Raw genomic sequence first — 125,864 nt, forward strand, 5'->3', positions numbered from 1 at the left:
GTTACAAAATGGTATTAGAGAAATTACCCAGCCGGAAGTGTGATGAGATTCAAATCGCCCAGGTTTGGAAATAAGGGTTCGCAACGAGGACGTTGCGTTCTGTATGTGGGGGAGAATGTGATACCCCGTGGAAGAATGACTAAAAAGGATTAGATGTTACTACCTATATCAACAAGGAACACATTTCTTTTCAGGAGCCTTCCTATAAGAACTCCACGATTAAGCGTCCTTGGCTGGGAGTAATCTTGGGATGGGTGACCTTCTGAGAAGTTTTCTTAGGAAGTGTGCGAGTGAGGACAAAATAAACTAAAAAGGGCACATGTTGGTCTGTAGGGCCAATCATTAGTCTGATAAGGCCCGCCCCCCTATTGTCTGGTCTAAATGGAGGAGGAGAGACGCAGTGCTCCCTGGCAGACCTTGGTTGGGGCGTTACAAAAACCACTATGGCAATCCTGTACCCAGACCATGGAACAAACCTCAAATCCTTTCCTATACTCTGGTATTGCTTCCGCTGCACTCTGAAGTCTACAGAACCTAGCAACCTAGGCTCTGATACCAAACTGCAACGACCTAATTTTATATGCCATTTCTTTTTTAAAAATTTTAAATTAACTGTAAAATTTCACTACTCTGATACCTTTTAATAAAACCAAACCATCATCATGGATCAGATAGGGATCATGGAATCTAAAACCCAATAAACTACCTATGTAGCGGAAAGTAGAATACATACAACCATGTTAATATATACAATACCAGAGTGTCAAAATTCTTCCCAAAATATACATACATAACCATTTTCAAAATACCCTCATCTGAACCTATGGACTACTAAAAAATGATTGACCAAAATACTCACCCTACAAACATGGCAGTATTGTAGTACCCTCTATCTGCTCACCTGATCTACTCGATTGTCTAGATCACCTGAAAAATGCTAAATTACTGGGATGAGACAATGCTTAGTAATACGAAATATGCTATTGCTAGTTTGTGGCAGGTGAGTTTACATATTTGTAAAATCTGATTTAGAAATACCATAAATAACTGAGTCTGAGAGAGCATATATAAATACTACAATATAGCTCATACCTATGTTGCTTAACATAAACTGATTTTCTGAATATTCTATTCATGATACTTCTAGTATTTATAGGTATGTCTACGGTTTTTGTAAATCTAAATATATATAATAATTGAGAAAATTCCCTAGATGGATAACTAAAAGTCACGATTTAACCTCTCAGACAGGGTTGTGCGGCTCGCAGGCGGGACCTATCACTAGCTAGTCGACCAGGATAAGTCAATTGAACTCCGAAAGTCAAATCGACCTCCTCAACCCTAACTGACGGGGAGCTTGTCCACAATATAGGCACGATCGACTGCTAAAAATCCACATACCATATGAGTTATGTGGTTGCACTCTAAACTGAAAATAACTACCGTACCGTACTCTCCTGACTGAATCTGGTCCATCAGGGTCTAATACTGTAGTAATCGGGAAAAATAAAATTTTTTTAAAAAATAATAATAAAATAATAAAATAAAATTAATTAATTAAATTAACAAGTAAAATGAATAGTATGATAAGGACAAAATATATATATATATATATATATATAAGTAACTATGATATATATATATATATATATATATATATAATAATACAAGCTTCTTCAAGAAGCTTTGAAAAGTAAAAAAAAAAAAATCTTTGAAAAGTCAAATAAAATTCAAACCACAAGCTTCTTCAAGAAGCTTTGAAAAGTCAAAAAAAAAAAAAAATCCATTGGTGTGCGGCAAGTGCACTCTCTCTCACACACACACACACACACACTCTTTCTCTCTCTCTCCTACGACTCTCTCTCTCTTCGATTTCGGGTTAGTTTTACGCCGGATCGACAAACCGAAGCCACCACTGTCGCGACGTCCCGGGGCGCGTGTGCCCCGGGCGGCGGAATTAAAATCATTTTAATATTTTCAGGAAAAATCATGGAATATCGGAGTCGCCACTAACCTTTAGTGCGGTTAGAACACATGATTACTACCCTATTAGGGGTAGAATCGGTCTACATTACCAGAGTTGGGGTCGGGAGTTCGGTTATGCGAGGGGAAGGTACGAGCACCCCCTACGCGCCCGTTCTTACGAACGGTACCTAATTAATTTGAAATTATCCTTAAGTTAATCTAATAATTCTTTAAATTACTCCTTTTTATGAATTTATAAATACATGTAAAAAATAAATAAATAAATAAATAAATATATACATGTATATATTCCTTCAGAGCTTAGGGTACGTGATGCCCGAAGGCTCATACCCCGCAATAAAATCATAGGGATAATAATTAAAAAAATACACTCCCAAAATTTTGAAATTATATATAAAATTTTTATAGGAAAATACCAGTATGGGAGGTTTTAATATATGATAATAGGATAATCAACAACTACTTAAAATATTACAAATTTCAAAATAGGTAATAAAATATCATATATATTACAATACTAAAGATTCTATCCAAAAAGTAATACCTTATATATTGAGAATACTAAAACTATCTTAATAGGTAATGCTAAACATCCTAAAGATACCATATTAAGTTGTATTCTATATGTTAAAATACTTAAAAAAAAAAAAACCCTAATACGTGATACTAAATATAATAATAATACCATATAATTCATAATAATAACAATAAACATATAATATGAACTTAAATACTAAAATACCATATGAACTAATAATAATACTAAAATGCCATAATAATAAACTAATACTTATAGACTAAAATATAAATACCACCATAAGAGTAATGTAAACATAATGATAAAGATAAACCTAATAAACTACGCCTAAAGATAAAAATAATAATATATGAACAAAGTAATACCTATAAATACCACAATATATATAAGATGGACATAGGAATAATATAAACATGATAACGAACAAAATATCCAAAACATCACACAATAATGAAAATTCCACAATAAGTAAAAAGTAATGATAATAACTCTCCAAGCGGTACACCAATATCCTATAAACACCACGACACAAATAAGGAAATAACTAATAAAGGAAATAAACCAAGTTTAGGATTAAAACATGGGAACTAATGAAAGGTTAAGAAATAATGAATATATTACATTCTAAAATGTGCATAATCACAAAAATTAGCATACGATCCTAAGAAGAATGAACTTAAATCCTGCAAAAAAAAAAGACACAAATATGATATTATCACATTAAAAGACAACAATATTCATTACTTAACATGCATTAATATAAACAATAAAAATTCGAACCTAAATGAGTACTATGACGAAAACGAACCCTGCAAAACAAAATAAATAAATAAATAAATCAACGTCAACTATATATATGAAACCTGAATTAAAATTTCTGCCAAAGTTAGAAAAATCCTGCAAAAAGTCAATTAATGTTAGATATACGCATATATAGAATACCAATTAAATGTACAATAAAAAAAAATAATCTTTATATGACAAAACCCCAAACAAATCCAAAAAAAAGAAAAAAAATATATATATACACGGGCATGTGTGTGACAGTGTGAGTGCGTGTGTGCTCTATGTGCAGAGTTGTGGAAGGGCTTACAGTGGTGCGGTGTACAGCCGGGAGACGATGAGGATGTGGTGTTGAGGGAGGCTGCTCGTGGGTGTTGCAGAGTGGTAGAGTAGAGGAGAGCAGTTGAGAGAACAGCCGGCTGGCAGCAGGCTTGCAGAGTGCTCCGGCGGCTGTGGTGTCGGCGGCGAATGGGTGGTGCTACGGCAGTGAGGAAGGGTGGCCGGGGTTTGCTGGCCTGCTGCCGGTGTGATGGAGCAGAGAGGTCGTGGTCGGTGGTGCTGGAGATCCTGGAGGCTAGCCGTGAAGCTTGGATGCCGTGGAGATACTGTGCCAGAGCTGGGTTGTGATGGCGTTGCCGGAGACTGGAGAGGTTGCAGATGATAGGGGATTTGCTGAGGGAGTTCTCGGCTGTAGTGGCCGTCCGGAGTTGCGGAGGACCCGGAGGATGGCTGGACAGCGGCGGCAGGAGAGTTGCAGAGAGTCTTTGTGGATGGTTGCACCTCACTGTGGGGTTGAGTGGTCGTGGAGAAAGATATGGAGGAGGCTGTAGAGGAGTTGCAGAGCTGTGCGCAGCGCCACCCCGGCTGTGTGTGTGTGCGTTGCCTGGAGGCAAAGGGTTCGGGGAAGAAGACGAAGAAGAAGAAGGAGAAGAAAAGGAGTTTTTTTTTTTTTTACTTTTCGTTTTTTCCTTTTTGCTGTGCAGCGCCCCTTTTATAAAATCTCAACCCTAAAAATTCCTTCTTCTCCTTTCCTTTTTCATTTTTATTCCCTTCATATTTTATGGTAATAATATATATAATAGTAATGACAAAAATAACTAATAATAATAATAATAATAATAATAACAAGATAAATAAATAATAGTAATAATAATAATGATAATAAAGATACTAAAAATAATAGTGACAACAAAATAATAACAATAATAATAATAATAATAATAATAATAATAATAATAATAACTGAAATAAATAATAACAATAATAATAGTAATAACAAAGATAAATAAATAAAATAATAATAATAATAATAGTAATAATAAAGGTAAAAATACTAATAATAATAATAATTAAAAATAATGTCAATAATAATGAAAATAATAAATAATAATAATAATAAACAATATAAATAGAAATAAAAATAAAAGTAATAATAATAATACTAATGAAAAAAAATATATATATAAATAAATAATAATAATAATAATAATAATAATAATAAATAAGATAATAGTAATAATAGTAATAAAAATACTAATAATAATGATAATAAAAATAATAATGAAAATAATAAATAATAATAATAATAAAATAGACATAAAAAATAAAAATAAAAGTAATATTAATAATACTAATGAAAAATAATAATAATAATAATAATAATAATAAGATTAGTGAAAATTAATAATAATAATAATAAGAATAAATAAAATAAAAATAATAATAATAATAAAATAACAATAATAATAATAATAGTAATACATATATTGGGCCTGGGTAAAAATGGGGTGTCTACAACCACGACACTCTCCTGGTGAAGTTCTCTACAAGTCTGCCGGAGCGGATCGTCAGGGAAACGAAGTTGGATTTCATCCCAAATCCAAGGTAAGACTTTATATTCAATATTTGGATTTTTGACAGTTGAAAAAAGTGATATACGCGTAAAAATACTAAATTTTAATACTGAAAATTTTCAGTTCCAGGGTGTTGATTGGGAACGTTGGGAATCATCCCTAAGTTGAGGTAAGACTTTTTAAGTTGAATTTGACTTAGTGGTAGTTATAGAAAATGTTGTACGTACGAAAATACTAAACTTTAATTCTGCGAGTTTTCATTTTCAGGGTGTTGAGTTGAGAGCCTTGTGGGTACGAGGAAGATTTTCTTATAGGCTTTTTAGGAATCAGGTAAGGGGATAAACTAAGCTAGTTTTGTTTTGAGAAAATGCAAGTATATATATGTAACATATGGTTTCAGGAAAAAAATAAATATATTTATATATATGATTTATATTTGAAAAATACTGTTTAAATGATGATATGTTGAATACGTAGAAAATTTGTTTAGTGTGGCATGAGTATAAAAATGTTGTGAAATACTGTTTTCTGGGAATGGGGACGATATGGATTTTTATGATGGAAAACTGGAGTATGAGCCGAGATATATATATATATATATGTGATTTGTCGGCGTACGGGCCATGTTATGTGGATGAGATTTGCCAGTGTATGGGCTGTGCTACGTGATTTGCCGGCGTACGGGCCGAGCTATGTGATTTGCCAACATACGGGCTGTGTTATGTGATTTGTCGGCGTACAAGCCGAGCTATGATAAAATGTGAAATACTGGTGTACAGGCCGATGATTTTCATGATATATGTATATGTGAAAAATGATATGAATGATTTGATAATTAATGATATGAGTTATCCATGTATCACGATTTTAGTATATGTATATGATATCAGAACCTGGTTGGCTTGGTCTAGGCTAGCACTTGCACGGTACCGTTGCTATGTGTCCATGGTCCTCGTGATCATGGTATCTGTGTTAACGCCGCTGTACGGAGTGGTGTGAGATTAGATGGTCGATATGGTTATTTTCAAGAAGTGTGCTGTTATCGCCCCTGGTGTACGGACCAGTCTGGGTAGACCCATCGGACCTACAGACTACTGTTTGACTTGGCAGTGGTCGGCCAACCATTGTCAGGTACCGCCTTCGGGCCACACAACCCAGTCATGTGGGGGTAATACATGACAACAGCCAGCTGACCTACCAGGATTGTTTTATGTTATTATTAGTGTATAAGATGAGATATGTTTATGAAAATGCAGTATATTCTGCTATGTGTTGATATATATGTATGTTTTCCCAGATTTGATAAACAGTATTGAATATGTTATGTATGGTATATGTAGAACACAGAATACTCATGTTGCCACACACTGGTATTAGTTTATTTCCCTTATTGAGAGGTATCTCACCCCTAAATCTTATTAACTTTTCAGGAGCCCCGAATAGGAGAGCGGGAAAAGCCCCGCTGATATAGTACCGTCTATCTACCCTTTTGAAGGGTAAGTTTTGTAGGGACAGTTAGATTTTGTGGGAAATGTCCCTAGGTTTTATTTTTGGGATGTATATATGAAAATACAGTGATTGTAGTAACTCTGGTATATTGTGGTATATGGTATTGAGATGTACATGTTTGTATATTTTCTGCTGCTAGGGCTTCTGCTTTATGCTTTGATATATCCCTGGTGCCCACGGGCCCAGGTGGATTGTGACCTGCTGAGATGGAATGTAAGATGTGATGATAATTTATTTATAAAAAAAAATATATGTGAAAAAGGAGTAGGTTGTTACAAATACTATATACATATGTAACTGATATATCTATATTACTGTTTTACCATGATTTTGAAATAACCATAACACTGTAAAAATGATCTGAATAAATCTGAAAATCTAAATAACTGACTAAATATTTAATATTTGTATAATTGAATATCTGTCTAAATATCTAAGTATTTGGGTGTTATGGTTCTAAAATCATGGTGTTCTGAAATTGCTAAAAATATATATTTCTGTACATATACTGTAAATCATGTTTTCGAATATACTGTATAATTTCTATCTGTATGTATACTGAAAATTCATCATTCTATAAAACATATATATCTTATGATATTTTCTGCTAATATACTGTAAAACATGGTAGGTAGCTGCATAAATACTATGCTAAACTATTATGAGCTCCACTGGGATCCTCAACCCACTCTTGCAGGGTCCACAAAACACCCTATTTCTGAAAGTATAATACCCAAATTTTACTTCACAAAACTCTAGTATATTCTTATATAATACAAAATCTAGGCTCAAATGAACTTGGTAATACTGGAAATACTCAAATAATCCACTTACGCTGGTTTTGGGATGGTTCCCAAACTTCTCAAATCAACATTTCGCTCCGGCTATGTTGTAGAGAATCTCCCCAGGATCACCGTGGTAGCTTATGATCGTCAAATTGAGGAGAGACGGAGCCGAAAATCTAGAGAGAGGTCAGAGTATGTGTTTTCTTAAGAGAGAGAGTGAACCGAATTTGAAATTCCCAGAGGAAAAATAATTTCTAGCCTTATATAGAAAGCCGGTTCACGTGGACTTATCGACGAGGCAATGAAGGGATCTCGTCGACGAACAACATCTCCTTGTCGATGAGTTTTAGACCCTAGAACAACCCTCTCGGTAAGTTCCCGTCAACGAGACGCACGTCCCCGTCGACGCTCATCGACGAGCACTTCTACACTTGTCGACAAGGCCTTGCTGCACCATTTATAAAATTCTTTTTCTCTCATTTCTTTTATTATTAATTACTATAATTCTTTAGGTCTATACAATAAAACTCTTTAACTAGAAATTTGATTCTTTCTCACTAAAAAGTTAATGTAACGACCTGCTTAATTTTCATATATATATTTTTTCCATAATATATTAAACCACAATAACAAATTCTGCAGATTATAATCCACCTGAACCCGTGGGTACCAAGGATATATCAGAAACACAATGCGGAAACCTAAGTAGGAGAAAACATAAAATCATAAATAACTCATAATGCCATATACAATACCATCCATCGAAATACCAGAGTTATTATATCCACTGTAATTACATATGTAAACCACCCAAAAAGAATTCTAGGGTCACTTCCCACAAAAGTCCATCTGACCCTATCACAAAATACATATCCTTTAGAAAGGGCAAACCAACTACTGTATCTATCTCAGCGGAGCTTTATCAGCTCTCCTATCAAGGGCTTCTGAAATGATCATATAATTAGGGGTGAGACACCTCTTAATAAGGGAAATAAACTAATACTAGTGTGTGGCAACATGAGTATTTTCGTATTCTATATAAATCATACATAAACATATCGGTATAACTATTTGTATTGTATATAGGAAACTTATATTCTTATATCATGGCAGAATATACATAATTTTCATAAGCATTATACATCTCATATAAATATAATACAAAAACAATCTTGGTAGGTTAGCTGGCTATTGTCATGTATTACCCCCATATGACTAGGTTGTATAGCCTGAAGGCGGGACCTCGCAATGGTTGGCAAACCACTACCAAGTCAAAAGTACAGTACGTAAGTCCGATGGGTCTGCCAGTGGTCCGTACACCAGAGGTGCTCACACTTCTTAAAACCACATCGACTATCCATCCTCACACTACTCCGTACAGCAGCGTTAACACAATATCGTGATGATCACGAACACATAGCGGCGGTACTGTGCAAGTGCTAGCCTAAATCAAACCAACCAGGTTCTGAAATCATATAGCATATATTGAAACTATGATACATGGATATTTCATACCGTTAATTACCAAATCAATATCATCATATCGTTTTGCATATATACGTATATCATGAAAATCATCGACTCGTACGCTGGTATTTCACATTTTACCATAGCTCGCCCTGTACACTGGCAAAACATATCCATAGCTCGGCCTGTACATCAACAAATCATACACATAGCTCGGCCCCTACGCCGGCAAAACGTATCCATAGTACGACCCATACGCCGGCAAATCATATCCATAGCACGACCCGTACACCGGCAAATCATGTAAAAATTCTCGGCCCGTACGCCAATTTTTCATTATAAAAACCCATATTTTTATCATATTACCAGAAAACAGTATTTCATTATAAATTCTACTTATGTCACACAAAATAGGTTTTATACATATTTAAACATATCATCTTTTACAACAGTATTTCCCAACATAAAGCATATACAAATATATTTATTCTCCTGAAATCAGATGTTGTAATAACATACATACATTCTCATAAAACAACTAGCTTAGTTTATCCCCTTACCCGATTTCTGAGAAGCCCCTAAAGTAAGCAGTCCTGCATCCGCAGGGTTTCCCGATCAACACCATGAAAATGACATTTCTCAGTACTAAACTTCATTTTTTTTACACGTACTACGCTTTCTACAACTGTCAAGAAGCCAAATACTGAGTAGAAAACTTTACCCTGAATTTGGGATGTAGTGACCCGAAGAATAATAACATTTTAATAATAATAAGAGGGAGAAAAAATGGATACAAAAATAGAAGGAGGTCGTAGACTTCGTCGACGAACGCGGACAACATTGCATTTTGAGGGAAATAAAAATTTCAAAAATTTTATAGGGCTTCGTCGACTAACACAGGGTTTCGTTGACGAAGGTATAAAGGATTTCGTCGATGAACACAGAGCTTCATCAACGAGAAAATACCGAGAGATGGTTTGGGCTGTTTTGAATTTCATCGACGAATACAGGGTTTCGTCGAAGAATTTTATGAAAGACTCGTCGACGAGGTGACGTGTCTCGTTGATGAACCTGGCCCTATAAATAGAGGAAACCTGTGATTTTTATCATTTTCACTGCACCTCTCTCTCTCTACCTCTCCCTTTTCCTTCTCTCTTCTATTCCGGCCCCACCAGTCGCCGGATCGACGATCCGAAGCTACCACGACACTCCTGGCGGAGTTCTCCACAAATCTACCGGAGCGGATCGTCGGGGAAAATAGAATTGGAATTCATCTCAAATTCAGGGTAAGATCTTTTAGTCCCTTTTTGGCCTTATGGTAGTTATACAAAATAATGTAGGCGGATAAATACTGATATTATGTTCTGGCGAATATTGTTTTCAAGGTGTTTTGTAGGAGGCCCTGCTGGTGTTAGGCTAATATTCCGTAGGGGCTTTCCAGTAGTCAGGTAAGGGAAATATGCTATGCTAGGTATTTTTAGAAACATTATACAGCTTATTTAATTATGAAAAATTATGTATTTAAGTATGGTGTGGCTTGTGAACATGAATATGGTATGGGTATATGTTTTACGAATGTTAGTTTCATGATTTTACGAATTTCGGTACCATGAGTATGTGAATTTTAGTACTATGATTTTATGGATTTTAGTACCATGATTATACGAATCTCAGTATTATGAATATGAAATTTTCAGTGTTATGAATAGATAATTCTCAGCAGTACGACGTATGAATTACAGTACAGCTTATGCAGTATCATGGTTATTTCAGTACTTCAGAATCATGGTAAATTAGATATATATATTTATATATATTTATATATATATATATGTATAGAAATGTACTATATGATATCAGACCCTGTTGGACTTGCAGCTACAGAGCACGGTACCGTTGCTATAGATATTATGTTACTTTATGAGTGCAACCACCTATTCAGATAATATGTGGTAAGGTCGATCACCTAGGCCCTTGAAGAGGTTAGACTTCCCATCCAGATATGAGTTGAGGTGGGCAGATCGACTGACGGAGTTCAGTGATTTATTCCTGGTTGGCCAGTCAGGGTAAATCCAGCCTACGGGCCGCACAACCTTGTCATGAGGGGGCAAGTCATGACACACAGATAGCCACAGGAAACAATTTCAGTTACTATTACATACATACAGATTTACAGAAACAGGGACCATACTTATGTTCATTAGAAGTACTTTGAATTATAACCATAATACTGTTATGTTAAGCAATAGGGGAAAGGGGTGGTGTATTTTATTATTTGTACGGTACTTTCGTATTTAGTTAATCATGTTTATATGAAAACAGATTTCATGATATATAGTAACTCATTTGCCACACACTAGTAATAGCATATTTCTTCTTACTGAGCGTTGGCTCATCCCAGTGTTGAAACATTTTTCAGATGATCCAGGTAGGCGAGCAGATCAGGCTCGCAAATAGAGGGGCGTCTGTAGTGCCCTGTCAGCAAAGTGAGTATAGTGGAGGATTTTTGTATTACCCTAGCTAGCTGAGGGTATTTTGGGAAAACAGTGATATGTGTATATTTTGGGGAACATGGTAGTACTCTGATATTGGTTTTGTATTGTATATAATGGTTTATGGTTATGTTTATTCAGTTTTTGCTTCTCGCTGCTTAGGTTAATGATGTGGTATCAGAGTATGTTAATTGTTACAGTATATATATATATATATATAAAAATAGTTAATTAAGCAAGTCGCTACATGGGATGGTTTCCAACTCAGCCCCACCGACGATTTATTCCAGCAGATTTGAAAAGAACTCTCTTAGAAGTGTCGTGGTGGCTTCGGATCGTCGAACTGGCGGAAATCCGACCCAAAAATTAAGAGAGAAGAGAGGGAAACCAAAGGGAGGAGAGAGAGAAAGATTTTACGCCAGAAATTCTACTGAAAATAAAGTTTAACACTATTTATACACTGGCCTTCGTCGACGAGCCACATCACCTCGTCGACGAGGTCATGAAGGAAGTTCGTCGACGAACCCTGTTTCTCGTCGACGAAGGCTTCTTTCTTTTCCTTCCCAATTTCTATTTCCTCCCACTCTATTATTATTTAAAATACCATAATTTCCCTGGGTCACTGCAGTTAAGCCCCTTTTCACTTATGTGACTAAGTCGTTTATGTCATAACTTGGTTGAGTTTTCATTTTTGGTCATATTAACAATGTCTATGGAAATTGAAGTCTACATTAAATACATATTTGAACACTTCTTTCCTCGAGCTATAACCAAGGAGCCTTTGGTCAATTTCCACCGACCCTCACTGAAGGTGTAACAAAATCCCTCATCATCAAACTTTCCTACTGAAATCAAATTCAAATGGATATCTGGCGCATGCTTTACATTTATGAGCTCCAACTTTGTTCCATTGTTAGTCTCCAAATTGACATCTCCTATGCTAACAACATGCGACAAGCTGTCATTACCCAACTTCTGTACCCCAAAATTACTAGGCATAGAAGATGTGAAGAATTCATTCCGTGAAGTGATATGAAGTGAAACACTGGTATCTATCACTCAACTTGTCTCATTGCTTGCTAGGTTGATCATATTCTCATCATAAACAACCACCAGATCATTAGAGGTAGCAGTAGCCATCAGTACTCTCAGGATCATTCTTCTATTGTTTATCACTACCACACTTTGTTGTCTCTTCTCCATTTGTAATAGTATTTCTTGATATGGCCCATCTTGCCACAATGACGACACTCAAGATGTGACGCCCCGATTTTCAAACCATTTTTTTTCAATAAATAATAAATATTCATCAAACATCGACCACGTCAAAATCTCTTGTACCATATCAGCATAACCTGACCCGAAGTGGGATATCGGGTAAACAGTCATACAAACAATCCTAATAGTGGATGTTAATATTTATAACCATTCAGAATACAAATACCCAAAGTACTATACATCTATATATATATATATATATATATATATATGTACATGTCTAACACATTCTCAAAAATCAACCATAAACTTTAGGGGAATCACACATCCCTAACTCAAACCACTCACTTTGTCTATCAAGGTACCAGCTCCCCTCTATCTCAGAGCTCTACCACTTGGTCTTTCTCGATCCCCTGAAATATTTAGATATTTGGGTGAGACACATCTCAGTATGACGAAATAAATAATTTACAGTGTGTGGTAATAAGAGTTTCATTATATCATAATATTCTCATTCAATGATAATACCATCTGAGAAAAATATACCATTTAAACTCATAATCATTTAAATATAAAACACAAGCATTTAAAAGCTTTAATTCCATTTTTCAACTCATTCACGTGCAACCCATGTTTATCAGCAAAAGTTCCCGAGGATAGGGGAGATTACACGCCCATACATGTGGCTCCTCTCTACTCTGATATCATTTGTAACTTTACTCGATTAACTCGGGTATGGCTACAACTGATACTTATCAGAAGACTCATCTTACTCAGTAAGCCCTTAGGCGGAGAGTTTTACTTTGCGTTATTTATCTATGTTATTAAACTTACGCTATTTATTTTCATTTTCAATTTCGTTTCATCATCTAGCACATAAGTGTCCTCGATAACCAATACATTCGCATCTGTAACTCATGGCTGCCTTGAGAATATTCTTCACGCAATGCTTCCCCCCATGGTCGAGGTTGTGCGGCCCAAAGGCTGGATCTAAACGTGGTGGCCTACCTGGTTAGATCAAAATAGGAAATCCATCCATGTGTCTATAGTACGATTGGCCTGCCATAACCCTGGTTCGGACTCCAGGGGGAAAAACTACCCTTCTCACTGGTTCAATCGACTGTCCAGACCACACTCACCACGAGATCGTGTGGTTGCATTAACACCTCACTAGCAACAGTACCGTGCTTTATATCAACATCCGTCCATCAGGGTTCTCATTTCCACATTTCATCATTCACATTCACATTTCAATATTCATATTGTAGCATACACATTGCAATATTTACGTTTTCATATTTTTATTTCAGTATTCACATTGCAGTATTCTTATTGCAATGTTCACATTTCTAGTATTCATATTGCGAATTCTCATTGCAATTTTCACATTTCTAGTATTCACATTTCACATTCTCATTGCAGTATTCACATTTTCGTATTCACATTCCAATATTCACTTTTCTACATTCACATTCCCATATTCACATTTTAAGTATTCATATCTCATTTCATAATGGTATATATCACATTTCAGTATTCTCATCATTTTCTGTTTCTTTCCCATCTTTTCAAGACACATTTCATTCTCATAATAACATATATATCTCATTTCGCGAATTTCCATATTTCTCAATAAAACATACCATATTCTCATATTTCCCCATTTATCATAGAAAACATTTCTATAATCATATTTCATATTCCAAAACATCACAATTCAGTATTACTTATATGCCACACAATTTTATCTGATATTCATATCATAATAATTAGGGAAAAACATCATATTTCCATTTTCACCTATTTATTCAACCCATAATTTCTAAAATACTGTTATAATTTATTCTCCTTACCTGACTTACTGAGAGGTCCGTTAAAAACTCAAATCCTAAGCCCGCAGCATCCAAAACTCAAAATCATAAAAATCACATTTTTCCTAAATCAATCAACTCATCTCTCAGAATAATTTTCATTTAACACTTCCTAGGCCTCGAATACTCCAAATAGCCCATAAAACCCTAAAATAACTTACCTTGATTTTAGAGTGGTGCCCCGGAACTTCAAATTGAAAATATGCTCCGATTAAGTTGTAGAGAATCTCCCCACGAACCTCGTGGCAGTTCTCGATCGTTAATCTGGGCTATAACGAAGCCGAAATCGAAGAGAGAGAGAGAGAGGGAAAATCGTAGGGTAGAGAGAGAGAGAGAGAGAGCGAGAGGAGAGAGAAAATGCTTGCTGAAAATGAGGGTTTCACTATTCATAGGCCGGCGTTTGTCGACGAGTTAAAGTGATTTGTCGACGAACCCATGAAGGCACTTCATCGACGAGGAGGCTGGTTTGTCGACGAACCTGAAATTCTATGGAATTCCCAAACTCTCGGTATCTTCTCGTCGACAAGACACGTGTATTTCGTCGAAGAGATCTAGAGGGACATTCATTGACGAAGACCTTGGGTTCGTCGACGAATCCCTACTGATCTCCCTTTTAAATTTCCTTTCCCTTTCTTTTTCCTTTTATTATTATTATTATTATTATTATTATTCATGAATAAATTTTTTGGGTCTCTACAAAAGATGTTTCTATCTTGATCTCGACCTACTTCGACTTTTATCTCTACCCTTTTCGCTTATGTTTTTACTTTTCCCCTTATTTCCAGTAACTAGAACCTCAGACGGTGATGAAGGACCCCGAGACATCCTTATCACATCTTCATTCAACACACCATTCTTGGCAAATTCATAGCCACAACACCATTGGGAGCATAATTGATAAGTGAAACCTGAAATGTTTTCCAAGAATTTGGCAGGGTAGCAAGCAACCCAAAGCCCTTATAATGTCATCATCAAAATTAATGCCCATACCAAGTAACTGGTTCATAACTCCTTGAAATTCATCTAGATGATTAGTCACATTTGTACCTTATTTATATTTTAGTTGCATCATCCTTTTAAACAAGAATAACTTATTATTGCCAGTCTTTGAAGCATATTAGTTTTCAAGTTTGTTCCATAGAGTATGTGCATATGTCTCTTGATCAATGTGATTGTAAAAATTTTCCTCAACAAATTGCCGAATAAAACCACACACCTACCAATGCTCAAACTCCCATTCCTCATCAGTCTTAGATTAAGGCATTTAAGTAGCAAAAATATGAGGATGCAAAGCCTTCAAAAATAAAAAGGTCTTTCATTTGATTCTGCCACAATTGATAATTTGTGTCATTCAAAAGAATCAATATACTTGTGCTAACATCTATAATTACACAAGAACACCGAACCTTGTTCTGATACCAGTGTGTTGGGAAGAAACGAGACCTATCGAAAAATCGTGGAAGTACAATCAGAAGTTCTTTATCTCCTAACTAACAAAATCAACTCTTATGATATGACAATGGTATAGAAAAAAAAAAAAATTTTAGCAACACAAAATTAGTCAAAAAATAATCACAAATGTCAATCACACAACACACACAATTTCACGTAAAACCCCCTTTTAAATCAAAGGGTAAAAACCACAGGACTTGATAGTCCACTCAAAAACTTCACTATGATAAACGTGTAGGTATAAGATCACAATTTTTATCTATCACAATGAGTACATAACTCTATTTTTAGCTACCAACAATAGATCTTAAAAAAAACAAAGAGAGAAAGTTGATAATTTTACAAAAAATGTGGTTAGTGTTCAAATCCGATATCTGACGCTACAGTGTCTAGATGACCAATCCAACCATTTAAAATCAGCATCTATGAGTCCTCTATCTAGTGACACAAAATCAGCTTGATTGGACCACAGATGACCCTCCAATTGTCGGTTGATCAAAACTGCACTCTATTACAAAAACCCAAATTTTCTCTTATGCTTTTCCCTCTTTTTGCCGCACTCTCTCTCTCTCACTATTCAGATGGAATTATTCTTTGTCAACCATAATTTTCTTTACTTTCATGTGATGTAAAAAAGGTTTCTAAATAAGTCCAATAAAAAGCTCAAAGAAAAATAAGCTAAAGGGTTGAATGGGTTTCTCCACATAGGAGGGGTACCCAAACCCAATAAGTGGATCATTGTGTGTGAAACTAGTATTGCACTTATTGAATGAAAAAAAGAATATCTACATGCTTATTTTTCAACTTCTGTATGTTGCATGTTATGACGGTGAGATTAGGATTGAACTTGAATGTATATTTTACTTTGTGAATTATAGAGTACTGAAATATGCCCTTTCTCGTGCTATTTATTCTTTATTAGCCGAAGTTTTTATTTTTTTATTTTTTTTTATTTTTTTAACATGATCTAATTTCAATTCAATTGAAAAATACTCGCATAGAAAGATGACTTGTATATGGTTTAATTGTCTATTATTTGATCTTGTGTCTTTTTTTTTTGGAATGTATAATGATGATGACAAGATGGAAATTTTTTCTTTATCTCTCACTCTAAAATAGATTTCTTTTGAGAGACAACTATTGTAGATTTTATAGAAGGGTGGGATTCGAGAATGCATTTAAGAATTTTCACATATCACTAAGTGTGTGTAGGCATCTCACCTCTCACCTCACTTTTAAAATGACTAAATACTTTCACTCTTAATTTGCGTTTTCTTTTATTCAAAATACCTATTACAGGTGAATGGTGATTCAAATAAGCTATTGAAATTTTTCTAAAAGATAATTATTTTTCTAAAATATTGACAATGTCTTTTCTTAAAAGCAAATAATTACATTTTTTTACCCTTGAACTATCCATTTTCGTCATGTATTTTCAATACTTTTGTATGTAATATTTTAATAACTAAAATTAATTACACGCCTCCTATTCCGTGAACTAAAAAATATCATGTGCAAAACAACAAAATCTTACATTTATATGAACAATAACAAAACAGATAAATTTTAACTCTTCAACTTACTTTTCCTTCATATTTTTATTACTTAAATGATAAATCATTAATTTTACTAACTAATTGTTCATGATAATTTTCATTTAACCTTAAATAATTAAATTATATTAGGCAACAATTTTGCTCAGGCAAACTAAATATTTTTATTTTTATTTTTTGTAATAGCAATGCGTCTAATTTTTTTTGAAAAAGCAATAAAATTAAGAGGACTCAAGTAAGGAATATGTGTTCTAATTAAGTAATTTTAAAGTAGACCAGCGATGATTTCATTTCTAAATGTGTGCATCACTTCAATTAATTGCTAAAGATTCAATTTTTAATGATATCTCGTGTTCCAACTTTAAAGAAAGTCGAAGAAAAATTTCCCTTGAAAGCCCTTTTGTTTTATCAGAGAAAATGAAAATCTAGACTATGAATTTCGGTTGACTTTCTTTGGATGCTGCTACGTGGGAGGTCGCCTATACTCGCAGCAAAAGAATACCGTGCTATGGTGGTTATGGAAAGATGCCACCCCAGGAGGTACGCCTTGTAAGAAACGCTTTCCTTTATTTTATTCTGGTTTATCTGCTACGCATAATTTACTCTTCTGCCCTCAGCTGTGATTCCAACACCTGTCTCTCTCTCTGTCTCCTTGCGCGATACATTTCAGCGACCGAAGCGCCATATTCGTTGAATGAAGGGAAGGTTTATCTGAATTTTCAGCGAATAATAGGGTGGACTGGATCGGCGCAGGACAATTGGGTCTTTCTATTGCCCTGATTAACCATTCTGCTTTTGATTTTCTTGTTTGTTTGATGCAGGAGGGGGATGATTTGAGGAAAATACGAGCTGGGTTTTGTGGGAATTGTTGGATTTCGGAGTCGGGAGGGGAGATTGGGCGTTGAAGAGCGATAGGGTTTTTGTTGGTGGGTATTGTTCTCGTTTTGTTTTGCTTTGTTTTCGTTTTTTCTGTGTAGAATTTTTTGAGGGTGTCGTAGAAGAGGGACTGAGGGAGTAGTAGTTCGTGTAAATTTGGAGGCGAGAAGAGATGGGTTTCTTCAGCACTATAATGGGGTTTTGTGGATTTGGATTTGGGGTGTCTGTGGGTCTTCTTGTTGGGTATTATCTCTTCATCTATTTCCAACCTACTGGCGTTGAGGTATTTTTTCTCCTTTTTAATTGCATAGAGTATAACCTGGATTCAACCTAAACTTTTTGGGGCGATAAGTCTTGTTATGGTTCTCTATGCATTGCTACTGGATTTTCTTGTTGCATTTAACTTGCATATTTTTCATATAATTGCTCCTGTAGAAAATGGGTGTTAAATGTCTGCTTTTGTGTTACAGCAAGGGAAAAAAAATTGGTGAAGTGGCAGAGAACTTGGCATTTATTTCCAAGTTCTTGATTTGATTGAATAAATGTCTGCCCGGGTATTTGCCAATGTTTTTTTTTCCCGGTTCCTCAGTGTATATGGAGAAGCATCATCTTTATTAACAATCATAATATAGATCATTTGATAGTTTGTATGATAGATTAGGTACAAAAGAAGGGGAAAGAGATATATTTAAACTTGCTAAAGCTAGAGAAAGGAAGAGCAAGGACTTAGGAAATGTAAAATGTATAAAAAGTGAGGATGATATTGTCTTGGTTAAGGATGAAGATATTAAAGAAAGATGGCGAAGTTATTTTAGTAAGTTGTTTAACGAAAACCAAATAGAAGGCTTAAACTTAGAATTGTCAAATGAGGAAAAGACTAAAAATATAAGATTTATTCGCAAAATTGGAGTTAATGAAGTTAAGTTTGCACTAAAAAAGATAAAAAATGGGAAAGTTATGGGACCAGATAACATCCCAATTGAAGTTTGGAAATGCTTGGGTGATAACGGAATTATATGGTTAGCTAATTTATTTAATAAAATTGTAAAAATTAAGAAAATGCCAGATGAATGGAGGAAAAATGCTTTAATACCTATATACAAAAATAAAGGAGATATTCAAAATTGTAATAACTATTGTGGAATTAAACTTATGAGTCATACAATGAAACTATGGGAAAAGGTAGTTGAACAAAGATTAAGGTTAGAAACGAAGATCTTAGAAAATCAATTTGGTTTTATGCCTGGGAGATCTATCACAGAAGCTATTTATCTTTTAAGAAGATTAACGGAAAAGTTTAGGGAAAAGAAGAGGGACTTGCATGCGATATTTATTGACCTTGAGAAAACATATGATAAGATACCTAGGGAAGTTTTATGGTGGGTTTTAGAAAATAAAAAAAGGTGTATGTTGTAGGTATATCGATGTCATTAAGGATATGTACGATGGAGTAATGACTAGTGTAAGGACTATAGATGGAGAAACTAGAGAATTTTCAAGTACCATAAGTGTACGTCAAGGATCTGCTTTGAGTCATTATCTTTTTGCTTTAGTGATGGACCAATTGACTAAAAGTATTCAAAAGGAGGTTTCATAGTGTATGTTGTTTGTAGATGATATTGTATTAATTGACGAAATTAGGGACGGAGTAGAGGCTGAGTTAGAATTATGGAGAGAAACTTTGGAATCTAGAGACTTTAGGATAAGTAGAAATAAAATAAAATATATGAAATGTAATTTTAGTAATGATAGGAGGAATATTAGAGACAAAGTTAAACTTGATGATGATGAAATAAATAGCACTTGTAGATTTCGATATCTAGGATTAATTATGCAAGCTGAAGGAGAAATTGAAGATGATGTAATGCATAGAGTTAAAGCAGGTTGGGTAAAATGGAGAAATGTTTCAAGTGTGCTATGTGATCGTAAAATACCCTTAAAATTGAAAGAGAAGTTTTATAGGGTAGCTATAAGACCAGTTATGTTATATGGATCAGAATGCTTAAATGGATGAGTGGTATAACATTGAAAGATAAATTAAGGAATGAACATATTCGTGGTAAATTAGGTGTAGCTCCTGCAGAAGATAAGATAAGAGAGGGACGACTCAGATGGTATGGACACTTGCAACGTAGGCTACACAGTACACCTATAAGGAAGAGTGATTTAGTTACTGTGGGGGGCAGTAGAAGGGATAGAGGTAGACCTAAAATAACTTGAGAGGAGATAGTGAGTAAGAATTTAATATCCTTGAATCTATAAAAAAAAATGGTCCATGATCGCATAAATTGGCGGAAAAGGATTCATATAGCTGACCCAACTTAGTGGGACTAAGGCTTGGTTTTGTTGTTGTTGTTGTTATTTTAAACTTGTTGAAGACATCCACCTCATTTATTTATTCTATTTGGTTCTGGAGAAAAAGTAAGATAGGACAAAAACTGAAATTTTGAGCGTGGATTTTGTTGTTGTTTGATCCACAATAAAATGGGAAAAAGCTCCACTCAGCTGAGCCTTTGCAACTAGTTAGCTTAATTGAGCAGAGTATTCACTGCTTGGAAACCATGTAGGTGAAATCACAGGATTCAATATTTTCCTTAGTTTTCTTAGAAACCAGATGGATGGTTAAACAAAGTAGCTAAAACCAAATGGAAGATTCTGAATTTTGAGCCAACCACTGTTGAATTCAACTTTGCTTTAGCACAAGAAGTAACAGAGTCATGTATAAAAAATGTCGGTTCCAATAGCCTTTGCTCGAGCTTTATAGTATCACTCTTCTTCGAATATCTTTTCCCTTTGTTGCAGTGTTTATGTGCCTATCCATTATGGGATAGATTGTATGGGTTTATATCCTCCTTGGCCAGTGTCTTTCTGGTTTATTCCCAAACAATAATAGGTATCCATGTAAGGCATTGTTGTATTGTCTTGGAAAAGAAAATTTAAAATGGACATTGTATTATTGGTGCTGCATGAACCAAACCATGAAATCTGAATGTTGCTAAGATGTGTATAAAAGGGCTTGTGCAAATGGAGGTACTTTCAGCTAGGTGTAAGAAATTTTGGCAGCACAATTATTGGGGTCCAATTGAGCTTTAAATTGGGTATGTTTCCTACAATGTGTACTAGGGTTGAAATTAAGTGTGCAGGATTTGTTATTGTTAACACTGCATGAAGAGATTAGGGTTAGGCCAAATTGAAATAAGGAAAACAATGCAGGCTAGATTATGCCTAGGCTTTTGTAAACAATCACTCTAGCCCTCCATATGAGAGCTTCAAAGCTAGAGATTCTTCATTGATAAAACAAATGCCTCTAAGAAAGAGCATTGCAATCTCATTCCTCTTAGAACCTAATAGAATAAATCCTAGACCCGGTTTAAGTAAAATCGCTGATGTAGATTAAGATCCAACTAAAAAAAAAAGAAAAGAAAGGAAAGGCATAAAACTCTCACCTGAGCACGCAACTGCAACTTAAATATTGTAGTGGCTTAAACATAAAAGTGACACTGCAGTGATGTAATGGTAATATCACAGTAACTTTGGCAAAGATAATGCTGCAGTACTTCACTTTTTCCTTAAATATAACATTTACAAATAATTCAGTACTTTTTGAGAAAATGACTATAAGGAGATGCAGCAGAGAGTGAGGTCTTCAGAAGAGGGCCATGAATGAAAAGTTTAGGCAAACTGAAGAGTGCTGGTTTGAAGGAAGTTACTTAATCCTATGATGTTGGTATATGGAAAGGGATTACGGGGGGAATGTTCTGTTTTCAAGATTCATACTTTTTGGGGTTTTTATGATAACCAGTTCAGATTTGCTTGGATATGTGGCGTGGGTATGAGACTCAAGAATTCCCACCCAGCCTTGTTTAAAAATTTGCCACAGACAAAAGGAGTTGGTTGCTAAAGTCATGTACGGTGATGACAATGGGGCTGTATGAAAGATTGGGAAGAAAGTGATGTGCTGGCATTACTGGGAAGCTGTGCAATACCAAAATAAGGCTAGGTGATGACGATGCTATAAGATGGAAGGTAGGGAAAAGTCCTATTTTTTGATCAAATTTTTGTTAATCTTATGAGTGGTAGGACAAACGCATGCTTTCCTTGGAAAGCTGCATGGATGCGTGGAGAGTCCCAAGAAAAGTGCCCCATATTTATTTATTTATTTATTTTTCCCCGTGGGAGGCAATCCTTTTAGTAGAAAACCTTAAAAGGGGAGGGATCCTCTACATTATTTAACCATATACTTCCTTTATCCCTGTAAACATTCCCAAACTTCAATTGGTATGTTATTTGATGCTATAGATTTCCCACTTTTCATCTTTTCTTAAAGCCATCTTAACTTTAAGGACTCTTATTTTGTGAATAATCTCCTATATTTAGTCTTTTACTCATTTGTTACTTTCAAGCTCAAGTTTTTAGTTTGGTTTTGATTAAACAACTTATTAAAGTATCTCCACCATCTCTCTTTTATGTCTTTTTATTTGATTAAGACATTATCATTCTCGTCTTTTATACATTTTATATGGCCTAAACCTTTGCATTTTTTTTTTCTCTAGCTCTAACAAGTTTATAAATGTCTCTTTCTCCTTCTTTTGTATCTAGTCTAGTATATAAAGTATCATAAGCTCTTTGTTTAGCTTCACTAATAGCCCCCTTTTTTTTTTTTTGTGCATTTTTTCTTGCCTCTTTATACTTTTCAAGATTTTCTATATTTCTACGACGTTGCGATGTTTTATACCAGTTTCTTTTTTGTCTTTACGACTTTTTGGACATCTTGATCCAGCCATCAACTTTCTTTATTGCCTTAGTATGTTCCTTTGGATTCGGCTAAGACCTTTATTGCTATTTTTATGATAGAGTTAACCATTCTTTTCCACATAGTGTTTGCATCCTCCTTATTACTCATTGTCCAATAGCTCTCTTTAATCATTTTATTTTTGAATTTTACTATGTTATCTCCCTTCATGCTCCACCACCAAATTTTTTTGCATTGATTAGTCTGCTCTTTCTCTTCCATTTTTTAAGATATATATATATATATATATATATATCTAATACTAGGACTATGTTGTGTAGTCAAAACTTTCACTTGGGATAACTTTACAATCTTTACATGATATGCGATCCTCGTTCCTAGCTAAGAAGAAATCTACTTGGCTTTTATTTTGCTCACTCTTGAAGGGGAAATTGAAGAAGATGTAGTACATAGAATTAAAATAGGCTGGGTAAAATGGAGGAGTGTGTTGTGTGATCATAAAATACCCTTAAAATTAAAAAGAAAGTTTTATAAGACTACTATAAGACCGGCTATGCTTTATGGTTTAGAACGTTGGGCAACTAAGAAATAACATGTACATAAAATAAAAGTTGCTGAGATGCGAATGTTAAGGTGGAGGAGTGGTTTCACATTAGAAGATAAAGTAAGATATGAACATATACATAATAATTTAGGCATAACATCAGTTGAAAACAAGATAAGGGAGGGGCGGCTTAGATGGTTTGGGCATTTGAAACGCGGGCCTAGTAGAGCTCTTGTAAGGAGGAGTGAGTTAGTTATTGTGTTTGGCATGAAAAGGGTAGGGGTAGGTCTAAAATAACTTGAAATGAGGTATTAAGAAGGATTTAATAACCCTTAATCTAATAGAGGAAAACACTCTTGATTGGGTGGTGGAAAAGGATTCATGTAGCCGACTCCACTTGGTTGGACTTAAGGCTTGTTTTTGTTATTGTTGTTGTCTTGAAAGTTATTAAATGTTCTTATCTTTTTATAAAACAAGTATTCGATATAACCAAATTGTAGGACATGGAAAAATCTAAAATTGTGTCATCGGCCTCATTTTTTATCTCCATATCTATGACCTCCATGTATACCCTAATAACCTATATTCTTTCCAATGTGTCCATTCAAACCAACTCAGATAGTTGTCTTTCCATATGCCGGTATTCCTTGTATAATACTATCCATATTTTCCCAAAATTATCTTTGAAGGTTTTTGGCTAAGCCCATTTGAGAAGCATGTGCACTAATAGCATTTATTATCTCTAGTCCTAGAGCTATTTTAATTTTATGATCCTATCTCCTATTATTTTAACATTTACTACATTTATCTTTTAGATTTTTGTCTACAATGATTCCCACCCTGTTTTTATGTTTCTCTTTTCCATTGTACCAAAGTTTAAATCCTAATTTCTTAATTTCTCTAGCTCCTATACCCATTTCGTTTCTTGAAGGCAGGTAAAGTTAATCTTCCTTCTAATCATTGTATCCACTATCTCCATGCTATTGCTTGTAAATATCCCTATATTTCAATTTCCAAGTTGCTAATCTAGTCGTTGCTTCCTGTGCTAATTTCTTAGCACTCCCCCTTCTAGACTGATCTGGTCTATTCCACCCTTGTTCATTTCTCACTTCACTTGGGTGGTATAAGTGCAAAGCGTAAGTTGTAGGGAATGCCTTAGTGAATATTTGGTAATGATTCATGTTATAAAGATCTGACAAGTTGTCTCTCTCCCTCTTCCTCTCCCTCATGATACTATTCCTTTCCTCCTTGCGCATTGCTGGTTTAGGTTATGACAAGCCCTTTGATCTGTGTCTAGACAAGGGCAAGGGGAGATCATCTTTGCTCGTGGTCGAGAAGAATGATGTTTGGATTATATGGGTTAGGTTATTGAAAGAGGACATTTAATGATTTGTCGTAGGATTGTTGGATTTTGGTGATGCGCAGGGGTTTTTGGAGCTTTCGCAAGGGTATTGCAAACTATTGGCTGTCAATTAGGTGGAGGAAGGTGGGAAAGTTCCTGGAGTTAGTGTTGGGTTGGAATCATAGGAGATTTTTTGTGTTCATTCCCAGTAGCACAAAAGGTGAGGAATGGAGAAGCTTTGCGAGTGTTTTCTGCGACTTGGTGAAGTAGTTTCGAAAAGATTTGGGTCTTATGATTGCAGATGGTCATCCATATTTCAAATTGTGGAGGCATGTTGTCCTGGAAGGTAATATAGATAGAGGTGAGGGTAGCAATCGTCAAGCCCTCTTTGGAGCTTGAGTTATGGCGGCCGTTAAGGAGCATAGGTGCTGTTGATGTGGCAGTGTAGTTTAGATGGACCAGGCTGAGCTTCCGAAGTCACTAGTAGTCATTGTTAATTTGTTGGAACCAAACATAGCCGACCAATTGTCAAACATTCTGCAACCTCTGAAAGCTGCAATCTTTGTTAACCTGTCGGATTTGCTTGAGAAGCTAGCTAGGGTTCTGATGGAGGATTTGTTCGTTTCAGATGTTGCTAGGGCTGCATTCAAGGGGGGAGGAAGCAAAGAGATATGGGCTAAGAGGCATGATTCTTGTTTTGGACCTGGCCCAACTAATTGATAAGAAGGGTATTTCTTTTTTATATAAACTGGGCCATTTACTTAAGCAAGCTCAAGACTTAAGTTTATCTAAGTTGGGCTCTAATGAGGAGTCTAGGGGAGGTCCTCATTCCTTGGGTTCTATTCAAAAGGCAAATGGCGAAGGTCAGGATGTTGGATAGGGAAACCAGGAATCAGACAAGTCAGAGCCGGATTTCAAGAACGGAAAGGACCATATTTCGAACTTTAGAGCTAAAAAATGAGCAGTGGGAAGGAGGAGGTTAAACTTCATCTCTGGAGTCCAACACTCCAAACTTCAAGCGTAGCTAATCAAACTCTGGTACATACCTAGATTATTAATAGTTCGAAACTAGAATTAGATTGTGGTATTAAAAATGTAACAAGGCTAGAAGAGTGTTCAAAAAATGGTGAGGTAAGATATAAAATTCGAGGAGCAATTATGGGGGAGATTGATGGTATCTTGTGTTTAAATTTTGATAGATTTGAGGGTAGTGAGGTGCATGCTTGTCGGAAGTTAGCTTGTATCGGTGCCAAGATGAGGAAGGTGTTTGATGAGAAGAGAGAAAATTTTGGTGCAACAAGGACAAAGCTTTTAAGGATAGACTCTAGATGAGAACTTAGCATAGTGGAAGATTCTCTTACAAAGAAGGTGGTTGGGTGCAACAATGGGGATAGGAAAGAAAAGGAGGTTAAGAAATGGGGGGATATTTTGGAGTCAGAAAATGATGATTTGAGTGAATTTGGCTATGGTGTAGGGCTATTGTTGGATGAGATTTGGAAACAATATGGGTATGCATTTGTAACTAGCGACTAAGTAGGGGATTTATCTTATGTTCATTTTGCACCATTGGAAGGTTTTGAAGGGAGTGCCTATTTTTGGAAATGATGGTTTAGTCAACAATTTACAACATAGGGATGGGATATTGCCTGCTCATGTGGAGGAAATTCCCAAGGAGGATCTAGAAGCTCAAGATCTTTTGGATAATTTGGATTTAAAGTTGAGTGATATTGGAGGAAATGAGGTTCGATTGGACGATGGCAAAAGTCGTAAATTGAAGGGTCAAAGAGAATTAGCAAATTTGAAGAGTTCGGTAAATTATGATGTAAAGGGTCTGAAAGGGCTTTTCTTGGTTAATTTTATCTAGTTTCTTGATGTGATCTTTATTTTTTTAATTTATTTATTTTTATTTATTTTCTTTTTTTTGGCAGACCCCTTGTCCTTGCATGTTATACCTTCTTTTTTCCTTATCTAATATACTTTATTTTATCATAAAAAAAAATATGACAAGTTTTAGTTGGTTGTCAGCTACCTAACACAACCCTGCTCCTTAATCCGGGCTTGGAACCGGCTGTGTTTATAGAGGTAATTTGTGTTACATAGGCGAAGTACAAGAATCAACAGTTTTGTGTGTTTTTTTTTAAATATTTTTTTATTAATGCAAACTTATTTTATAAAGACAAAAAAATGGAGCAAAAACTAAAAACCACCTAACCTACCCTAAGCAATATAAACTTAAAAAAACTGATTTTAGCTAAAAAGTTATACTAAAATCCTACCTTTTGTCCAGTTCACAATTTTCTAAAGCACACCCTAGAACCAAGTCTTAAAACCACAGAAACATCACAATGAACTTAAAAATCTAAAGGATGCAATTTGTAGTGTTGCTAGGTCTTTATTGATGTTTTGCTAAAATAGTGTCTAAGCTGCCATCGTCATGAAATCTAATGAGAAGTGAGATGCCAATTTTTGACTCTTGTAACAAGATTCAAGGTCAAGCCCTGATGCATGTTTAGTGTTGCAATTGGACAGTGTTTTTCTTATTTTCTTCTGATCATAATTTGGTAAAACTTGAATACATACTCTTTGTAGTTTTTTCTTTTCTTTTATTTCTGTTTCAGTTAATATATGAAAAGCTGATATGTTGTGGAATTGTGTTGAATGAAATAAAGAGCAATGGAGATCTTGGGGCTTGGGTTCAATTGTGAGTGTGTAAGGATTTATGCACATTCTTACCATGCATGTCCACACACGCAGAATTTCTTCTTTGGTGCATTTTGTGGATTGTTGAATTTAATGCTTCATATTTGCTATAGATTAAGTTTAATTATCTTGACGATGGTTTGTGCAGGATCCTGTTATTCATCCATTGGCTGAGCAAGACTCGCAAATTTTGCAGCGGTTACTTCCAGAAATACCTCTTTGGGTGAAAAATCCAGATTATGATCGTGTATGATGTCATCTTTTGTGGAAACTTCTAACTACCACATCATTTCATTGTCTTATTTGCATTTTGTTTTGACAAGCATGCTTTTTAAAACAATTTTTTCCGTTGTTTTCATGAAGATTGACTGGCTGAACAAGTTTATAGAATATATGTGGCCTTACCTGGACAAGGTATTTCTTTAAGTGTAGTTACATTTGTGGATTATAATAGTGGTCAATTGCTGGTCTTTGAGTGGGTATTTATGGATTAACTTTTTCGATTTAGGCAATTTGCAAGACTGCAAAGGACATTGCAAAGCCCATTATTGCTGAGCAAATTCCAAACTATAAAATTGAGTCTGTTGAATTTGAAGAATTGACGTTAGGGTCTTTACCTCCAACTTTTCAAGGTTAGTTGAGCTGTTACACTCGTTTTTTGGTTCTTTTGTGCACTTAGGGAGACTTCAACATTTACCATTCAGAAGAGGTAGCTTGTTTAATCGAAAAAAAAAGGTAGAACAAGAAGCTTGTTTAAAAGTTTGATAGCTATATTAGCATTCCTTGCATATGTACTTGTTATAAAGATATGGGGAATGTTTTATGTGCGTAGTTTTGCACATTATTGGTATGTTATAGTGGTAGTGTACTCTAAACTCTAATTATGACTGAAATGAAATATATGTACCATCTTAATGATATGAATTTCAAACTGCGTTTGAGAGCAATTCACTGTGAACAATCTTGTTGAATAATTGGGTAAAGTGCAAGACCTAACATCAATGATAGGTCTCTCCCTCTATTTATATTATATGTCAAGTACAATTCCAATGACCATAATACCCTTACTAACTCATATTAACATAACTCTAAGACATAATAATAATAATAATGCTAAATGACTAAATAACCATTAACACTCCCCTCAAGCTGGATCATATATATCATATGCTCCTAGCTTGTTACAAATGAATTTCACATGAGTACCTCCCAACGCTTTAGTAAACAAATCAACAAGCTGAAACTTAGATTTCATATAAGTGGTTGTAATGAGCTTCTGTATAAGTTTCTTCAGAATAAAGTGGCAATCAACTTCAATGTGCTTTGTCTACTCATGGAAGACTGGATTGGAGGCAATATGAATAGCAGCTCGATGTCACACATTAACTCCATAGGCTGAGAATGTGGAAAGCCTAGTTCTTTCAACATGTTCTTCAACCCAAGAAGTTTACATGTATTGTGCGCACCATCACCCTATACTCTAACTCAACACTTGACTTGGACACCACAACTTGTTTCTTAGGGCTTGTTTGGTATCGTTGTTGTTTTCTGTTTTCTGTTTTTGTTTCTTCACAGTGAAAAAACAGATTATAAAAACGCGTTTGTTTATATTGTCAGTTTTCTGTTTCTATTGCTAGCTTTCTGCTATTTGCCAAAAAACTGAAAACTAGATTTTATGGTTTTCAGTTGTTTTGGCAACCTTTTGCCAAAAAATTTAATATCCAGAAATAGTTTTTTTGGATTAAATTATTCTTTTTATACACTTTTAAATTAAAATTAAAATTAAATGATCATATGAATTTAAATATAATCAAAGAAACATATACATAAATTTCAAAAAATAATAATGAAGGCAATTAAAAAATACTTTCACTATTTTTCAATTGTTATGGCCAGTAAAATTTTCTTTGTAAAGTAAAATTTGAAAGTAAAACAATTATAATAATTTTTATTTTATTATAGTAATTTTTTTAATGTGTATTGTTTGTAATTTTATTATTTTAACTGTATTTTTATAGCATTATTTGATTTAAAGATGAAAATGAGTATTTTTTAATTGAGTTTTTAATTTGTATTAGTCTTATAAATGTTAACCAAACAAGTTTCTGGTTTCTAGTTTTTAGTTTTTGTTTCTTGTTTTTGGTTTTCATTTCTCAAATTTTTGACAGTGATACCAAACGACCCCTTACTTTTCCATGACACCGAATTACCATCAACAAAAATACAGTAGCCGTTTGTTGGTTTTTTGATCGGAAGGCGACCTGACCCAATCTGCACGTGTATATCCCTGAATATGAGTGTGGCCTCGATCCTAATGTTAAAGAACTCTCCTTGGTGCAACTTTGAGATATCTCAAAATGCGAATTATTTCATCCTAGTGACTTGTTCTTGTGGAATTGAGAAACTGACTTACAACACTTGTTGCGAAGGATATATCTGGTCAAGTGACTATAAGATAATTCAACTTTCCAAGAAGTCTATGGTACCGTCTTGGTTAGGCAACAAATCACCCATATTTGACAGTAACTTACTATTGGGATCCATGGGTATGGGTGTATTAACTAGTTTGGATCCCAACTGCCCCGTCTCATCTAAAAGATCAAGAACACACTTCCTCTGAGACATGGCAATTTTTGTACAAGATCTCGATACTTCATACCCAATAAGTACTTCAATGGTCCCAAATCCTTTGTCTGAAAGTTATTCTGCAGGAAATGCTTTAGGCTTTGAATACCTTGATCATCATCACCAGTAATCATAATATCATGCACTTATACTATAAGCAGAATCCTTCAGATCGAGTATGGTGATAAAATACAGAATGATCTACTGCACACCGTTGCAGGCCAAACTCAAGTACTAAAGTACTGAAGCAACCAAACCATGCTCTTAAAGACTATATTAGACCATATAGTGACTTCTTGAGCCGACACACTAAGCTTGACTCCCCTGGAGCAACAAACCTAGGTGGTTGCTCCATATAGACCTCCTCCTGAAGATCACCATGTAGGAAAGCATTCCTCACGTCTAACTGGTGTAGAGGCTAGTGATAGGTGGGGGCCAAAGAGATGAGCAAACATACTGAGGCGAGTTTGGCTACAGGGGAGAATGTGTCTGAATAGTCCAGGCCATACACTTGAGTATATCCCTTAGCAACAAGGCAGGCCTTCAAACGAGTCAAGGAACCATCTGGTTTAATAGACTTATCAAGAGGAAGACGTACTATGTCCCAAGTATCGTTATCTTGTAGAGCACACATCTCTTCTATCATTGCATTCCTCCACCCAAAATAGGACAGGGCTTCAAAAATAGATTTTGGTAGAGCAACAGAAGACAAAGTACTAACAAAACAATAATATGAGGTGACAAGAAATCGTAACAAACACAATTAGAGATTAAATGTTGGGTACAACTACATTTACCTTTTCAAACAGCAATGGGAGCAATGGAAGTGTGGTGTGCCCATAACCCATAGGTCCTAGGTTCGGAACCTGGCTCTGATACCATTTGAACAATTGGGTAAAATGGAAAACCTAACATCAATGATAGGTCTCTCCCTCTATTTATAATATATGTCAAGTACAATATCAATGACCATAATATCCTTATTAACTCACACTTATTAATATAACTTTAACACATAATAATAATGCTAAATGACTGAATAACCACTAACAAATCTAGTGTGACTTTATATCCTCAACAGATAGAGAATAATTGACTGGTAGAATCCATGGATGGTCTTCTTGCCATTGATGCTAGTAGGACCTTGAGAGAGTTTGGAAGGTTTTCTGGTCCCTAGCATCTGTCTGTACCTGCCGTAGGCCTGGGATTGCAGAAGACCATGGAGAAAAGTTGATTGTTCAGATAAAAGGCCTTGGTTCTAGATGTCAGAGTATCAGAATATGTGGCAATGCTTTGATAATTTTAACTGGTGAGAACTTCTTGATGCCAGAGCAGTGTCGACAGATAAATCTCTGTGACTATAAATAATTAAATATCACATTGAGAATCCAAGTCCTTGGTTTTAGGTGTTTCGGTATGGGTATCTGGTGTTCTGCACTTCCAAATTGAAATATGGAAAATAAGAAAACTATTCTGATGGAGCATTGTCTCATAGACATGGGGCTTTGCTTGATGCAGGATGTGGCAACAAAGGTGGAAAGGTGAGTGTGTAGGAGGAAAGTTGTTCAGAAAATTTTTTAACTGAATGAATTTTGTTTCATCTATCATTTTTATTCAGTCAAGTAGAGGCTTATTGCTTGATAAGGTCCTGAAACTGGTTTGAACCTTTTTTTTAAAAATATTGTCAGTGAAATAAATTAAGATAGATGTTTGGAAGGTTTATTGTGTGGGATTCATCTCACTTTCCATTTGCAGCTTGCAGAAAATTTTTGTCAGTCCCAATGAGAGGATGTTTGGTATATCTCTTCGGAAGTTTTTGTTTTTTTCTGACATAAACATTTACTGGAAGTTGTAAGAAACTGAGTAATTTTTTTGGATTTATTTTATTTTATTCTATTTCTCTATCTTATGTGATTTTTTGCCAAATGCTATCAGTAAAACAGCATAACATTAAATGTGGGTGGTTTCTGCCAATTCTGATAAATTGTTTAATGATCTAGCACCTCAAAAAATTGGTCATTCTTCTTCCATGTTCTCTGTGTTAGTGATTACACCAACCATCTTGGTTGTTGATTAGTTGTCAGCTAATACTGTAATTTGAGGAATCTCTCTCAATTAGGACATTTTTTTTGTGAATTTCTTTTCTTTTCATTTTTTTTCGGCCTTTTTTTGTTTTGTTTTAATGAATAGGTTGCATTCAACTATCAACTGTTTTCTCTGAAAAGGTTGGAATTCTTATACTGGTATACTGCATTCTATACTAATTGACAGCTTTGTTTCTTATTTTGGATGTTAGCCTTGTAACTGTGCATATACTGCAATATATGCTAACTGATTGGATGTTTTTCAGGACTTTGCAGCACTCCATTCTCTTTTAAAAAATCCTGTGATCCTCATTTCGTTTTCCTTATATGTGTGTCTTTTTCAGGCATGAAAGTTTATGTTACTGATGAAAAGGAGTTGATTATGGAGCCATCCTTAAAATGGGCAGGAAATCCTAATGTCATTGTCGCTGTTAAAGCATTTGGGTTGAAAGCAACTGTTCAGGTTACTGACTTGTTTTGCCATTGGAGGAATATAGTTCACAAACATTTGTGTGTGTGGGTGTGTGAAAGAGAGAGAGAGGGAGACTCGTTTACTCTGTCTATTAAATATTTACTTTGCTGTATAAATTCAGATGGTGGATTTGCAAGTGTTTGCTGCCCCACGCATCACCCTGAAGCCATTGGTCCCAAGCTTTCCTTGTTTTGCCAAAATCTATGTGTCTCTTATGGAGAAGGTTTGTGATATTGAGTAGAATTTTTTAGTGCTTGGTATCAGTGTGCTTAGATTTTAAGTTGGCACATGTTTGAAGGAACCATATTCACTTCATTGACTCCAAAAAGGTAAAAAAAACCTGATAAAAGGGAACCATCTTCATTGTCTGAATGGGAACTGCTTATTGATAATTTTATGTGATAATATCCTAATTGAAGATTTAAAAACTAGAGGTCTGTTTTTTTCGAGGCAAAACCAGATATCTTTGAACTTTTAATTATTTTAGGTTGTTTTGAATACTTTAATTATTTGAGTTTTATTTTGATATTTAATTACATTGGGGAGTTATCTTATAAGTTTTGATTATTTCTGGGGTTATGCTGTAATTTTTGATTGTTTTATCTTTAGGGCTTCTTGGCTGCTTATAAATATAAATGTAGGCTTATGATGTAAGGGATTATTGAATTTGAATTATTACTGGTTAGTTGATCTTGCTATGCTTTATCTCTACATTAAACTCTCTCTCCCTCTCTCTCTCTCTATATGTATATATATGGCTGTTTCTCTATCTCTCCCATATGCCTGGTTCTTTGCTCTCCTTCTCCCTTCTTTTTTTTTTCTTCTAGTTCTCTTTTCTCTGTCCGCATTCTCTCTCTCTCTCTCCCCCGCTTGCTATCCTACGCTGAATTGGTATCACAGTAGACTCTGTTCCAACCATAAATTCTCTGTTGCCACCATCAGTCCGACAACTCATTGTCTTCATTCCAAGCCAGTTTAAACAGCCTAAAAAGCTCCCTTCATTCCAAAGTTCAAGCCTCAAAAAGGAAAAGCTGTGCTGCAACTACAGAAATAAACTGTAGAAGAAGCACAGTAGCGTGGAGAAAGGCTCATTTGCTGCCTGCGACAGAGGAAAAGAACAGCAGAAGCACTGGGGAAAGAAAGAGGGAAAAAAAAATTGTTCCTGACTCCCTGAGATCCAAAGAATGTTACAGCAACAACAAAGAGGAAGACAGTAGCACAAGAACAGGAGGGAAAAAAAGAAGAAAATCTTAGCGACCATTTCTGAAGTACAGAGAGAGATGCCTTCATCTGTAAGACACTGGAAATCCCTTGTCTTTATCACCAACGGCCACAGATCCCACTGCTGCAACCTGTCCACTGCTGCAACTTTCTACCATCATAAACCTAACGTCTCCTGGGCTCTTCCCATAGCTGCAAAATCTTAAGCTCTTTTTATTTCCAGGCTTGCAAGTCCAACATTACTCCGACTTATTTTATAACCTGATTTAGTTGAAGTACATAAATTTCTGACACATATGTCCCTCCTCAATTCCCTAGGCCAGACAATTGATCAGTGAGAAAGTTTTGGTCACTTTCAAGAGATCTATTACAGCAGTGAGAGATTGAGCTTTGCTTGTAATATTTTGAATGTGAGCCATGATTTTTATCTGAGATTGATTTTTTGAGTGTCTGTTTTATTTTGACCTCATCAAGGAAAAATTGAAATTTTTTGTGTGATATTGGAAAAAAATTGAATGTAACTGTGAAAAATTGAGTACTTCCTTTGATAACTTCAGAAGTCGAGAGATTTTTGTCCTGCTAGCATCTCTTCAGGTTTCTGTTGTGATATTTTGGAGTTTTTCTGTGAGAAATTGGGTGGATTTGTGAGAAATTGCAGAAAAAGCTGACTTAGAGTCAAAAGCATGCCTATAGGGACTTGGTAAGGCGACATGTACTTTGATATGTGTTCGACTCTTTTGGGAATTAATTTAATGTTTCCTATCTAGTTGGTAAGCTTGGAAATTTGTACTAGGTCCATACTTTTGTGTGTTTCCATTCTTGCTCTTCATTATAAGAAAAAAAAGAAAAATCATTGCCTTTCTTCTTGCATCAATTCTTAATTTTTTTCCTTTATTCTTATCCTTGCAAACCCATCTTCTATCATGTATTTGTGCCAGGAAAACAAATGGCCAGTTTTGGCACATTTAGGTATCAAGTAGTTGGCAATTCTCACAAGTGATGGAAGCTAGGTAGGTGACCATCAGATTTTTAAGGAAATTTAGACCTACAATATTTCTTGAAATGGCTAGTTGACTTAGAGATTTCTTTTAATTGGTATGGATTTTCTTACAATGCATCCAAATTGCTAGATCAAGATTTTTTTAGAGTGGCAAAATAACATTGTGAAAAAAATTAGAAGAGATAGAAGGACAAAATACATTTGAAGGAGAAATATGCCCCTCCTTAATGGAGACATTTAGTAGTCCAATTGTGTACATTTAACCATTGTCTTCTAGCAGATATGAATATTCTGCTAAATATAATGATCTCTTGTTTAGATGCAATATGTTTGAGCATATAAAAATTGTCATGGTGTTCAAGAAAGGGTTAAGACAAGAAATCAAATATTAAATACCTCAGAAAAACTCATCGCAAGGGCCAACTTGATCCTCTTCCCCAGGGATCCCAGATGAGGGAACCCAAGGAGAGGCTGGAGAGCCGCCGACTCCAACTACCGTCCATGTACGATCCGTACGGGCCTTTTCCACATAAAAAGGGAATCTTTTGTTACAATAGAAGCAAAAGTGATGTGGATTATTCAAGAATCGAAGTCGATTTGCTTTATAAAAAGAAGATATCAATGAACTTCTATGAAATGGTTTCACGGGAAAGATTTATATCTCTTTGTCAGAAGTTTATCACATGACTTTCGAAGCCTACAAATTTCTCGAGCTATCCCATCTTAAGAGCAATACCTCAAATAGAAAGCGCTTGAAGTAAGTATGATCCCTTCCAAAGTGTTCAAGATATGAGTGAAATTGTTGACGATAAACATTCCAATGTGTTTGTGCTCATGAAGATTGTTGTATAGTTGAGTATTATGATTATGTTAATGATTTGTGCATTACTATTGCGCCAATTTCTAAAACATCAATGGGTAAGTGTCATGGGTTTTCTAATCATGATGAGCCCCTAGGCATGTCTTTAGTAACCCTAGACATGGTTGATGCTTCTTATGGGCGGCCTTAGCTTGGCATAGTGATGCAGGGGCAGCATCAAGGTTCTGCAACCATGGAGAAATTAGAGGAGTTGAAGGAAGGGGAAGGGAGGAGAGAGGAGATACTAGTGGTAAAACTCATGTTCAATTCAATTCAAATTCATAAACAACTGCCTACAACATGGCTTTCACACACAATTTATAAGAAAGCCTCTTCACATGTAATTACCTAAAAACCCTAAAACTACAATACATTACAAGCATACCCTGGCCTACTTTACACATGTATTATAAACAACCCCCAAATACTCATAATCCTATATAAATTAATTCTAAACACACATAATAAACTACTAACTTAACCCAACAATTATCAATCCAATTCTTTTTAACTAGTCTCCAACTTGGATCTTCCCAAGGTCTTGCTTCTTGTCCTACATCAACTCTCCCCCAGTTAGAAAAAATTCGGCCTCAAATTTTGAATTGTTGGAGGATGAAAGGGAGAAGCAAACTTGGATTCTTTGAAAGCTAGCACTTGAGTGATGCTAGAAACCACGATCCTTTGGCAGCATCATAGACTTGAATTGAGAGTTGGCATCAATAAGCACATTGGGAAAGACAAACTCAACAATTGGAATGTCCGAAAGACTTTGGATGTCTTCAAACACATTCATTTCCTTCCTTGTTATTGTCTTCAAGCTGAGTAATTATGACTGATTCTTTGTCTTGGTTCATTTGTAGAGCAGACTTCAAAACGATTTTGTTCCCAATATAATGAAAGACATGTGTTCTCATGTGCTTGAGTCACACCTAAATCATCCAACCAAGGAGAACCATGGAGCACATGGCCAATCTTCATAGGTAGGATATCACACCAAACATTAGCCATATATTCACCCATTTGGATGGGAACCAAACATCTTTCATAAACATGTACAATAGAGTTATCAATCCAAGATACCACATAAGGCTTTGCGTGAGGTTCCGGATAAAGCTGCATTCAAGTGACTCCATTTATGGAAACCACATTCATTGTGCATTTTTCAATAATGATGGTTTTGCATACCTTTTCTCTACACTTGAGAAAGGTGTTGAAAAGCTTGAAATTGTGCCCAAAGTTTGGATTCCTTTTTCCTATAATTTGTCATCATGTTGCTGAATTTAAGCATATACATGCTGCAGCTATATTCACAACCCTTTAACACAATTTCCTACAAGCCTTACTCCCAATTTCTTGAAGGACTATCTTTAAGTCACCTTGATATTGATTGTCCTGATGGAATGAAACAAATTCATGAAGAAAACTCACAAATTACAGCAACAAAACCTGATTTTTGATGCTGGTGGTGACAAGGGTTTTGTGCCAAATTATCGTGCTTGCTTACAATATATTGTGTTTGCTATCAAAATATCATCTTGTAGGTCAAAATATCATGGCTAAAACCCGTGGCTGAAGCAATTTTTCGTGAGACTGGAATTTGCGGAGAACTGTGGAAGTTTCCCAGTCACAGGTCGCTGGCGTCTGGGGTGCGTGTGCTGCTTGTGAGGCACCTCCGGTGGTGAAACTTGGGTCGAGGGGAGATCAGGAGATGAGGAGTTTATTGGTGAGGGCGATGTTATGAGAAAAGCATGAGAGATGAGAGTTTTCGAAGTGCCGACTGCTGGAGAAGTTTTGGCTGGCGCGTGGGGGTCCTCTGGTGGTTGGATGGTGATGTAATTTTGCGGGGAAGGGTTTCAGGAGGTTCTGTTTTTGGTGGGCTTGGTGGTGTTGCAGGATGGTTGCTGGAATGTGGTGTTTGAGATTTGGGGACATGACTGGAATTTCTGAAAAGTTCAGAAACTGCCTTTCGGTGGTTTTTTTTTTAATACTGAATTCAGAGAGAGAGAGAGAGAGAGAGAGAGAGAGAATTAAGAGACTGAAGGAGAGAAATGAAGATGGGGGGGTTGGAGGAGTTGCTGGCCAGAAACTGCCAAGAGACAGCCACAGAATTCAGAAACGAGAAAGAGAGTTGAGAGAGTTATGGGGGAGAATTAAAGAGAAGAAGAAAGGAAACAGAGAAGAAGAAAGAGGGCAGAAGGCTGCCGTGCAAGGAAACATAGAAGAAGAAATGGGGCAGAAGGCTGCTGGGCAGCAAAGGATTAGGGACAGAACAGGAAATCAGAACAGTGAAGAGGGGAGAAGAAGAGAAGAAATAAAAAATAGAGAGAATTGTGGGAATTGGTAGAGAAAAGTGGGAGAAGAACAAGGCAGAAGAGAAGAGAGAAGGGGATGATGGGGGGATTGAAATGGAAGAATGGAAATCAAAGTTAGGCTCTGATATCAAATGATGCAGGGGCAGCATCAAGGTTCTGCAGCCATGGAGAAATTGGAAGAGATGAAGGTAGGGGAAGGGAGGAGAGAGGAGATACCTGGGGGGAAACTCACGTTCAGTTCAATTCAAATTCATCAACAACTGCCTACAACATGGCTTTCACACGCTATTTATAAGAAATCCTCTTCACATGAAATTAAATAAAAACCCCTAAAACTACATTACATTACAAACATAACCCCACTTTACACATATATTTTGAACAACCTCCAAATACACATAACCTGTACTAATTAATACTAAACACACATATTAAACTACTAACTTAACCCAACAATTATCAATCCAATTCTTTTTAAGTAGTCTCCAACTTGGATCTTCCCAAGGTCTTGCTTCTTGTCCTACATCACATAGTCTTGGTCGTTGAGACTCACAATGAATTTCAAAATAAGTTGCCAACTGCAGAGACTAAAACGCTTGTTGATGACTGAATTATCATATAATAATTTCTCACTTTTGATCTGCAGAATGATCCTCTATTGTTTGCTCTAGATTCACTTAAGATTCATTAATTATTGAGCCTATTTTTGAGAATATCCTCAAGACGATTTCTCCTACATCTGTTGAACATGTGATTCCATCATCAATTTTTTCTCCTCCACATATTCCTTAACCAGATCTAATGAAACAAATATTGAGTGTGGACTGGATGCATATTTACTTGATTTGCCTTTAGATTCACATGTTAAATTAATTTCTCATTTGGAGATCTTGTTACTTATTCAAGGATGATGGAGCCTTCTATACTTGCAGGTGACTTCACTAGATTAGCTAGTGCTTTTCTAGTTTGTGTTCTTACATTGTGGCCATTGGTGTTTTCACATGTGAGCCATGATATGGACGGTTTGGAGTTTTCAAGTGATGAGTCTTATGTTGGAGGACCTCTTTGCTACTCTCTTATGGTGATTGATGATGCAGTACATTTTTTTGCCAATTCTTGATTTAATTGCTTGGTTGAAGTTGTTCCTGTTGAGTTGTTGCTAGTTGCTACTATGCTATATCAAACATAGAGTTGAGTTTTCTCAAACTGGGGGAAGTTTGATGGGTACCTATGCGGCTATGCTATGCATAATTCTGGGTGGTCATATTTGAGTTGAAGATTTAATAATTAGAGATTTTTTTGGGTATGGATACAACAACAACAACAACAAAACCAAGCCTTAAGTCCCACTAGGTGGGTTCGGCTATATGAATCCTTTTCCTCCAATTTATGCGATCATGGATAATTTCTTTTGATAGATTCGGGGACCATTTCTTTTTGGGTATGGATATCTTTGGAATTTTAGTTAATCTAGGGGTGTGGGGGATTTGGATATTTTTGTTACTCTTGGGTTTTATTTGGATATTTAATTACTCTGGGTTTATCTTATAATTTTTGATTGCTATAAAAAGATGTTATAACTTTTGATTAGTTTGGGGTTATTTTGTAATTTTTGATTGTTTCATTGTTTGGGTTTCTTGGTTGCTTATATGGAAGGGATTATTTAAGTTGGATGATTAATTGGTTTTACTTAAGCTTTAATCTTCACACTAATCTCTCTCTACGAATTTCTTCCTTTCCTCTCCCTAACCCTGGTTCTCCTCCTGATTCTCCTCTTTTCCTTCTCATCTCTCTTCCAACTCTCTCCTCTCTATGTATTCTCTCTCTCTCTCTCTCCTTGCATCTTAGGTCACATCTCTTTGTTTGTTACATTATGTGTCGTTACTTGGTATTTGATGATTAGATAAGTTTGATCTTTGGTAAAGAAGAGCAGAAGAAAGTTATTTTATTGGGCTGACTAATAAGCTCATCAGATTAGCTTAAATTTCTTCTTCCATACTTGCGTGTGTGAACCTGTGACTGGGTCTCCTGGCATTGTTACAGAGAATTTGATGACTAGGGCTTAGTTTGGCTTTCGCGTGACCTTTTGAAAAGGAGCTAATGAAAAGGAGCTTGTTGATATTGTTTTAAAAATGTTTGACCCCACCTCTGGTGAGAAAGGATCTGCTAGAAAGAAAAAAGCTGGCTTTGAGTGTTCGGTAAAAAAATTTTAAGGTGCCTAAAAGTATTTAAAATGGCAAAGATAGATATGTATTTTTGGGGAATATAATTAATGCTTTGATAGTTTTGTAATATTTGGAAGAAATTAAGGACGATAATGGAATAAGATAATTTATTGGAGGAAAAGCTAGCTTTTTGCTTCTAAAAGTTTCAAATTTGTAACGTTTAAATACTCCCAAGCAAATAGTTGACTTCTAAAAACTGGAAAAGCTGATTACCAAACACGTTAGACTCAGATTTTGCTTTTAAAAAGGAGAAGTTTAGGCAAAAAAAAAACCCGGGGGGGGGGGGGGGACTCACCCTAGATTGGTCCACTAGAGGGGAAAAAAGTGTTTTTATTGGGAAAATTTATGTTCATCTGATTAACATATTTTCCTCCACATGTTCTGTGTTTCAGTGGAAAACTTATTGTTCTAAAAATCATAGAACCAAGTACAAATCTGCAACAAATCTAAAGCTTTTACAAGTTTTTGTGGACATTAGTGGTCTTGCTAAAAGGATGACTGGGGAGGGGAGGAACAAGAGGAAGAAAGAAATAAAAATGGAAAAGTATAATAGCCTTGCTGTGGGATCTTTTCTGAAATCTGTGAAACTGCCTGCCGATATCATGTTATGGGCTGGCCAACCAATGTTTCGCTTGACTAAGTATATGTTACATATATGCTTAAAAATTATGTTGACTATTTTTAGAATTTACTATTCTAGTATTCATAATTTATTTAAATCTCTCTCTCTCAATATTTATGGCATTGGTTTTGCAGCCTCAGGTTGACTTTGGATTGAAGCTTGTAGGGGCAGATCTTATGTCAATTCCTGGCTTGTACAGGTTCGTCCAGGTACAATACCCTCTGTTGTTGATGGTGTCTCTGCATAACCCCTCCACTCACCCTCTCTCTGCTCTTTTTACCCCTTTTATTTCCTTCTTTGTTTGTGTCTGGTTACTCTGAGCATGGGATGGAAGCGCAATCCAGATCGAACATACCAGTTTGAGGGTCAATAGAGCCCCAGATCGATGGGGGTCAGGATCCGAATTGTCAAAAGTGGCGACCCAAATTTGTTAACAATTCATATGGTATTATAGAATATATTCAGAAATTCAAACAAATTGTAAGAAAAGTTGCAAATTCAGTAGGCTTGAACCCTGAAGATATAATCCACAAAACTGCTGCAAAGCCAGCGACACAATAGGGCTCTGGATTCCTGTTGCTGGCTTGCTGCAATGTCAGATGGATTCCGTTTGAACAAGATGTTTTGACTTTTGAGTTCCCCCATCCTCTTTTTTGTTTTTTACCAGTAGAGGAATGTCAAACATTTACCCTTGAAAATTGTACTGCTGGAAACTATCAATTTTATTTTACTTTTTATGTTAGCTTGTTTATTTGAAGAGTCCAAATCTGTGTACTTCTGGTAGTATAATAAAAAATAATTCACTAGTTTATATTAAAAGAAATAAGTTAATTATTAATTAATTATTGTTATTTATATAATTTAATTAAGAATTATAGTGATTTACTTTTATTTCTCTCATTGAAATTTTGTAAAAAAATTGAAATTTATAATAAAAAAAATGTAATTGTTAGTTTAATACACATATATTTTTATTTAATCAGATATGAAAAGTATTAATAATAAGTAAATATTCAAGTGTACCATGACCCAAAATGGTGTACCAACTAAGCCTAGTTCCTGAGAACCAGTTACCTCTTAAGTAGAGCACCCTGTACTTTACCCGTACCATGACCCGAAACGCACCGCATTCCAAGTAATTATGTATGGGATATTCTTGAATCTGTTAGATTTAACCATTGAAACACAGAAAATTTCCAGAAAATTGGTTTATTTGGATTTTTTTTTTTTTGGGGGAGAAGTTTTAGCAGGGAAACGTCTCCATTTAAGTTTTGGTTGAAGCATCCTATACCTAAACTATCCATGTGCGAATTGCAAACCTTCTGAGCAGTATGTTCATCCTTTCAAATTTTTATCTGTAGGAATTTTACACATCTATTTTTATTTTCTATCTACCCGTCTCATGTTTTTCATTTTCTGGATGAATCCAACTTTTCCTTTTGATAGCTGCATGTGCCATGTACTTCTATGTAATAGGGTAATAGACCATTGCAGTATATAAAGCATGGATATGTAGTTGCGTGAATTCTTAAAAATATGATATGCAATAAGGCAGGTATACATTTATAATTATATACGTGTGTGTGCCTCTCTGTGTGTGTTTTACACAGGTAGATCAACATTCTACCATCTTATATCTAAAACAATATAAATAGAGTCAAAGATGGACACAGAATATGAAAAAAGTATAAAAGGATTTAAAAGTTTTTTTCCCTGGTTTGTTCCAAATATTTTTCAGGAGATGCCTCACTCTCCCTTATATAAATTTTTTTTCCTATTAATGAAAATTTCTTTTGCCATAAAAAAATGGATTTAAAAGATGTGATGTTTCTTTGTTATTTAATATGTTAATAACTTGTCAATTACAATTAAATAATTTTTCCTATTAATGAAAATTTCTTTTGCCATAAAAAAATGGATTTAAAAGATGTGATGTTTCTTTGTTATTTAATTTGTTAATAACTTATCAATTACAATTAAAATAATTTTTACATGAGTTGTGTAAATATTTGTGGCTTTGTTGCGTTTTAAAAAACATTATTTTGTGTTGAGCATGGAAGCTCAGCCACGGATTTGAATTTTTTGACTTAAACAAAATGCAATACAAAATTGTATTGAGTTTTGTCAAAATCCTCATAAATCAAAGTTCAAAGCTTCAGACCATGCTCCCAAGTCCAGAGCTAATGTATTTTACATGTCAATCCATATACATACACACAAGGATGCATCACAACTGTGAAAGAAAAAAAAGGTCTAGGATTTGTTGTGGACTTGTCAAGACATGTTTTAGAAGTATTTCACACTTGTTCAAGGAGTATCTGATGTGTACTGGTATCCAATTCATATACAATAGTGGTACGAGTATATGACAATACTCTAGAAGTATCTACACTTTTGAAGTTTTCTGATTGGGAAAAAGAAAGATATAGCCTCTCTTTGATAGAACTGAAAATTAAGTACCTAAATATTTAGTGCCACTGACCATAGTCTTCAGTTAAGTTTTTCTAACTTTATATTTCATATTCTTTTAAAGTATTCTATGCACATTATGAGATAAAGAGAAGCTAGAAGGCTAGTGTCACTCCATTTATTTTACTTTTTTAGGATTTTCCTTTGAAAAGGTAGTTTGATTATTGTTCATAGATTGTCCCATTTTTTAGTTACTTGTTTGAGCTAACTATTTAGCTGAGGTCATTTGGAACAACTGCTCCACCATTTTTTTAAAAAAATAATTTTTTACTATAATCTTTCAAGATTTAAAGGTCTTAGAAAGAAGTTTTCTTGCAGGAGTTGATTAAAGATCAGGTTTCCAACATGTATCTATGGCCCAGAACCCTGGAAATACCAATTTTGGATGTGTCAAAGTAAGTTTCTGTGCCATTTGTTGAAATTTTGATATAAGATTCTTTGCACTTGCTGGGCTTCTATATTTTGATTGAATGAGCTTCGCTTGGACTTTGCAGGGCTTTGAAGAAGCCTGTTGGAATTCTCCATGTTAAGGTCTTGAGGGCAATGAAGCTAAAAAAGAAAGATCTTCTTGGTGCATCAGATCCTTATGTGAAACTAAAGCTCACTGAAGATAAGCTTCCAAGAAAGAAAACGACTGTGAAACACAAAAACCTGAACCCTGAATGGAATGAAGAATTTAATATGGTTGTTAAAGATCCAGAGTCCCAAGCTTTAGAGCTTCAAGTTTATGATTGGGAGCAGGTAAAAATATTCCCAATTACTAGTCTGAAGTTGCTTCTCATGTTTGCTTAAGCTGTTTATTTTCTTTTCCATAGGTTGGAAAACATGATAAGATGGGTATGAACGTTGTTCCCTTGAAAGAGCTTTCCCCTGAAGAGCCAAAAGTTATGACACTGGACCTTTTGAAGAATATGGATCCAAATGATGTTCAAAATGAGAAGTCACGGGGACAGCTTGTAGTGGAATTGATGTACAAACCTTTTAAAGAGGAGGACATGCCTAAAGGTTTTGAAGATTCAGGTACAGTACAGAAGGCTCCTGAAGGAACTCCTCCTGGTGGAGGCCTACTTGTGATTATGGTTCATGAGGCTCAAGATGTTGAAGGAAAGCACCATACCAATCCATATGTTCGGATTATTTTCAAAGGAGAAGAGAGAAGAACTAAGGTATATAAATTGCAATAATATTTTCCCTCTTCCTTGCTTTTTAATTTACTTGCATGTTAGAAGATTATGTTTGAAACCTTCTATATGTTCAAAGCAATTAAGAAGAAATGTATGTGTGGACTAACCTGTAAAATTTTTCTTGAAGTTCAACTCTGTTTTACTGCATATAGTGCTTTTAGTATTTGCAAGGAAGTGGTTAGTTTGGTACTATGAGATAAGGTTCTACAACTTGCCTTTTTGACAAAGCCATGAAGTTTTAGCAGGAAAGCCACTTCTTTCTTTCCATTTATTATGACATCACCTGATTTATAGTGCTGCAAACGAGCCGAGCCGAGCATTAATATGTTCAGGCTCAGCAGTTTGAAGCGAGCTCAGAAATCCAGGATTGGGCTCAGCTTGAAAATAGAAGTGAATGGCTCGGGCTTTGGCTCGGGCTTGGCTCACCCTTTGTCACTGCTTTGGGGTTCTTCGTCACCACCTGTTGCAACTCCTCCGGACAGCTCTTGGCCTCACTTAGGTGCCCCACTTTACCACTGGTGGCTGTGGTGTCAATAGGTCGCCGTCATCCACTGCAAGGTCCATGACTTCATCGTTGCTCCAGCGGTTCCTAATGCCAACCATGCTAGCAAGATGAAATTGTTGGAATCAAAGAGAGAATTTCATTATGTAGAAGAAGAGGTTGGAGAAGATATTGGAGGAGAACAATTTCAATGGGACTTTGTGTTGGAACCTTCAAGTTCTGGATTGAAGAATCTATTAGGAGATGAGGGCATTCCATCTGGCAAGGCAACGAGACGGTGGGAGGAAAGAAATCAGATTGCATGAGGGATGGAGAAGTGAAATTAGGGCATGTATGGTTTTTTTTTCCCCTCTTAAGTTACGTTTACCTCTATTAGAGGTTATTTATGTCTTTAAGTATTATTATTATTAAGTGTGTTAGTTACATTAATTAATGAGAGTTTGTAAGGGTATTATTGTCATTAGAATGTATCTGATTTGTATTATAAATAGAGGAGAGACCTATCTTCAAGTTAGGTCATTCATTTAATCAAAATCTCAACATGGTATCAGAGCACGATCCAACCTAAACCCTATCATACTTAGCTGTTGCTTGAAAACACACTCCTGTCGTTGTCCTTCTTAGATCCACCTCCACAGTTCATTATTTCACAAAGCCAACCATATAGCCAAAAACAACACCCTCCAAAGCCTACCCCCACAAAACTCCATTTCTGGAAACAGCCCCACGCACCGCCACACGCCAGCCTACTGCCGGCAGTGCCAACCCCACGTGCCAGTGCGTGAGATAGTTTTCGGCCACCTTTTTTTTTCCTCTGCTATGTTCTGATTCCTTCTTTAGAAAATATTATCAAGCTGTTGAGCATGATTTTTGTTCAAAAATCCAACCTTTTTTGACCATGCACTTGTGGCAATCCATTAGTTTTGTTCGGTGTTTGTAAAGGCTTCTTTGTGAGTTTCTTGGAACAGTGGCAGTGTTTCTAAGTTAAGTTGTGAGGCTGTGGCAGTGCTATTTCAGTTGGTAAGTCGTTCACCTTGTCCATGGTTGTGTCGGTGCTTCACATAGTTTGTGATTGTCTCCATTAGTTTTGATTATTTTTATTGTTTGATATTGGTGTGACTGCAAGTTTATGAGTGTTGGGATGGAGTCTATGAATACCAAAAACATGTTTCCTTCATTGTTGCCACAAATAACGACTCAAAAGTTTGATGGAAATAATTATGTTCAATGGTTTAAAGCTATTCGAGTTTATTTAGTTGGATTAGGAAAATTTGACCACTTGCTCCAATTTGATCCTTCTGATGAGAAGGGAAAAGAAGTGTGGATTCAAGAAGATGTCTTGATTGTTACCCTCTTGTGGAATTTGATGGAGCCATAGATTGCACGGATGTGCATGCATCTAGATATATGCAAGGGGATTTGGGATTATGCTAAGCTTTTATACTTTAGTAGCATTGCACGTATATATGATTTATCCTAGGAGCACTTTCAGTTACAACAAAGAGTTAGGAGCATTGCAGATTATTTTCGAGAGATGAAGCGTATTCATGAGGAGCTTAACATTGTGCAACATGTTCATGAGATGCAGAAGCAGAGGGAGCAGATGACAGTTCTTTGGGTTATAGCGGGCTTGAAACCTGAGTTTGAGGTAGTCTGGTCCCAGATACTTAGTAGTGCAAAGTTGCCATCATTTGTTGATGTTTATTCTCATGTCCTTCGTGTTACCTTTAGCACATGTTCTCGTGCTCTTGCATTTGGCTTTGAGAGGGCAGCCTTTGCTATGTAGGGTGATTCTATTTCTCTACCAAACAACTGCAGAAGTTATCGAGGTGGTTCGAGTGGTCGTGGTGGTAGAGATCATGGTCTTAAATTTCCACGAAATTGTCAAAATTTCTGTTGTAATTTCCTGTTTCCGTTACCCTCAAAATCGAAATGGAAGTTGATTTCCGTCTTGCATAATTTCGATGAAATCTCAAAATTTAAGCGAAACTTGTAGATAAATATACAATGAAATTTCCTTGAAATTCAAATAAGAGATTTAGGAGTGAAGTGAAATTTATCTCTTAATTTATTTTATTTATTTGTATCGAAACAAAATATTATTACAAATGCTTTTGAAATTATATGAAAAAATAAACTTACAGCAACATTTTATCTAACCATTTATGTCTAAATTATCATTATTTGTACAATAAATAATATTTAAATGATTTATGAATTTCATTTGTATTAGCTGAATATGTTTACGGTACATTATCTTACAAATATGTTTGATACAAATACTATATTACAAACTTTCCACCTCATACACAACATAGATGTATTTAACATGTAATATATTAGTCCTAAAACTTATATTATTATGTTTGTTAACCATTTCTAAAGTTTCACAAAGAATTCCATGCTTTACTATTGATTTCCGTTATTTTTTCAAATCGAAATCAAAATGGACGTCGAAATCGAAATTTTTTTCAAAATTTCCGTACTTTTGGAGCTTTGAAATTTGAGTCGAAATCAAATTGGTAGAGGTGCAGGAGGTGGAGGAGGTAGTCACTCCTCGCAAGTGCACTCATTGTGGACGAAGTAATCATACTATTGATCAGTGTTGGGATCTCCACAGTAGACATTCACGTGTTGTCCATGCAGCCACCACCGAATTTACACCTTTGGGGGCAGCCAATGCAATCACCACCAACTCCACACCTTTGGGGTCGAGTGGCGGGCAACGTACTGTATCCATGTCAAAGGAAGAGTATTCCAAGTTCCAGCAATATCAAGCATCGCAACAAGCTTCTCTTCCCATTGCATCTGTTGCCCAAACAAGTAATCCTACAGTATGCCCGTCATCCACTACTTCTCATCCTAGTCCTTGTGTCATAGACTCTGTTGCCACTAATCATATCACATGTATACCTAATTTCTTCTCTAATCTTCAATATCTTGCAAATTTAACTTGTGTTACTCTTGCTGATGGATCCACCACTGCAGTCAAGGGAGTTAGGTACTGTAAATCCCACTTCTTCTATTCCTCTTCCTTAAATTTTGTATATTCCCAAGTTTCCTTTCAATCTTATGTTTGTTAGCAAGATTACTAAACCTATGAATTGTTCAGTAACATTCTTCCTTGATTTCGTGGTTATTCAAGATTTGATGATGAGGAAGACAATTGGCGGAGGGCATGAAGCTGGTGGTCTTTATCACTTTGAGCTGCTATCTGCTTCTATCGCCTGCACTGCTGCTGCCACACCTCTCCAAATTCATTGTCATCGTAGTCATCCTTCATTTGAAAAGTTGAAACATCTTGTTCCTAATTTGAGTTCTATGTCTAGTCTTGATTGTGAGTCTTGTTAGTTGGGAAAACACCATCACATCCCTTTCGCTTCTCGAGTCAATAAATGGGCTGCAAGCCCTTTTAAGTTAGTCCATGCTGATGTTTGGGGTCCTCATAGAGTTGTGTCCAAGTTGGGTTTTTGGTACTTTGTAACCGTTGTGGATGATTATTCAAGAATGATTTTGGCTATATTTAATAAAAGATCAGTCCAAGTTATTTCATATATTTTGTGTCTTTCGTTTTGAAATAAAGACTTAATTCGGTTTGCCAATTTGAATACTTTGAAGTGATAATGCTAAAGAGAGAAAAAAATAGACATATCCTTGAAATCAGTTGCACCTAACTTTATCAAATGCATGTACCTAAATTGTCTTGGAGTGATGTTGTACTTGTCGCTTGTTATTGATTAGGATGCCATCCTCTATTCTTAGTGGTAAAATTCCCTACTCCATTCTCTTCCTTGATTCACTTTTATTCTCTTTCCCTCCTTGTATATTCGGGTGTGTCTCCTTTATTCATCAACTAACTCCTGGGGTAGATAAGTTGGATTCTCGTTCTATAAAATGTGTCGTTCTAGGCTACTTATATACTCAAAAGGGATATTATTGTTATAGTCTGTGCTGCATCGCTTCTTTGTTTCTGCAGATGTTACCTTCTTTGAGTCTACTCCTTACTACAACCAATCCCTGAGTGCTTCCTGAGCTCAATGAGTCTCTTCCTCTGCCTAATCTTCCAGATTCTACTTTGCTATCCTTGCCTAACCAACCATTTGAGTCTCCATGTAGTTCGAATCCTTCTCATTGTCTCGAACATCCTAATTTGCAGGTGTATTTATGATGGCAGCTCCAAGGAAGAGAGTCCCCTCTAGCTTCTACTACCACACCTTTGGTTTCTTCGTCTGATGATCGTATTTCCCATAATGTTGATCCTCCCATTGCTGCTCAGAAAGGTAAACACACATGTACCCAACATCCCATTTCTAGCTATGTTTGTTCTGACTTCTTATCAACCTCCTATTATTGTTTTGTTACTGCTTTATCTTCTATTGCCCTTCCTAATTTGTTTCGTAAGCCTTAGCCCACTTTGGGTGGAGGAATCCTATGGCTGAAGAGATGAATGCTTTATAGGACAATGACATTTGGGACTTGGTATCTCTTCCTCTTGAGAAGTCTATGGTTGGTGTGAAAGTCAACCCTGATGGTTCTGTGGTTCGTCTAAAGGCTCGTCTTGTTGCTAAGGGGTATACTCAAGTGTATGGTTTGAATTATTCTAACACATTTTCTCTGGTTGCCAAGCTTACATCAATAAGTTTGTTTATCTCCTTGGCTACTACTTGTCACTGGTCTCTAAATCAATTAGATGTGAAGAATGCCTTCTTGTATGTGATCTTGAGGAGGAGGTCTATATGGAGCAACCACTTGGGTTTGTTGCTCAAGGGGAGTCAGGTTTAGTGTGTTGGCTCAAGAAGGCACTACATGTTTTAAAACAATCCCATAGAGCATGGTTTGGTCATTTTAGTGCTGTAGTACTTGAGTTTGGTTGTCGACAGTGTGCAGTGAATCATTCTGTGTTTTATTGTCATACTCCATCGGGTAGGATCCTTCTTGTTGTTTGTGTGGATGATATTGTTATTACAAGTGATGATGATAAAGGTATTCAAAGTCTCAAACTTTTTCTATAAACTACGTTTCAAACCAAATATTTGGGACCGTTGAAATACTTCTTGGGTATAGAAGTATCTAGATCTCGTATAGGAACTGTTTTGAAACAAAGGAAGTATGTTCTTGTTTTGTTGGATGAAACTAGATTGTTGGGATCCAAACCTGTTGATACACCCATGGATCCTAACAAAAAGTTGGTGCTGAATATGGGTGTTTTTTTGCCTAATCCTGGACAATATCGGAGATGTGTTGGAAACTTGAATTATCTTATAGTCACTCACTCGGATATATCTTTTGCAACAAGTGTTGTGAGTCAATTTCTAGATTCTCAGAGGACAAGTCATTGGGATGTTGTATTTCATAGCTCGAGATATCTCAAAGGTGCAACTGGGAGAGGTCTTTTATTTTGTGATTAGGGTCACACTTATATTCATGGATGTACAAATGCAGATTGGGCTGGGTCACCTTCCGACCAGAGATCCACGATCAGGTATTGTATCTTAGTTTGTGGTAATTTGGTTTCTTGGAAGCGTAAAAAACAAACTGTGGTGGCCACTTGCCAGGTCAAGTGCTGAATCAGAATATAGAGTGTGGCTCGCACTACTTGTGGACTTTTCTAGTTGATGAACATGTTGGAAGAATTGAGTTTTTCACATTCTCAACCTATGAAGTTGATGTGTGATGATCAAACTGCTCTTCATATTGCCTCCAACTTGGTCTTTCATGAGTTGGCAAAACACATTGAAGTTGATTGCCACTTTGTTCAAGGGAAACTTTTGCAGAAGCTCATTGCTACTGCTTATGTGAAGTCTAATATGCAGCTTGCTGATTTGTTTACCAAAGCTTTTGGGGGTGCTTGTGTTAAATTTATTAGTAACAAGCTAGGAGCATATGACATTTATGCTTCAACTTGAGGGGGAGTGTTAGAGGTTATTTATGTCTTTTAGTATTGTTATTATTAAGTGTGTTAGTATGTTATCATTAGTGAGAGTTAGTAAGCGTATTATTGTTATTAGAATCATAGAATGTATTTGATTTGTATTGCAAATAGAGGGAGAGACCTATCTTCAAGTTAGGTCATTCATTTAATCAAAATCTCAACAACCTCATTGGCTCCCTAATGTAATTTGAAATTGGGCTGAATTAATGAGCCCATGCCCAGCAGCCCATGTGGTCAAACTATCAGCTTGGGCTAAATTAATGAACCTATGCGGCCATGCCATGCCCAGCAGCCCATCAAACTATCAGCTCAGGCCTTAAGGCTGAATAATTCCAACACCTTAGCCTAATTTGAGTCTATTAAACAAGTCCGTAAACGAGCCTCATTTGAGCCTATTATCAAACCCAATCAACCTGCTCACGAGCCGAAACGAGCACCTGGCTGTGTTCAGGCCTAAAATTGGGCTTGTGAATCCCTTATTTATACAATAAATGAGCTGAAAGCTCTTACTGAGCCAAACTCTCAAGCCACTCACACGGCTTGGTTTGTTTGTAGCCCTACTGATTTAATCTATTTTATGAAGAGAAGAAGTTGTTCTAGTCAATGCAAGAGGATAACATTTACCATCTATAGTCTTGTGCCTTATTGTATGTAGTTGCAGTGAGGAAAAAAAAAGAAGAAGAATAGTTGCAATACATCTTTCTGGTAACCGGAAAGTGATTCTGGCATGGATTGTATTTTCTTCTATCTTCAACTCTCTCTCTCTCTCTCTCTCCATTGTTTCTGGCAAGTGATTTTCTTCCTCCGTGTTTTAGAGGCTGCTTTTGGGTATTCATTATACCTTTAAAGTGGATCGGAAAGTGTATTAACTCATATCGCCTGGATATGTTGCTTTTTGTATCTCGGAATTTGCGAGGCATTCGTCATCCCTTCTGACGAGGAGTGATGAATTTTTTTTGTGGGTCCAAAGAGAGATGGTGTTATTGCAGGGACTGAAAGAGGAGGGGTCAAGTAGGTTTCTCAGGGTTCTGTTCTTAGAGTAGTTGGAGGAGCCATTAGCCTGAAACACACTGAAGGTGTCGATTCTTGTGTATTGAGAAATTCAAAGACGTAGGTAGGTCTCAGGCTGTTTGCATCCTTGAGGGAGTGGAATCTTCAAGATGGCAGTCCTTACTTGCTTTGCAGGATTTGATTATTGGAAGAGATGATTTGATTGGAGATTGTCATCCTGGGCATTGTTGTGTCGACTGTGGTTCTGCTAATATTCGGAGAATCGAGACGCATGTTGAAAGGGTGAGTGCATTAAGATGCTCTTGCCGGGCATCTCTTCTACTTTGAAATTTTATGGTGAAAAGGGTTGCTCCCCCCCAAGAGGACCGGTGAGTCTGGGATTGCAGGGATTTGAGGGATCTCCTTCTGAATTCATCTCCTGCACCTATGCAATTCAATGGTAGTGAAGATCATTTTTTAAATTTCAAATATATTGATGGGTTTAAAAGATTTGTTAAAAACTGGCCTTTACTGAATTGGCCACTTAAAAAAGGGGATGTTTTTAAATGGGTTGAGATTCATTGAATACAGAGCCCTGTAATTATATCCAAAATCAGTCCATGCAATTAAGCTCAAAACAGCTGATGGGGGATGGTCAAATTTAATATTTGCAATGGGTTTGAAGGACTGAAATCAAGTGGGCCTTGTGTGAAGGGGCCCAAGTTTAGTTGGTCGATGAAGACCAAACTAGTGTGGGCCGGGATGAGGAAGGCCTATCCTCCTAATGAGGCTGGAAGTTTTATTCAAAAATATGATAAGAAGCCGAACGGAACTGAGGAGGGGATGGGAGAGTATTCATGCTCATGAAGGGCTGAATTGCAATGATGGGCAGTGGGTTGCAGCCAGTAAAAAGGAAGACAGAACAGATGGTAGTTGTTAGTGCATGATGATCCTTCTCACAGAAGGGAGGAAAGCTACAACTCCATCAGGAATGCTTGGATCGGATTACAGGATTTGAACTTAAATTTGAGAAATCAATTTTTTCCTTTACAATCAGATTTTGAGGAAAATCAGAAGGCTACTCCTTAAGAGGAAACAGAGTTAGACTCTCTTTTTTGATATGGAGGATGATATGAGTAGCGTGTGTGAATTTGAGAAGGAACTGTTAGTTGCTTAGATGAGAGCTAACTTGATGAAGAAAATGGACTATTTCAATTACTCGAAGAAGAAAATGAAGATGAGGATTCATATGGCTTGAGGCAGAATACACTAGCTGATAACACCTCAGAGCAAATGGGGAATGAATGCTGATGGTAGGGATCACACATGTACATAGATAGATAAACATTCTATTAATCATTTTGAAATCAATTGAATACCGTAAATGATAAGTGGTCTTTGACTCTTGACCCCAAGCTTAATATCCTTTGTGTCGATAACTTTAATGTTTCCCCCTTGGGTGTTGGGGGGGAATAATGATGATAAGGTAGGTTCTTCTTTAGGGATTTAGGTTCCTCTGGAACTAGTAATGGTATCCTTCCCCTCCTTATTTAGCTTTGTATTGTTTTTAATACTGTTTGCTAGAGGGAAGATTCTAGTAGGGGGTGGGCTGCGAACTCAGCTCTGAGGGAGGTGATAGTGACTTTAAAGACTTGCACAAACTCGTACAAGACTTGGGCTTGAAACTAGTAGATGTCGTCGAAATGAGGTGAGGTTGGGTTTGAGCCCCAGAACTTATGAGAGAAAGGAGAAAGTTTAAAAATAACTAGAAATTTGGTTTCTTCTATTAATTATGAGGGGGTAAGGGATTGGGAAGGGTGGAAAGTGGGTTAAGATATGAAGTTTATTAGTTAAATTGCGAGAGGCATAGTTACCAGAAAACACTCACACCCTAGTGGACCACGTATTGGTACAAACTTTCCAAAACGTGGTACGTTTTCATTCCAGAACGCTTAGTCTAATGATCCAAAGTTTTAGTTCTATATTTTTCCCATATCATATCTTTTTTTTAGGTAGGAGTGGGTCTCATCACATTTTAGTTCTATTTTTGTTATTATTAATCTATTCCACAACAAAAAACTCTCTTCTAGATTTTGAAACAGCTCTATATCCTCTCCAAAATATAAAAGTGATAGTACACTTTTTTCTACAATATATCTAATTAAGTATACTTCTAACATTCCACAGTTTAGAGCATGTGTTGTACCGCAATCCCGTTCTCCTTCTTCAAACTTGAACATTCCGCACTCTAGGCAACATAGATGTCTTGGGGGTATGAGGAAAAGGAGCCTGATCAAGGAAGTGTTATCTAAGGACTCCCCAGACATTGTTCTAATTTAGGAAACTAAAATGGAGATGATCAACCGAGGGACGGTTAGGAGCGTTAGGGGCATTTGATGTAGGGAATGGGACTTCTTACCCTCTCGAGGTGCCTCTAGTGGTGTTAGTTACGTGGGACCCTCAAACTATCTCTAAAGTGGACAACTTAGTGGGGTTCTTTTCCCTTTAAGTTCTTGTCAAAGCGAAAGGGAGGGGCCAATGGTGGGTATCCTCAATGTATGGTCCTCCTAGACCAACTCTTAGGATTGCTTTATGGGATGAGCTTTATTGGATTTTTTTGGGTTTTTCTCACCTAGGTGGCTACTGGAGGGGATCTTAATGTGGTTAGGTTTGTGGGGGAGAAGAAAAGGGAGTGTAGTATTAATGCTAGTATTTTGAGAAATCAAATTTTATAATTTGGGGATATATAATTTTATTTTATCGTTGTTGGGGGGGGGGGGTGGAGGCTGGAGTGGTTACTAGTAGACTTGAATCACTTGATAGATCTTTGTTCTGTAGTGACTGGAAGATTTTTCTAATCTCTCTCAAACTGTACTCTCGAGACCTACTTCTACTTCCCTATTATTCTGGAATCTAGTATGGTGTTGGTCCCACTTCTTTTAGGTTTGAGAATATGTGGCTGGATCACATTTCTTTTAAGACCATAGTGAGGAGCTCAAGGGAAGAATATATAGGTAGGGTTTGGGAAGGCTTTAGGTTTATAAGCAAGTTGAAACGTTTGAAAGAGAAACTGAAAACTTGGAATAAAAAAGAGGTGTTTGGAGATGTTAGAATTAGAAAGTCTAGCTTCTTAGGTGAGCTGAATTTTTTGGATAGAAAGGGAGAGAATAATCTTTTAGAGAGTGAGGAGGCAAAAAGGATCTCTTTTAAAAATGAATTGGAAGATGTGATTTTTAAGGCAATGAGGGGCTGGAGACAAAAGACCAAATTTAAATGGGCCAGAAAAGGTGATTGTAATAAAGGTTTTTTCCATAGGCTAGCTAAAGAAAGATGTGGAAAAATATGATTAGGGAGTTGGGGGTGTGGGGAGGGAGAATTATTAATGATAATGATCTTGATAGGATTGTCTATGAGATCTCTAATTTTTTCAATAATCTTTATTTTGAGGAAGATTGTAGATCGATGGTTGAAAGATTAGAGTGGAATCCCATCTCTAGGGATCAAATGCTTTGGTTAGAAAGACCTTTTGATGAGGAGGCAGTGAGGGGGTTAGCTTTTGAGATGGAGAGTGATAAGGCTTAGGGTCCAGATGATTTAAACTTTTAATCGCTTTCTTCCAAGATTGTTGGGATACTGTAAGGATGGCTTGCTTAAAGTCTTTGCTGAATTTTATGGGAATGGATTTTGAGTAAGAGCACTAATTCTACTTTCATTACCCTTGTGCCTAAGAAATCAAGGTCCATTAAGATAGAGGATTTTAGACCTATTAGGCTAGTTTTTAGTGCTTATAAGATTATCACCAAAGTTCTAGCTAATAGGCTGAGTGCAGTGTTTGATAAGATTGTTTCTACAAATCAGAGTGCTTTTGTGTGAGGTAGACAAATAGTGGATGCTATGCTGGTGGCTAATGAGGTGGTGGAGGATATTCGTAGGAGGAAGAAGAGGGGACTCATATTCAAATTGGGTTTTGAGTAGGCTTATGATAGGATTCGTTGGAGTTGTTTGGACAAAATTTTTGCAATAAAGGGTTTTGGTGAGTATTGATGCCATTTGTTAACAGGTTGCTTATCTAATGTATAGTTCTCAAATGGTGTGAATGGAGAACATAAGTCTTGGTTTAGGGCTTCGGGAAGTATTAGACAAGAGGACCCACTCTCCCCTTTTCTGTTTGCCCCAGTAGTTGATGTAGTGGGTAGAATGGTGGATAGGGCTGTTGATTCGGGGTTGGTAAAAGGTTTAGAAATGGGGAGGAGAGGGAGTGGTGTTTTCTCACCCCTAGTTTGCGGATGATACTATTTGCTTTCTAGATGGTCATGACCCTTATTTAAGATTTATATTGGATATCCTCAATGTCTTTGAGAGGTTGTTGGGGCTTAAAATAAATATAGAGAAAAGTGGTTTAGCAAATATTAAAGTACCCCCTGAATGTGTTAGGGAGCGGGCTTATGAAGTGGGTTGTGGTATTTTAGAGTGACCTCTAACTTAGGGGGCCCTTTGGGGGGCAATCTTGGATTCCTTGGGGGTAGAATCACCCTTATTTAGGCTTGTTTATCTAGTATCCCCCTTATATTATTTGTCAATTTTTAAGATTTTGGTGGGGATTGCAAATAAGATTGAGAAAATAATGAGAGATTTCTTATGGTTTGGAGTTGGAGGTTTCCAAGATCACTTAGTAAGGTGGGATGAGGTCTGAGAGTCCAAAATGGGGGAGGATTGGGTCTTGGTAATTTGGCATCTAAAAGCATCACTCTACTACCTAAATGGTTATGGCGTTTACCCTTAGAAGATAATTCCCTTTGGTATAAAGTGATTAGCAGTAAGCATGGGTTGGTGTGAATGGGTGGGATACCGGTGTTAGTTTGCTATGTTCTTCAGAGAGTCCATAAATATTTGTTTCTCAGATTTATCCCTTATTTGCTCCTCATATTGATTTTGTGGTAGGGGAATGATATTCTATCCATAGTTTATCCTCATCTCTTTGAATTGAGCTCAAGGCAGGATAGTATGATTTCTTTCTTTGTGGTTGATTTGGTTGGCCCTCTGGTTTCTTGGAACTTTCATTTCAAAAGATCTCTAATTGATAGAAAGTTGATGGAACCTTCCTCCTTGTTGTCGTTATTGAACAGTTGTCATCTTTCTTCAACTAGGGATACTCGGTCTTGGGCTTTGGATCATTCGGAGGCGTATTCTTGTAGATATATAATTTTTTTTTTCTTTTCTTTTTTGGGTTTTTGACCTATTCTAATTCTTGTTTTCCTCTATAGTTATATATCTGGAAGGAAAAAGCTCCCCCAAAGATTAAGGCTTTCATTTGCTTGGCTGTGCTTAATAGAATCGATACTAATAATTTGTTGCAAATCAGGAGACCTTTGAAGGCCTTTTCTCCAAATGTTGTGTGCTCTATTATTTGAATTATGAGTCAGCATCTCATTTGTTCTTGCACTCTAATTTTCTTGGAGTATCTAGAATGAATTATTCAGTGTGTTGGGAGAAGCTTGGGTTTGTCTAGTGTTGGTGGAAGGAATGCTGGCTATTTCTTTTGAAGGTTTTGGAAGAAGGAAGGATAAGGCTGTTCTTTGGAAATGCGGTATATTTGCAGTTGTATGGGGATTATGGTTGAAGAGTAATGCATGGATTTTTCATGGAAAAAAAAAAAAATTGAATTGGCTGTTGGTTTGGGAAAAGATTCAATACTTGGCCTCCTCATGGTGCGTTTGCTTTGGATGTTTTAAGGGAGCTAGCTTTTTGGAAATCCAGCAAGATTGGATGAATTTTTTGCTTTGACTTTTCATAGTGTTTTTAGTTCCTTTTTTGGTACTTCTCCAAAATTTTGGTGGGAGATGTCTTGTTCTCCACTTTGTGAATTCTTCTCTTATTAATGAAATCTTTTCTTTCGCTATCCAAAAAAAAGAAGGGTTGAGAAAAAAAGGAATTCTAAGCCCACAACCACTAGGGGAGCATTAGCTGAAGTTTTGAGTTGAGTTAAAGACAATGGGGTGGATGTGGCCAGGCCCAAGGGTGTTGGGTTGAAAAGTGTGGGGTTCATTTGGAAGAAGAGAAGGATGCCTTTAATGATGAAGAGCAGAGTTCAGAAGGTGTTTAGTGGGGTGTTCTGCATCATACAAACTTTCTAGGAGGCTAGTCGATGATAAACATACAACAACTGGAAGATCATTTTCCACTCAATGAAGGATCTTAGTTAGTAAAGGATCTTAAGAACGATTCTAATGAGACTAAGAACGATTCCAACATGCTTTCTTGTTTTTGATGTCTAATATGAGGGATGTGTTTTGGTCTTATGCTGATTCTGGATCAGATGGAAACTTGTTTTTTTGATTCTGTAGATTATATGGGCAGTATGTGTGATGAGAAAGGAATCACAGAACATGTTTTCAAAAGGGAGGATAATATGCCTAATCATCCAAATTTTGGTTTTGAAACTGCTTTTAAAGACCTTGTGATTGTGGAAGATGTCTCTTGGCATGATCTGTAGCAAACTAAGGGAAGTCCTAAGAAGAGATCTTGAAGATGCTCAGGTTGGTGCAGGCAATGTAAGGAACATGGATCTCTAGGTAAAAGACTTGAATAGTTGAATGTAAAGGATATTCTGTGTGATTCAATTTTTTTTTTTTTTTTTGGGGTGGGGGGGGGGGGGGGAAGGCTGATTATCTGATAGGAGTTCCATTGCTAGAAATTTATAAATCTAAACAAGGTATTTTCCCATCCTATTCGGTCTAATTATACAGTTCATGCTTTATGCCAAATGGAGGATTCTAATGAGGGAGATGCTTTTGTGATTAGTACTTGTGGGGTGGGGGTGGTAGGAGAGACTAGATATGCAACGTTGAGGACCTGTTTTAAAGTTAGCTAGTCTTTTAGGGCAAGAGGTGAAGGCGAGATTTAGTCTTAGAACTTGGGAAAGAAAAAAAGGAAGGTTGAGAAAGAACTAAAAAATTCTTTTTCTATCTAGCATGTGTTGGGCCCCGCCCTCCCGGGGGGGGGGGGGGTAAGGGTATAGGAAAGAGGTGAAAGAGTTAAAAAGCGAAGATTATTAGTTGGAATGTTAGGGGTTTAGGGCATTTTAGGTAGCGGGGTCTGATTAGGGAAGTTTTGGTTTAGGCATTCTCCACGTATCATGCTTCTTTTGGAAACTAATCTTGAGAGTGTTGATTTTTCTTTTTGGGTGGGGGTGGGGGCGGGGGCGGGGGGCAGGGATTGAGGCGCATTTGGGAGGGTAGGTGTGTAAGGACTAGGAGGGTTACTTTGAGCATGTAGAATTTCGATAGATTCATTAGAGATTGTGGCTTGAGGGATCTCCTTTTTAGTAACATGCTTTTCTCTTGGTCTATAAGTGGTGCGAGGGCTGTTGCTAGTCAATTATACATGTTTGTGTTCTCTAGGGAGTGGGAGAATGAGTTTTCAAATCTCTCTCAAACTGTTTTATCTAGGTCAGTGTTTGATCATTTTCCTATCTCTTTTGGAATCTAGCAAGGTTACTTGGCATCCTACTCCTTTTTGTTTTGAGAATGTGGCTAGATAATGATTCTTTCTAGTCTTTTGTTTGGGATTCTTGGAGTGGATTTGGAGAGGGGTGGGAAGGGTATAATTTTATGAGTGAGCTTAGTTGTCTTAAAGAGACCTTGAAAAAGTGGAATAGAGAGGTGGTTGGTGATATTAGGATTAGAAATGCTAGCATTTTGCGTGAGTTGGATTATCTAGATAGAAAAAGAAGAAGATGATGCCTTTTGGACAGTTAGTAGGTTAATCAGGCTTCGTTGAAGAATGAGTTGGAGGATTTGATTGTTAAGAAAGTTAGGAGTTGGAGGCAAAAGACTAAATTAAATGGGTTAAAGCGGTGATTGTAATTCAATCCTTTTTCACATGTTAGCTAATGAGAAAAGGAAAATTAGTGAATAATTGAGTTTGGTAGGGGTGAGGTTATTTTGGATCCTTCTTTGATTGCATTTGAGATCATTGCATTTTTCTTAAATCTCTATACTAAGGAGGATGCTTGCAGGCCTATGACCAAGGAGTTGGATTGGAACCCCATTTTGGGACCGATGTCTTGTTTGAAAAGGCCATGAGGAGGAGGAAGTGAGGGTTATTGTGTTTGGGATGGGAAGGGATAAGGCTCTGAATCTGGACGGGCTTAACATGGCTTTCTTGGAAGAAAGTTTGGGATGTGATTAAAGGGAATTTGCTGAAAATGAATTTTATTGGAATGGGATTTTGAGCAAGAGCATGAATCCCTCCTTCATCACTTTGGTGCTTAAGAAGAGTAGACCTATTAAGATTGCTGATTCTAGACCTATTAGTTTAGTATCTAGTGTGTAGTACATTATTGCTGAAATGTTAGATAATAGGTTGAGTGTTGTCTTTGATAGTACTACTTTTTAGGTTCAAAGTGTGTTTGCGGGGTGTAGACATAATGTGGATGCTATTTTGGTTGCTAATGAGGTAGTGGGCAACGTTTGGAGGAGAAAAGGGATTATATTGAAATTGTACTTAGAAAAAGCTTATGATAGAATTACTTGGAATTTCTCGTATAAGATTTTTGGTAGAAAGAAGTCTGGGGAGAGGTGGCATTCTTGGATGTGGGATTGCTTGACCCATGTTTTCTTTTCTTGCTAGTGACCGGTGAACCCAAATCTTTGTTTGGTGCATTGAGGGTGTAAGACAAGGGGATCCTATCTCCTTTTTGTTTGTGTTAATGGTTGATGTTTTGAGTAGATTGGTTGATAGAGCAATGGGTAAGGGGTTGGTGAAAGATTTGGAAGTGGGTAGAGAGGCGGTGGTTGTGCCCCATCTTTAGTTGATGATATTATTTTTGTCTTAGGTGATCGTAGTTCTTCTATTTTTAGTATTTAGACTCTACTAAATATTTTTGGGCGGGCCTATGGGCTTAAAATTAACTTGGGTAAGAGTGAGTTTGCTGCTATTAATTTGAGTGCCACTAGATATAGGGAGTTGGCCTTGTTGGCGGGTTGTGACATTTTAAATTGGCCCGTGTCTTACTTAGGGGTTGTCTTGGGTGGCAATCCTAGGTTGATGGGCTTTTAGGACCTAGTGGTGGCTGGTGATGGGCGTCCTAGCATTTATATAGGTGGAAAGGTGCATTGTTTTCCTTAGGGGACTGCATTACTCTTATTTTGGCTTGTCTTGCTAGCATCCTTTAATGTTTTTTTTTTGAAATGATGGTGTCCAAGGCTCTTTGGACACTCAACTAATCCACCGGGATAATGGGCCTGCCTCTCTACCCTTATCCACTTCAATACCAAGGTATTATCTCAAATGGAAAGCCGTAGCTCCCAAGACTCGAACTCTGGTCATTTAACTAAGAGAGCCTTGAGTTTACCACCTGAGCCGCCCTTTTTGGGGGGGTGGGGGGGGGGGAGCTAGCATCCCTTTATGTTGTCTATTTTTATGATTCTGTTGGGTATATAAATGTATAACTAGTATGCTGGAGAAAATTATGAGCAATTTTGAGGTTGGGGGAAAAGAGGGATCATTTAGCTAGTTAGGAAGTGGTATGTAGGTCTAAAATGGAAGGGGATTTGGGTCCTTGAAAGTTGGTTTTCAAAAACATTGCCCTTTAGGCTAGCTGACTTTGGCGGTTCCCCTCAAAGGATTCCTCTCTTTGGCATAGAATCAGTAAAATTTTGGGTTGCGTGTGAATGGTCGGGATCCTAATTTGGGATTTAGATGTTCTTTGGAAAGTCTGTAGACAGCTATTTCTCAGATTTACTTTCTTTTCATTCCTCATACTAAGTTTGTTTTGGGTGAGGGTTCTCAAATTTGTTTTTGGGAACATATGTGGGAAGGTAATGTTGCTATGCCTTCTTGAGATTTCCATTTTTGCAGACCTCTTAACGATAAGGAGATGGAGTAGCTTTCTTCTATGTTTTTGATTTTGGAAAATTGTCGTCTCTCATTTTTCCTGGTCTTTGGATTATTTGAGGGTTTATTCTTGTAAATATTTTTTTGTTCTTTTGAAGTGCTAATTTCTCCTTTCTGCTCCATGCAATAATTTTTATGGCCAAAGTTCCTTCAAAAGTTAAGTCTTTTATTTGGTTTGTTGTGCTTAATAGAGTTAACACCAACAATATGTTGCAAAGTAGGAGACCTTTGAAGGCACTTTCTCCGTATGTGTGCTTTTTATGTTTTGATAGTTCAGAAACAGTTTCCCATCTGTGTTTGAACTGTGATTTTATTTGGAAGATGTGGAATAAGCTTTTCAATTTATTGGGAGAAAGTTGGGTTTGGCCAGGCATGGTGGAGAATTTGTTGGTCATCTCTTTTTCTGCTTTTCGTAGAAGCTTGGATGCTGCAGCATCATGGAGATGTGCCTTTTTTGCATTACTCTCTGGTTTATGATTGGAATGCAAATTTGCGTATTTACTGGGAAGAAGTTGAATATTCCTTTGCTATGGGATAAGATTCATTACTTAGCATTTCTCTGGTGTGTTGGTGCTGGTTGCTTTAAAGGAATTGGATTCTCTGACATCCGATACGATTGGCTAGCTTTATTGGTTCCCTTGATGTTTCATCCTTCACTTTTTCCTACTTGTTTTTTCTGTTTTGGTTAGGACTTGGGAGGATTTCTTATTCTCTTTGTACATTCTTTATTCTCTCTAATGAAATCATCTTCTCCTGTTATTTTAAAAAAAACATTTACCATCTATTAAATAGAAATATAAATGGAAATGAGGATTCCTTACCATGTTTGTGTGCATGTATGTGTGCGCTCATGCATAATGAGAAGATTGATGAGATCATGACATGCCTCTGTGTGTGTATTTTATATATATATATATATATATATATATATATATATATATATACATGCATGTATATATTTACTCATACTGCAATCAACACACATTTAAAATAAAAATCTAAATAGTATCATGTAATTTGGAAGGATAAAATAATATACCGTTTGGGTCCGGGATTTATTTATTCTGTGGGCTTCTTTCAAACTGTTTTTAGGAAAGTTATTGCTAAAACCCACTTCAACCTAGTTAATTGGATCATTTCAGCAAATTGCCGTAAAGGTTTTTTTTATTCAATAGGGCTCACGGTTGGGTGCCTCACATTTCAAAGCACTGAAAGTAGAGGCTGCATCGCTTTAATGCTTAGGAAAACTCAACAATATCTGAATCAATATTGCCTTATATAGAACTGCCTTACCTGTTTTCCTGTGAAGGGACTAATGCATTGTATTATGATATATTTGAATGTACCATGGATAATGGTCCCATCTTTCCTTGGTTGCAGCATGTAAAGAAGAACAGAGATCCAAGATGGGAAGAGGAGTTTCAGTTTACGCTTGATGAGCCACCTATTAATGATAGAATACACGTGGAAGTTGTAAGCACCTCGTCAAGGATTGGCCTACTTCATCCCAAGGTACATATTCTGTACATTCAACTTGTTATGTATTTAGAACAGTTCATTTGATGTAAAAAATTGTTTCTTAATACTGGAAAGTTTTCTGTGGAATAGAAAACTATTATGCATCCATGATATATTTTTGCATATATTACCAGTATAATAGAAGATCACTTGTTGAAAGAGAGTGCTTCTTTTCATATTGGTGAATTGCAGGATTTTTATTGATGAACTGCACACCTTGTGTTTAAGGTGTGAGCGGTGCCTCTAGATTCCTGGGGGTATTTTACTCCATCTATTTTTCCATTTTTTTCTGACATGCAGCCTTAGTATGTACTCCATATTGCATGTAGAATTTTTTATATGTTCTAATATGAAGAAATCTGATTTTGTAAGATTGCATGACAATTTGGAGTTAGTTTTTGCTTAGCTAGCCCATGTACTTATTTGGTTGATCTTAATTTTCTACATTTTTTGTACTTGTGCTGCACAAGGCTCTTCAATTTTTGTACTTGTGCTTCACAAGGCTCTCCACATTATTTTTTAAATAAATGATTTTTTAACAGAATTTTTCTCCTTACCAAGCAAATAGGTGATCCATGACCAAGCCATATGGCTATGGTTGGGATTCACGAATGAATCCTTAGGAATGGGAAGGGATGGGGAATGGGGGAATGAGAATGAAATCAGATGTTTGGGATGATGGGAATGGAAATGAGTTTTGTGGAATTCCCTTGAGAAGAGGTGGGAATGACACTTTTGGTGGTAAGAGTGGATTTTACTACATGTTTAGTAAATTGGAATGGAACATAATCGATTTATCACTTGATCTGTACATGCTGCCCTTTCAAGTTTCCCATTCCATTCTTTTCGTACTTGATTCCACTCGCCGCCAACTAAACACGGCTTTAGGCCCACAAATTAACAATATTGCCCTATGATAACAACAAAAGGCAATAACACCTCGTGTCTTTAATCATTCAGATCCTACTTAAATACTTATGAATGGGAGTGAGTTCCTCTTCCCAGGGAATGGGAATGGTTAAAGTGTGGGATTCTTAATCCTACTTATTCCCATCATAGAATCCTCTTGTTTACGGTTGCTTACCTCAAGTACTTCTTTTGATTAGAAATTGCTGGTTTCTTTTCATGTCTAAATGCAACTTACCCTTTTCTTTTTTGGAATCAGGTATCTCTGGGGTATGTTGATATCAGTCTTTCGGATGTCGTTCACAACAAGAGGATCAACGAGAGATACCATCTCATAGATTCGAAGAATGGACGGATTCAAATTGAGCTGCAATGGAGAACTTCTTCTTGATTTTTTACCAAATTTTCTGTTCTACCGTTTGTTCCGAGATTAGAATCATTTATGGATGAGAGAAACAGATTTCATTTTTCTCAAATTTCAAACTTCCGACAAGATCCTTGTGTCTGTTGTCTCTGTACATGATTGTATCAACATAAACACAGAAGAACCAATTTTGTAACACCCGGCTTTTACTGATACATGACTTTTTTCTTACAGGAGATTCAAATATGGTACCCTTCTTTGTCCAAAAAAGGGGAAAAAGAAAAAGAACCTATGCTGATTTCCATTCTTGTTTACCTTTTTCTACATTTATTTATTAATTTGAGTAATGGGTTTATAGGTGCGCGACTATTAAGGGCTCACATGTTATATCCATTCTCAATATCAGGAATGACTTGGCATTTCCTTCTTTCTCTTTTCACATGAAAAGATTATCCCACATTTGGTTGGCAAAAATGAAAAGAATTAAGAGTAATTAAATGAAAATGTACAAATAAAACATTTAGAAGCTGATCAATTTTGTTTCACTTTATATTTTTTCACACCTTTTTGAAAATAAATTTTTGTAAGACATAGCATAAAATTATATTTACTTATATCATTATTTAGGCAATACGAATAAAATATAGGAAATAATAATCAATAGTGATTTATGATTTTTCAATTTTGTAGCATCGGAGTTTGGGCCTTGAAATGAAATTTGTAATTTTGTTAATAAATAGATAAAAAAAGTAAATGAATTCTTTTATAAAATGCTATATTCCACACAAATTTAAATCCATCCTTCCACTATTTTATAAAAAATTTCGCACAAAGATTGAAAGTTGACCTATGTATGTTGAGTTTATAAGTAATGGGCCAACAGCAAGAAGGCCCAAAGCAGAACCCCCTCAATTGTGGACACGTGGCAATCTTCTCTCCGCTCTAATCCATCTATCTATTTTGGCCTGTGGATTCCGCCTGCCCATTTCTCCTCTGAGCTCCAGCCTCTTGTTCGTCCCTGTTTCCCTTACGTTGTCCCAGTCAATCTCTCTCTCTCTCTCTCTCTCTCTCTCTCTCTCTCTCTCTCTCGTTTCAGTCTCCGATCACTTTCTTCTTCATCTCTCTGTCTTCGCGGCGGTTTCGGATTCAGTCCCTGGGTTTCTATGGCTCTACCGGTCGTCGACAGTGAGTATCTGAAGGAAATCGACAAGGCTCGTCGAGACCTCCGAGCACTGATTGCCAGCAGGAACTGCGCCCCCATCATGCTCCGTCTGGCGTAATCCCTTTTACCTATCACCTTTTTTTTGGTTCCTAAGAAAATTTATTTATTTAGTTTTGAAACTAACCATTCCTTCCACCCAAATTTGAAAAAAATAAAATAAAAAATGAGAAGGAAAGGTAGGTTAGCTTGGTTAAGTGGAGTTTTCTATTCTAAATATTGAGAAATCTGACACTCAGACCACGTTTGGGAGCATGGAGTAGAGGCTTCATTTCTGGCATCATGTGGAATTTGAATAAATTTAGCACTATCTTGTCTTACATTTTGTTCAAGTTCATACAAATTAAAATTTTCGAGGGCTGATCTTAGTCCCATATACAGCATCGAATTTTAGAATTCGTCTTTTCCATATGAACGAATAAACTATGTTAAGACAAAAAAAAACTTGCACGAGGGATGTCAAGTCATGTTAATTGTGCCTTAATCATGTGCATACGCATTAACGTTCAGGTCTACTTCTAAAGGAGGTCCAAATGTCAATCGAAAACACAAACCTCAATGTACTATTATCATAGTTGTCAAATTGAGATGAATCAAAATTCCAACTTCAGGAATTGAGAAACAAATCAAATTGTAAAAAATTTCAAAATTGATTCCAAATGAGATGCATACATTGATAAATGAATTGAGAAACAAGAAAAATGGGTTTTTTTAATTAGCAAAAAGGAATTTATTAACGAGGCATCAAGGGGATGTCAACCCAGAATTCAAACAAAACAAGGACCACCCTCCTTGCAATGTTTCACAAAAATCAATAATTACATTATGATCATCCAAAAATTGCCCACTGTGCCAGCTGGTAACAGTTGAAAACCACTGATCTTTATTCATTTGAAGGGGCATAGCCGCGTAGCTGGTTCTTCAAAGGCTCTCCTGTTTCTTTCCTTCCAAGCACACCAAAATTGGCAAGAGAGATGAGAGTCAAAGCCTTCCTCTTCCCTTTGGTGGTTCGAATACCTTTCCAAGACCCTCACACAGAGCTGGCAGTGGTCCACTGCTGCTTGGTAAAGGAGAAGGCCAAGCTCCAAAGGTTCCTGGTCCAGGGGTAATGCAGGAAGATGTGGCCAACTGATTCAGCATCAGCCATACAAAGAAAACATTTGTTGGCAAGTGTCAGCCTCCTTTTCTGCTGGTTGTCAAGGGTTAAAATCTTCTTGTGCATTGCTTCCCAAGCAAGAAAAGCAGCCTTTGTGGGGGCTGCTGTCTTCTAGATGTCAATCCAAGGGAGATTGCTGCAATTTGAATCTACCATTATTGTCCAGGATCCATTTTGGTTCGTTGGTAGTAGTGCGATACTGGGATTTGTACAAACTACTGTAAAAATCATTGAGGTGATGAAGTTCCCAATCTAAGACACTTCCAATGAAGTGAATGTTCCAAAAGATCCTTTAATCTGAGATCTCAAGATGTTGACTGATGACTGCATCCTTGCCAAGGCCAATCTGAATATGGAAGGAAATTCAGCACTTAGGGCCCTTTGGTCACACACGTCGTCATGCCAAAAGTTATAAACATAGTCCACTTTCCCCACTTGAAAGCTGATATAGAGGAAAAAATCATCCCAACCTTTCTTGACGAATTTCTAAGCCCCTATGCAGTGAGACCCTCTTCCAACATGAGTGATCCATTTGTTGTGCTCGAGCTCATATTTAGAAGTAGTGATTCTTTATCAACATGGTCTTTTTCTTTCATGAGTCTCCATATTCATTCCTAAGAAGGGCTTTATTGAAAGTATAGAGGGATTTTAGCCCCAAGCCTCCCAAACAAGTAGGGTGATTAACCACCCCCACTCATTCAAGCATATCTAGATAGATACTATGTTTACATATGGATTCCTACATCATTACATTCCATTTAGAATTAGGAATAGGCGTAACTGACTTGCTTTTTTCTTATCTTTGATTATTTTTATTGTCCATATTTTTTATGTGTATGGTGGACAAGGTGGTATTTAAAGTTCTCTCCTGAGCTTCCCAAAGGAATCTCCTCTGAATTCTTTCCAGCCTTTTGGAAACTGAAACAGGTCTTGGAAAGTGGGACAAGTAATAGACGGGAAGGTTAGTAAAGGTGCTCTTGATGAGAGTTAGTCTCCCATCTTTTGATGAGAAGTTCCTTTTCTAGCTTCCCAGTCTTTTCTCTAACTCTTTAGTAATGAAGTCCCAAACTATTTTTTCTTTGAATTTGGCTCCAAGAGGAAGATCAAGATATTTAATGGGTAAGGTCCCCATCTTGCAACCCAAAAGTCCAGCTAGAAGAGGCCTCCTTGTGCTATCCCAACTAGCATAGATTCACCTTTATGCCGGAGATGGCCTCAGACCCAACCAAAATGCGTTGAAGGTTGAGGATTTGGAGGGGTCTTCTTCATAAAATGATGGTGTCATTTGCAAATAGAAGATGTGAAACTTCCATAAATCCTCGCATTTGCTTATACTCAGATCTTTAAGGAGCCCTCCTTTGGTAGCTTTCTTCAGCACAAGGCTTAACACTTCCATCACCATAAACAAAAAAGGGGATAGGGGATCACCTTATCTCAAGCCTCTAGAGAATTGAAAGGTCTTATGAGCAGCCATTAGTGAGCACAGAGAGGGTTGGAGTATTGATGCATTGTGTAATCCATCTGCATCAAAGCTCCCCAAAGCCCATTTTCCTAAGTATACAAAAGAAAGTTCTAGTTGATGTGGTAAGAACTTTTCTTTAGGTCGAGCTTACACACCACCCCTCCTTTTCTTTCCTTGTGGTATGCATCCGCAACTTTGTTTGCTGTAAGGGCTGCATCCATGATCTGTCTGCCCACCCCAAAAGCAGCGGGTTGGTAGTGCTCAATGACTTCTAGAATGGTCCTCACAGCTGGAACTTTGGCTAGGATCTTGTAGATGCTTCCTACAAGGTTGATTAGGTGAAAATCCTTGATATTGCAAGCCCCCTGTTTTCTTCAGAATCAAGGTGACAAAAGTGCATTAATGCAAGTTGTGCAATTCACGAATCTGCTTGTTCTATAGAACTCCTCAAAAGTGTTGAGAAGGCCCCAGTTTGCTTGATAAAAAACTGTACTTTCAGTGTCTATCAAGAATTAGAAAAATCATATTTCATGCTTATTCTTTATTTAACTAAAAAGGAAAGAAAACAATTAACTTAAAGAAATTGATAATAAATTGAATAAACTACTAAAAAAATCAATTATTGAATCCTAAAAACACAAGAAAACATGAGAAACACTTTTGCCAATGAGTAGTCTGCTCCTTTTTCTCAATGGCAGGACACTATGCTCCTCCAAAAGTGAAGAAAGGTTTGTGAAGGCAACATAATGCATAAAGTTCTATTTTCTCCTCTTTTTTTTTAGCACCGAATTGATGTAGACAAGGAAAAGAAGGAAATCATATAAAAATGAAAGCAATAAAAAGGTAAAAAAAAAAAAGAAATGTTATTTTTGGGGTTTAAGGGATCATTTGAAACCACTTATGAAAAATACCTTTTTGAAAAAAAGTATGTATTTGGAAAAGTACTGATAATAAGTACTGACTTGGAAAAGTGTTGAAAGTCATTAGTACTTTTTGGTTGTGTAAAAAAGTACGGATTATCAGTGCTATTTTAGTCACTTTTATTATAAGTGTTATTCGAATAGATATATTATTATCAAGTGCATAATATTATATTTCAACGTATAATTAATATATTATAATCATAAAAAATAATTTAAATTTATTAAATATGTTAACATTTTTAATTTATATTTTTCTAATTAATATTTACATTTAATGTTTTAAATGTTTTTAAAACAAATTAATTAATATTCATGTTAATTGAAATTTTTGTTTGACATTTTCAATATTTTCTAATTGACTAAGTAATTGACATTTTCAATTAACATTTTTAATTAACAATTTTAAGTAGTATTTTAAATATTTTCTGATTATTAAATTACATTTATTTTTATTATTAATTTCTAATTAATTTTATTAATTAATTAAAATTTTTAATTAGCACTTTTAGTTTTTTTTTATTTAATTAGTAAAGAGAAATTTATATTAACAAGGCATCAAGGGGATGCCATAACGTGGTACAAAACATCAACCACTCTGTAGAGTGTGGCAAACATCAAGGATTACATTGTGATCATTAACAATTTGCCCACTAAGCCAACTGGAAACAGTAGCAATCCACTGTGCTTTGCAAGTTTGAAGCGGAGTAGTTGTATCTTTGAAGGCTCTTTTATTTCTTTCTATCCAAGCACACCAAAATATGGAGAGAAGGATGAAGTTTAAAGCCTTTCACTTCTCCTTGGTGGCTCTGATGCCTTTCCAAGCCCAAATCTCCCCTCCAATTGAATTTTCCGTAATCAACTGTTGTTCAGTCAAGGAAAGGACCAAATTCATTAGCACTTTTGGTAAAATTTTTATGTATATCAAGCCTTAATGTAACCTAGAATTGTGTGATGTTAGATTTAGGGGTGAATCTATAGATTCGACAACAATTCAATTGTTTTTCTATTCCCTAGTAAGATTTAAATTTATTTGGTGTGGAATTGATACTAATTGTATGATGAATTGCAAGTCGTAAGATTCTAACAACTATGGTCATTTTATAAACGACATGCTATTATCCAAAAAAAAAAATTATCCATATGCGTAAAAGAATGACAAAGTCACTATCCCGTACAAGTTTTTTCCCGCATTAAATTTTCATGCCTATATTAATTTTTACAGTGTTGCCTATGCATTCGTGTATGTATGTATAAACTTTTTTTTTTATTGTAGGTGGCATGATGCAGGTACTTATGATGTTCATACAAAGACAGGTGGGCCCAATGGCTCAATTAGGAATGAGGAGGAGTATAATCATGGATCAAATAATGGCTTGAAAAAGGCCATTGATTTTTGTGGTGAGTTTTTTCTATATCCTCCTTCCTAAATGTTGAAGCATGTATCTAGTTAGTTTTAAAGGTTACACTTTGTCATCATTATATCTATTCAAAATGATTTGCTAAAGCTTGATATACATTGTTGGTTGTCATGGTTCCACATTGGATGTGTACTAGGGAAATCTTGGGCTTATAAGGAGAGTTTAGGCTCCATCTAAGTGAGGCACCTTTTATATGACAAACTCGTGAGACTAGTGGGCCAAAGCAGACAATATCTCACCTGAGTTGGGCTTAAGACCTTTACATTTGGTATTAGAGCCACCTTGGGGGTACTATCATGTGAGTGGAAATGTCTTGGGGACACTATCATGTGAGTGGATCCTACATAGAGATGTAAGCCACTTTGACGAGGACGTTAGAGATCAAACGAGAGAGTTTGTCATGGTCTTACATCGGATGTGTACTAGAGAGATCACGCTGATGAAAACGTCAGAAATCAGACAGGAGTGCCTGTTACGGTCTCACATCGGATGTGTACTAGAGAATCACGTTGATGAGGACGTCAGAGATTGGACGGGAGAATTTGTCACGGTTCCACATTGGATGTGTACTAGGGAGATCTTGGGTTTATAAGGAGGGTTTGGGTTCCAACTAAGTGAGGGGCCTTTTATGGGACAAACCTGTGAGACCAGTTGGTCAAAGCGGACAATACCTCTCCAGAGTTGGGCCTAGGGCCATTACATTGGTCCACAATCTAACAACTTAAGCTTTAGGTAAAGTGGTAATCTAACACGATCATAATATAAATATTTGATAACTTACAAAAAAGAAAATGTGTTGTCATAAAGTAAATGACAAATGTAACATATTTTGTTAATCCATAACATGAAATAGACAAGGATGGCTAATTCTCAAATTTCACTCTAGAAATGTCTATTCCTAGTTGGAATAACGCAAACTTTTGCCTGAGCGTAAACTATTATATCCTTGTTCAATTTTTATTACATTCCCATCTTATTCCTTCTCCTCTTGAGCTTATGAACATAACCCATGCAGGCATCTCAAAGGTCAATCGTTAGTAATTTAGTAAAGCAGACAGTTTTAATGTCAAAATCAACTGTTAAATTAGAATTTACACCGCTATCATCCGATGTTAGCAAGACTTTTATGTTTTTTTTTTGTTTTCTAAACTTAAGAGTAACTACATGCTACTGCATTTCTTAAAATTTGCTCATTTAGCATAGAGTTATGTTCTTTGGTCTTACCCTTGTGGAGTTAGCTTTAATTTGATTCTTCATTACTTGATAGCTTTAATTTGATTCTTCATTACTTGATTGCATATCTAACGGTTGTTTTTCCTCTCAATGTCAGAGGAAGTGAAGTCTAACTATCCAAAAATTACATATGCAGACCTATACCAGGTGATTATACTGTTCAACAAGTTGGTGAACTTTTGGTTTATCTTTTTAGATAAGATTCTGGTTCATTTTGAGACTCAAGGATTGTTAAAATTTCATTGTTATTCTGTTTTTTTGGCTAAAGCAATGGATTTTGTTTTGAAGATAGCATAAGAGGGCAGGTTACATGCTGCTGTTGTTGCTGTTATTGTTTATTATGAAGTTGGAATGAGTTTTATTAATGTTACTGCTATACGAACAATATGCAGATTGTTTTCTCCCTTTTTCTGTTGCTTTTCAACCATATTTTGATTTTAATGTATAAAAATAAAGATCAAATCTAGATGTTCACAACATTATTCTGATTAGTTTTGACACTGGCTAAAGTGCTTCTCACTGGCTAATAAACCGGTTGCTTTTCAGCTTGCAGGTGTTGTTGCAGTTGAAATCACTGGAGGCCCCACAATTGACTTCGTTCCTGGAAGGAAGGTACGCGGCGTATTAGGAAAACATAGCTTGTTACTGGATCCTGTTACTTTGAATCTTTGTTAAATATTCTCTTGATTTTAGGATTCAAAGATTTCTCCCAAAGAAGGAAGACTTCCAGATGCTAAACAAGGTATTGCAATGTCATTACAATATCAGCAGTATCTTATTCAGCTGATGAGGTTTCTTTATCGACAATAAATTTCCAAGTCTTCCATTTTCTCTTTATCATTTTGAATGTATTATTCATGACTCACCTAATTGTAGGCATTTGAAATTTCTCTGTTCATAGGATAATCATCCTTTAATAGCATTTTATAGTGCTGCTTGTGGGCCAGGATGATGTAGGGAAAAATGAAAAGAACATTTTCAATCTTTCTAATAACATTTGCAGGACTCCAAAAGTTCCTTTTTTTTTTTTTTTTCCTTTTCCTTTAACTGATGAGGCATGGTGTTTGTAATGATGAAGATAGCTGTTTTTTTTTTGCTTTTTTGTTTTTTTTTGTTTTTATGGGAGAGAAAAATAAGATTTACAAAGAGGAAGAGGAGAAATACAAAAGGGAAGGACAAGTTATCCTCCTGAATATGAATCATTATAAACAATTTACTGTAAATTGGAAGATCTTTTATTTTTTAATAGCTGTCAAATGTTGTTATAAATTGAATCATATACATGCTGTGCTGGCTGTAGAAGTTTAGTATGGTAGGCTCCTCAAGATGCTATTTTTATGGAATAAAACAAATAACATTGCATTGGAACAGTCAACAGTTCTTTACTCATTGTAATGATTGCATATTTTGCTTATAGCTCCTGCGATTTAAACTTTACTTTTTCTGTGCTGTCCGGTGGTAAAGGGTGTCTCCACCAGTTGAATTGTAGAAGATACTTCATTAGAGTACCATACCTGTTTGCTAAGAGTTTAAGATATAACAAAAAAGAGAGGGTTTTTACGTTCTGAAGGAGCTGGCCAATGTTATTGGGATGGTGGACATCTCTTGGAAACAAAAGAAAAGCTCTTTGACTCAAAGAGGGGAACAAAAACACAAAACTTCCACAGGGGAAATATTCACAATAAATGTACTTTTATTATTAAGGTGGAAGTTGAGGGAATGCACTTTGAAGAAGGGACCAATATGAAGGGGGTTTACCTGGCTGACCAGCATGCTTTGTTGGTGGGAATGGAGTTTGAGAAGATAGGTGAAGAAAAGGCCATTTGGCTTGAAAAGATCTTGTGAAAGAAAGGAGATTTTGGAGGCTCTTCTAGATTGTAATTGGGACAAGGTGCTAGGAGTCCAAGGACAAGATGGGTTTTCAATTACTTTTCTCCGAGCAATTATTGATGTTATTATTAATTTTTTCTAGGGGTGATGACTGATGATCAGGAAGCTATTGTTAAAGGTGTTTGCTGGTTTTCATGTAACAGGGGATTCTGTAAATTGTGTTAGCAACATTTTGTGGCTTTTAAGAATCATTTTCTAATTACAAGTGGGAAGTTAATTTTGTAAATTCTTTTGTATTTATGTTGTAGTTATCAGACTCTCTTTCTCTTGGAATTGGATGCTGCATAGATTTGTATCAATTTTGATTTTTTGACTTTGGGGTGCTTTAAATAGAATCAAGCAAGAATGCAGAATAAATTATCATATTAATGTACTTAGGCTAGAGGCCAAGCTCTAAATAGTTCAAAATTTAGTGAACCAAGAATGCTTGGTAAGGCCTCTAAATAAGCTTGATTTCCCTTTTACTGATTTAGCATTGGGCATAATGCTTAATTTGGTGAGAAGCATATTAAATGGCATTCCTCCGCTTGTGATGCTCTTAGTTCTTTTCAACACAACCCGTTCCAAGCTCAAGTAAAGGAGGAGGGTTGTGTTTGGTATGCAACAGCTAGTGCAAAACTTGATATGAATCATTGCACATTATTCATTGGGGTCCTTGTGAACGACACATTGCATTTGTATTACTTGTGTCTAGTGAAAATGTGCAAGTTGGGCTAGGTTGTGCAATGGTCATGTTAGTATCCAATGTCAAATATGTGATGGTTCTCACTTTATTTTGGACATGGGCAAGTAAAAAAGCTAGTTCAGGAGACTAGGGATAGTTTAGCAACTTGGAAAATTGGAACACTTATTTGGTAAAAAGCATGGAATTACTTGACACAATGATTACAAGAAAAGTTAACATAATCTGTCTTCAAAAAAAAAAAAAATGGGCAGGGCAGAAAGCTAGATAAATTAAAAAAATCATGATTTAAACTTTGGTACATGGGAAAGAAAAACACAAGAATGAAATAGGAACATTATAGATAAAGATCCCAAAGATAGAGTAGATGTTAAAGAGACTTGGAGGTAGAATCATAAAAATTAAGAAGATGTTCTTAGGACAAGATAATAAATTTCAGCAGTGTGATGGTTCTCACTTTATTTTGGACATGGGCAAGTAAAAAAGCTAGTTCAGGAGACTAGGGATGGTTTACCAACTTGGAAAATACGAACACTTATTTGGTAAAAAGCATGGAAGTACTTGACACAATGATTACAAGAAAAGTTAACATAATCTGTCTTCAAGAAAAAATAGGCAGGGCTGAAAGCTAGATAAATTAAAAAAATCATGATTTAAACTTTGGTACATGGGAAAGAAAAACATAAGAATGAAATAGGAACATTATAGATAAAGATCCCAGAGATAGAGTAGATGTTAAAGAGAGTTGGAGGTAGAATCATAAAAATCAAGAACATGTTCTTAGGACAAGATAATAAATCTCATCAGTGTTTATGCTCTTGAAATAGGTTTAGTCGAAAATCTTAAAAGAGAGGGTGGGCCTTGAATCAACGGTAAGGTTGCTTCTTTACGACCGATTGGTCACGGGTTCGAGTAGAAGGAAACAACCTCTCTGCATAAAAGTAGAGGGAAAATATTAAAAGACAATTTTGATCAAAGATGTGGATAATATTATACAAGGGATGTTATAGACTAAGAAAATGTTTGTAGGAGCAGATTTGAATGGTTACATTGATAAGGACAATAAAGGTTATGGGAGGGTACATGGATGACATGGATATTGAGATAAAAGTGAGTCCCATGATATGATCTTAGACTTTACTATGTCATAATCTTATAATAAAGCATACATGCTTTAATAAGGGAGTAAAATACTTAATAACCTTCAAGAGTAGATAAAATAAAAGTCGAGCAGATTTTTTCTTAACTAGGAGGGTAGATTGTTTGTAATGTAAGGATTGTAAAGGATTATTATTAGGTAAATGATTTAAGTACTCAACAATCAACATAGAGTATTAGTGTTAGATATGCGCATAAAAAATGGATGACAAAAGGTAACACAGATCAATGTAAGTGAACTAGGTGGTGGAACCTAAAGGGAGAAAGTATAATTGAATTTAAGGCAAAAGACACTAACTTCCTTTGAGGTTTGGCCAAATGAGGATCTCTCTTAAGGTTTCAAAAATCCCACAAATCTCCCTTGAAATTTTATTTTTGGGATACATATACTCTCAAAAGACTTGTATTTTTTGCAAATATAGGGGATTTGCGTCTATTTGGCGCACCTCATGGGAAGTTTTGGAATTTTTGAAACCTCAATAGAAGTCACTAGGATTCTTAGGGGTGTTCTATTTCTTTTCGCCAAACTTGAGGGGAGGTCAGTGTCTTTTACCCTAAAATTTATCAAAGATGGTGTGACTGGATAGTAGGATATAGCATAGACATAATCATTGTTTGAATAGAATAGCTAGTTTCATTAAAAATATATGAAAAAAGGTTTGGGTGAATCTAGTGGAAGATTCTCAACTAGTAAATAGAGTTAATGTTGGGGTCAAGCCCTCCAAAAGGTTCTTAAGACAAAAAGAATGTGAATTAAGATATGGCAAAAATATATGAACAACTTTGAAAATATAAAGAGGAAAGAGAAGATGCAAAAAGGTCATTAGTGAAGCTAGACATAGTGCATATAATAATTTATATACTAGACGAGATACAAAGGAAGGGGAAGAAGACAATTTTAAACTTGCTAGAGCTGTAGAAAGAAAGAGTAAGGACTTGGATAATATCCAGTGTATAAAAAATGAGGATGATAGTGTTTTGGTCCAAGAAGAAGGCATAAAGGAAAGATGATCGAGTTACTTAAATAAGCTATTTAATAGACATGAGTCACAATTCTTCCTTCGAGGAAGTGGGCCTTAATTTCTTCCAACATAAGACATTAGAATAGTCTTTGGTGACATTAGACATAGTTGATTTACCTTTAGGCCAAAAATAAATCTTGACTTGTCACTCGACTTAGATGCTAAGACTTGCAATGAAATTCAATACGAGTTGTCAAATACAAAGAGAATGGCTTAGCTTTTAAATTACAATTGCCCACTCTTAACCCAAGGAATGAGCCACAATTGGTTGCTCGTTATTGAACCGGTTAGTGAGAATCTCCTTGATCTAAGTTCTTCTCTATCCATTGGATATGTGTTTCCATCACTTCTTTTTCCACGGTATGTACTTTGACCAAATCTAGTGAATCTCTTTCCCATCATTTTTGAATATGGACTGAATACATATTTACTTGATTTGCCATTTGATTTGGATACGTAACACCTAGCTTGTCCAAGGCTCCCGTGTCATCAAGGGTTTGTGGAGGAAGTATGCAGTCTTATTTTTTTAAATGGCTTAGCTTTTAAACTACAATCGCACACTCTAAACCCAAGGAATGAGCCACAATTGGTTGCTCATTATTGAACCCGTTATTGAGAATCTTCTTAATCTAAGTTCTTCTCTATCCATTGGATATGTGTTTCCATCACCGACTTCTTTTTCCACGGTGTACTTTGACCAAATCTAGTGAATCTTTTTCCCATCATTCTTGAATATGGACCGAATGCATATTTACTTGATTTGCCATTTGATTTGGATACGTAACACTTAGCTTGCCCAAGGCTTCCGTGCCATCAAGGGTTTGTGGAGGAAGTATGGAGTCTTATTTTTTAAATGGCATACTAGCAACGTCGCCAATCTAGAACAACTTTAACCAAGTGGTCCAAGCTGCAAAATGAAGAATTAGTATGAATTGTTTTGTGGGGATAGGCAAATTGTGGGCTGGAAGTTCCTGGATAAGACTTTTGTGAGGAAGGGGTTTGGTGAGAGATAGCGGCATTGGATTAAAGGTGGTTTGCATAATGTGAGCTACTTAGTTTTAGTGAATGGTAAGTTTAAATCTTGGTCTAAGGGTATGAAGGTGGGGAGAGAGGGGGTTAGGGTGTCAAACCTTCAGTTGGCCAATGATACTATCTTCTTTCTAAAGGATCATAAACCCTCCTTTAAGAATATTTTGGGTCTCCTTCACGTTTTCCAGAAGGTTTTGGGCTTAAGATTAATATGCAACAGAGCGATATCGTGGCTATCAATATGTCTGTTGAGAGTGTTAGGGAGTTATCTGCAGATGTGGGATGTACTGTTTTGGGTTGGCCACTGTCCTAATCTTGGGGTTCCTTTGGAGGGTAACCCTAGAGCTGCTAGCCTTTGGGATTTAGAATAACGCTTATCTAGAGTAACGCTTTTCTATTGGTGTTAGAATAACGCTTATCTATGCTTATCTTTGTAGTATCCTTTTATATATTGTTTTTCAATTTTCAAGATTTCAACGAGGGTCGCTAATAAGATTGAGAAGATGATAAGGAATTTCTTGTGGTCATGGGTAGGTCTAAACAGGCGTGGTGGTTTGGGTTTTGGGAATGTGGTGTCTAAAAACATAGCTCTTTTGGTTAAATGGCTTTGGCAGTTTATGCTAGAGAATTCTTCCTTGTGGCATTTGGTTGTTAAAAGTACGTATGGATTAGACAAGAATGGGTGGGATACTAATTTGAGATTTAGATGTTCTTCGGAGAGTTCATGGAAATCTATCTCTCAAAGTTCTCCCCTTCTTCATTCCCCATAATAAATTCTTGGTGGGAAGTAATATCCATTTTTGGAAAGATCCTTGGTTGGGGAATGTAGTTTTGTCCACCTCTTTTCCACGTCTTTTTCGCTTGAGCTCATGACAGGATGGGTCCATTTCTTCTTTGGTTGTTGATCCAGGTGGTCCTTTGCCTTTTTGGGATTGCCACTTTCAGAGATTGTTACACGATAGGAAGATGGTAAAGTTACCCTCTTTGCTAGTCTTGATGAATAACTGTTGTTTTTCTTTAAAGGAGGATAGGTGGTCTTGGTCTCTGGATCTTTCGAGGGTTTACTCTTGCAAATCTTTTTGTGATTGTTGAATAGGTCTAATTTATCTTTTCCTCTATATAGTTCCATTTGGAAGGCCAAAGTCCCCTTTAAAATTAAGGCTTTTGTCTGGTTGGTTGCGCTTGATAGAATTAATACCAATAACTTGCTGCGGGTTTGGAGACCTTTGAAGGCTACATCTCCAGACATATGTGTTCTTTGTTTTAATTGTTCGGAATCTTCATCGCATTTGTTCATTCATTGTGACTATGCTTGGAGGGTTTGGAATAATTTATTTTGGTATTTCAAGAAAATGTTGGGCGAGTTCTAAGACAGTGGCGAATTTTTTCGGCAGGGTCTTTGCTGGCTTTAGCAGGAAAAAGGAAAGGGCAGCGCTCTAGAAATGTGCTTTTTTTATTTGCAGTCTTTTGGAGGTTGTGTTGTGGATGGAGCGTAATGCACGCATTTTTCTAGGGAAGAAGTCATCTTGGTTGCTGGTTTGGGAAAAGATACATTATTTGGGTTCTCTTCAGTGTGTGGGACAAGAGAATTTTAAGGGGGGTGAGGTTTTCTGATATTCAGCACAATTGGTGTTATGTGTTGGAATGTTAATTCGTGCTGGTTTTCTCTCTTGTTTTTTGGTCGTTAGGTTGTTTCTTTGGGATTTTTATCTGGATTTTACAGACTATGTTAAGGAGATGCCTTATTCTCCTAGCTGTATATTTTTATTCTATTAATGAAATTCTTCTTTTATTATTAAAAAAAAGAAAAAAAACTCAAGGTCAAGTTTTCTATAATCAGGGTAGTTTGATGGAGAAACACCTACTGATAATTCTAGGCATCATATTCCACTCAAAGATTTAGAAATTAGGGATTTTTCTTTTTGTGAGAAATTTGATATTTTAGGAAGTTTATTATTTCAGGATTTTTTTTGAATTGTTTAGTTATTTTGGGTTTAGTTTTTATATTTATTACTTTGGGGTTATTTTATAATTTTTGAGTAATTTGAGTTTATTTGTAATTTTTAATTGTTATTATCTTTCGTATTTCTTGGTTGCCCACAAATATAGGCTTAAGGTGTTAGGGATTATTTAATTTTGGATAAAAGATTAATTTGGTTCAGGGGATCAGTTGAATGTCTTCATCACATGACTGGAAGAACTATCTTGAATCTATGTTGAATTGGTTATTACACATATCAACCTAGTGAATTTCATTTGGAGGGGGGTCAATTCAATTAAAGAAAAGAGAATCTCATATTTGCCCTCTTTCTTTCTCTCTCTAAAGCTGTTTCCTACTCTCCCTCACAACAACTTCATTTTTTCTTCTTCTTTCCCTTCTCTCTTCTCCCTTTTTTTCTTTCCCTATGTCCCTCTCTTTTTTCTTTGTTCCTCCTTTGTCTGTTTTGTCTGACATCAATGGGCCTGCCTGGAGGCCTTACCTATCATCAGGAAATTATGAAGGTTCTGGTTTGATAATTTCTTTGATTTAGTTTCTATTTCCATCTAGTAACTTATGCAAGTGGGTTTCTTTTGGAATTTAGGGAAGTATTTTATCTATATGCATGCATTGTACATCCTTTTGAGGATGGATTTGATTTTTGAGGTGTAGAATTGGCCAGTGGAATTAGGGTTGAGTACCTGTGTGCGCTGTGAACATGATTTTTGGTATAAACTTGGTGTTTGCCTATTGCTACTTCACTCTGTTGTCCCACAATTGTCGAGCCTTTATTGGACAGTCGATCCTGTCGTTATCTGCTACAATGCTGACAGTACAAGACAGTCACTGAGACCCATTTGAGACAACTTTGATAATTTGCCTAGGTGCAACAGCATCTTCATTGTACTCGTGTGGTTACACCCAACAATATGGCCAAGTCATTGTGGACCTTAAAGGGAGCATGGGCAGGTCTCCATAGAGAGGTTGGAGATCTCATCAGTAAGTTGTCTACTGTGTTGGCCCACCTTGATATTTTACAAATGATAGATTAACAAACCGAAAGGGAGTGGTAGACATAATTGGTATGTCTGCCTTGATTGCAGTCACGTCAGTGAACCATGGAACCCCATCCAGGTAATTCTCTTCATGCTCAATGGCTGACTATGGTCTTAGTCATGTTGTGTGACTTTAATGGTCAGGGTTGATGACTTATATGATTGTTTTATTCATTTACTGGTGGGTTTAGTGTGAGGATGAGGTAAATCTCGCCATTACCAGTCTTAAAGGTTATTCCAGCACTTGGTGGGGGAAGATTGAGTCACAGCTTGGGAATTGCTTGGATGGGCTCTTAACTGGATGAAGTAAGAAGTTGTGAACCATATATTTTTGTCAACCAACTACCGAGGGGAGGTCTACTTCAGACTGTGTTCCCTCACTTTGCGCAGCAAGTCAGCAAGGACTTGGACGTGTACACCAAAGGGTTTCATATACTCATTGCAGTGTCTGATGAAAGCAAGCAGCAGCATGTCATCTGATTCATTTATTCAACATCATGACATTTGGTTAAAGCTCAACCGCCAACATCTTGGCTCCAGACTGTCTTGCATGAGATGTAGGAAAGGAGCCTTGCTTAGATGAAAAATAGTTGGAAGAATTGGACAGATCACGTAGAACCAAGAACTTAATCTTCTTGCCATAACTAGTGGAGGGTGATTGAATAAACCCTGGATGGAATGTTAATGAGTGTGGGAGAAGGGCTATGTATCTCAGAGATGCTCCAAAAATAAGCCTTTGCATGTGGTGGAAGAGAAGACAGAGTAGAAGGAGATTGAATATGTGAGCCATCGCTGGCGGTGTAAGTCTGCACTATTCTTTGCTAGGGCACAAGGAAGCCTGGCCTCAAGACTGTTACCCAAGCTGAGTTAGCTATTTTGATATGTGGATTTGGTTAGCCATGAGGGAGTTCAGCATACCGTGCATGCCATTATACACGCTGGGGCTGAAATCAATTTGACATCAGCCTGGGTCATTGGATTGTTGGGATTGCATACATTCCGAACCTATGATGCAGATATTCGGGTGTTCAGTGTTATTTTGGAGACCGTGACAGATTGAACATGGAATGATCTGTAAGATGGCCATGAGAAAGTTATGAGCATCAAGGTTGACTCAATCTGATATGGGCAACGTTCTTAACCATTGTCCTAGATATTGGGGTCGCTTGAGGGTGCTGGGTTGTTGTGAACTCGTTTCCATTCCCCGAGTCCATCATGGAAGAATGGGCCAACTCACAACCCCTATGCATCTAGGAAAACATTGAGATTGTGATTTTATAATTTGTTTGATTTAGTTTTTCATTCCTCTCTCTCTCTCTCTCTCTCTCTCTCTCTCTCTCTCTGTTTTATCTCTCTTTCTTCTTCTTTTTTGTGAGGAGGAAGGCATTGAGCTACTTATGAAATTAGGAGGAAAAATGGAGGGATTGTAGTAGCCATGAGAGTGGCAGAAGTAAAACTGACAGAGAAGTGGTTGTCTGTTTCATTTTTGGAGAATGGATTCTTTTGGCCAACTTTGTTTCTCTTGCAGATTTTGTGTATGGTTTCTCTTTTAGCCTATAATTTTTTTATTTTTTATTTCTCTGTGTCTTGGGTGACTTGCCCTTGGGCTAGATCAGGAAAGTTGTGTTTTGTGTGTGGTTCTGCATGCACTGTCAATATCAACAAGCTTATTTTTAAAATAAGGTATTGTGAGAAGTGTTGCACTGAATGCAAGTTGGATTTATCTATCATACATCCTGAAAATATCGGTGGCAGGTGTGTCGCATCTTAGGGACATTTTTTATCGGATGGGACTGTCTGACAAGGATATTGTAGCGCTTTCAGGGGGGCACACGCTGGTATCTTTTTTCCCAAGTGCATCTATATATATATATATATATTTATGTTTATATTTATTTGGGTATTAGATGCACATATCCAGATGATTTGATTGTTTTTGGTGTTGTAGGGAAGGGCGCATCCAGAGAGATCAGGTTTTGATGGCCCTTGGACCCAGGATCCTCTGAAGTTTGATAATTCATACTTCGTGTAAGATTCAGACAAAGGCATTTTGGTCCTCTAGTTTCTCCTTATCCTCTCTATCTTGAAAAATAAGGGACTCAGGTGCAATAAATTCTCATCTCACACTTCTTGTAATTTATCTGAAACTAGGGAGCTGCTGAAGGTGGAATCAGAGGGACTGTTGAAACTCCCAACAGACACAGCTTTATTGGATGATCCTGAGTTCCACCGTTATGTTGAGCTGTATGCGAAGGTATTATGCCCTAGTTTCAATCAGTGGCTAAGTCACCCAAACTCTCCCATTTTTCACTTACATTGTTCAGTAAAAAATCTGTATCCTGTGTGCCCAGATGGTTCTGTTTTGCTGCTTAAAAATAAAATGGCAATACAGAACTCTTTACTTCTCCAATTTAGCTTCAAATTGACACATTACCTCTACTATGCAGTGATGTTCACCATTGGAAATCTGAAACATGGATGGTTCTTGTTACTTCTTTTATTTTTGTAGGATGAGGATGCATTCTTTAGGGACTATGCAGTATCACACAAGAAACTTTCTGAGCTAGGGTTCACTCCAAGTTCCTCCAAAATCATTACCAAGGACAGCACTGTTCTAGCACAGGGTGCTTTTGGTGTTGCAGTTGCCGCAGCAGTCATTATCCTCGGCTACTTATACGAAGTTCGCAAGAGAATGAAGTAAGCCAGGCTGTTGCGAGCTCATCATTGAATTTCACTTGGCACGAAGCTCTAATCTGCAGGATAGGGGATGTGTTGCATATTTTTTTTCATACAAATAATACTGTACTGGCAAGGTTTTGGTAGAGCTCGCAAGCTGAACTAGCAGAAACCTATGCACAGGCATACTTTCATCCCATTTTGGATTAATTAACAAAATGCATAGATGATAAGTGATTTATACTGATAGTGTGGAAAGAACACTAACGCTGTGTTAGGGGCCATAAATTCAGGTTTTTGATTTGTTGCATTTTACAACAATCTAGACCCACAAATGCAGTTTATTATTATAGTTTTTTTTTTTTTTTTTTTAAACAAGAGATTGTATAGATGAAAAACATTTAATTTTTTTTGGGGACTAGGGATGACCCCAAGAAGTTATTAATATGCCCATTTGGTTAGAAGAATCTTATGCCTCAGAGTCTAGATTCTCTAGGTGCCGAAAATGTGGATGGAAGAATTATTATGATATTTATATTTAATCAAATTGAAAAGATTTGTATACTATGCAAACATTCTTACCATTATACCAAAGTTCATTATAGTAATTATTTTTTGAAGGTGGCTATCCAAATTCCTAAAAAAAAGTCGCATTCTTTTGCTCATTATTAAAAAAATACAATTACAAAGTAATGGTTGAAATATCTTTGCCAATAAATGTTTTCATTTTTCACACCTTATTTCTTCCCTATAATTATAAAAAATTTCAATGGTAGAATATGTAATAACTTTTTGATTAAAAAATATTAACTATACATTTTTTACTATCTTAAAATTTCATTTTTAAACATACACACACATGCATACGCGCGTGTATATATATATATATATATACCAAAACCTATGCAAGAAAATCCAACATTACCTCGCCCACCAAACATTAGCATTTGGGTTTTATGATAATTTGGGTAATTGGGGTTTTAATTTGGACTTGACAACCCAATGTGAGCTGTGGCATTGCACGCCTGTGCCTTAGAAACAAGGTGAGGGAGATCTCTGGTGGGTGTCTCCATCATGAATGCAATAATCAATGTATCATTTTGTTTATTGAAGAAGAAAATAAGAAAAATTAAAGAAGAAGGGAAGGAGAAGTTGGAGGTGACCTTCTTTTGAGATGGGGGTTGAGGATTAGGGCCAGGAGCAGGGGAGAGTCCCACATGGGGAGGGCAGCCAAAGAGGTAGGTAAGGGTTTTAGGACAGCCCCACCCCACGAGTCTTGTTTCAATTCAATACCTAAGCACATGACGTCCACGTGCTGCTGAGCTGGCTGCTATCCTGTGTTCAGATTGTTTTTGCCAACCCTAATCTCAGCCATACCTTTTAGTTTAATCTTTCTTCATGAACAATGCAGTTATGAAATTCCTTTTTTTTTTTAAAGAGAAAAATCTTCTTTACTTCACCAAGATTAGCGGCTCCTCCATGTGTTTTTTGGTGCATTTTTCATAGCTGAAATGGGTAAAAGCCCTCGAGTCCAACCTCCTCCATTAGATCATGACTTCTTGATAATTTTTTTTTTTTTTTTGAAGAAAAGAAGATAGTTTGGTACACAAAAGCTCCTGCATATGCGGGATCCCAAGAAGGAACAGATCACGATGAATGTATAATAAGTAATCTTACCTTACATTTTTGTAAGAAATTATTTTCACGCTTCGAACTCGTAACATCTCAAAATAACAATTTGACTGTCGCGCCTAAAGTCCATAATCATGACTTTTTGATAAATAATTTTTTATTATATTTTAAAAATTATTTATTTGTTTATAACATTTTGTGCTCTTCAGTACATTATTAACATTTTTAAATTTTTAAAATTTTATTATTATTTTAATTAAAGAAAGTTAAGGATTGGGCATAAAGTAATGGATATTTCCCTTATTCTAATTTGAATAATAAAGCAATAGAGCGATATACTAAGTGTGGTTGATTGAAATGATCAGTTAATGTATGCAATTATAATTTATAAACTCCAATGATAAAGTTTTCCGAGTTATATTACATTTTTTATAATTTGAAAGAAAAAAAAAAACTAAGTGATACTTAAACTGAGCATGGTTTTCCAATCTGTAGCATTCACTTTCCTTCCCCCCCCCCCGTTTTTGAACAAAAGGATTGTAGCGTCTTTTTCGCTTGAGCAATTCTTGGGAGCAGACCAAATATTGGATAGGCTTTGGTAGGTTTCTCCCAATAAAAACATTTTTAAAAAATGAAGTACCTTCAGGAATAAAACCATGAATCCTGCAGTAGTTCAACATCAATGGTGAAGCCATTTTGGACTCCCCCATGGAGTGAGGACAGTCATATATTGTGAAAAGGTAGGTAAAATGGCCCAGTTTACATTATTAGGTCAGAGAGAGAGAGAGAGAGAGAGAGAGAGAGAGAGCATGTGTGTGGTGGTGGGTGGCAAATAATTTGCAAATTGGAGGAGGGATAGCAACAAAAAGATGAATCAACCTCCCAAACCCTAACCCTACCCACATTGCATAAACTTGTACCACAAGGTTGGAGAGGATATTAAAAAAAAAAAAGGGAAAAGGGAAAAGTGGAAGGTGAACCAAAGCCCACATACAACCACAACCACAACCATATCTATTTATATATATCTTTCTCCTGTTCTCTCTTTTCTTTCATCACCCTGCCTTCAACCCAACTCCCCCAACTCTTCTAGAAGCATGCACACACACACACACACACACACCCATTCTCTCTCTCTCTCTCTCTCTCTCTCTCTCTCCCCACCCCATGCATGATATAGCACCAATAGAATAAAAATCCACAACTGCCATCTCTATACTTGTGCACAAGAAATAACCTATCCACTTAGAACTCTTCCCTTCCCAAATTCCCACACAGCTAACAAAACCAATCCATCCATCCATACATAGATACTTACTTATATATATATATATATAAAATATTTGTATTTATCTTGCACTGTTCGTTTATTTGTGGGGAAGTAGGGATTTGGGTTTAATCATAAATTCAGGGTGTTTGGTTAGGTTTTTGTTTGTGTGTGTGTGTGTGTGTGTGTGTATAATGTGAAATGGTGGAAAGAGTAGATGACGTTTTTTAAGGGTAGTTGGATAGTGTAAGATTTTCACTCCCATAATTAAATGATTTTATAGAAATGCAGTCGAAAAAGAAAAAAAAAAAAAGTTTTGGGTTTAAAATTGTTTCATGATATTTCTTGGATGGACTTGCAATTTGCACTTATGCTTAAAATATAGCATGTTAGTCGGGTTTCGAGCAAGAATGTCATTAAGTATGTTGATTATAGTCGAGTAGATTTGAACCTTACGATCACTTTATTTATTTATTTATTAATTAAATGGAAGTCTACTTTTTATCTCTCTCGATTTTCAGGATTTAAACGAGACATTTCTAACTTAAAAATATCATTTTTTTACAATTGAGATTTCTTCTAAAACAAGTAATTTATTTTTCTAATTATTTCTAAGAAGTCTTTATTTAGGTCATTGATTAAAAATGAAAAATACCTAAAGTTCCATTGGTGATTGCCCAAAATGCAAGTCGCCGATCGCCGAGCTGGCGAATACTTCACTCTAGTTGTAATGCACCAACTAAAATTTTCTAATTAATGCAGAACTCTTAGTAGTGATTTGAGAAGAGGGGGGGGGGGGTGAGTTTTGATATCATTCAACCACAAGATAATTAAAACATTTCAAAAAACACAATAACATGCATTTAAGTTGATCTCAAGAATGTTATTATGCTAGGTCATCGGTGACTAGGTGTTTCAGAATTAGGTTATGTAACCACATTATTTTTTAAATAATCAATGAAATTCTAAAATTCTAGGTAATCGTTAATTAATTGTTATCATTTTGAGTCAAAACTTCCCTTGAATCACCCCCAAATAAAAGAATTTGATTAGTTGTCTCAAAAACACGACACAGTTAGTAACGACTTTGCATGCTTAAATATTTTTCATGTAATATAAAACATTAAAATTGGTTAAGTAATGTGAGACCATTTTAAACGAAATCTATTTTTTGATCAACACAAGACAAAATCTTAGTAATCAAAGCACCAGTACTAGGCAATAATGGACAACAAAGAGTCCATCGTCGAGGCTGTCCCAAAAGTAGCTAATCTATTTATGAAAAAATCACTCAATTATCGAAGGAAAAAGAAAATATTTAACATAAAAATCTCTTATTCTAATTGTTTGACGACCTCAAAAAATAAAAATATAAAAATTCAATGGTTATGGCAAAGATCAAATCTCAACCAAACCAATATGCCCATATAATGAATTAAATAAAGAAATGCAATAGCAAAGTAGGAGGAGACCTAGGTAGCTAGCCAGATAGCTCCCCCAACAAAAACCCATTAAAGGGTTAGTTCCACCAACACAATACACACACATATAATATAAGAACTCACATGTATTTAGGTACATGGTGTGCCATAGAAGATACATAGAGATTTAACTAAATCATGAATCCACACAAGGGAAAAAAGGCAAAACCAAAAACAAGTGCACGCCCCTTTGCTTTCCACACTTGATACCTCAACTATATAGGTAACCACCTATGGTTTCTGTGCTCCTTCAACCCCTTCTTCTATATAAAAGCACATACCCACAATACAATAATATACCATATATTGTATTATATACATACTGATGCCAATGTCACCAAATGGAGGCCACCACCAGCCACTCCTCCCTCTAACCTGTCTCACCAACTCACATCTAGAAGCAATTAGGGTCACTCCCCTCTCTTTCTCTCTCTCTTCTCTTTCTTTCTCTCTCCGGGCTGAGAGTCAAAAGCCTATAAAACCCAATCTCAAGCCATCACAAGGGCCGGCCTTGGTGTTTCAGCAACTCTGAAAAAATAATTAAGGAAAAAGATTTGTTTGCTTTGGTTGTCTGGTTTTTGTTTTTGTTTTTTATTTTTTGAGTATGTGAATTGAATTGGGTTGAACCACCATCAGCAGGAGGATCGCTAGTGGCAATAAAAGCTAGCGAAGCAGCTAGCTGTGGAGAGTGGGTTGTGGTGGTTTTGGAATTGTGGCGGAGTAAATGGGGAGGTCTCCTTGCTGCGAGAAGGCTCACACCAACAAGGGCGCGTGGACCAAGGAGGAGGACGACCGGCTCATCGCTTACATCCGCGCCCACGGCGAGGGCTGCTGGCGGTCCCTACCCAAGGCCGCCGGCCTCCTCCGCTGCGGCAAGAGCTGCCGTCTCCGCTGGATCAACTACCTACGCCCGGACCTCAAGCGCGGGAACTTTACGGAAGAGGAAGACGAGCTAATCATCAAATTGCACAGCCTCCTCGGCAACAAGTAAGTTGAATTCTTCAATTCCTAGACATGAAAAATTCATTTTTGGGTTTGGGTTTGGGGTTGATTGGATCAAATGATTTTGAAATCTGTGTGGGGTTAAATGGGTTTTTGGGAGTTTGAATTGAAATGGGTATTTATGGATCTCGCCGCAGATGGTCTCTGATCGCCGGGAGACTACCGGGAAGAACGGACAACGAGATTAAGAATTACTGGAACACCCACATAAGAAGGAAGCTTCTGAACAGGGGAATCGACCCCGCCACTCACCGGCCGATCAACGAGCCGTCGCCGGAGGTGACGACGATCTCTTTCGCGAGCGTGAAAGAGGAAGAGAAGACTGCGCCGGCGGTCACGGGGCCGGTCATAGAGCGATGCCCGGATTTAAACCTGGAGCTGAGAATTAGCCCGCCATACCAGGGAGGGTCCCCGGAGAAGGCACTGAAGACGGGAGGGAGAGGGCTCTGTTTTGCTTGCAGTTTGGGAGTGCAGAACAGCAAGGAGTGCTGTTGCAGCGGCAATGGCGGCAGCAGCAGCGGCGGGAATAGAGGCGGAGGGTACGATTTCTTGGGATTGAAAGGGAGCATGTTGGATTACCGAAGCTTGGAAATGAAATGAGATGGGAATTGAAATGGGTTCGGATTTGAATTTGTGTAGCAGAAACTAATTAAACGAAATGGGGAGGAAAATTTGAGCGAAGAAGAGATTGATATTAGTTGAAAAATCTCTCTAATATTCTCTCTGTTTTTTTCTTTTCTTTTCTCTTCTTTTTCGTTTTTGGGTCCCTAATCTGTGTAACTATTCATGGATATTAGTATAGTGATATAGTACAGATGACCATTAGGTTGTTCATCAAAAGCAAATCTGATGAATGCTTTCTGCTTATTCGAATTCTGAACTTTGTTTTGTTTTTTGGGCTCATACCCATGTGAAGATATGTTTGCATTTCCATGAAGAGGAAAAAGGTTAAGAGTACTTTGGCTGATAAAATAATAGTGTTTAGGTTGAGAGAGAGAGAGATTTTTTTATTTTAAAAAATATTTAGCTTTTTAGCAGAAATTTTTTTTTTGGGTGCCTAAAAAAATTATTCATGGTTTTTTTAAAAAAAAAAATTTCTAATTTTTTTTTTCCTCATGTTCATATGCCAAAAGGGGTATTTTATCATAATGGTTCAGTCTTTATCCTTTTAGGTATCTTTGTGATAAAAACCCTTTTGTGCTGATTCATGCGTCATTCAGACTTTCATTGCCTTCCCCCCCTCCTCCTTTCCCCCCACCCCCCTCTTTTTTATATATTTTTAAATATATAATATTTAAAGACAATTTGATCGTAAATTAATATTTTTTTAACATATTTAAGGTAACACATCTCGACTTTGTGAGAAGTTAAATTTAAGACTTATCACATGATTTACCTTATTAGACTCTTTAATAGAATAGGAGTCTAAAAATGATCTATTTTTTCTTTATATATACTCCTTTAATCTATTTTTTATAAATTAATAATTTTTTATAGGTATTTAGGATGACGAATCTTGATTTTGTGACAAGTTAAATTTAAGAATTATCATATGATTCGCCTTATTAGATTCTTTTATAAAATGAAAGTAAGAAGATAATCTATTTTTTGTTCATATATAATATAATTTTTTAATCTATTTTATTATAAATTAGTAATTTTTAAAGATATTTAGGATGATAAATCTCGATTTTGTGATAAGTTTAATTTAAGAATTATTACATGATTCATCTCATTAGGCTTTTTTATTGAATAGCAGTCAGAAAATAATCTTTATTTATTTATATATAATCCTTCTCCCTTTTAAGATTTGAACAATGCTCTTTTGATATGAATTTCAAAACTTTAGAGTTTGTTTGGATGATGAATTTTGATTAAAAATAATAAATAAAAATAAGACAGAAAATTTAGTTTTGTAGTATTTTCTTTCAATATCAAATACTAATAAAAATAAAAATTTATTCTATTATTTTTAAAATTAAGAAAATTAAGTGTTAGTTATGCATCAAATTAACATTTTACTCATTGATTTATAATATATTTTTATTTTTTTTCTCATTTTTCTCAAAATTTACTCACTTTTCTCACTTTAACCAAACATAGAAAAAAATTCTTTTATATTTTTTCTTTCCTTTCCTTAATATCTTTTTAATTCCAAAAAAGAACTTAAGATTATATTAATCGTGAAATTTTTTTATCATTTTTAAATTTTCAGAAGAATAACAAAAGATTCAACTCATTTTTAAATTTTACAAGATTTGTATAAAAAATTAGAAAACAATAAAAAACTTTTGCCATTTTCCGCTTGAGAAAAATATGTTTATTTTCTATATTCAAATTTTCAAATATGCAAAAATGTCATCTTACTAATGAATTTTCTAAATTTTTATTAAAAAAAAACCCTTTTATTATTTTCTACATTTCTAATTCCTTATTTATTTTCAAAAAATTTAAAAATAATATTTAATTTTGTAATTAATTGAAAATCTAGAAATAAATTTAACAAATTCTTCAATTTTTAAATTTTTAATATAGATCTTGAAAAACTAAAAAATAGGTCGATATTTTTATGAGTTTTAAAAATAAAAACCATTTTCACCCCCTTATGAGGCCAGAAATTTTTTTTTTTTTAATTTTTTATCTTGGGATAAATTATTATTGTAATTATTAAATTTATTAGTGTAGGTTTGGAAGAAGAAAGAGAATTGGAAATGGGAAGGGTGTGTTTGGATAAGCAGTGAGAGGAGGAGAAGGGAAGGAGAAAAGCGAGGTGGGTAGCCCATCTCTTCTCTTCCAATATATTATGATTTTTAAATAAATAAAAACTAATATAAAAAGTGTGAAGAAACTAACAACTGTCCGTAGTACCATCCTCTACCAACCTAACATTAATGATCATCCCCCAACTAACTCTTTTTGCATTTCCAGCCCCTCAACTTTTGCTATTTTTGCTTTGGTTAATCCTTTCCCTTTTGCATGTTAACCCCTTTTACATGTTACCCTTTTTACCCCCACGGTATGGCGTGGTGGAAAGACATCAACAAGTAAGAAGAAGCATCGGGGGTTCAATTTCAGGTAGATACACTCACGGAGCCAGCGGTACCTGTGGATGGTGAGAGTTTACTTTGTGAGCCAGCGGGAACCGTTGATGGTAAGAGTTTACTCTGTGAGCCAGCGAGGACCATGGATAATAATGAAAATGTGTCCCGGGAGTCGGGTTGACCGAACTTCCAACTAATGCACAGAAACCGTGTTCGCATCCGAACTTTATCTTGATCAGCGAGACCTGAGGACGGAGGACACTGATCTGTAGGTATTAATATACCCTCACTTTTGGCACTGTGGTTACAAGATAAAAAAAAAAAAAAAAACACCAACAACCAACCAAATTGGGACAATAAAACTAAACATAACTAATAAAGAAGATTAATGTTAGTATCTTTTTGCTAAACCTTAAGAGAGATTAATATCTTTTACCCTAATAAATTAAGGATAAGTTCTCGTGTAAAATCAAACCCAAGTTCTTCTCTTACTAGAAATATTTGACTCATATATTATGATCATATTTTAATTTTATTTAAATCTATATAAAATTAAATAATAACCCTTCAATTCATTTTTTAAAAATTTTATATTGATCGAAGCAAAAGAAAATATTTGCGTAACATGTAAGTTTAGATAAACTTATTAATTATTTAAACTTGATTTTGATAAGTTAGTGGATTTGGCATAAAGTAATTTAGGTAGTCATTTGCACCAATAGAGAATACAAGTATTTAATTATGGTAACTTTGTACTTTGGGAAGAATAATTTTGTATTTATTCACCACATTAGTATAAATTTTGGACTATTTTATTTTTGTAAAAAATTTCTTTATAAAAGATGACACTTTAGAAATTAAAATAATATTTAAAAAAAAAACTAGACATGCAGGTGCACATAAGACCTTTATCTAAATTTTAACAACATAATTGAACATAAATGTATATTAGGCCGCGGGTAATTGAGTTCTAATAATACTAATAAAAAAAAAGAGAAAATAAAAATTTGTATATATTTTTTTATCGTATATCCCATTACTAAATCTAGAGAAAGACTTCCGACCAACAACTCTTTCACATAGAATTTTCAAATTCTACTAATCACAAAATGTCACAACTAGGGAGAGATAACTTTTTTTTTTTTTTTAAATTTACATAGGAACTTCAGCCACCAATGAGTCCTTCGGAACCCTTGGTGCGTCACCAAACCTACGGATCAGCGTCCTTCGCCTTCAGGTCTCGCTGATCAGGATAAAGTTCGGATGTGGACACGACTTCTGTGCATTAGTTGGACGTTCGATCAACCCGACTCTCAGAATACATCTCCATTACCATCCACGGTCCCCACTGGCTCACAAAGAACCCTCACCATCCACGGTCCCTGCTGGTTTATAGAGCGAACTCTCACCATCCACGGTTCCCATTAGCTCACAGAGTAAATTCTCACAATCCACAAGTACCATTGACTCTGTGAGTGTATTTACCTGAAATTGAACTTCTGATGCTCCTTCTTACTTGCTAATAAGAGATATACTTTGATCCAAGTCTCAATGGTGAATATCACATGCAACCTTAATAGGGTCAAACAATATTATAATATTTTGTGATTGGCAAGTGTCAAATCTTATGTAAAAAGTTATTTCTTATAAATATTTTTCCCTTAATACATCCAAAATAGTACAACTAAGAGAAAAAAAATTATTTTACGTGGTATTTTGAAGCATGAATTTTGGACCTTAAATTAGGATTTAAACAGATTTGGATAAATTTTAATCTAATTTTATATTTTATTTTATCTGAATCCAATACAATTCGAAATTCGAGACCTTTTCAAACATAGAGTTGTAGTAAAGAGTGATAAGATTTCTTCTTAAGTATATATTGTAGTGATCCGAAAAATATTAATATTTAAATAATAAGAGAGAAAGAGAAATAGATACAGAAACAGAAGGAGACCGTAAACTTCGTCGACGACATTACATTTTGAGGGAAATAAAAATTTCAGAAATTTCTAGGGCTTCGTCGACGAACACAGGGTTTCGTCGACGAAGGTATAAAGAATTTCGTTGACGAACACAGGGATTCGTCGACGAGAAAATACCGAAAGATGGTTCAGATTGCTCTGAATTTCGTCGATGAATACAGGGTCTCGTCGAAAAATTTTATGAAGGGCTCGTCGACGAGGTGACGTGTCTCGTCGACGAACCTAACCCTATAAATAGAGGAAACCCGAAATTTTTATCATTTTCACCGCGCCTCTCTCTCTTTACGTCTCCCTCTCCCTTCTCTCTTCGATTCCGGCCCCACCAGTCACCGGATCGATGATCTGAAGGTACCACAACCCTCCTGGTGGAGTTCTCTACAAATCTGTCGGAGCGGATTGTCAGGAAAACAGAGTTGAAATTCATCCCAAATTCAAGGTAAGACCTTTTAGTCTCCTTTTGGCCCTATGGTAGTTATAGAAAATAATGTAGGCGGAGAAATACTGATATTATATTCTGGCATATATTGCTTTCAGGGTGTTTTGTAGGAAGCCCTGCGGGAGTTAGGATAATATTCCATAGGGGCTTTCCAGTAGTCAGGTAAGAGAAATATGCTATGCTAGGTATTTCTTAAAATACTATACAACTTATTTAATTACAAAAATTATGTATTTAGTATGGTGTGGCTTGTGAATATGAATATGATATAGGGATATGTTTTACGAATTTAGTTTCATGATTTTATGAATTTCAGTATTATGTTTATGTGAATTTCAGTACCATGATTTTATGGATTTTAGTACAATGATTATACAGATCTCAGTACCATGATTACACGAATATCAGTATTATAAGTATGCAATTTCAGTGTTATGATTATTCAGTTTTCAGTATTACGACATATCAATTACAGTACAGTTATGCAGCATCATGGTTATTACGAATACTTCAGAATCATGGTAAATCAAATAGATATGTATAGAAAAGTATTATATGATATCAACCCTTGTTGGACTTGTAGCTACAGAGTACGGTACCGTTGCTACAGATACTATGTTATTTTATGAGTGCAACCACCTATTCAGATAATACGTGGTAAAGTCGACCACCTAGGCCCTTGAAGAGGTTAGGCTCCCCATCCAGATATGGGTTGAGGTGGGCAAGTCGACTGATGGAGTTCAGTAATTTATTCCTGGTTGGCCAGTCAGGGTAAATCCAGCCTACGGGCGGCACAACTTTGTCATGAGGGACATGTCATGACACAGATAGCCACAGGAAACAGTTTCAGTTACTATTACATACGTACGGATTTACAGAAACAGGGACTCTACTTATGTACACTAGAAGTATTTTGAATTATAACCTATAATACTGCTATGTTAAGCAACATGGAAAGGGGTGGTGTATTTTATTATTTACACTGTACTTTTGCATTTTAGTTATTCATGTTTATATGAAAATAGATTTCATGATATATAGTAACTCATTTGCCACACACTAGTAATAGTATATTTCTTCTTACTGAGCGTTGACTCATCTTAGTGTTGAAACATTTTTCAGGTGATCCAGGTAAGTGAGCAGATCAAACTCGCAAATAGAGGGGCGTTTGTAGTGCCTTGTCAGTAAAGTGAGTATGTTTTGAGAGGATTTTTGTATTACCCTAACTAGTTGAGGGTATTTTGAGGAATTCAGATATATGTGTATATTGGGAAAACATGCAGTACTCTAGTATTGAGTGGTATTGATTCTGTATTGTATATAATGGTTATGTTTATTCAATTTCTACTTCTTGCTGCTTAAGTTTTATAATTGAGCTTTTCTACAGTATGATATCAGAGCATGTTAGATATCATGGTAAAAAAAAAAAAAAAACACACACACACACATCAGTTAATTAAGCAGGTCGTTACATATATAGTTTTTGTTTATAACTTTATACCACTTAATTTTTGATGATTTTTCGAGTTTTCGGTAATTTTTGTACACCCCTAAAATCAAGTATCGATTACGAACTCCATCAATTGGGTTAGTTGTGGACTCTTTAAGTTGGTAAATATATTGGTTGAATATTAATAAAATTTGTACCAATGATGAGAGGAAGCTAGTGCATGCCTTCATGGACCGACCCATTTTAAATGATTAGTTAGCAATTTCTTTTCTTACAAACAATGATCAGAATTTTGCTTGACTAATGACTGTGTGTTCCTTATATGACTCAAGGAAATTTGAACAAATTAAAGGTCAAGTAGTCAAACCCACCATTAAAAAATGGGACTGCCGGCCTCATTAATTCATTATTCATGTTTATGTCACTCACTTGTTGGTCCAAAATTTATCACGGCTGTGCTTGACCATTTATGCCCTAATCAATGTGTGTAATAATAATAATAATAATAATAATAATACCTAATTTCATTAGGTGTATTTATTGTGCCAAAGACACTTATCTCTCTCTATGTTAAAAACATTACTGCTAAATATTGCTCATAACCTTGGAAAATCAATCAATGCATGAGATATCATTATCATTACATTTAAACATAGAGCCAGCGGTATCTGTGGATAGTGAGTGTTTATTCTGTGAGTAGTGGGAATCGTGAATAGTAAGAGTTTGCTTTGTGAGTCAACGGGGACTGTGGATGGTCATGAAGATGTGTTCCGGGAGTCGGGTTGACCGAACGTTCAACTAATGCACAGAAACCGTATCCGTATTCCAGACTTGATTTTGATCAACGAGACCTATGGGCGGAGGACGTTGATCCGTAGGTTTGGTGCTCGCACTAGAGGGTCTAAAGGGTTTGTTGGTGGTTGGAGTTCTTATGTAATAAAAAAAAAAAAAACACAAACAAACTAAGAAAATGTTATCTTAATATAATAGTGGTGATGATACAAAAAATTGTCTTCACTCCAAGAGTTTCTTTGAGCAACTTAATTTTTTCTTAAGGAAAAATTGAGTGTCAATATTTATAAGAGATTGAAAGTTTCACTTCAAATGTCTTGCCTAAGCTAAAGGCCAAGTGTTTCTATTTCAATCAACTAGGAAGCACGGGTCGGCACGAGGCATAGATATAGTATGATACTAATTTGGTACAATTTCAAAAAAAAAAAAAAAAGATATGATTTATTCCTTTTAGAAGACAAATATTATGCTAAATTTGATTCGAAATGAAATATAAGCACCAATCATCAAAATTATCAATTACAAATTAAAAAAATTCTACTCATACAACCATCAATCAACATGGTTCATCAATAAATTTTAAAAAATAAAAACATATTGTAGAGATTGGCAAACCTGGCAATGACTTTAGAAAGAGCGAGCGTGCTTTTAGGGACCGAGAGGAATATGCTCTATAAGATGGCATAGTAGCACTAGGATTCCAAAATTCAACCACTTCGATGTCATATCTCTTAACTCTCAGTCTCTCAACTATTTTTCAATATTTTTGAGGGGTTTGTTAATACAATTATAATGGGTAAAAAAAAATAGTATTTTAGTGCAAAACGTGTGTTTGGAAGTATACACGTTGTATCTGTAAATGTTTGAACTGTGCCCAAAAATAAAAATAGAAATCAATTCCTTTTCGATGTATGTTAGATATGCATCGAAAATTATTAAGTGTCTGTATTTAACACATATCAGATAGCAACAGTTGAAACTTTCAAAAGCGTTAGTGTTTGTTAATAAATCAAAAACTTACGACAACAAAAACGATAATGATAACTGTGATGACCCAAAAAAAAATATATATATATATATATATATATATATATATGATTAAAGTACAATAATAATAAAATAATAAAAATGGTCATTTAGTTAATATCAATATATAAGTATTTTTCTGTAGGATCCTTGATTCCATATTTGATGCCTAAGAAAGACCTTGTCTTAGCGAGTGCTCAGAGACCATTGCGGCTCAGTCGCTCCCTGGAGGTCGGCCTGGTCAAAATGGAATTTCATAGGATAAACAGGATAGACACTATTTGTACACGTAAATAAGTATATATACATAAAATAGTGTTTTGACAAACATAATTTGTCGAAATACATAATAAGATAATAATAATATAGGTATCATATGTGGGGCCCACAATACTATGTGTGGTCCACATGAGTCCCGGAGCCACAAGACACTGTTTATATACGTAAATAAGTACATAAAATAATGTTTTAACTGATATAATTTGTAGAGATATATGATAAAATAATAATAATATAGGTATCCTATGCGGGGCCCACAAGACTGTGTGGGGCCCACATAAGTCCCGAAGCCGTATGGAGGTTTTCACAAGTCTCAAAGCTATGTAGGATGCATAAAATCGTATAAGAGTTATTCGAGTTACGTAGGATCCATTCGGGTCTCGAAGTTGTGTAGGGCCCACAAGACCATGTGGGGCCCACATGAGTTTTTAAAATTTAAATTTAATTCTTGTTCAAAAATAAATAATAAAATAAATAAATACTTAAAATAGTTTATAAGTAATAACAATGATAATAATAATGACAATAATGATTAAGAAAAATAATAAAATAATAAAATAATTAATTAACTAATTGATTAATTAATTAGGTAAGTAGTTAATTAAAAATTTATTTAGTGGGAATGGTGGCAAGCACTCCCACATGGCCTCCATCCCCATCCCATACTCAACCCATACCTTGCCCATCCCTTGCCCATTCTTTAATTTTAAAAAAATTATAATTTCACCCATCTCCCCACACTTTTATAAATTCTATTTCTTCCCCAAAATTTTCCTATAAATAGGGAGCTCTCAACCTTCATTTTTCACAACAATTTTCTAAAGAAGAGAAAGATTAGTGAGTGAAAGAATTTGTGGTGGAGTGAGAATTTTGAGTAAGTTCTCACTCACCCACTCTTTCCGATCTCATATCTTAAAGATAGTTATTGTGTTCGTAGCACACGGTAAAAGAAGAAGGTAAGTAAATTTTGATTATGTTAGTTTCTTTTTTTATTTAAAATTCATACCCGAGTTTATTTTGTAAGTAAATTTTGATTATGTTAGTTTCTTTTTATTTTAAATTCATACCCGAGCTTATTTTGTACGTAAATTTTAATTATGTTACTTAGTTCCACAAAATTTCCATGAGTTTATTTTTACGCATATTTAATTATACCAGTTCTATCTTTAATATACTTGCATCTATTTTTGGGTTAAGAAATGTTCCAATCCCCTCGGGTAAATTTTCAGCATTTCTTTCTATTCAAAAATAAAATTATATATATTTTTAACACAAAAATTGTGTGGCATGAGTTTATTTCTACGTTACATTTTTTTTTATGTAAATATGAGTAAAGATGAGATTTTCACGATATTATTTTAAATTGCATAAATTATAATAAGATGATTTTCAAACCCCTTATGGCAACGAAAGTTCAAAGTTACAGATGCTCGGTACCGCAGCTTAAAGTTTATACGGATCAGAGTGCACCCACACTGTTTACAGAGTGGTTATTTATGTTAGTGGATTTCTCCTGAGTGCACACCTGGTTTAAGTCCAGGACTTAATAAGGAAAATCTCACTTAAAGTTTACGTACGTTGATTTAGTTTGGTCGGCCAGCCAGCTAAGTCCAGTCTTCGGACCGCACAACCCAGTCATGGGGGTAAACATGACTTACGGCAAACAGGCCTAAGGGTGATTTTTATAATATATGTTTATACATATTTAATTACGTGTACAAAGTTACTAATGATTTGAAGGAAAAGTGTAAGTTTACGTGAAAAGGATCATTTTGGTGCTTAAATGACGATCTAAGGAAAACGTATAAGGAAAAGTATATGTATGTTTATCATTAAATATTTTTACAGTTTTAAAGTTAAAAGTTTAATTTAACAGTTATAGTATATGAATATAAAAATTTACTGTTGAAATTGATGACAAAAGTTTTATGCAGGAATTTGTAAATTTATGTTTATTCTAAAAGCAGTCTTGAAGTTATAGTATTAAATATTGTTTTACGAAATTCTTTAAAAGCTCATTTTGGCCACACACTAATAATAATCTTATTTACTTACTGAGCGTCGTCTCACCCCAATCATATTTTATTTCAGATAACTCTGAAGGACATGTCGGAAATCAGGCTTAGCAAGCATGCGGGTGGGGATTAGAAAAATAAAGATTTATTTAGAAACATTAGTATGATTTCAGATATTTACGTTTGTGTAATTTTCTTCATTTGAAATAAGTGATTGTAACATGAATAATTAGCGCTCTGGTTTGAATAAAAGTCGAGTTTATTTGCTTCCGCTGTAAATCAGTAGTAAAGAGTTAATATCCCAGGCCCCTCGGGGTCGGGGTGTTACAATAACGGTGATCTCCACGATACAAAATAAGATATTTTACCTAAATCAATTGGGTGATAAACTGAAATGATGGGGAATTAAGATGAAAGATGGATGAGAAGGGTAAAGGAGAGATCCAAAAAAGGAAATGAATGAACCCTAAAGCATGAAAAGAGAGAAAAGCAATATAATCCAAGGCAAATGGGAATTGAGATGAGGAGCAAAAAGGACACATTTGATGGGAGCAACAGTTGCTTCTTAGCTTAATAGAAACGACAGCATCTGATGAACATACATCAACCATGGCCCCTTCCCATTCTGAAAAGATCCCAACTTTTTCCACAATTCAATTTCACCCTCCCCCTTTTCCTCTTTTTTCAAATGTGTTAGGTAGAGTCCTTAGAAGCTTCCAAAGGTCTTTTTGGTTTTTTCCCTCTCCCCCCTCCCAACAAACTAAATTGCTCCTCAGGGCCTGTGCGTGGGCATCCCTGCTGTGCCAATTAATTATTGGTTGGAGTAATTATTTATTTATTAGATTACGCACCGAATTTTCACGTGTCCGTTTTACGATCCACGTGACTAATCCCGCGCCCCTTGAAGCCGATCCCACAACTCTAAAGGAAGGTAAATTTTAGGAATTCAGGAACGGAAACGAACCCGGGAGAGTTCGCACACCTGATCTCGTGATAGGTACTTCCGCAACCCGCACCACCTGAACCACACCCTGGGGTTGGTTAGAGTAATTATTGTTCCACCCCTCATTGGTCAATTCTACTTTGTGGTTCAACCCCCCAAGTCTTTCTTCTTTTCCACCTACGTCCCTCACTCCCCCAAGAAAATTTAATGCTCAGGGATCTGTAAAAATAAATATTGAATATTTGCATCTCTCCAGTCCCTATCAATTGGATAATTATTGTTGCTCCACTCCTCAATATATAAATTATATATATTAATTAATAGTACTTCTTCAACACTTCCAACTCCCACCAACATCACATGACACATGCAGTGGGCCCCCTACCAGTTGCTTTCTGAACTTCACTTTCACTTATTGACAAAAAAGCCCCTGAGCCACTCCTTTGTCCTTTTTTTGGGGATGAAAAAGTAACAATACGATTTTATAAGTGTAGTTGTTAAATTTTGGATGAGATATATATAAAAATAAATAGAAAAGCGTTGTATATGTTGGGGGATCGGGAAAAGCTTAATTTGAGCAATGCAAAGAGCACATTTTAGCTTGGTGGGAAATATCATATAGTTTAGGTACTATTGAGCAATCTAAGGGGTTTACGGGCTACTCAATGGAAACAATGAATAGCCGAAAAATTCTACTAATTAGTTCTAGGGACCAAGACAACTTAATTAGTTAGGAAGGTTGCTTAGTCCAAACTCGCACTCTAGGTGTAGAGTACATACGAGCCTTAATCAGCGCCTCTTTTAAGCTTTTGTGCACCTTGTTGCTTGTAGTGGCAGCATCCCAAAGAAAACTCTATGCAAGAAGATAAGAGCGGCTCCTTTTAAGGCCTAAGGGCACTTCATTCAATCACATAGAGAATTGTGACCCATTACTCCAACCAAGAGAACCAAGTCTTGCTTTTAGGCCACAAGACTTGCCCAACTATTGACTCAAGCGTAAATGTAACTGTACAAAATTTATGTGAAGTTAAGAGGAATCCAACTTGAGAGGCTGCAGTATTGAGACAACTTAGTTAGCTTAGGAATGTTGCTTAGTTTGAACCCTCACTCTAGATACAAAATACATAGTAGTCTTGATCAACACTCTTTTAATTCTTTGTGCACGTTGTCACTTGAAGTGATGGTGAGCATCACTAAGGAAACTCTCCACAAAGATATAAGAGCTACTCCTTCAAGAGCTAAGGGCACTTCATTTAGCTAGCGTAGAAGATATCAGCCCATCCCTCCTCCGAAGAGCATCAAGCCTTGCCTTTGGACCTTAGACACGCATCATAAAACCTGCCCACTTAATAACTTAGCATAAATATAATTGCACAAAAGTTGTGCAATATTAAGAGAAAATCTAAAGATAAAATAACTCCAGACAAGGCGGTAGTTTTATCAGTACTCTCAACAATTGTAACATAATATTATTGTCTAAATTGAGAAAAAAGGGTATTTTGCTCATAATTTATCTTCCACTTATGTTCTCACAAATTTAAAAATAAAATAGATAAAAATGAACACGTACATTGCATGCAAATATTATATATTTGGACAAAAATTATAATAAATTTTTTTTAAAAAATCTAACTACTCAATTCTATTTAGGGTTAGATGGGGACCAACCTACTTCCCAAACAAATGAATCCCTTGATGGAGGCAATTGGGGCATGTGTCCGTAAAGGAAAGAACCATTTCCCCTAATTTGTGGGATCCTTCATTTTCCTTCTCAAGCTACTTTCCAAAGTAACATATAGACTAAAGTCATCAATTAGAAGCTAGAAATTTTTGCAAAGGTAAAAAAGTTTGGTAGGGTAAATACTTTTGATTTGGGAGTATTTATTTTGCCAAGTTGGACGACAATTGTAGACAGAGTGCCACAATTAAGTGTTAAAAAATAAAATAAAATAAAATAATATATATATAATTTATACTAAAAGAAATTAAACTTTTACCCTATGTTGTTGTCTAAAAATTTTCTTTTAAAGGGATTAAATTTTAAAATATTTATAATTTCTTATAGGCTACTCTCGGACGAGTTAAGAAGATTTAACACAAATCATCGATGAAGCATTAATAGGAAACAATTATGTCATATGTCATGAGGGTTTACAGTTTATTTCATTTTTCTAAGAATTGAATGACGGTTTAATTTTTATTTTTTTTATATAAACCTAGAAAAAAGTTTAATTTTTTTAAAATTTATTATATAAAGTTAGAAAATATTAAAAGAGTAGCATTTTTCTAAATATTTTTAAAAATAAAAATAAAAAAGTTAACTGCTTTCTATTACTGAACATGGTCTAAAGTTTTCTTTTTCTTATTTTAATTTATTACTGTAGATCATTAAGATGAAAATTCATTTTGCATTATATTTTCTCTCCATATCAAATACTACTAAATTAATGATGTACAAAATCAAATGTTTGTTCATGAATCTATTATTTATTATTTTTTCTCATTTCCTTGATATTTAAACATGAAAAAAATAATTTATTCATATTTTTTCTTCTTTTATCCAATATTTTTAAGTTTTAAATGAGACATAAGAAAACTTTAATGGCTAGTAAAGTATAAGTAAAGATTGAATTCTATTAAATGAAAACACAATAGAACCTGAGGTAATAACTTTTTCTGTGACAGATTTTATTAGATTTTAAATACTTTTTAAAATTAATTAATTTAGTATAATATGAAAAAAATTAATTTTTATCAGAAAAATAAGATGAGATTTAGTCTTCTTCGGACTAATTTGTTTTAAAATATTGAAAAAAAAGTAGCGAGAGTGGCTGTTTACAAGATTGTAAAAAGTAAAAAATGGAAAATGGCAGGATTGTAAAAAAGAGAGAAAGAGAGGGGCAGAGGGGGAGAGAGAGAGAGAGAGAGCGAGCGTGTACCTCACGCACCACCAACTTTTAATCAGGGGTGGTAGTTGACGGCAGCCGCCCCGACAGGTTCTCATGTGCGCAGTTGCGGCGGCGGGCCCCAATCGCCAACTGACTCCTTAGCTTCCCATACTCATCACCCCTTAATTGTAAAAATAAATAAATAATTAAAAATCAGTTCACATAAATTTGAGAAATTATTAAATATTTTATCAGAAAATGTCTTTATATATAAAAATTATAATTTTATCTCTTTTTTTTCACATGAAATGGTAATTTTGTTTTTTGGTGTTTTTTATCATAAAATAAGAATTAAAAGATAAAATGTTTATTTAATATGTGAATTAAATGTAGAGTGCTTGTGTTATTTTTCAGAGTATAAATGAGGATTCTATTTTTTTATTATAAATATGAATAATAAAATATATTTACCTTTCTAGAAATTTGATAAGAAGGTGCATATTTTTAAATTCAAAAATCTTACTAATTATTTCTTTAGATTTGACAAAAAAAAATAAAAACAAATAAAAAACAAAGAATTTTGTTTGATATTTGGAAAAAAAAAGTTAGAAAAAGGATATAAATGTTCTAAAAGTTAAGAGGGAGTCCAAATTTTTTTTTTTTGTAATTTTAGGAAAAGTCTATTTTTTGCCAAATTTTTAGGGAGGTTTATGAAAATTTTGACACTACAAAAGAGGTTTGTATTTTTTTTGTCAAACCTTGAGCAGTGTTAGGCCTTTTGACCATTTTTTAAAGGTGTTTTTGTTTTTGTGGCTAAGGATTGTAGTTTTTGTTAGGAATATAGCTCTCTCATAAACGAAAAAGGAGTTGATTCCACCAAAACAGACACATGAGAGGCACGTGGATGAGCCAACCTGTCCCAAGTAGGTTAGGCACGTGCAAACTATGAGCAAGTAGACTTGCCCCAAACAACTCAGCCACGGACAAGGTGTGATGCCCCGATTTTTCATGCCATTTTTTTCCATATAAAACATAAATCATATATTGGTCACGTCAACACCCCTGATACTATCTATATATAACCCGACCGAAGAGGGTACCGGGTACACAATCATTATCATATTCACAAACCTAACAGCGGAAGTCATTTTATATTTATACATACCACAGCGAATACACATACCAGAGTACTAATTCATCCATAAATATATATCTAATACATTCCCAAAAGTAACACAAAATATACTAGGGCAATCCTTCATCCCTAGCTTATAACACTCACCCTGTTTACTCAAGGTATCGGTTTCCCTCTATCTTAGAGCTCTATCACCAGGTCTATCTTGATTTCCTGAAATATTTAGAAATTTGGGTGAAACACATCTTAGTAAGACAGAATAAATTATCTACAGTGTGTGACAGTATGAGTTTCATTAGCCATGCACGTTGGAGTGTCTCTTAATATGTGTGTGCGCAGCATGCATCAGTGTATTTTACTGTGTATATTTTAATGAGTGAAGCGGTGTGTTTTCTGTGTACGCTTGGTGTGTATGCGAGTGTGTGAGTGTAGTAGGGCTCTCGCTAAGGTGCAGACACAATCTGCTTCTGGGGGAATTGGTTTGGAAGCTGAATTGCAGGTGGATGATTCTGTTGGGAGGGGAGTGGTAGAGCAATATTTGGTGGAGCGAGAGCAGGATGTGAATGTGGAAGAAGAACAAGAATAGAAATCTGTTGGTGAGATTGCTGCTGAGGAGCAAGTGTTGGCTGCTACATAGGATCCATACACACTGTGTTTGGTGTTTTTGACTGCTGCTTGGAGGACAAGAGAGAGAGAGAGCAAGGTTGCTACTGCGGTGCTGCTGTGATGCGAATGTGGTCATGCAGACAAGAGAATGCTAACCTGCTATTTGGAGAGCTTTGCCATGGAGTTTGGGTGACCGTGACAGTAGGTTACCAGAGGAATAGAGAGAGGATTATGAAAGATGGAGAAGTTACGAGGTGGAAATTGGGGTTTGCGAAGTAAAGAAGAGAAATGAATGTTGATGTAGAAGAGTGAACGGAGGTGGTTGCTGAGACGTGGGTAAGGTGTTCGTGAAGCTGGTAGTGAGTGATGATGGATCAATGTGTTGCCGGAGAGCGTCAAGGTTTCGAAGAGATGGATCTGGGGAGTGAGATGGGAGGATGGGTGATGTTGACGGGGTTGCTGTGTGATAGTGAGGAGGCTAGAGAGAGGTGGTCGGGGCTGGTGCGTGATGTGCTCGAAGTCACATGTGGCTGGATCAACGATGGAGTATGAGGGTGCTCGTAGCCATGGGAGAGAAGCAGTGAAGTGAGGGAGTTGTGAAGGTGGTGAACCCATGAAGCTTCGAAGATTTGGTATGGAGGTTGAGGGCTCGTGAGAGAGAGATAGTGGTCTGGGATGGAAGCTGGTATACTGGTTGTGGTGACAGGAGACCAGGTAGCGATGAGGAAGCAGAAAGACGACTTCAGAGATTCTGAGATGTTGGAGAACGAACAAAGATGAAGGCGATACCGAGAGAAAATGAGAGTAGAGGGACTATCACAGCTTGTGCAATGGAATGCCAGATGAGACCCAGAAAAATAAGAGTTCAGACCAAAAGGGAAGATGAACAGCGCGTGAGGGTGAGCTCCTTCAAAATATAAATATGGAATTTGAACTGTTCCGGGTTAAACCAAAGAGACATCAAACAAAATCGCAAAGACAGTAAACAAGAAGCAAACCTCGGTTTGGAAAGAAACTCCCAAAAGCTCAAACAAAAAAATGGATCTAAATGCAAAACAAGGGAGGAGAAGAGGAGGTTGTGAAACCAAACCTAAACATCAACTTCGACAAGGTTCCCTTCGCTTATCTATGTCACTGAAGGTGGCGGCCAGCGATGGAGTTTTTAGCTCAGCACTTCTGTTAGGGGGATCAGCAACAGAACTCTGGTGCTGTGGTTGGTGAGCCACGGCTGGGTGGTTGGAGATGGTGGTGCTCTGTAAGAACCCGACCCGTGATAAATGGATTAAATTATGAAAGAGAGGGATAAAAAGGTAATTGTACGGACTTCGTCGACGAGGCCATCATTCGTCGACGAAGGCTAAAGGCTCCTCGGCGACGAAGTTTAGAGGCTCGTCGACGAGGGAATGCCGAGAAGTTCAGAAAAATTGGAAATATCTGGTTCGTTGACGAGGCCACCGTCTCATTGATGAAGGTAATGGCGGACTCGTCAACGAGGACGCCAATTCGTCGATGAATCCACCCGAGTCAAAAGACTATAAATATCCAAATGGGTTGCTTTGGAGCTAAGTAATCTTAAACATCCTCTCCCTCTCTCTCTAGAACTCAAAGCTCTCTCTCTCTCTCTCTTGATTTCTTCGTCATTTGTCACCTGATTCGTAAATCAGACATTACTACGAGGATCAGGGAATGATTCTCTACGTTTATAGCAGATTGAAATCTCGTTTCAAGCAGTTTTGGGTTTCGGGCCAAAATTGAGGTAAGGTTCGGTTTTCATTTCTGTTTCAGAATATGTATAGTAATAAGGATTGTAAGCATGTATCGTACTGTGATTTGTAGGTTTTGGAGTCTCGGTTCATAGTTTTGGGGACCATAGAGTTTGTAGTTGGAATTCGGGTTAAGGTAAGGGGATTCAGTTTATATCAGTTACTTTTTGAAATCGGGATCGGTAAGCTTGTAGGCTACAATCGTATGTATGTTTTGGTAACTTATTTGGGGAAATCTATCGAGTAAAATACGGGATTTTTGGGTTACAGTTTTCGGGAAAATTTGGAGATTTCGGGTATCATCTCTACTTTGTTTGGAAAACCGTTTGTTTTGTTTAAACTGTATTGTTGAGATGAATTTTATCCATATTTGTATAAACTGTATACTTGTTTTGGAAAACGATATGATTTGCCGTAAACCAAATAAGTGTGGAATGTATGGATGTATGTAATTGTTCCAGGTATTTTGTAAAACAGCTATGTGGCTGCTAATTACCGTACGTTGATATGTATAGGAGTGTGAACTCCAAAATGATTCCAGGTTTTGTGAAATTGGCTAGTGGCGGCTAATTACCGTACGCCAAAACAGTTATGTGGCGGTTAATTACCGTACGCTACGCCATGTACCGGTGTGAAAATCATGGACGAGAGTGTTCGACTCTATATCCGAGGGTGTGAAATATTACTACGTATCCCGGCTGGTCACCGAGGGGTGTGAGCTACACTATATTGGCAATGTAATCACTGTGAAGTTTCAGGTTTCATGGAGTAGTTGCGTTGGCAATGTAATCACTGTGAAGCTTCGGGTTCATGGAGTAGTTGCGTACTAGTGTGAGCTACATCGTATTGGCAATGTAATCGCTATGAAGTTTCAGGTTTCATAGCGTAGTTGTGTATTAGTGTGACGACACTGACCGTATGTTTGGGTATTGTAAGTACTGGAATGGATTTGTGAAAATACTAGAACTGTATTGTATGAAAATGTTTTCGAACTGTATCGTATTGTATAGTGTTATGTTTTACATAAAATAACACTGGTATGTCACATACTGATATAACTTGCTTTCTTCCTTACTAAGAGGTGTCTCACCCCGAATGTACGTACAATGTTTTCAAGTCCATCAGGTAGCCATAATTAGCATCCTAGCAATCGGAAGCGGGGGTGTCGTTAGCTGTTGTTAGTGCCTGATTAGGTACGAGATTTTGTAACCAGATTGTTGTGATGGTTTTTGTAGACACCCGGAGTATATACGGTATTTATGGGATTGTATACCTTAGTATTGTATGGGTCGTGTATCCTAGCTTTGTACAGACTCTGGTATGGTATGTTATATAGATAGATGAAGCATTTTCCGCTGCGTAACTGATGAGTATGGATGTATATGTGTATGTGTATAGGGCATCCATGTACCCTATGGGGTTGGACCCTCTTATTGTATTGTATCATGTATGGTTGAATTGATACAGAGACATGTTAGGTTACCATATTCACACCTAGGACCCATCTGCGGGTTCGGGGCGTGACAACTTGGTATCAGAGCTAACCAAGTTGTTAGGTCTTGTAGACTTGTTTAGGTATATTGATGTGTACATACTAGAGTATAGGATGTAGGAAAAGGGTAGAGTAGGTCGAGGATTGTGTTGTTGCTAGACAGGGACTCATTGGCGGTGTTTTGTGTCCTTCCTAGAATGATGATTTTAGAAAGATCACGGCAAACCATTGATGGATTCGTGTCAGGGTGACAGGACAGGCCTAAACTGTAGTAACCGGGAAAAATAAAATTTTAAAAAATAATAATAAAATAATTAAATTAAATAAAATAATTAAATTAACAAGTAAAATGAATAGTATGATAAAGAAAATATATATATATATATATATATATATATATTGAAACATGTATATATATATATATATATAAGTAAGTTATTATGATATACATTTAATATATAGGTTAAAGGTATATATATATATATAAAGTGTGAAAGCTTCTTCAAGAAGCTTTACTTTAATTAATGTTTAGTATGATATTAATATATATATACATACACACACATAATGGTGAGCAAGCTTCTTCAAGAAGCTTGCTTAGATATTTTTTTTGGAAGTGCTCTCTCTCTCTCCTACGACTCTCTCCCTCTCTCTCTCTCTTCGATTTCGGGCCAGTTTTACGCCAGATCGACAAACCGAAGCCACCACGACGCTCTTGGCGAAGTTTTCTACAAGTCTGCCGGAGCGGATCATCAGGGAAACGAAGTTGGATTTCATCCCAAATCCAAGATAAGGCTTTATACACAATATTTGGATTTTTGACAGTTGAAAAAAGTAATATACGCGTAAAAATACTGAACTTTAATACTGAAAATTTTCATTTCCAGGGGTGTTAATTGGGAACGTTGGGAATCATCCTTAAGTTAAGGTAAGGCTTTTTAAGCCGAATTTGACTTAATGGTAGTTATAGAAAATGTTGTACGTACGAAAATACTAAACTTTAATTCTGCGAGTTTTCATTTTCAGGGTGTTGAGTTGCGAACCTTGTGGGTACGGGGAAGATTTTCTTAGGGGCTTTTCAGGAATCAGGTAAGGGGATAAACTAAGCTAGTTTTGTTTTGAGAAAATGCATGTATATATATTTAGCATCTGGTTTCAGGAAAAATAAATATATTTATATATGTGATTTATATTTGAAAAATACTATTTAAATGATGATATGTTGAATACGTGGAAAATTTGTTCAGTGTGGCATGAGTATAAAAATGTTGTGAAATACTGTTTTCTGGGAATGGGGATGATATGGATTTCTATGATGGAAAACCGGCGTACGGGCCGAGATATATGTGATTTGCCGGCGTACGGGCCGTGCTATGTGGATATGTCTGCCGGCATATGGACCATGCTATGTGGATATGTTTGCTGGCGTACGGGCCGTGCTATGTGGATGAGATTTGCTAGCGTACGGGTTGTGTTATGTGATTTGCCAGCGTACGGGCCGAGCTATGTGATTTGCCAGCGTACGGGCTGTGCTATGTGATTTGCCGGTGTACGGGCTGTGCTATGTGATTTGTCGGCGTACGGACCAAGCTATGATAAAATGTGAAATACCGGCGTACGGGCCGATGATTTTCATGATATATGTATATGTGAAAAATGATATGAATGATTTGATAATTAATGATATGAGTTATCCATGTATCACGATTTTAGTATATGTATATGATATCAGAACCTGGTTGGCTTGGTCTAGGCTAACACTTGCACGGTACCGTTGCTATGTGTCCATGGTCCTCGTGATCATGATATCTATGTTAACGCCGCTGTACGGAGTGGTGTGAGATTGGATGGTCGATGTGGTTATTTTCAAGAAGTGTGCTGTTATCGCCCCTGGTGTATGGACCAGCCTGGGTAGACCCATCGGACCTACAGACTACTATTTGACTTGGCAGTGGTTGGCCAACCATTGTCAGGTCCCGCCTTCGAGCCACACAACCCAGTCATGTTGGGGTAATACATGACAACAGCCAACTAACCTACCAGGATTGTTTTTATGTTATTATTATTATGATATAAGATGAGAAATGTTTATGAAAATGCAGTATGTTCTACCATGTTTTGATATGCATATGTTTTCCTAGATTTGATAAACAGTACTGAATATGATATGTATGGTATATGTAGAACATAGGATACTCATGTTGCCACATACTAGTATTAGTTTATTTCCCTTACTGAGAGGTGTCTCACCCCTAAATCTTATTAACTTTTCAGGAGCCCTAGATAGGGGAGCGAGAAAAGCCCCGCTGATATAGTACTGTATATTTGCCCTTTTTGAAGGGTAAGTCTCTTTTTGTAGGGATAGTTAAATCTGGTGGGAAATGTCCCTAGATTTATTTTGGGATGTATATATGGAAATATTGTGGATTATAGCAACTCTGATATATTGTAATATATGGTATTGAGATGCACATTATTGTATGTTTTCTGCTGCTTAGGCTTCTACTGTATGTTCTGATATATCCCTGGTACCCACGGGTCTAGGTGGATTGTGACCTGCTGAATTGGTATGTGTGATGTGTGGTTTTGGTTTGATGTTACTTGATATAAAAAAAAAATGTGTAAAAATGTGCAGGTCGTGACAACTTGGTATCAGAGCCTAGGTTGCTAGGTTCTGTAGACTTCAGAGTGCAGCAGGAACAATACCAGAGTTTAGGAAAGGATTTGAGGTTTTGTTCTATAGTCTAGAGGCAGGACTTCCGTGGTAGTTTCTGTGTTTTTCCTAGGGTGATGATTTCAGGAAAACCATAGTAAGCTATTGTCGGATTGTGTTCCTAAAATGTAGGACTGGGGATTAGCAATAAGTTAGAGATGTTGAGATAAGTGGTGAGGATAGGTGGGTAAATTATGAGGATAGGATTACTGAATTGCAACTGCTATTTTCCAGGATGGATCTAGAAGGAAATAGTGCCCATGCGAGTGGCAGTGATGGAGCAGGACCATCAGGTGCAGCTGGGACCGACTTTGATGCGATATTACGTAGTGTGGCTCAGCAGGTTATGGCTGAGATTTCTAGAAGCTCGAGGGAGCAGAGTGGTCCATCTGCAGGCCATGGGTGCACTATAGATAAATTTACGAAGATGAATCTTCCGGTGTTCTCAGGTGGAGTTGATCCTGTAGCCGCTGAGGATGGAAATGCTCATGCCATGTGACCGGGTCTCCCACAACGATAGCAAACATTCTCCCCAAATTGACATTCACCCGGGTGTCTTCGACCACACCTGGCACAAGGGGCGGGAGGCTAACTGCTCTGGGATCCCCTGTGCTCTACCATTTGTCTCTGGCCTCCCCCAAATCTACCTCCTCTCCAAGGACCTCAGCTGGGACCCGCCTGATAACTCGAGGGCGCAACCCTCTTCTTCTGACTATGTGCCTCCGTCTCTCCAAATAGACTCTCCTCCGCAATATTGGCCCTGTCAACCAACTCTGAGAAATCCGGGATCCTCAGTACCGTCACCTGCTTGTAAATATCCCGCCTTAAGTTTCTCTCAAACATTCTGGCCTTCTTTGCTTCATCTGGAACAATATAAGGGCAGAAGCGAGATAGCTCAATAAATCTCGCCGCATACTGTGGGATAGTCATCGACCCCTAAGACAGACTCAGGAACTCCTATACTCGAGCGTCTCTCACTGAGACAGGATAGTATCTGTCGAAGAACATATCCTTGAATCGGGCCCAAGTCATCTGCACTGGTATAGCTCTCTGCTCCTCCAACAACCTGGTGGCTGTCCACCACCTCTCAGCCTCCCCTGCCAATCTATATGTAGAGTACATAACTCTCTGCTCGTCAGTGCAGTGAAATACTGTCAGGATCTTCTCTATCTCCTGCACCAAGTTCTCTACAATTGCAGGATCAGTCGCTCCAAAGAAAGACGGCGGATTCATCTTCATGAATTTCTCTATGGTACATCCCTGAGCTGAGGATGGACCTCCCTGCTCTCTAGAGCTCCGCGCTATCTCAGCCATAACTTGCTGAGCTACATTGCGTAGCACAACATTTGAATCTCCTTCAACTGTGCTAGAAGGACCTACTCCATCATTCCCACTGGCGTGAGCACTATTATCCCCTGGGTCCATCCTGCAAACACATAAAACACCGTTTCAAAATTCTATCTTCCTATAGACTCAACTTATTCAACTAAAACTCCAAAACCTCTATTAACTATCATTCCTGTTCATAATCCCAAAATCCACTCCTGCAACCTAAACACGTGACTCGTCGACAATTTACTATGATTTTCTTGGAATCGTCACCCCAGGAAAGACAATAAACAATCACGAAATCCTGTATCCAAATCACAGGTCAAAACCTCAAATCTCTTCCCTATATTCTGGTATTGTTTCTCGCTACACTCTAGAGTCTACAGAACCTAGCAACCTAGGCTCTGATACCAAATTGTAACGACCTCAAAATTCTATCATTTTTTTTATATATATATACAGTAAACATTCCTATGCAGCGGAAACATATATCATGAAACCATTTATACATAAACTGTACAATACCAGATTTTAGAATATACAGACTATACAAAAATGCCACTCCAGTATCATCTATCCCAAAAACATACACAATTTTGCCAAAAACTAACCCTATAACCAGGGTGACCAAACACTCTCTCTATCCGCGAGCCTGATCTGCTCGCCTATCTGGCTCACCTGAAAAATGTTAGAATAAAGGGGTGAGTCGACGCTCAGTAAGTGGAAATATATTGTCACTAGTGTGTGGCAACTAAGTTAAGTATGCATTTAAAATAATAACTGTTTTGTAATGCAATAAACAATCTGTAAATCATATCTTTCAAACATATCTTTCCTTCTCAATTTAAAGTACACTGTATCATCCGTATTTTTCTACTTTTCATACTGATAATATCATACTATACTGTAAAACTGTAAATATATAAATATATGTACTTTACCCCTGGGACTCTGTACGTCATGATTTGACCCCTCATGATAGGGTTATGCGGCCCGTAGGCAGGACTCTATCTGGTCGGCCCTCCAGATAGGTCATCATACTCTACACTACCTCAGCCCGGCCAAACTGCATCCTCTCCTAAACTCGGGACTAGCTACTACCTCGTCAAACCGACCCCCTCAACCCAGTGTACTGGGGAGCTGCATACTCTCTGAGCACGGCTGATGGTACCCACATACTATCTGAGCTATGTGGTTGCACTCTATCTGTATCTAGCAACGGTACCGTGCTCTGTAATCTGTATATGTCTGTGTAACTTTCCTCAGGGATCTGACACTATATACATATATACATAGATATACTCTTTTACTGTTTTCATCGTGTTTCCAAAATTACCATAACTCTGTCTTTCTGTACTGTAAACACTGTATCTGTAGCATCTTGATGCTACCTCTGTATATCTATCTGTGTATTCTGTATATATACTCTGTCTGTGTTCTGTATGTTATGGTAATAGGAAAAACATGGCATGTTATAACACTGTCTATTTATATATATATATATATATATATATATTGTTCTGTAATAAACTGTAATATAAAATACTGATCTGTGCATCTGTATACATGTATATGGATATATGTATATAACTGTTTCGTGAAGCCATCCATATAGAATCTGTATATGCATATACATTTCTTTGTGAATATAAATCTATATCTGTATAATCTCATATGCTGAAAAATTATATCAAATATATATACTATCTATATCTTTGTATCTAGTATAGTATGATGTTTCGTAACAACTGTATAAATTCATTCTTTACATGAAAGTCTACTTAGACCACACAAACATTTATGCTCATTTCCTATAAAAGCTGTATAATAAACTAGCATGAAAATATGTTTATAAAATCTCTATTAATTCTATAAAAACTCTTAGCATAGCATATTTCCCTTACCTTAACTTTGAAAAGTCCCTATAAAAATCTGGCTGTATACCCGCAGGATTCCTAACCCGATATCCTGAAAACGCAATCCCCCAAGACAAAACATTAGTATTTCCTAGTCTACATTATTTTCTATAACTGTCAGGAAGTCAAAAACTCAATAAAAGACCTTACCCAGAATTTGGGATGAAATCCAACTTCGTTTTCTCGGCAATCCACTTGGGCAAACTTATAGGGAATTCCACCAGGAGCGTCGTGGTAGCCTCAAATCATTGATCTGGCGACTGGTGGGGCCGAAAATGAAGAGAGAAGGGAGAGAGAGTCATAGAGAGAGAGAGAGAGAGAGGAGAGAGAGAGAGCTCGGAGGAAAATGATAAAAATCCCAGATTTCAACTATTTATAGAATAGGGGATTTCGTCGACGAGTCCTTCACAAATTTCGTCGACGAGGCCCTGTATTCGTCGACGAAATTCAGGCTGCCTCAGAACCCCTCTCGGCATTTTCTCGTCGACGAAGCCCTGTCCTTGAAATTTCTTGAATTTATTTTATTCTCCAAAATGCAATGTCGTCAACAAAGTCTACGACCTCCTTTTGTTTCTGTATCTATTTTCCTCTCTCTTTAATATTTGAATATGAATATTTTTTGGGTCGTTACAATTCATCTGCCTTAGCATCATGTACAGCCGCCGGGAAGTATCTTTCGAAGAACACCTCCTTAAAATGGCTCCACTTCATCTCCACTGGATTGGCTCTCTACTTCTACAGCAGACTCACTACAGTCCACCATCGACCCGCCTCCCCAGATAGCCAGAAGGTAGTATAGAGGACTCGCTACTTATCCGAGCAGTGCAGGACCTCCAAGATCCTCTCGGTCTTCTCCACTCAGTCCTCTGCTATCGTTGGGTCAAGTCCTCCAAAGAACGTCAGAGGATGCATGCATGTGAATCTCTCAATGGTGCACTCCGCATCAGTAGGAGAGTATTCGCGTCTCCCGAGACTCCGTCTGATCTCCTGCAAAACCTGCCTCGTCAATCCTCGAGGCAAAGAAGGAGACTCATCACTCGCAGTCTCCTCGGAGCCACTTCCCAGGACGTTGTCCTTGGGCTCCATGCTGCAACACAGTAAACTTCTATCAAGACTCCTACAACATGTACCATTAACACAATTATCTAGCACTAATCATGTCAACTACTCCCTTCCAAGTCCAGGTCTGTCCTATCACACCGACACGAAAGTCATCAATGGTCTGCCCTACTTTTATTGAAATCGTCATTCCAGGAAAAACACGGAATACCACCGACAAGTCCCGGTCTAGCAACAAAACAATCCTCAACCAACTTTACCCACATCCAACATCCTATACTTTGGTATGTACTCACAGCTAATGTAACCCCTCGGAACCCCTAATCCCAGGTTCGGCGCATTATACCTGATAGTCCATAATTAACATAACCTACGCAGCGGAAAACATGATCATAATCTCCATATAACATAATACCAGAGTTTACTAATTCTAACTACCAACCTTAATAAATTAATCATCCACCAGTATTCAATTATATACATGTCTCCAAAACATTATCCACTAATACCAGTATGTTTCACAACTATCCTTTCATAACTAACTTAAAACATAAAGACATAAAACATAAAATATACATATTAAAATTAACATAAAGATATACCATTTTTCTTATATCTTTCAAAAATGTTATAAAATCTAGAGCTCTCAAAGCTCGATCCTGAGAAATCCTGAAAAAAATGAATTCATATTCGGGTGAGACACATCTCAGTAAGGGAAGAAACAATATATTAAACTCAGCGTGTGGCCATCATGAGATTATACATATCATTTTATAATATTTGCAAATCATTAACATAATACTGAAAGTCATTTTCTGGTCCTAAACAAACACATGCAAATGTTTAACCCACGAGATTACTCGAGGATAGGGGTGATTATCCGCCCATACAAGTAGCACCCTTCTGCTCTGATACATTTAGCAACCCGAAGGTCATAATTTAAGCATACCAGAGCACTCACCTTACTCAGTAAGCCCTCAAGTGTTAGATTGATCTCGTACTCACGCATTCAACAATAGTTTACCGGCAAAGGCCCTAAGAATTGGGAATTCTACCCGCCCATACAAATAGCACCCTTCTGCTCTTATACATTTAGCAACCCAAAGGTCATAATTTAAGCATACCAGAGCACTCACCTTACTCAGTAAGCCCTCAGGCGAAAGGTACGCCTCGCCCAATCGTAACATGTTCTACGTACATACATACTTCTATTATCATAATACATCATTCTTTTCTGTCATTATACATTCATGCACATTCATTCCTGTTCATAACTTAACTTTGCATTTCGTTTCACTTTAAGTGGCTCTTTCCTATTTACATCATTTACATTTGTCATTTCATTTCATTATCATTTCATCGTCATTTCATTACATAACATTTCATTTCATTACTTCGTACTACAGCTGGTCTTTAGCCATCATCAGTTAGTCTACGTAGAAACGTGCTAAATCTGCTAACACAGCTCCTTTTAGCTGTCATCAGTTAGTCTACACAGAAGTGTGCTAGATCTGCTAACATGGCTCTCTTTCAGCTGTCTTACATTTACATGGTTGCATTTAACATACACAGGCAACATTGTCCATATCACATTTTATTTTCATTGCTTTACTTACTTAGTCTGCATCTCATACATTTAACATATATTTGCACAGAATCTCATGCCACACAATTTAGCAATAAAAATTCATACACTACCTGTAAAATAAGCCAACCAACATTTAATGTTTATATCCTGAAAATACCTTTCATTTCTTAATTATCCTGAAAATATTTCCCACTTTCATTAGTTCATTTTTGCATATACATATCTAATAAACAGCCCTAAACTCGAAAAAATATAATTTAAAAAGTTGGCATTTTACCCATGCTGAAACATATACACATACATATAACACAATTTTATTTTTCCATTAAATTCATAAAAATTCTGATTTAATATATATTTTTTCCCTTACCTGGTTTATTGAACTACGCCAACAGGGACTCCGAAAAATACCTGCGGCGCTCACCTAGACCTTGAAATTAAATTCCTAGTTTCAATAAATTATTCTTGAATAAAATATTATTTAAATATTTTCTAGGGTCATAATTCTTAAATAAATAAATATACCCTTAAATTTAGAGTAGGGCCTAGAAAACCCCAATTGAAAAATTACCTACGTCAAAATGATGACAACAACGATTAGGACCCTGTGGTGGTGCCTGATCGTCGATTCAACAGTAGATTTAACGTGAAATTGAGAAATTGGGGAAAAATTACCTTTCCCCAGGAGCAGTGCCTAAGTCGTTCCCACGACAAATCTGCTTCAGTAGAAATGTCGGTGGCGGAGCTAGGAACCCAATGGCCCTTTCCGTTTCCCGATCGGTCGAATATTTATCAAGAAATGAGGAGAGAGAGAGAGAGGCGGAGACGGAGGAGTGGCGACGGAGAGTGAAGGAGATTGAGAGAGAGCTTTCTAGAGAGACGCGCACTGAATTTAGGTTCAATTTCTCAGCTTCTTTATCTTCTTCTTCTTTTGTTTTTATTTTTATTTTTTATACTTACTTACTTTAACTTAAGTTATATATATATATATATATATATATATATATATATATATTTTTTTATTTATTTATTTATACATTAACTTATACTTTAACTTTTATATATATATATATATATATATATATCTTTATTCCATTTTTTTTTACTATTCCTTTATTTATTTAATTAATTTAATAATATTTAATTAATTCATTAATTCATTAATAATTACTTTTTTTATACTATATATTTTTTTTATTTGTTTATTTAATACTTTAATTTTATAGTGTTTAACCAATTAATTAATTATTTTTATTTTATTTTATTTTTTTAATTTAATTTTTTCTTGGGTTGTTACAGTTAAGCCTAACCAAGTCTACAAGACCTAACAACCTGGTTAGCTCTAATACCAAGTTGTCACACCCTGAACCCGAAAATGGAACCCAGGGGTAAAAATGTAATCTAACCTGTCCCTGTATCCAATAAATCATCCAAAGATATAGTACAATGAATAAGGGTCCGACCCCATAGGGTTCCCAGACACCCTATACACATCCATACAAAATAGAATATACGTAGCGAAAAAAGGTCATTCTATACAAACATGGTACCATAGCAGAGTCTATACACAAACAGAGTCAAGGCTCCATTATAAAACGTACAACTGGGTGCCCAACATATCTTAAAACGACAACCCGTGACACAAAAGTACTAGCACTTACTCAAGCGCTACCCGTAGTACACTGGTCACTTTGCTCCCAACACAAGGACGCTAGTTTTGGTTACTTGAAGGACTTGAAAAATATGTACGTACATGAGAGGTGAGACACCTCTCATTAAGGAAGAATACAGGTTATATCGATGTGTGGCATTTGAGTGTTATCATGACAGCAATACATACACAGTTAAATCCAATTCTAGTACTAATTTCACAACAGTGCATACACGCACACACACATGATCAAGCAATCCCAGAGTCGTCACACCCTTTAACTTGAAGCCAGCTGGCGATATCTGGTGTTGGCCCGTAGCCAACCCACGAAACACGGCACCACCTACACATGGCTAGTCCCAGACTCCCATAGCATCATACCGGCACAAACTGGTGGATCCACACCCTTCGGTGATCAGCCGGTAAGGCTCATGCCCTCGGATATAGAACCGGACACTTTTTCCAAACATGGCCTAGCGATTTCATACGCCCACGGATATAGAGCCAGACACTCTCAGTAGCTAGAACAAATTCGGAACCTCGTTCCTACTCGCATTTCAACAAATCACAATTATGCATGCTCATATAACCAAATAAACCACACTCATTTGGTAATCTAAATCATGGTTTTCCAAACACATACAGTTTAAACAAGTCAAGGCATGACCATCCTTATAACACAGTATAAATCATCATATACATACGGTTTTCAACCAAACCAATTATGCAACTCGTCGCCCCCTTTTTCCCAAAATTGTAATCATGAAAAACTCACAGTTTTACCCGTTAGATCCCCCCAAATGAGTAGTCAAAAACATACACAGGACCGTGGACCATAGTTCCATTGAGTCCGATTTCAAAAATAACTGATATACACACAATACCCATTACCTTTCCCCCAACGATCAAATCCCGAACTCCAAGGCCCCTAAAGAGTGAACTGAGTTTCAAAACCCAATACAAAAAATAATCACAACACTATTCTCTACAAAACTACCAGATCAGAATTGAAAATCAAGCCTTACCTCGATTTTACACCAAAACCCGAAAATGACCGAACAAAAAATTCGATCTATAGAACTTGTAGAGAATCCTTCCACGATCCTTGTGATAGCTTTAGATTAACGATTCTCACTTCCTACGGCGAAGAAATATATATATATAGAGAGTGTGTGTGTGTGTGTGTGTGTATGGTGAGTTTTTAGAGAGATAGAGAGAGGATATTTAGATTTTTTAGCTGAAAAGTAATGGAAATTCCTTTTTATAGCCCTTGACCCGGCTGCCCTCATCGACGAAATAGCGTCCTCGTCGATGAGGTCATATAGACAGCTCGTCGATGAGACGGTGACCTCGTCGACGAGCCTGAGATTCCCAATTTCCTGAAATCTCTCGGCTTCTCCTTGTCGACGAGCTTTTGAACTTCGTCGATGAGCAGAACAAAGCCTTTGCCGACAAAATCTGGCTTCGTCAACGAGGCCTGCTCAAATTCCAACTTTACTCTTCGCTTGATTATTTAAACCCACATATCACGGTTCAAGTTCTTACAGTATATTACTAAAATTATACCCTAGATGCCTGTGTATCATAACTCCACCCCTCATGATCTGGGTTGTGCGGCCCGAAGGCTGGACCTAACCTAGCTGACCTACCAAGTTAAATCAAACATAACATACTATGCACGATTGCCTACCCAACTTGGCCTGCCCATCCTACTACACTGTACACTTCACGGGTCAATAACATAGTGGGTATCCTACTACACCGCCTACACTTTCGGGCTAATCGACCACGAACCCACACTTCCTGAATAGTGTGGTTGCACTGTCGGTTATACCCACTCTAGTCCGCCCAACCTACTACACTGTCAAAACCACTGGGGTCGACACTCAGTGGGTATACCTACTACACCGATATGACTAACTAGCTACGGTACCGTGCTCTTAACGTAAGTAACCATCCGGGTTCTGATACTATATAATACATTTCACATAATATATATATATATATATATATATATATATATATATATATATATTTCTGTTCATAAATAACATTTTCATATTCCTAAAATAAAATCTAACTTTTATGTAACTCTGAATAAAATCGTTATTACATAATTTCTGAAGCATATCGTCATAATAAAATTGATCTCGACATCTACATTGGCTGTCATATCTCAGCATTTGCGCCGATTCTCATGTCATAATATCTTTAAAAATATCTTAATTTCTATATTGATCATTAACTTTAAAACTATTGTCACATTATGCTTATTCCGCAAAAATATAAAACATTCTGACATATTACAAATCTACAGTAAAATCATTTATACTCACGTCACACAAGTGCGTATTACTATATTGTATTATCTGTCCTAAAGATAACATATTTTACTAACGAAATAATATTAAATATGAAATCATGTTTTACTCAATTCAACACCAGTATTTTCCCAAACTAATTAATTCATAAATAAATTTTTAAAATTAAATACTGCATATTCAATAAATAAATTTCTAAAAATAACTAACTTAATATATTCCCTTATCTGGTTTCTTGAACTATGCCTGTAGGGATCCCGAAATTATACCCACGGCGCTCACCCGAATCCTGAATTCAATAACGCTAATTCAATCAATTTAACCTAAAACAAAATACTATTTTAAAATTTCCTAAGTTCATAAACTCCAAATAAACAATTAAACTCCCAAAAATAATCAATTTGCTCAATTCCCTAAATTTCACTTTTACTTTGGAGTGGCACTTAGGACCCTCAAATTGAAAATTTACTCTGGTCAAAATATCGGCAATCGAGACTAGGACCCCGTGGTGGTGCCCGATATAGGGAAGTGTAAATGCCTTTGAGGTGCTGGGAAATTTTATGAATTATCACCATTTTATATCTAATGAAAATCAGGGCGGTAAATTGTGACTGTTTTGGAAGGATGTAAATGCCTTTGAGGTGATTTCAATCACGACTCAGAAGATTTTCAGGTGGTTTTTTAAGGATGAACAAAGAATTTTGGTGAGTTTTGTCTATGCCAAATTTTCTTATGTTGAAAAAAGAGAGTTATGGCGACAACTGGAGGAGTGCCAATCAAATTTTCCTTGGTCGGTCCTGGGTGATTTTAATGTTATTCGAACGGATACCAAAAGAATTGGTGGAAATCCAAGACCACTGTTACCTATGATGGAGTTTAATGATTGCTTACATCATTGTGGTCTCTTTGATTTATCAAACACAAGCTCACGAATGTCGTGGTGCAATGGCCATGAAGGAGTGGGTCGTAGTTGGGCTAAGCTTGATCGTGTTCTTATTAATAATGGTTTTTCCAACCTATATGGTTCCGCTCAATTCAAATATCTGAGTCGGAAATCCTCAGATCATAGCCCTATGGTGGTGTGTAGAAATACGTATTTCTCTCGATATGGCCCTACCCTATTTTGGTTCTTGAATATGTAGAGCTTGCATGATATGTTTTTGTCATACGTTAAAGATGCCTGGATCAGGAATGACTCGGCCTCGGGTCTTTTGAAACTTGCTATTCGCCTTAAGAGAACTAAAGTTGCATTACGTGCATGGAATAAAAATGTCTTTGGGAGAGTGGGAGAAAATTTAAAAGCTCTTGAGGAAAAGATGGAATATCTAGAAAATCAACTGCAAATAGGTTTTTTAGAGGACGTCGAAGCAGATTACTTGACTACTAAGTTGGAAATTCAGGTGTGGGAGAATAAGGAAGCATCTCGCCCAAGACAAATTGCGGAAAAAAAAAAATGGTTGATTGAGGGGGATCAAAATTCTAAATTCTTCCATTCAGTTATCAATCAAAAGCGGAATAAGAGTCGTATTGACCGTATGGTTCTGAACGATAGGAGGATATTGGAGGGTGCGGAAGCAATTCATTATGAAGCAGCTATTTTTTTTCCAAGATTTTCTTTCAGACAGCGGTTGAACCATGCGATCTCTCCGAGTTAGCTCAAAGGCAAATTTCAGATGTTGATAATAATTTCCTCTGTGTTGAACCGACATAAGAAGATGTTAAAAGAATGGTGTTCTCTATTCCCAAAGAAAGCAGTTCGGGACCAGATGGATTTGGCTCTGAATTTTATAAATCTTGCTGGGACACTGTAAAAAAAGATCTCTTGGATGCGGCAATGGATTTTTTTCAGGGCACTGCGCTTTCCAAGTTTTTGTCCTCTTCGTTTATTATTTTAATTCCGAAGGTGGATAATCCTTCTAGTTTTGATAAATTCTGGCCTATTAGTTTATGCTCTGTGGCTTATAAAATTCTTTCCAAGATTATTGTTTTTAGACTAACTAAGGTTGTTGACAAGTTGGTCTTGCATGAACAAGGCGCTTTTATTCCTGGACGTAGTATTTTTGAAAATATTACACTTGCTCAAGAAATGGTTCAGTCTTTGCACAAAAAAATAGTTGGCGGAAATATGATGGTAAAACTCGATATGGCTAAGGCTTACAACATAATGAATTGAAATTTTATTCTGGAGGTTCTTAAGGCTTTTGGTTTCTTTGAGAGGTTTTGCAAGCTCATAAAAAATTGTATGGAGTCCCCATGGTTTTCTGTTTTAATGAACGGAACATTTAAAGGGTTTTTTCAATCCACGAGAGGCTTGCGGCAAGGGGATCCACTCTCTCCTTATTCATCATAATGGAGGAGGTTTTGACAAGGCTGCATAAGAAAAATTATGAGACTAGTCGGATTGGTCAATTTAATCATCCGATTGGGGCCCCATTGGTTTCACATTTGTTATATGCGAATGATATTCTTTTTTTTTTTTTTGTGAATGGTGGGAAAAGGTCTATTAGAAATTTAGTTTACACTCTAGAAATGTATGAGAAGTGGTTGGGACAAAAAATCAGTAAGACAAAGTAAGTGTTATTCCTCTCGAATTACATCACTCCTGCTCGGAAGCATGGTTTATTGAGAATCACGGGTTTTATAGAAAGTAAATTCTCAGTTACATATTTAGGTGCGCCTTTGGTGTCTGGAAAATTGTCTTCCAGGACAGTGGAGCCTCTTGTGGAGAAGATTAGAAAGAAAATTGTAGAGTGGAAATCTAAGTTGCTCTCGCAAGGTAGAAGATTGATTTTATTAAGACATGTGTTGTCTAGCATGCCTATTCAATTAATGTCTGTTATTAAGATTTCGCAAGTCACATATTCTCGCATTAACTCTCTTCTTTCTAATTTTTTATGGGGAGAGGTGAAGGATAAAAGGAAGATTCATTGGCGCTCTTGGGGGAAAATTTGTACACCTACCTCGGAAGGGGGTCTGGGTCTGAGAGATCTTAAAGAAGTTCATAAATCTATTCTCATGAAATTTACCTTCAGATTGCTCACCTCTAACAATCTATGGGCAGGTTTTTTCAGGGCTAAATATTGCAAAAATGATCATTTATTAATAAGGAATAGGAGACCAAATGACTATCGGTTTTGGAAATCAATTATGGCCACCATTCCAGAAGTTATGGATAATGTTAAAATTTTGGTGAAAGGTGGGAACTCTTCTTTTTGGTTCGACAAGTGGTTGTCATCAGGCCCCTTATCTGTGAGCAATGAGGATATTTTGAACAAGAATCTGTGTATTAAGGATTGCTGGCTAAATAATAATTGGAACTTTGATTTAGTACGGGAATTGGTTGGTACCGATAAAATAAGGGAAATTTTGCACTAGGTGTCGGCGGGTAAAAGTGGGAAGGATATTTTTGTTTAGAAGCCTACTCCTAACGACAATTTTTCTACCAAAATGGCTTAGGAGGCAGTGAGGAGCAAAAGTGACAATTTTGTGTGGAATGACTAGTTTTGGCATTCTTTATTGTCCAGAAGAATCTCAATGTGTTTATGGAGAGCCTTGTTTAGTTGCTTGACTGTAAATGATAGAATTTTGGCCAAAGGAATATCAATGGCTTCGGTTTGTGATTGCTGCGTTTAGAGAAGTCAAAAAAACATTAATCATATTCTTTTTTTAGGTGAGGTGGCTTCAGAGGTTTGGCGTCGGGCTAGTGTGGCGTTGTGGATTCCTTTCTAAAGATCCCTTCCCTGGAAAAATAAAATGGCAAATTGGTTCCATTATGCTCAAAAATCGTCTATTAAAGGTATTTTAATCGGGCTGATTCCGTATTTGATTACGTGGTGTCTCTAGAATTGAAGATGTAAAGCAAGAATGGAAGGATTTTATCAAAGTGCAAATCAGATGTGGAGAACTGTTCGATTTTTGGTTAGTTTTATTGCTAAGAGCACAAATTCTTTTTAAAAATTGAAGAAATTGGACATAAAGATTTTGAATGAATTTCAAATTAAGTATCAGGGAGTTTGTGACAAGCCTAGAAAAATTATTTTGTGGGTTAAACTTCCAGTGGAGTGGATAAAACTTAATTGTGATGGGAGTTGTAGGGGCAATCCGGGTACTTCGGGAGGTGGAGGAATTATTAGGGATTGTCATGGCATGGTAAAAGTAGTTTTTTCAAGTTATTTTGACAACGGTACGAATAATAGTGCGGAATTAAAAGTAACCATGGAAGGAATTTGTTTGTACAAACGTTTGCATT

At 36.3% G+C, this 125,864-nt stretch overlaps 3 protein-coding genes across 7 annotated transcripts; all 3 read left to right on the forward strand.

The window, feature by feature from the left end:
- Positions 1 to 17,989: 17,989 nt before the first annotated feature.
- LOC131156653 (synaptotagmin-2-like) lies at positions 17,990 to 65,135 on the forward strand. Of its 5 annotated transcripts, none has more exons than XM_058110504.1 (13): positions 17,990 to 18,047; positions 18,125 to 18,666; positions 27,871 to 27,969; positions 28,086 to 28,136; positions 28,231 to 28,354; positions 32,776 to 32,894; positions 33,025 to 33,126; positions 41,277 to 41,351; positions 43,930 to 44,006; positions 44,106 to 44,352; positions 44,427 to 44,777; positions 63,497 to 63,628; positions 64,800 to 65,135. In XM_058110504.1, the coding sequence occupies exons 2-13, from the start codon at positions 18,556 to 18,558 to the stop codon at positions 64,929 to 64,931; spliced, it is 1,620 nt and encodes a 539-aa protein (XP_057966487.1). In that variant the 5' UTR covers positions 17,990 to 18,047; positions 18,125 to 18,555; the 3' UTR covers positions 64,932 to 65,135. The 5 variants fall into 5 exon arrangements, with proteins under 5 accessions (XP_057966487.1, XP_057966488.1, XP_057966490.1 ...); XM_058110505.1 differs by having other exon boundaries at positions 18,006 to 18,047; positions 18,178 to 18,666; XM_058110507.1 differs by having other exon boundaries at positions 18,025 to 18,056; positions 18,178 to 18,666.
- Positions 65,136 to 65,804: 669 nt separating this feature from the next.
- Positions 65,805 to 84,126, forward strand: LOC131156655 (L-ascorbate peroxidase 3). The gene is made up of 9 exons (XM_058110509.1): positions 65,805 to 66,180; positions 70,938 to 71,062; positions 72,413 to 72,462; positions 72,862 to 72,927; positions 73,009 to 73,057; positions 82,885 to 82,967; positions 83,078 to 83,157; positions 83,281 to 83,383; positions 83,639 to 84,126. Exons 1-9 carry the CDS (start codon positions 66,068 to 66,070, stop codon positions 83,828 to 83,830), a joined length of 861 nt encoding a protein of 286 aa, XP_057966492.1. The 5' UTR covers positions 65,805 to 66,067; the 3' UTR covers positions 83,831 to 84,126.
- Positions 84,127 to 88,284: 4,158 nt separating this feature from the next.
- Positions 88,285 to 90,027, forward strand: LOC131156656 (MYB-like transcription factor 4). The gene is made up of 2 exons (XM_058110511.1): positions 88,285 to 89,172; positions 89,325 to 90,027. The coding sequence occupies exons 1-2, from the start codon at positions 88,910 to 88,912 to the stop codon at positions 89,785 to 89,787; spliced, it is 726 nt and encodes a 241-aa protein (XP_057966494.1). The 5' UTR covers positions 88,285 to 88,909; the 3' UTR covers positions 89,788 to 90,027.
- Positions 90,028 to 125,864: the final 35,837 nt, after the last annotated feature.

This window comes from Malania oleifera, chromosome 5 (genome assembly GCF_029873635.1).
Source record: "Malania oleifera isolate guangnan ecotype guangnan chromosome 5, ASM2987363v1, whole genome shotgun sequence".
Classification (NCBI taxonomy): Eukaryota; Viridiplantae; Streptophyta; class Magnoliopsida; order Santalales; family Ximeniaceae; genus Malania; species Malania oleifera.

What these genes read in the sequence shown, in the direction of transcription:
- LOC131156656 (XM_058110511.1), top strand. Translation starts at nt 88,910, where the DNA reads ATGGGGAGGTCTCCTTGCTGCGAGAAGGCTCACACCAACAAGGGCGCG. An exon ending in CACAGCCTCCTCGGCAACAA is followed by an intron (nt 89,173 to 89,324) that starts GTAAGTTGAATT and finishes ATCTCGCCGCAG; the next exon opens with ATGGTCTCTGATCGCCGGGA.
- LOC131156655 (XM_058110509.1), top strand. Translation starts at nt 66,068, where the DNA reads ATGGCTCTACCGGTCGTCGACAGTGAGTATCTGAAGGAAATCGACAAG. An exon ending in CATATGCAGACCTATACCAG is followed by an intron (nt 72,463 to 72,861) that starts GTGATTATACTG and finishes GTTGCTTTTCAG; the next exon opens with CTTGCAGGTGTTGTTGCAGT. An exon ending in TTTCAGGGGGGCACACGCTG is followed by an intron (nt 82,968 to 83,077) that starts GTATCTTTTTTC and finishes TTGGTGTTGTAG; the next exon opens with GGAAGGGCGCATCCAGAGAG.
- LOC131156653 (XM_058110504.1), top strand. Translation starts at nt 18,556, where the DNA reads ATGGGTTTCTTCAGCACTATAATGGGGTTTTGTGGATTTGGATTTGGG. An exon ending in TCCAACCTACTGGCGTTGAG is followed by an intron (nt 18,667 to 27,870) that starts GTATTTTTTCTC and finishes TGGTTTGTGCAG; the next exon opens with GATCCTGTTATTCATCCATT. An exon ending in AAAATCCAGATTATGATCGT is followed by an intron (nt 27,970 to 28,085) that starts GTATGATGTCAT and finishes GTTTTCATGAAG; the next exon opens with ATTGACTGGCTGAACAAGTT.